We start from the raw sequence: 144,179 nt of genomic DNA, 5'->3' as shown, positions 1-144,179 counted from the left end.
TGGACAGAATGTAAAGTATGAGTGGGGGAGTCATTTTTCGGGCAAGGAATTAGGATCGCTCCATCAAATTCATTGCGTAGTCAATTTCAATGAAATGACCTTGTTTACATGTAGATATGCTTGCAAATAGAATTTTACTTCATTCTATGATATGATTATGTTCAAGGTAAAAGTCATAAATCAAATGCTGCATCTCTTTATTACATTTTATTATTTTCATTAATAATCAAAAATTAATATAGTCACCAAGTCTTTCAGCATCCTGTCTCTTCAATCCAAACTATTGAGAGTGAATTTCTTCTTGCCCTTAAAAGGAGCACACAAGTAGTTAGTAATATACCATTACCCTTTTTACACAAGCTAAAATTTCCTTAACCCCGTACTATAGGTGGGGCTAAATTGCCATTTAGCCCCACCTATAGTACGGGGTTAAGCTTAGCCCACTTTCTTTTTACACAGCATTTTTGCAAAGTGGGCTAACCCCACCTTTAGTACGGGATTATTTGGCCCTGCAAAAAAGCAGGGTTATCCCAGCAATTGCGGTGCTAAGAGCGATAGTACGGGGTTAAGATTGCTAGTGTAAAACGAAAGTGGGCTAAGCTTAACCCCGTACTATAGGTGGGGCTAAATGGCAATTTGGCCCCACCTATAGTACGGGGTTAAGGAAATTGTAGCGTGTGTAAAAAGGTACGAGTGAAGTACTTGTACTACGAATGATAGACAAAAACCACTAGTCCGGGGTTAGCGAGTTTCGTGTGTGAAAAGCAAGCTTTCCTTATCCGGGGTTAGCAATAACAATTTGGCATGTGTAAAAAGGAAAAAAAATAGTACGGGGTTAAGGATAGTACGGGGTTAGCGATAGTCCGGGGTTAAGAAAATCCTGTGTAAAAAGGGTATACATGTATATAGGCCTACTTGGAATGATAACGATCCCTTCAAAAGCGTGATTCCATGCTGTGTCTTATGAGACATTTTGATAACACTTTACATCTGTTTGACATGAAAATAAAAGAATATTGTCTTGAATGATATTGATCCTTATGTAGTACCAAACCGGAACAAAAAAATAAGGCTTATTTGAATCAATAACAGATCCCATACAATTGGAAATGAAAAAATGGTACCTTTTCATACAGGACACGAACATAACAGAAAAACAAAGAAAGAAAACAACATAAGCATGAAACTGCCCCAAAATATTTATATTTACTATCTTTTACTATCCCTTAAAAATACATCATCCAGTCTTGATGGATAACCAGTATTAATAAGTGATTGATAACTCATATAGCAATAGCACTTTAGTTTTCATTCCCTATTTCATGAAGAGCCAATGCGTCCAAGAGGGAATAAAATGATCTCTCTGAATAAGACTGATTGCATGCTCAATGGAGGATCACTAAATTAATGAAGTATATTAACTGAAAGTATACCCCACCGACACCTCTCCCCACTCCCGATGATACGAGAGTACGATGAGACCTGCTATTTACGGACAGTGTGTTGATATAATCCGAACCGACGATTGCGACACGCATCCCCGACTCAGAAAAACAACGGGCAATCAAGGGTGAAAAGCGCGCAGTTGGCGCCTGCAACTTTTCTCCCGTGCAACCACGTCAGTCCCCCCACGGTGACGGAGACAAATCAACAAACTGGGGCGATATTGCGTGCCGTGGAGCAAGTCAGAAGGGGTAATTCGACCTTTTACCTGGGAAATGTGGGTGTGAGGGAGTAGCTTTGCATAAATGCAGGTGTACATGTACTTGGAAATAGGAGTTTTATGCAGCTACATGTATACTGATCATTTCAAAATGTTGATTTTTTTTCCTAGTTTTCCATAATACTTGTGGTATGTCTTGTTACACAATACATGATAGGTATGGGGTTTTAGATTGGGTTGATGATGTAACTTACTGAGCATTTCAAAATGTTGATTTTTTCCTAGTTTTCCACAATACTTGTGGTATGGCTTGTTACACAATACATGATAGGTATGGGGTTTTAGATTGGGTTGATAAATCAACTTACTGAGCATTTCAAAATGTTGATTTTTTCCTATTTTACCACAATACTTGTGGTATGTCTTTAATGACTGGTATGTAGGTGTCAAAAAGCTAATTCCAAGACTAAACTTATCTCTTCAATAAAAGAAAATGCTTCATCATTAAATGAATGTCACTGTTATGAATCTTGTTATCTCAGAGCTTCCGTGAATATGCATCCTCATATTATGAAATATTTTATAAAATGCATAATAAACGCTTTTAATTATTATTGCCTTCAATACTATAAACTGAGCTCTCCATAAAAATTTTCTTCATAATCATGTCACTGTATACATGTATATTATTTTACATCTTAGAGATGCTCTCTTATGAACATGTATCCTCAACATCATGATATCTTTATAAAATATGTTTAGATAATTATTACTACTGCTACTAATATGAACATAATACATGTACATGTATACAGTGCGATATTACACGACCTGCCCGGTGCTAATTTTGGTGTACGTATATGCATTGAATTCTGCAATAGATTTAACTAACACCAAACCATAAAACAAACAACCACAATCTGCATCAATTCACACACCAAAACACAAGTGCATTGAAATATAACAAATAAGGAATTTATACAATATATAAATGGCAATAAAAATGGTACATTTCAGTTGGAGAGTGACTATACATCAACCATGTACAGCAAAATGCGCTGATCGATTCAAAAATATTTTTCCAGCATCTTTAATCAGCTGTGGTAAATTGCATCAGTAGCATAATCTGTCAATATTTGAAGAGCTCTTCAACTCCTCCATAAGGTCAATTTGATTTTGAGATAGTGGTAATAATGACAGATTTTTGCAGTGTTTATACTGAGACCCAATAATGCTTGATAATCTTCTAAAATTGATATCGATAGTCCATATCTTGAATATGCGAGTGGTATATTTTGGATGCTTTATTTTTTTGTTTTTTGTTCCAGTGCATCATAAATTCTTTTATATAATTTTTTTTTCTCTTTACAAACTGCTACAATACAATCACATGCAATGCTATAAAGACAGGTGTACTAGCCCCCCCCCCCCCCCTCCAAAAGGAGCAAAGCTTTAATGTTTTATGTGGGTTTTATTTATGTAGAAACAAAATGAAGACCTGTACATGCATAGAAATGGGGGGGGGTATTTACCTGTCATTCTAATACAATGATAATAATAACAATAATAATAATGGGCAACATTTTATAAAGGGCTTATTAGTTATTACAATGTTTCTAAAGCGCTGTATATATATCTACAAATATTTTCACAGATCTTTGAGAGAACTGTGATAGGCAATGTTTCAACAACAAAAAGGTCTTTCTAGTCTTGAACAGACTACTACATGTATATTTGAGTGGCACACATTCCCAATGCTATCTACATAAGATATGGACCTACTCCAAATCGGTCAAAACACTGCACGAAAATTGATTATCATTGAATATGATTGATATTTTGGGCTTAATTTGGGCTTCAAATGTGAAAACTGTGGCAATATCATACTATGTGCGCCAATGAGCGCTGTAGCGATAGCAGACTAATATTACATTAGCCAAGTTTAATTGGGTTTCATCTATATGTATCTGGTGCTCATCATCTACTGCATTTCGTTTGCACGAAAGACAAAAAGGAATATATATATTTAATGCTCCACTTTTACGTTGGACTGGTGCTAAAGAGTTATCTGCACAAACACCTATTCACCGAGGGCTACAAATGAATTAGTGTGCTTTATTGTACTTGCAGTTCGCTGTGAAAATGTTCATGCATAAAGGCCACCGCACACCTTACAACTGGTCTGCGACCCAATTTTGGAATGAAACGTAGAATTTGATGCTAATATTGAAACATGGGATATCGTACTGCGTAATGTTCTAAGTCATCGCACGAATACCTACGTTCAAATCTGTAACTATGCTATCTTCCTTATCAGAATAAAAGCAAATTTAATATCTAGTTGTAATGACGTCATAGCGATCGTACGATTGGTTACGATTTGAAACATAATTTGGCCTTTACTCCAAAATAAAGATTTGTAATCATTCAAAATTGTTATACAGTTATTAATATTCTATCAGTTAATATGAACATCAAATAAAAAGAAACTTTTCATTCACATTTTCAGAAAATTACCAAATGTAAGATGTGCGGCGGCCTTAAAAACCTAGCATGAAATGTATATATGTGACGAATGCTACATGTAGGTAAAAAGCAAAACACAATGTGCGAAGTTTATGTAACATCTTAATCCTATTGACCTCATATACATGTATGTATTGTGTGGGACACATATTCCCAATGCTATCTACATAAGATATGGACCTACTCCGATTTCATGTGACCTCCAGAACCCATTAAAGCTGTCAATGTATTGTTACCTACTGGTGCGAGGGCCTGATTTAATGTAATTAGCAACTTGTTAAGCTTCCGAGAGATATGGTTTTGTGTAGTTTGGTTGACAGAGGCTGGTAAGCTACATGTACTTCATGTACATATACGTATATGCAGTGACACAGACATACAGGTACGCTCCTGCGACATTTGCTCCAGTCTTGATATCTCAGAGGGCAAAGGGTTACAGTTAAAATTGGAAAATCGTTTTGTCCAGAATAATGCAAACATAAGGATTAGGGTTAAATAAGTCTTTAGAGGTTAGGTTTTAGGTTTGTCTTTAACGTGCAGATTTTCCATCGGAGCAATTGTCGCCGGAGAAAATGTTACAGAGCCAAAGATTATAGCAAGATTATGATCTGATGACTTTGTATCCATACCTTCTTGTGTGCTTCTTAATCCCATCATTGATTAAAACATGGCTTAACCCTATAATTTGACGATTCACAAATTGTTTATAATTAATTTAAATTTCAACTCTAATCAACATAAAGGTAGTCCAAAATTTGTTATCATTTTCATACACAAGAAAATGACCTTTGAATATTATACATGTATATAAAGGCAAGAAGTCTGCTTGGGCCACAAGCCTCTTTTTTAAGGAAAGGGGTTATCTTGAAATGACATTGCTGTCCACACAAATGACAAGCACCAATAATAAAGGTCATTTATTATCCAATGAGCTGGGACACAGTGTTTTCTCTTATCCCAAGTGTTGCCACCACCCCCCCCCCCCAACCTGGGCATGCTACTGTGGGCAGAAATAAAATATAAACATAAGCAACATAAAAAGGGCGATTTAACAATTTTCTAAAAGATGGGACATGCTGGAAAAAAGTGTATTTTCTCTGAGACTAGGTGAAGAGCAATTTCTTCTAGCTGTGTTCACTGCAATCATTTCCCTAGGGGCACTCAGCTGTGAACAGGTAATCTTGCCAGCAAGTTGAGGAGCGAAATAGGGCATCCGCCTGGTTCATATCCAATGCAAGAATTGTGCATAATATCCACAGTTCAATCATCACCATCAATATAAAATTAAACATTATACAAATAATGAATATTTATGAGTGCAATGGACAGAATACTTCATTATTTTTTGTGGTTTTCTGCTCATGTAGGCCAGCACGTATTTAAAAAATAAATTGTACAATTATGAAGATAACAATTGTCAGTTTGCAATGTTCAAAAAGAGCTCTGTTATGTACATGTAACAAACTGTCAACTTTGACCTCCATGAATACCATTATTTCCATCAATATTAGGCACAGGGCCCCATACACAGGGCAAAGTGATGTGTAGAACCACAAATACCCTTGAAAAATACTATCCATTACAGGGTCTGAGCATGAAGACTACAGCATGCAGGGGGCTTGATAGAATGAGATGCCGGGGACTGGGCGAAATCAATCCAGCTTTTTGGTTAACATAATTATGTTGCCACTGTCCTCCGGATCTAGGTGAATTGAACAACCTGAATCTATTCCGCGGTCATCATTTCAACAGCATTTACCAAGGCTTTTTGGCAGTACTTTCAGTGATCAGCTTTGATTTGTTTCTGGAAAGAATCATCAGAATAAACAACTCAAGACTAAAACTGATCGTTCATATTTTAGCAGTTCTCATTGCAATTTATCTCAATAACATACCCATCCATTTCACATACTGTGGTTTCCTTCATTTTTTTGAGCCAGGGAACTGTTTCAAACCGACATGTTACATGTATAATAACAAATTCACAATTTCTATGACAAGTTCACTAATAAATAGCCAATCAAATTGAATGATTTTAGTAGCTTAAAACTATTATTGCACATTTATGATAAAATGTTTTATGAAATGGGGCCCAAGCAGATGGGAAGTTCCTGGGGATTTTACATGATATCTGTGATGCTTTCTCCACACCAGTAGACGTACAATTTGTCGCCTCGGTGGCACAAGGGCGTTAGGATCTGTACGCTTGTGTCAATTCCCCTTCCTGTTGGCCGGGCAGAAGGACATTAACTCTAACACACAATGTACATATAATTCGTATCGCGCGCGAGAGCTACGAACACCCTTATGCCAGCTGCACAGGAATCGACAGGCACTGGCATGCATATCCTACCACCCTTTTGCAAACCATGCGAGTGTATGGCAAATTATAAGTTAATCTTTTTTTTTCAAGCACTGACTTGCTAATTTTACAAAAATAACCATTTATATAATAAAGTATACATGTAAAATGTAAAACCTTTCCTGTACTCAAGTACAGACTGTAAAAAAAAATTATTATTGCACTTAATGTAGGCTAAACTTCAGGGTCCCGTTGCATAAAAGTTACTATTAATTATGGTAACTTTGCAATCCAATGCTCACTACCATGGAAACGCTGATCAACAGCCAATGATTCTATTAGATGAAAAAGTTACCATAATGGTAATTCTATGAAACAGGGCACTAGTAAAATTATTTTTTTGTCAAAATCTCTCCTTTTTTTTGTCTCATCTTGTTGCATTAAATCATAAATATGTAGCACCCTTCCCAGCTTTTATTAAAAGCATATTTCCAAAAGTCAAAAGCACAACTTTCTTGCGGGAATCGTGTCATTTTTATGACTGACCAAAATTGCTTGTATACTAATAATGATGATAATAATAATAATAATATAATAATAATAATCATTATAATACTTATAATAAAATACTTAATAAAGAGGTTTCAAAATGCTCAATTTTCATACAATAAATCAATCACCGGGATTGTAAAAAAAGTGTATAATCAATAAATGAAGAAATTACCAAATCTGAAAATAGAAACAGAAACAAAAACAAAATGAAACAAATGTGATATAGACCAACCAACAACTGGATACAAATTTGGTTTGAATTACTAATAAATGTCTTTGAAAAACATATTTCTACAGAAAAAAATATGTTAAGATTGAACCCAGCATGCTGTCAAGCCAACACGGTGGAATGTCATCGCCATCATACTGTATACCAATATTTATTTTCTTAGAAATCTCTATCAACCTTCAAGCAAATAAGCTAAACAAATTGCATGCACTACCCAGTCTACACTGCGATATACAATATGTAGAGAGTAGTTATTTATGATTCATGTCAGGACTGATTGAAGATGAAAACAGTTACATGTACATCTAATAAAAAAAGAAGCCATGCCATACAGACCGACTGTGATAATACATTGTACAATACTGACTCTAAGTTAAACCAAATACTTTTCACACTGTAAAGCAGAAAAAATATGTTACATGGCTAGAGAATCATCATGGGGTGCACAAGGGCCAGGGGGAAAAATATACAGAAAAAAAGACTTTCGGAGACTAATTTTTGAGCTAGCCAAACTCATATTACAATTCATACATTGGCCCAAGCCCCATGCATTTTCCCCCCTGACAAGGGCAAAAAGGCAATTCGCCCCTAAAATGTTCAAAATAGCCCTTGACAATTTCAAAAAGCCATTGTAGACTGCTAATGAGTTAAAGGCAATGTGCCACTTAACTTGGCAAAGTGATTAATAGAAACATGTATTATATTTTTTCTTATTATACCAAGCAATTAATCCAACACAAATTTGTGTGAATGCATCAACCAATACGTGGGGATTTAAGCAGCTAAGCAAGTTCTTCAAGCAATCGGGCACCTCCTAAAAAGCAAACCATTTTAAATAAAATAAAAGAAAGGTTTTCTCTTTCTTAACAAAGTTCAATTCTACATGTACATCTAGTAAAATTTGTTAAATCTTTTCTAGTTTTCAGAGATACAATATTTGAATACATACAGTTTATGTATTAAAATATTGTTGTATAAATTGTTTACTTAAAAATGCCATTTCCCCTAAACCTGCACTGCAGCATCATTATAATTGAGGTTGCATTGTTTCATCTTCAAGGGGCTTTTCTTTTTTTAATAAGGACACACCCTTATTCTAATATACTACTCAGAATCGACTTTACACAACCTTTCAACAAATATAGGTTACATTGTACATGTAACTTCTCTTGCTGATCTATCGTATTCAAGATTTGTTTCAATGTTTTCCGTTTCCCTCCTGCGAAATCAATATAAGCTCAAAATACAGTAAGTTATACTTGTAAGGCGTTTACTGTCTAGGTTTCATGAATCATTCATTAAGGATTATTAGCCTAACTTGGCACACACACAAGTACTAAACTCTTTCACATGTAGGCTGGAAGTCATAACAGAGTGTCGAAAACCCAGCATGCCAGCATTATACAAAAATTTACAAAATACTGTACGGTTATTCCAAACATGTCCTCCTTTTACATCACCTTTTCTATTTCTAGGTCATTCAGCCATTTAACTTTAAGCTATTATTCCTAAAATATGATTCAACAAGTTCCAGTTTTTAACCAAGGGGTACAATTTTTTACAGACTACATATAAAGAATAGTTTTGTTACGGAATTCAGGGACCAAGTCAGACCTGCCAACCTCTGGGAATGAAAAATTGTATTCTGTGATAAATAAAAAGTACATTTTTCCCCCAAAAAATGTATTTCATAATAAAATGTGTGGCGCGCACGCTCATCGTGGCGCTCAACCTGCATGCAAGTTAAAATGCGCACTGCTCTTGAAAAAAAAACATTGAAACATGTGTATATCTCACCCTGATTTCAACAAAATAATCGAGAAAAAAATACCTGAAATTACTTTGATCCAATAACCATAATTGTGTTATTTTTTTTAACAAAATCATAATTTTAAAAGAAAAAACGTTCTGTCGTATTTTGGTTGCAACAACGTACTAAATACGCCAAAAACGTACTGGTTGGCATCTCTGCCTAATCCAAAATAATACCATTATACATGTATGATATTAAAGACAAAATCTTTAGATCATTTACATCAATATTATTTGCATGCTCCTCGAGATTCTCAAACATTATAATTGACATGCAGAGTACAGTTCGTGCCGTATAAACACTAACAAACCGGGCAGGTCTTCGTGTAATCGACCCCCATTGGATCATGGGTAATTAAACTTGATGGATCTACTATTACAAGAGAAATGTATAAATACAGAGCTCTCTGTAATACTGCCAACTCCCCTGACCGCCAATCCTCTCTATTACATGCATGCGACATGAAATGTAGGACTACATGCAGGGGGGAGGGGCTTCAGGACCCCTCCCCCACTTTTTACAATAAACATCATCACATGACCATCGGATTGTGTGTTTTTTTACACGGTCACCCCCCCCCCCTTTCAAGACCTTTCTGCCGCCCCTGAACTGTTAAAATTTCAGAATATTCAAAACAATGAAAAATGAATCGAGATTTCTTCCACAGACTGAAATTAATATTAATGACAATTGATTACTTATTACTTATGCATTGACTTACAAGTAAATTTCTTATTCCTTTATATCATTAAAAATCATTAAAATGAGACAGCTTTTTCTCCATGGAAACTAATACAAGACAATTCTTGCTATATGTACATGTAGACATAAAGGTAGAACAAATGGTACCTTTTGAGTGTAATACTGTCATTTTGTTTTTAGCTGCAATAGTATACATATGTACATGTACATGTATAGTGGACAGAGGCTAAAATATTCTTTAATTACTCAAGAGAGAATCTCCTATGTAGATATCATTAGATTTTGCTTTGACTATTTAATAGAAATACTTCCCATTGCTGTTACATGAGAATTTCAGGTTGAATTTCAAAACTGCAATGGATATGTTAATTTTCAAGTAACTATGGTGTTTTTTTACAGAAAAAAGGACAACAAAAAAATTATTGACCAACAACTTTAAGTTACATAGTTTTGTATGTATGCGGCCTGGCAGCAGCAATATACACACATTCAGTGGCTTTTACTTGCATCCAAGTACATGTACATGTAGCGTTGGTTACAGAAAAAAACATATTCACTCTCATGCATGTCGGGGAAGGTGAGGAATAAATTTGTAGCATGAATTTCCACTTGACCCCTAACCTTTCTCAATCACAAGAATGTCAAGAACGTGACAGTTCACAATGGAATGCTCAAAATAATTTTCCATTATTCCACCTACAAATAAAGAAGGCATTCATGGTATGGAAAGCGACAAAGTAACAATAACTTTGTTCATATTTTTCACAAAATAATCAGACGTGGAAATAACATCCTGGGAGTGGGACAAATAGAAATGTTTTGCACAAAAAAATATTTTTGAATTTTGATGCATAATGGCCTAAAAAAAACAAAGTTAAGTTACAAATGCCTATATGTGCATTCCTTACACAGCAGCAATAGCAAACGTGTTTTGTATCACAAGTTGTTCTTGATGGAGACATTCAACTTCTTAGTTAATTGATTGTACAGTGTGTGGTATCTTCGACTATCACCACTAGAAAGGATAATTTAAACAGTACAGAAAGAGAAATGAAGAGATTTGAGGGAAAGAATATAAATGAATATCCAGCAATGAAATAACTGAATTGATTTTTTTGTAATAATAACAAAATAACTACTAAAATGGCCATTAAAAATTCAATATTCCCAGCAGGATGGATGCTTTTAGGAGGCAATCTTTTACATCGGTAATTGCTTTTGAAATCCAACAGCACTTTCAAAAGAGCAAGAAAACCGGATGGAAATCGCAAGTGACGCAATGGGAGCACAAGGATAGACACTATGAAATCCAAAGCTTTCATCTTTATTACATGGCTAATGCAATTTGGGAATTCAATTATGGGTTTTCCTTTCCTTACTGAAGACGTGATGTCAACATCCCCACGGGAGTCTGTGCACAGGTATCATTGCATGAACTATTAAACAACATAGCAATACGTGTGCTCCCTCAGTCCCACATGTGCATGTTCATGTAAGGATCTTTCAAATTATTTCACTTTGCTGTTCACGGAAGATATTCTCAGCACTGTAATTCGGTGTAATGGAATGCAAAGCTTTATAGAGAAAGGCACTTTTGCATCAACTTTTGTCCAGAATTAACATACATGTTCCTTGGGAAATTTCCTCTTTCACATTTCAATGTCACCCTTTCCTCTTTAAACCGTAAGTTTCAGTTCTAACAATAATTCATACTTTGAAAAAAAAAAAAAAAAAAAAAAAAGATCTGAAACTATAAAGTAACACTGTTACATGTGCAACAAAGACCCATGTAACAATTTAAAAACTATTTCCGACCCTTGATAGTAACACCAGCAACCTTGTTTAAAAGTTTCCCTCAGCCATATTTATGATGTTCATGTACTGTTGTATGTAGGACTGCTAAAAGTCTGCTTGTTAAAGAGCATAATCTTGTTATTTACTTGATGTAACATTCACTTGAACAGGAAGCACCTCCCACACAATGTTCTCTGAATCAACTTTCTGAAGACAAATCAAAAGTATTCTAAACTACTTTTGAAGGTACATTAGCTGCCAAGTCATGTGTCACACAACATTCAGTGTCATTATAGGCACATCAAAATACTCCCCCTCCACCCACCCCACACACAAAAATGGACAGAATTCATATTTTATAAGCTTTTAAAATGTGGGCAATCCCACACATTTGGATAATTAATAGTGACATTAAGTATTTTGAGTTGACATCTTGAATCAGTTTGATCTATTAGAGCATAAATTACAAATGAATTTTTATGCAAATTCCAAAAAAGTTCTCTGCAAAAATGTATGGTAGTTGATTCATAATGTACCGATATATCAAACACAAGGACATTATTGTATTTTTTTTTGACTGGTGACTGCTCAGGTTTTCCGCGAAGACCATTTAACCGCTAAAATAAAGAATAAGAAATTCAGTGTCACCAAAAAGAACCACTTAAAATCGTATTTTCCTTTAATATCTTGATCTATAAAATTTTATAAGATACCTGAACTTTTAATCAACCAAATAGAACTATGAAAAGACAATAATAGTACCAGGCAGGATTCCTCCAATTTTGCGCTTGAATTTTTCAGCCCATAACGTCATAATCCTGGTGCTTGGGGAGGCTGCAATATTGATTTCTTTGTTTGTGACTCTTCATTACTCCACTGCAGAATAGTAGATTATGATGATAGTTAAAAACCTAAATCAAAACAATCTCTGGAAATAGATGGTCATGGATGTTCAATGTAAAGATGTGAAATATGATATTCCACCAACATTGGGGGAAGGTTTTTTTACCCCCCCCCCCCGTTAATCTTAATCGCCCATTTCTAACTATTATCAATTTTTTTTGTGAATAACTCAGGCATAGTGACATGTGATGTACATAATATCAGAATGAAAACAATCCACTCTATGAGATAGAGCCTACATGACATATCCAGGCTGGTAAAAGAATCAGAACTCTTCATCAATCCTATGAAAGATGGAAGAGGAATGGACGGAAAGGGGATCAAAACAATTAAAGATTGATGCACTGGGTGTACTTAATCAGAACGAGTGCAGCCAGTGCATATGGGAAAAAAAAGCAGGGCGAGGGTAGGAAATAGTCTTCAGGCAAAACTTTGTCAGTTTTACCAAGTAGGATCCACGGTTTTATGTGTACTTTATCCAGATGCAGAGCCCTGTGTTATAAAGTGTTTATTAAAATGTACATGTATGATTACAACAACTGTTTGTAAACAATTGGATATGTACTTTCAGATGTTACAACCAAGGGCCACTAGCTGGCCAAGTACATAAATAGCAATCTATTCAAACAGCAGTTCTGTGGCAAATCAGGTACAAAAGGCTATATTTTGTTCACAACAGTAGAAAAAAAGCAATACCATTATCATATTACTAATTGCGTCTCTTTATTAAAGGTCAAGTCCACCCCAGAACAAAGTTTATTTGAATAAATATAGACAAATCAAACAAGAATAACGCTGAAAACGTCATCAAAATCGGATGTAAAATAAGAAAGTTATGACATTTTAAAGTTTCGCTTATTTTTAACAAAACAGTTATATGCACAATTCAGTGATATGCAAATGAGAGAGTCGATGATGTCACTCACTCACTATTTCTTTTGTTTTTTATTGTTTGAATGATACAATATTTCAATTTTTACGAATTTGACAAATAGGACCCTCTTGTTTGAACCACAAAATGTTAAAGCAATGGAATCCCACATGTTCAGGGAGGATTTATTTTTTTCACATGGCTATGAGAATATTAAAATATTCCATATTTCACATAATAAAATACAAAAGAAATAGTGAGTGAGTGATGTCATCGGTCCCCTCATTTGCATACCGACCAGGATGTGCATATAACTGTTTTGTGAAATTAAGCAAAACTTTAAAATGTCATTTCTTTCTTATCTTAGATTGGATTTTGATGAAATTTTCAGCGTTATGCTTGTCTGATTTTGCTCTTTCTATTCAAAGCAGCTTTTTGTCTGGGTGGACTTGTCCTTTAAACAGGAGCATACAGTCATATCCATTGATTTTAAAGGGATGATGATAACTCATGCCTTTCCTTCCATCTATCTATAGGTCATACAATACCGAATTATCAATTCGCTGGGTTTCAACCCAGATTAGTCACTGAACTATTGTACAGCGTACAATGGGTTTGGTTCAGGAAGGTTTCGCAGTAATCCCAGGAGAGAGACGGAAATAGCACAGAGTATGTACATTAAATCATGGTCGCGCTGCTTTCAGGTCAATCTCTTTATCATAATGGGAAAGAGCTATAGGCCCTATTGATAACTTGTAAGTTTCTTAAGTCAAATAGTTTCAATTCAAACCTACATACAGAGAAAGCTATAATGCGACTATTGCTAATATTAAATTGTCTGAAGGGGCGGGGGGGGGGTGAATTCAGTCTAAATTGCCTATTACAGACGAATCCCGGATAAAGTCAGCCCATTTTAAAGAGGCTACTTTCTAGCTTTCTACCCCAAAACAGCTACATGTACCATGTACATTGAACTAGTGAGAAATGGAATTCCAGAATGGAGATAAATTAACTTCTCAATCTGAATCAAATTCACTTATATTTTTTTTCAATTCTCATATCTGCATTTCGTTTGTAACTTCTCTCCTCTCTGAAAAAATAGAGGGAACACTATTCTACAGAATTATAGGCCTACATGTACATGTCATTTACAAGAAATATCAAGATCCACATACATCAAGTAACTGGCCCCGGTTTTGTTTTAAAGTCCCCTTCAGCCGCACCCCCGTGCTGCCAGGATCCGGAAATTCAATGTTTACGTGCAACGAATGTGGCTTTTTAGGGAGGAAACTGATAGCCTTGTTTACACTCGCAGTTCTAGCGGTGAGGAGGCGAGAACCCTGTTTACACACACATGCCAAGATCGATTCTGGTGATAACTGGTAAACCTCATCCTGTCCCCACGCTTCCTCTTTCCTCGGAGTGGTGCATCCCAGAATGCCCAAACGTCAACCCGAGGTTCGGTGGGCTGTCACTGCAATGCACTGGCAAATCTCTATTAAAGGGACAACTGACAAGTGACCATGGAAGATAATAAAGTTTTATTCATGATTATGCCATGAAGGAGCTTCCTTGGAGAGGACACAGAGGTGCATCCCAAAATGCCCAAATGTCACTTTAAAGTTTCAGTGTGCTATCATCATCTGTATAATTAAACTGTACAGCCAAATCTCTATTTAAAGGGGACTTCAGACAAGTGACCATAGCTAATAAAGATAATAACAGTTTTATTTTATGATCATGCCAAGATGGGGGTTCCAAGGAAAGGTGCATCCCGGAATGTCCAAACCTGTCAGTCGAAAGTTTCAGTGGGCTCTCACTGTAACAGAATGGTAAATCTCTATTAAAGGGATGCTTGCTTTACAAGCGACAAAACAATAGTAAAACAGTCTTGTGAATCATGAATATCATATGAATGAAGAATGGTAAATCTCTATTAAAGGGATGCTTGCTTTACAAGCGACAAAACAATAGTAAAACAGTCTTGTGAATCATGAATATCATATGAATGAAAAATGGGCCACTCCCCCCCCCAAAAAAAAAAAAAAAAAATTAAAGATCTTTGGTTATAGGTCATATACAAACAATTAGAATTATTACAATTTTCTGCTCCAAGTGAAATGTGAAATACATGTTGGATTGACACTACAATGTAATTAGGGAACAAGATCATTATTACTGTATCTTATTTCATTCATTTTCGTTTTATCTATGTAAGGCAAAAATTTCTAATGATATTTGAAAAGATTGTTTTTAGAGTGTGATTTTGCTGTTATTAAATACCAAGGGAGAATGATGGACTTTCTATTTCTTTTACACTTTTCTTTTAATTCAGGTTTTCCATATCAGGCATACATGTAACTGACACAAGCATACATGAGGCTTGTAAAAAAAAATCAAGAATTAATCTCTACATAAATCCTAACATCTCATTGACATTAATTATTTTTAAAAATCTCAAATTCATTCATTAATTTATGATTAAAATTTTCATGATACACTATGAGGACAACTTGTTTGATGATTTTGAAATCTTAACTTTGTTTGTTCCTACATGTAATTCCTAGATGTCTTCATTCCATGGTTACTCTCTATACAGGATGACTAAGGATGACATATTAAATTATTATGGAAATAAACTCCCATGCTAAAAAAACAAAATTACAGGAAGCCATTGCCGTGATCATTTTAATTTCCTGAAAAATATCTAACTTTTCCTTTTCTATATTCGTCACACACAGAACCATGCTTTTGAGATATTTCAAGTAGAAGGAATACTTCTTTGTGAAAAACACACATAACAAAAAATGAAACTGTCAAAGTCATCTCATAAATCATTTTTTTATTGAATACCAATAATCCAATATTGTTTTCATAAGTTGCTGGTGGGTTAATATCACATAATTTTTTTTTCCAAAATTATTATCACAACAATTCTTTGATAAGAATTATGCAGAGGATGAATAAACTTTAGAGAAGAGGGTGAAAAGACATGAAAATGCCATTGTATGTGGTGGTTTGTTTTATGGACTCACAACTTGAGGGTTCAAGGTTCAAATCCTCATTTGACACTGATGAGCTTTGGGATTTTTCAGAAGATGGTGGGGGGGTCTATGGAACATGTTTTCATTTGACATCTGGGAAATAAACAAATCAATAGAATCGCTTTGTAAATCAATTAATTGTGAAAAGACAGGGCTAAGAATTTCTGACATGTTGTAGAAAGGAGACAGATTAGAACAACAAGTTCATAGCACGTTAACTCTTAAAGTAGAAATATATTGAAAATCATAAAAATGAAGAATTATATATCAAATTAAAGGGGAAAATAAGAAGAACACGATGGTGTACATCATTTATCATGGAGACCGATGAAACTCACTTAATTGATATTTTAAAGTTCTCTCTCTAAATGCTTCGCACACGCTCAATTACGTCCGCGAAATTGTAAACAAACCATCCAAAATGCCGATTGAGAGCTGTGCAACACGTGCACCTACTCTCTCAGCCAAGGCGAGCAAGCAATGTGTGTTTGTGAAGGTTTGTTTACAATCACATACGAGCTACGCATGTTGGGGATGATCTTTTACATCTAATTCTAATTTACCTCAACTTTTTGCTTCAAAAAAGGTTTTATCGTAGTTTAAAAATAATACGAGGTGTTCCTATATTTTTATAGAGATAAATAATTCCCAGAGTTTCGTAATTTTGTCAAAATAATGAGGTAGAAATTATATCTAACAGAACGAGTGACTGGAATTTCATGGATTTATTTTGGCCCGCGGTAGGCCTACGTGCGTGCAGCTAGCACTAGTAGCTGCATGAGTTGGTAGCGAATCGGCATGCAAGTTGAATTGTCCGACTCATCATCATAGAGGCAATTCCCCTAATTTACCCCCATCCACGTCACTAGAGCTAGAAACTTCATCATCATTCTCTTCATCTTCAAAATCATCAATTTGAAAATCCAAAATCTAGCTAAACTTCTGGGTTTTCTTTTTTCGTGATCGAAGTATTCAGTGACAGTGTGGAGAAAAACGTACCCTCGCAACAGGTTTTGCATGCAAGTGGAGCTTACCGTGGGAAAGCCAATCACGTCTCTCGTACACTCATACACGTCATCAAATTCGAGTCAATTCAGAGACCGATGAGAGGCGTATTTCGGAGAGGCATTTTAGCGCTTTTTAATTGGCGATTTCCACCTTATGTATTACTTTCGTTATTTTTGAATGGCCAAATGATAATCCCCACATCATGACCTTTCCACTGATATATAATAAGGCCATATTCATAATCAATATATTTCTCCTTTAAAGTGACAGATGAGTTGCTGCTATAAAATGCGATTAATATTTATTACTTCGAGCCAATTGGTGGTAGCTGCCGAGTTTATTCAAGAACTTCCCCCATTTGAGCTTTCAGACAGGGTCATCAGACACCTGACTGACTCAGTCAACAATCAATATTGACACAGTAATATTATAACCATGTCTAAAAATAAAGTAAATATGTTTTTGTCATATCCTTCATTCACTCTGCACTTTGTACATCCTGTCCTTGATGTACAGCAATTCATAATGCTGATGAAAGAATTTTAATTACTTTAGAAGTTTGAAGTTCCCATAATACTTTTCCTGGAATCGTGCATCACTACGTCTGCAATCCACCTCTTCGCACGTTAAAATAGATCCCCATGATTTATCATTATTAATCATCATCCATGATTTATTCTATGTGAAAATAATAAACCTTGCCTTCCCCCTCCATATCCACCCATGTTGTCATGGGTTTTCCCGAAACTTACCATTGCGGCTCACATCTAGCTCCAAGAGATTCATGAAATTGCCTATCTCCGCTGGCAGTCTCTCCAATTCATTATCACTGAGTCCAAGGTGACGAAGATTGGTCAAGCGAAAGAAATGCTGCAAGATACAAATAAACACAAACAAATAATTATTTCTAGATTTAAGTTGAATAAAATTGAATTCACTATTTGACTGGGACATTATGCATGAATTCAGCATTTTGTCAGCTTCCACAAAGATATTCTGCCTAGTATTGAGGACTTCTAGCAGTATATCAAACATATTATGCTCTCTTAATAATGAGTATGAAATTCAAAGTTCTAAAAGTGACATCTGTGGGGGTTTTTTCCTATGAAATTTACAAGTGGAGCACCTCTTGCAGTCTCACCTGCAGTATGCCATTCAATATAGCAGCAGTAATGACTTTGAAAAACAACTATTGAATAGTTATTTTTTCAAAAACACACAATTCATATGATAATAAAATACTATGTTCACTGACCCTAAATGACTTTTGACCTTGGTCATGTGACCTGAATCTCACACAAGATGTTCAATGACACTTGATTGCTCTTATATCAAAGTTTCAATCAATAAACTTTTAGTTATGATGGCAATTCAACAATACCCCAACATGGCCGAAGTTCGTTGACCCAAGATGACCTTTGACCTTGGTCATGTGACTTGTAACTCAGACAGGATTTTCAGTGTTACACCATTACCCTTATATCCAAGTTTCATGAACTACATGTAGATCCATAAACTTTCAAAGTTACGACATTTCAAAACTTAACCTTGGTTAAGATTTCGATGATGATTCCCCCAACATGGTCTAAGTTCATTAACCCTGACCTTTGACTTTGGGTCATGGTTCAGATTTCAATGTTGACAGAAAAAAGGCGCCTATACATGCTGTCTCGCTCTGCTATACAGTCGAGACAAAAATGAACAGTTTAAAATTTTTAAATGACTAAACATAATAAAACATTGCTTTTAAGATGATGATAGATGAATAATGATGAGGATGATGACGATGTTGATGATGATGGTAGTGATGGTGATGATGACGATGACAAGGATAATGACGATGATGATGAAGAAACATTCAATGGCACTAGCTCCCACGATATAAATGACACATTAATGTATCATCACAAAGTTTCTGGAAAAGATACATGCAGGTCCTAAGTTCAGATATATATTTGAAGGTCTCAAACACTGCCATTCATTCCTCTTTGTAATCTATAAATTTGTTTGTGATCTACAAGATTGAGGAATACAATACCAATAACATTGTTTCATAGTTGAAGGCATATAAGTCTTCTTTATTATGTCTTGGGTCGTTCACATCAAGATGAATGATCATCAGTAATAGGAGCTCCACGCCACCTGGCGCCCTCACGGTAAATCTCATCATTGCCGAGCCACTTCACCTATCAACCATATCAATTCTCACGCCTCAATGAGCCATAATACCCTGCCATCTTTTTCTCATAATCGCCCAAATTTAATATCAACCGTATTCCGAGCCACCATACTGTACCCACGAGACGCAGAGGCACAAAACAGGCACCACATGAAATGTTTCTTCCCATCTGTATTACAGATGCTATTAATATTCTAATTACATGTACATGAAATAATCTGTAGACTTCAAAATTACAAGTTTTCATGATACATGTAGGTAATCAAATTGTGTTTTATAGCTGTTTGTTTCTTTACAACTGAATCCTTTTTAATAATTGGAACCTAAATGAACCCCCCCCCCCATAACCAAAAAGACTTTATAAAATTTTGGGACAATTGTAGGCCTACATGTACATGTAAATCTATTTTGCAATACACAGGATAAAAATTCCTCGGGAACTTCTTGCACTATTAAAACATGAACATGAACAATCAGCTGTATATCGAAGCTTGCAATACATGTATTTGAAATACAAAGTTTAGAACCCTTGGCTATTGTAAAATTGAACTAGAAGCCATGTGGATCATTCAGAAAATAAAAACTGCATTTATACCAGTCCATCTTAGGGTGTGTTCAATGTTGGTTTCCAAATTTAAACGGCAACATGGATCATGATTGAAAACGTAATTACAAAACGTGGATATATTATAATGAGAAACAAAGGGTGTGTTCAATGTCCACTATTCTTGGTCGAAAAATTAAACGTCTTTCAAATCACGATTCGAAGGAAAATTCAAACATAAAAAAGATGCGTTTGTAAACGCGATCAACTCAAATTTACGACCTTGAGCATTGCGAATGCGACATTGAACACAACTGCATTTTGAAACGTCTTTAAATTTGCTCTCGCAGTGGAAGCCTACACAAACAGGTGCCAGAACTGACCTTTCTTGTGATGGGTATAAAAAACGAAAGCGGGAAATTTAAAGACGATCAACATATAAACGGCTTTATATTTTTCGACAATGAACAGTGCACCGCTGATCGTGTTTGTGTTCGGTGTTTTGGAATTGAGTCTTCAATCATGATTCATGTTGCTGTTTGAATTTGAAAATCGACATTGAACACACCCTTGGTGTTACAGACACTGACAGAATAGTGAGTTATGCACTGCAATGATGTTCCCCCATGAGTTGGCAGTGAATTTAATTGAAATACCAGTATTTCTTTTCCTTTGAGTTGTTCAATCCAATGTTCAACTGCACTTTAAATTGACCTTCATGATTGATTCCAGACTGTACATGTAATGTAAAGTAGTTAAGATAGTTTTAAAAGCAATGAAATTCATGAATTATATTAATCATGTGCACTACGCATACATGTACATGTATATCTTTCAAAATGTCTGTCCTTTACTGCTGCAGAGCAATTGTTTTGATAATAATACTACATGTAGGTAACTAAAACACAACATTTTGCATCAATTCAATGCAGGCCCAGAGGACACAAACCTATCAATGTACATTTGCTTTACTTAAGGACGTTCCACAGTTATGTTTGTGCGCATTATGATCTGCGCATAGTTTACACTATGCGCGCTGACGTCACAATGGATGAACAGGTGATTAATTAGCTACGGGTATGAGCTGATTTTTCTCATCTTCTGCACTTTAACTGCAGATCCGATGCGTTATTTCATGAAGCTAAAAAATGGAATTATTCCATGGACCATTCAAAAAAATATTCTCTACATTTTCAAAATACTTTACTCTGCAGTGCTGCCAAGAATCACGAATATTACCCCGAGTTTGAATAAATGGTAGAGTGGTTTTGATTTTTTCTTCACATAGATATTAAGCATTCGGCGCATTTTTGGTGCTTAAAAAAGCACATTTGTTCTAATAAAAATGATGATAGTTTAAAAACAAGTACATGAACCCCTATTTTTTAATGTTTGTACCTCTTAGGTATACCTTCCTCTACAACTCTGCAAATTTTGGTGAAAATGACATGGATTTTGAATAAAGTGCAGCATTTATTGTACGTTTGTAGTTTGCTACTGAAATTTTACATTTTTTAGATTGGGATTTTGTTATCTTTAACGCCATTTTTAAGAACTGACAGTGCTGTTAAACTTAAAATTGCAAACAAATAGCACTATAAATAGATTCTCCATTCTAACGATACAATTATTAACTCTCTTGCGAAATTTGATGACTTTTTCATGTATTTTGACTGAGTAATAGAGGTTTAAACTCATTGTAGTAATCTTGGGCGGTCTAAAAATGCCAAATTCTTTTGAATGCGCAATTCTTAAGAACATCAATTTGGGTGAACTTTGAAGCTCTATAGCAAAAAATCAAGCACATGGACCTATGTTAATTTTTGCATATTTCGAATATTAAGGTTCTAAAGTATCTATGTGCAAAGTTTGGTGAAAATGACATGGATTTCACTTTAACAGTGGAACGTCCTTAAAGGTCAAGTCCACCCCAGAAAAATGTTGATTTGAATAAATAGAGAAAAATCAAACTAGCATAACGCTCAAAATTTCATCAAATTCGGATGTAAAATATTAAAGAAAGTTATGGCATTTTAAAGTTTCGCTATTTTTCACAAAACAGTGATATGCAGAATTCAGTGTCGTGCAAATGAGTCAGTCGATGATGTCCACCACTCACTATTTCTATTGTTTTTTTTTATTGTTTTAATTATACAATATTTCATTTTTACAGATTTGACAATAAGGGCCAAGTTGACTGAAACATATAGCATTAAACAATGCTAATTCCACATGTTCAGGGAGGAATTTATCATCGTTTTTACTTGACAAAGAGGAGAAAATTAGAATATTTCATATAATAAAATACAAAAGAAATAGTGAGTGGATGACATCATCAGTCTCCTCATTTGCATACTGACCAGGATGTGCATCTATAACTGTTTTGTGAAATTAAGCAAAACTTTAAAATATCATAACTTTCTTATTTTACATCCGATTTTGATGAAATTTTCAGTGTTATGCTTGTTGGATGTTTCTCTTTTTATTCAAATCAACTTTTTGTTGGGGTGGACTTGTCCTTTAAATTTCGTTAAATAGCCTTTAATAAAAACGGACATACATGTACTGTCTGTACATTTTTAAGGCTTTTTTCTTTATTTTGCGGTATCAAACACTTATTTTTTTATTTGTTGTAAATTGTTGTTGTGTTTTGGGGGTTGGGAGGAGTTTTAGTTTTCGTTTTGTTATTTTGATTTTGTTGTAGTTTTGTGGATTTTTTTTTTTTGGGGGGGAGGTGATTATTTATTTGCTTTTTTAGGGGGTGGGGTCAATTTGCAATGGCATGCTTGTTGCAGTACGGTATACAGATTAGGATGTAAGCCTATATGTGTGGACCCTACATGTACAGGTTTATTTCCAATCCGTCTAATGCCAATTCGTCCAATTGCCAACTTGCTACTGTCATTTGGTCTACCATAAGTTCGTTCACTCACCACATGGTCTACTTTCATTTAGTCTAATGCCATTCCATCTAATAACCAGTTGGTCCAATAGCCATTTAGTCCATATACCATTTGGTCTGATTACACTAAAGTGTTAATTGTGCAAAATGAATGAAAAGAAAATGGGTATAAGACCAACTGGTTAATAGACGAAATGGTAATAGACGAAGTGGTGATTAGACGAAGTGATGATTGGACTAAATAGTCATTGGACCAAATAGTTGTTAGACGAAATGTTGGACGGAATGGCATTGGACTAAATGAAGGTAGACCATGTGGTGAGTGGACGAGTTGGCAATTTACCCATGCACATGTAGGTCTTAACGTATACAGGTGGTTCAATTACCGCAGTGCTTGAGTCTGTATGCACTGACACGACCGCAGGCGTCTAATATGTACACTGGTCACAATTTGCTTCCAATGTGTACACAGAAATAGCATAGTAAACAATCAGGTTGACTTGGAGAAATGACATTTTCGACGTCCTTCCCCATTCCTGAGTATTGTTTGGGGTCACCTCTGTGGAAGAATGCACACCCAAGGATTTGAAAGACGGGCAGCAGCGGAAACATCAACCAGTGTCAGGGGGTCAATGTTTATCACTGCACAACTGCATTGATCATTTGTATACCTGTAGGCCCATGAAGTTTACATTTACATGTACATGTAGGCCTGCATGTATATCAGCCAACCATCACAAAAACTTTTGCTTCATACGTGTACTAAAATCAAATTGCCAAAGCTAATTCTAAATCAAATTTTCATGAAATTACATTCACTTGCAATTTTTTCATTTTGTCTGGAACGAAAACGGAGATTCATTCTCATTGGATATTAAAAGAGATGAAGGAGATGGCATGTACATGTATACTGTAGTTCCACAGGTCTGTATAAATCTCCTATGAATCTCCAAACAATTTCTTTAATTGAATACACAACCAGGTCTGTTGTGATTCCCTAGAGAAAACAGGTTTTTGTTTTTTTGTCCAAACCAGTGAGGTACCAAATCACACAGCAATTGCAACGACAGCCGAAAGGCAAAAAGTGTAGAGTACAAGCCGATGAGGACAACCTAGACATGAACATGCTATGATTTGATTTCCCTTGGATTGCAACCAATAGGGGTGATGGTAGTCTGAAAGCACAGACTCATACTTGACACTCTGACCAATTATACCATGTCTAGTGTGAAGACTAGATGCCAAAAGCTCTGTCTGTGTCCAATAAAAGCCAGCCACAGTACATAGTGAATTTAGTCTCACTACTCCAGACTCTGCGTTATGCACCATTCGAATTGCGAGAACCAAGGGTCTGTGCCTGCAGACTACAGGGATGGCGTGTCAGGCAAGCATGAAACTCCAATCAAATCAAATGGTTCCAGGGTACGTTGGTTGGCAGCTATGGGGATCATGCATGCATGTAGGCTACTTCAGCTCAGATGCCTACAGGCTGTTAAAATCATACAGGCCAGTTAGAATCTTAAGCTGAACGCCCAAGTTGCAGCATTATTAAAACCAGGTATGAAGGTGTCCAGTATTTTCAATACTGGCTTTTCATGTATACATGTATGTGCAAAGTATTAAATTCCTGGCTGGAAATTAGGGCTAATTTTTTTTTTCTATCCAGCTTTCATTGGCAAGATAATGCACTCAGTTTTACAGACAGTTCACAAACGGTTCGGTAAAAATAATGAACTCTATGGAATCTGAATTAGTAATAACCCTAAAAAATGTAATTTACAAGGGAGATGTCATCAAGTTAGATGTATTCAAGGTAAAAATATTCCTAGAATTTAACATGTACATGTGTGTAGGCCTACCTGAAAATCTGAAACTTAAAAAAACCTATTAAGAAGAGAAGCAATCTTAATGGAAAGAGTAAAATGAGAGAAACAATTAAAACAAGTTTCATCAAAATCGGTTATGAAATAAGCAAGTTATGAACGTTTAAAAAGTATTATTGTACTTTCCATGCCACTCAAATTGGCCACCATGCTTCAGATTTGCAGATTTTGTCATTGTGGACAACTCTTCGTTTGTTTTGAACACAAATTTTCAGATTTTCCCCATTATACATGTATGTCAAATTGCATCTTGCCTCCTTCTGAGCATAACATAAAGTATGTCATAGCAAAATGTAATTCACATCACATATGTCAAGGTCAGGAGGAGATAATACAAGGGGGTAATTATCTGAAAATTTGTGTACAAAACAAATGGAGAGTTGTCCACAAAATCAGCCATTTTGAAGCATATTTGCCAATTTGAGGATCCCCATAGATAGAAAATACAAGAAGACATGTCAAACTTCCATAACTCATTTATTCTATAACCGATTTTGATGAAACTAGTTTCAGATCACTCCTACATGTATCATTTTATTCTTTCTGATAAGATGGATTCCGTCCTTGTACTTTGGTTTCCCAAGTCAATCCCAACAAAAAGTTGATTTTATTAAGGAGAGAAAAATTTAACAAGCATAACAATGAAAATTTAATCAAAATTGGATGTACATGTAAGATATTAAGAAAGTTATGACATTTTAAAGTTTCACTTAATTTCACAAAACACTTTATATGCACATCCTGGTCGGTATGCAAATGAGGAGACTGATGACGTCATCCACTATTCTTTTGTATTTTATTACATGTATATGAAATATTTTAATTTTCTCCTCATAGTCAAGTGAAACAACCATTAAAGGGATGCTCCAGGCTGAAGATATTTGTATTTCAATAAATAGAGTGAAAATTAGATAACAAATATAAACAAAGTTGTTGAATTTTTAAAGATTTTCATTCTGCCGGTGAAAGAGTTCTAGGCATGTCTTTATGAATATTCATTAGGTGGGCTGAAGATGTCATTCATGTATCCCCACTTGTTCTTTTGTATTTTATTATATGAAATTAGGTTTATTCCAAAATTTTCTGCCAAGAACTAAAACAATTGGATTGACAACTGATTAAGTGCAACTTATTCATCATAATGGAGACACATCATTTATACACATACATGTACGTACACTGTATGAAAAATGAGACAATTCTGATATGATGTGCATGTAATAACATAAGAAAAAGGAATATGACATCATCAGCCCACCTAATGAATATTCATGACGACTTGCATATATACTGTTTTCACAAAATATTGCTAAACTTTAAAATTCAATAACTTCATTATTTGTTATCCGATTTTGATGAAATTTTCAGCATTTTGCTTTGTGAATTTTACTCTATTTATTTAGGTATAAATAATTGTCAGCCCGGGGCATCCCTTTAATTCCTCCCTGAACATGTACAATTAGCATTGTTTATTATGGTTCAGTCAAGTTGGTCCTTATTGACAAATCTGTAAAAAATTAAATATTGTATAATTCAAACAATAAAAAACAAAAGAAATAGTGAGTGAGGGACATCATCGACTGTCTCATTTGTATGTCATGGAGTTGTGCATACATGTACATGTATGTATCACTGTTTTGTGAAAAATAAGCGAAACTTTAAAATGTCATATCTTCCTTATTTTACATCCGATCTTGATGAAATTTTCAGCATTATGCTAGTTTGATTTTTCTCTATTTATTCAAATCAACATTTTTCTGGGGTGGACTTGATTGAGTGTGACAAAGTAGCATAAACTTGTATAGGACATCCAGGTAGGGCTACTGTACTGTATATACATGTAGAGACATTGGGTACATTGTTCCTACATTGTACCATGTTCTAATAGGATCCATGATTGTACATGTAGAAGTACACCTGTACTTTCAATTTATTACTGAGTGTAAAAGTATCCTTTCTCAACCCACTCAAGTATCCTTTTTCTACACAGAGTGAGTGGTGTGTGAGTCACATCAAATCACCATCTCAAGTAACAGTACTAAACATGTACGCCTACATGTACATGTACAGTATAGTACTGTACATGTACATCGGTGTATCCACCCACAGAAACGGCACCCTGATCCAAAATACACTCGCATATTAATTATTATTGTTGATTGTAATAGCAAATGCCCATCTGTTTAGGAGATTCTGCATTATGAATGCATCACAATTTTGCATGGCCGCATGGAAATGGAGCAAACAAAATACTATACACACATGTACATGTAATTAAAACAAAAATGTCCTATCTTAGATGACAGGAAAAATGAATCCGTATTGTTTACTTGCTAGTTGCTTGTCACATTATTTCCATTATGAAGAGAAGGTGAAATGTATTGCTGTAGAATCATTTGTAGTTACATCTATGTGTGCGCATGTTGTGTACATGTATACATGTACATGTACGTGTAGCAATACTTGGAAAAAGCATGCAAAATTAGTAAGGGCTAGAGCGCTAGGCGATGTCCCATCCCTCCTGAGTCATTTCCTGATGATGAAGCTGCGTGTGATTGATGAAATAATGTTTTTAATACGACTACAGTGCTTTTTCCTGTCTTGAACTACACGTGCACAAGTAAGTCCCTGCTCAAGACAGCTTTATGTACATGTAAAATGTAATAACTTGTATTGAGTGATCACTTCATATATACATGTAATTAACTGGGTTTTTTTAACATAGTATTTCTCAATTCAATAAAATGTAAACTTACACGTACTTATATTTTGCATTGATCATCACTGACTTCATGTAGATCCATCAGCAAGCCATTTATTGCAAAGAAGAATAATCTATAGATCTACATGACTGTACATGTACATACAGACGTATAAAATGCAGGCCTGCATGTATATTGTATCAAATTTAAGATTAACTCTGACTTTTACATCTTAAAACCTAACTTCAGGCTACAATAATGATGGATACATACATGTACATGTAATTAAGTACATGAATGAATGGAGACTTGAACAGAAATTGAAATTCTTATCTGGAATTGTTTGTAGCTGACTCCTTGGCACCACTTCTTATTGTTCAGATTAACATTCATCTTTCAACACACGCTCAGAACACAGAGGCATTTTCTTCCTCTCAAGTCCTGCCCTCTTCATCCTTTTTTTTTTTGCATCCCAACTAACTCTTCAGTTTTGGGGGTTTTTTCAGCTACATTTTCTGCATACACTGTAGGCTGTCACTGATCATTTTAGAGACAGCATGAAACTACATTAATTACATGTATAGTCTCTGTGCATGTGAAAGACCCAGGGGGGCAGTCAAATATATAGCTGTACACATGTACAGTATGTGTAAAAAAACCAAAAAACTTTTTTTACACTAGGGTGTTTTTTGTTTTCAGTTTTGGACGCTGGCCGCGCATGCACTCGTAAATAAGGGTATCAAAAACACTGATTTTCAAAAAAAAGGGTGGTTTTGAAAGACTGGTCAATGGTCGATCGCTGGGTCAAGCGTATCTAGGGTGTGTTTTTTTCCAAAGCTTTTCCAGGGCTTTTAAAATTATTACCTGATGAATTTTGGATGACACTTAGACACCATTCTCACTACCTTCCTAAAACTAGTTTACTGGAAGCTAGTTTAGTGGAAACTAGTTTAACGTGTAGTGAGAACGGTCAAAACAATCTTGGAAGCAATCTTCCAAACCGGTTCAAAAAACAACCTCGCGATGTAGTTTTCAAGATCGCTTTGCCTCGTTAAATTGGTTTTAGTGTAGGTGATGACACGATTGTTCTTCGGGAAGTGATCTTCGCACAGTTTGAGCGCGCTCCTCCACAAGACAGACTGTGTAGAATGCCTACTGAGAGCATTTCCATAGCAACAAGATCGCTTAACATGAAGTGATTTTGAAAACCACTTTTGTGTGATAAAGTGGGAACGCTAGCAAAGCGATCTTCCAAACTGGTTTCCTGAATCAGCTTCAAGTAAACTAGTTTAGAAAGCGTAATGAGAACGGCCTCATATTTACAATGTTAATAATTTGTGGTATTTTAACCCTAACTGCACTGGGGGGCATGCAATATCCATAAATATAGTTTTGTCTATTTAAAGCTTATTGTTGGCAAGTAAACAAAACTTTTTTAGGGGTCATATTCTGGCGACATTTTGTTTAGTGGCCAAAATGTGTAAATGAAGCCCGCAAAAAAACTTTTAATAGGGGGTTATTTTGCACACAGAGAAAAACTCATTTTGGGGGTGTTAAGATTTTTTTTGTATAGGGCTAATAAAAGTGCTTCTTATTTAAAGTTGTTTTTAACATACTGTATATTGGAATCTATGAATATGAATTACTGTACTTGTATGCAGAAAATGTACATGGTTGTGTACTTGTATGTACAATGCCTTTTTAAAAAATTAGAAGTCCCTTCAAATTCAAACTCAAGTAGAAGTTCAAATGGGCTCTACATACAAGGCAAAGGCTATTTGAACATGATAATTGGGTGGTTGTGTGCGAAAGACAAATTCGTCCCCAGTGTAAAAAAAAAAGGAACACAGTACGAATTGTACTCAAACACAAATCAGCACACACCATTATCTCATTATTCATGTACTTTTGACAGGTTCTGGATAGTCTGCTGTGCAAACCCTTCACTCGAGTTGAGGGTCTGAATTGCAGCCTACTCATGCCTTGTGTACTCAAGGCCCCCTCGCTCAGGATTGAATCAGGAAGTTTTGTATGTGCTAGTCTTTGCATGGAGACACACTTGTTTGTTTAAAGTTTCAATCAGGGTCTGTGCCTGCAGACTAGGTTCTGGATTGCCTTGTTGAAATTCTCACTTGAATGAATGCCTGACTTTAATACAACTAAATGGGTATTCAAGCCAGAAAATGAGAAATTAATGTGGTTTGATTTGAACAAAGAGTACAATTTAACAAGCAAAGCAATGAACATTTCAATGGAATAAAAAAAATATATAGTTATGCAGTGTGCACGAGGCCTCTTTGGTGAAAGTGAAACAGATGTACACTGTATAAGTACATGTACATAATACATAGACTGTACTGTCTTCAACCAAGTTATCATGTTTCCCAAACCATATCAGCTCATGGGCCTGTTAGTAAACTAGTAAACATCCCTCATTTTACATGTACCTCCATGATGCACATGTAGGAACTAAATACTTAAAAATTCAGGCTAAAGTGCTTAGAATGTAGATTTGGTCATATACATAAATCTACATATGTACTGAAACCTCAGGTTTTCAAGATACATAATAGAATGAGGATGAAATGTACATTTATGAATGTAGAGCAATTCAAAGGTACTGTAGTGTGTATTCAAAAGCAGATGGAACATCAACAGAACAGTAGTTTGGGCCTCTGTATTTACACATACATAAATGTAAATCAATCAATAAACCGGAGTCCCCCACAGGAAATGTGCACAAGGCCAATCCTTTACACACTGCAGTACAGTACACATTCATGAATGTGTAGGACAGTCATTGAAATTCATGTTACTTTGAGACAGACAAGATCCAACATACACGTATGTACATGTAGCTATGTCCTCTCCTAGTTCTTATGATACCCAACAGGAACTTGATGCTAATTCAATTACGCATCCATCAAAGGGCAAGTCGATTTGACTCTAGTCTGCTTGCTTTGCTTATTCAGACATGTACATGTATACACTTCATACCCTTTTTTAATCAATCATACTGCATCTTGCATGCACTATAAAACTTGGAATAATACTCTTGCTTATCTGACACTTCCAATACAGAATTACAAATGATTTGTTCATGAGTATAATGACAGACGTTACTGTACAATTTACATGATACCAATCTCTTTCAAAAGCTTGCCTTTTTGCCCTATTTGACTATATAAATAATAAGGTGAACTTATTATATTGATGATAGAAGAGCATGTCAGAAGTTTAAGAAGTGATAATACTGTACTTGAGGCTTAACAATGGTTTTTAATCATGTTTACACCTACTTTCATATGATTTCTTTTACATCAGTCTGTAAGGCATTTATCAACACTGCAGAGAACAAAAACTATATGTACAGTACATGTGTTTTTCAAATTACAGGGGGGGGGGGTTACAATAAAAGAAAATACCCAGCCCTGATTGAAACATATCCTGTAAAAAAAAACATTAAATAACTTACCTTTTTAGTTTTATATTATAGCCTACATATACATGTAGGTCTATGTTAATTTCTAAAATATTTTTTTCCTTAAATATGATTGCAATCACAAGGCGCATAGTGATTGTAAACAACAACAGGTGACCTGTCAACATCACTCACTCACTACATGTATTTCTTTTGTATTTTATTACATGAAATTAGGAATATTCTCATTTTCTCCTCATAGCCCTGTGAAACAAATTTTTATTTCTCCCTGAACATGTGGAATTACCATTGTTCAACATTTTATGGTTCAGACAAGTTGGTTGTTATTGTCAAAACTGTGAAAATTGAAACAATGTATAATTCAAACTATAAAAAACAAAAGAAATACTGAGTGAGGGACATCAGCGCTTCTCTCATTTGTATGTGACTAAACTATTTTGTGAAAAATAATGGAAACTTTAAAATGTCATAACTTTCTAATCTTACAGATCTGATTTTTTGATGATTTTGCTGGTCTGATTTTTCTCTGTTTATTCAAATCAACATTTTTCTGAGGTCAACTTAACCTTAAAGGAGCACTTTAATACATATACATTTACTTCTGCAGCATTGTCAGAGTTACTGGATTAACCATAACACATGATTCAATTACCTACATGTACCGTACATTGTATTACCACATGTACAGTGTACTGGAAAATGCAGAGATCTGCAGTCAAATTTCCAGGTCTAGCTTTCACCCAAGTTCTATCTTCCTCCACAAAGTTTAATAAGTAAATTTTAGAAAACAAGCTCAATTCAACTGGAAATTCTGTGTTGAACGAAGAAAAAAAATCAAACTTATCTATAGCGTCCATTTGCCTCATAATTCTGCTCTCTTTTGAGTGATTTTGTAATATTTTAGTGCATTCTGCTGTCAATCTTATCTTGTCTTGATGTTGATGTCCCCAATGATCAAAGTGTTATATATTTATGGCAAAGTTGAATAAATTTGACTTGACCTTGTCTGCGATGTACTGTTGAAACATTGATTATCAACTATGTTGTCTGTGAAACTAATGTAGCCTGAAGACACTGGCGGATCAAGGGGGGGCACAGTCAGCCCGTACCCCCCCCCCCCCCCCTTTGAAATGCACAATTAAAATTGGTAATGTAAAAGTGCCATTAAAACAGAAGTGTGCCCCCCTTTTGAAAGTGAAGACTTTTTTTTTTTGCTTGTCAAATTTTTTGTGGACAAGATCCCCTTTATAATTTTTGGTTAAAACCCTTTTTTTCCTTTTTTTTCCTTGTCAAATTTTTCCTCAGGAAAATGTGCCCCCTTTCGAAAATTCCTGGATCCGCCCCTGCCTTAAGTCTCAACTACAATGTACAATGCTGCAATTGCATACAAAGTCTTCTGTCTTTGATTCTTTGAAGGACTAAGTCTAAGAATTGTACTAGAGTGAGAGGGTTCAAAATTTCAAAACAGAATTAAGAACAGAAAAAAAAATTGAATGGATTATGGCAGTGAGATGCCTGGAGCCTGGGCTGGCCCTGGCAATGCCATTGCCCAAGTGGCAAGTGAGCCTTTTGACGTTTTGACTTTTGTCTGAGCTCAGACCCTCGCGCATGCGATGTTTTGAAATCGGCAGCGAATTATTTAGACGTGTGAGGAACTCCATGTTGGCTCTAAATCACCAATTTTGAAACTGATAGAAGCATGGAACAAGAAGTGAAAGTTTGTGTTCAGTAAGAATATTAGTTTTAATTGTTTTTAAAGATCATGATGTTGCATGAATTTTATATTTTCCCACCATAATATTCCACCTTTGTCACTCTGAGTATCAGAGCGAGTTTTGGGGCTCGATGTTCGGGTAGGTGGAGCATAGTGTAGCGGTAGTGAAGTGGAGCCTGCACGAACATCGCTTGAGGTAGCCTAGAACACTAACAATAACATTTTTTTTTTATGTTACTGTTACTTGTTAGAACAGTTAGTGTTAGAAATAAAATCAACTGGAATGACTTAGAAGAAAAGCTTTGGTCTCTGTTATGTTGGTTGTTCCGCTAAACTCCGTTGGCTCCACTCACTAAATACGGAGTCAGAGACCGAAATTCTAGCTCGATCTGTACAGGGGACTCCAGAGTCCATGGCCATATGTTTATGTATTAAGTTCGGATAAAACAGGGAAGTGAAGTTGCGCGACAGCCGAAGTTAGTCACTGTTTTTTCCCCTTTTAAGTTTATTTTCCCCGTTTTGGTGCATTTCAGGCCAAAACGGAATAATATTCTTTAATTTCAGATTTTGGTGGTTCTTTTTATATATTTTTATGAAATAAAGACAAAAATCGATGAGCCCCGTCAGGGGGATTTTGCATTGTTAACCCCCTAATGCCAATGGTGGCTGCACGATAGGGAGTCATCTGTCATTCTGTGTACGACTACCGTACGAGGAGAAATTAAAAAAAATTAAAAATGTTAAAAAACTCCTCGAAACAGACAGCTGTCAGCTGTCTAGAAATGACTGAACTGAAACATAACATTTGATTATCAAACATTCATAATCTTTCAACACAATAGTTTTCAATGTCAATATGCTTAATTAATGTGAGGAAACAGGGACATATTCTTACTCTTGGTAAATCTCTGATTTGATTAGCGTCCAACCGCAGCTCTTCCAGTGTGCGTGCATAGCGATACACATCGTCCGGTACTCCCGGCAGGTTGCAATGTCTCTTGTCGATGTATTCGACGTGCCTGTTGCAGGCCCGAAATAGCGGAATACACTTGAACATAGTGGTCTAAAATCCTCCTTCGTCCAGACGTATAATCCGAGGACGAAGTCAGCATGTGGATAATGTCCAAAAGTGAGAAAAATCCACCACTGCAAAGAGAAATGAAACTTTGGCTTTTGCTTAAATTCCGTAGTTTTCCCGAATATGCGACAGCCCAAAATCGCCTTTGCAAAGCAAAGATGTCCGCCCAAGTGACGTCACTATGAGTTAATGACCGACTTTGTATACACAGACTGGAGATTGTTTCTCCGAGATAGAGAGAGTACGTCGCCGCCATCTTGCTTCACCCAAGGCCATAAGTCACGAAATTCAGTAAAAAATCAAGTGAAAAAATGTTTATAATTGGTTTTTATTTCATTTTATAACCATGTAGTATTATCTTACTTATGCATGTAGAGTTAGGTAGGCTAATATACACCCTAAATCCAGATCGGATGTGAATAGTGACCAGCCGAATATTAGATTTAGTTTTAAACCTTGTATAGATTAATATAAACCTAATAGATTTGAATTTAAATCTTTTGAGATTTGAAAGTTAATCTTAAAGATTTGAAAATATCCAACACTCGAATGGTCACTATCCACAGCCGATTTTGGATTTATTTTAAATCCTTGGAATTTTGAGTGTAGGCCAATAATATTTGAACTGCCATGAGGCCAGCTATATTATGGATTGAATTTGCAAGTAATATCCCGCCGTATGTGGATTAAATATTTTGCCAATTCTTTGATCTTATTTGCTTCTGACATGCATATTAAAAATGAGAGTAATGATAATCCATCGTAAGATTACAGTGCTGCATTCATTGTCAATTTCCAAGTCCCTTGGTGATTTTCGGGTCACTCCAGGCTAATACTGAATGATAAAAAACACGGCCTATATAAAAAAAAATTATACCAACCAGCAACAGACACAATATTGATCAAGGCACACCAAACCGTTGGGCCCATAAATAAAGCGTGATATAAGGAAGAAAGGGTATATAGGCAATTTTGTTCCCATATTGTTAGTCTTCGAGATTGAGGAGGTTCAACTATATATATATATATATATATATATATTGTAAAGAAATGGATGAAGAGAACAATGGTATAGGCGTATAGCTTAAATCAAGGTTCCCCAGAGCTATCTACCCTTTGGAAAAATTGGTGATGCCGAAAAAATGTCTCTGCCGGGAATCGAACCCAGGCCCCCAGCTTTGAACGCCGGTGCCTTAACCACTAGACCACAGAGACGGGTAAGTGGCTAGGGCGACCCCGATCCGATTGACCGTCAGATAGACAGATTTTCGATACTACACCAATTATAATTTCCTTTGTCGGGTGAAGGTGGGTTTTGAACAATGACAAGCCGCCATTGTTCTCTTCATCCATTTCTTTACAATATTTAAATAAAAAGAGTTGCCAATGCTGTTGTACATGTATAACTTTACACACATATATATATATATATATATATATATATATTCTGGTTTAGACTCAGGACCGTATTCTGAGGTCAGGTTTAACTTAGAGCAGACCATGGTCTAACTCTGTGCTATAAGTTATAGGGAGCCAACAATTAAAAAAATATGTTTATATTGTATGATTCTTATGTTTACTATTTTGTTTCCTTTGGCTTTTATATTGAAGAAAAATACTTCAGTTATCATTCCCAGACAATTATGACAATTTGGCTGTCAGATGAGTTAATTTAGGGAGGCGCGATATAGCTCAGTCGGTAGAGCGGGGGTTTCGGATTCCGGTGACCCGGGTTCGATTCCCAAGTGGTGCGCTAGTGCCCTTTGGTAAGGCATTTAATCCTCATTACCAGGTCCCTCGGAGAGGACTTTAAGCCGTCGGTCCCCTGGTTGCTGCTCACAGGCATTCGTGCTTTCTTAGCAGTCAGGTAAAAACCTCGGTATAACAATAAATTGAATGTGTAACTTCTTACTGTTATAGGGATTTGTGCCCCAATTGGCTCTCCATAGTTAAAACACAACTTTAAGCCAAGGTTTAATTTAAACCCGAGTTCAGAATACGGGCCAATGAGTCTATACAGACTCAACTCAACGGGATCGTTTATTCAATTAATGTCAAAGGACAAGTCCACCCCCATCAACTAAGGTTGATTTGATTTTTTTTTAAGAAAAAGAAAAAAAAATAAGTATAACACTGAAAATTATCAAAATCCGGTTAAGTTTCGCTTATATTCATGAAACAATAATCCTGTTCGGTATTCAAATGAGGGGACTGATGACGTCACCCACTCACTATTTCTTGTGTATTCTATTTTTTTTATGAAAAATATTCATTTCAATCTTATTCTTAGTGTCATGTGAAACAGATTTATATTTCCTGAACATTGTGGCATTATACCTTTTGAAAATTTGATGGGTCAGTCTGAAGTCGGTCCTTATTTTCAAATCTGTGAAAATTGAAATAAAAACAAATAAATACAAACAATATAAAACATAGAAGTACATCATCGACTCTCTCATTTGCATGTCACTGAGTTTATTTGTGACAAATAACGCAAAACATTGCAATTTTGATCAAGTTTTTCATCGTATATGCTATTTGATTTTTCTCTTTTTTTTTTGGGGGGGGGTGTACTTGACCTTAAACAATATAGAAAGCTAACATTTGCCTCAAGTCAATGGCCCGGAAATCCAGCTTAACTCAAACCATGCATGGACGGTCTAAGTCTGTGAAGAAATATGATGAGAAGAGCCCCAAATTTTGTTGATATTGTATATGCTTTTTATGTTTAGCGTTTTTCTTCCTCCTGCTTTAATGATGAAGAAATCTATGATAGTTATAGACAGTTTGTGAATGACTCGAGTGACAAACAACTTTTATTTCAAATAAAAGTTGTTTGGCACTCGAACTGGAACAGTGAACATGGATGCAGAATACGGGCCATATATTGTGTTCGCCCCTTGGCCCTCGGCTCCCTTTTTTTCTCCAAAAAAGGCCGGATGCACATGCAGGCTGATGGAGCAAACATTCAGTGTCATCAATTGTAAAGCATGACCTCTAAATACGAACATACTGACTTTCCATAGCTGGGACTGATTGATCAATCGCATTTCAATGAAAGTTTCAATAAAGAGGGATCCGGACCACTTAACTCGCTATTTCTGGTGCAGTGCATGGTCCAGACCTGACAAACCAATATGGCCGATCGCCGTGTTTTGCGACTCACAATCTATCATCCAGAGAGCTGATGCTCTACTCGATGAAACCACTGATCAGTGGATGAAACCAATGTAAAACATCTTCTGATTATCAGCACTAGAGGGAGACATAACAGAATTACGAAAAACGATGACAGTGAGAGATCAAGTTGTATAGATCAATGTTGTAGATAGATATTGCAAAAAAATGAAACCAAAGTAAATACGGAGCCGGAGGTATAATATGTCTCTATTCAAGCAGAATTTCAATAAAAATATTTCCTATATTTCATGACATCCGTCTCTCTCAAGTTCTGCATGATTTCGTTTTTTCGTTCAGATGAGATCATAGGCCTAACTTGTTATTACTGAACGTATTTTTTTTAATATAACCACTAAATTTATATGATTTGATTTGATTTGATTTATTTATTTCCGTTTCACAATTGTACATATTATGATAAACATAACATAACAAGGTCGAAAATACTACAAGACAAAATATAATATATATAACATAATCATAGATTTAAGGAAAACAATTCAGTAAATAAAGATATCTCAAATGACATTTGTACTTTAAAAGTAAAACGGAGGGACTTGCCGAAAAAAAGCAAAGCTTGTACAAGAGACAAGCCCCTATCTTAGTTACATTACAAAATTACAACAAATAAATATTGGGTCTTAATAATAATTTTGTTTAAAAATAAATACAAACAATTTTTGTGCACTTGACAAAAACGTAACTGATGGATCGTGTGAGAAAAAATTACGTTTTACAATATTATAAGAGAGGGGGGGTGAGGGGGAGACAGGAGGGACAGAGGAGTGCAGTACACTAAGTAGAAAGAAAGAAGAAGGCGGGCAGCAGGAGCAGGTACTTTGGCTAATTGCAATTTTAAGAAGAAAATAATTAAACGAATAATATACATGACTATGTATATAATATGAGCGCATATAATACGCATATACACAAAAGTCGAGTATAATTAAATTAGTTATTCAGCTTGACCTGTTTGCGACGAGTATTGCAGAATTAACATTTTTTTCAGTTTGCGTTTAAAAATATTTACATTGGGGGATTCTTTGAAATCTTGAGGCAGAGAGTTCCAGTAGGCAGGCCCAGAGAAGACAAATTAATTCTTTGCAAATAAAGTTCTTGTTAAAGGGAGATGATAATATTGTCGTTGCCTTGTTGGGTAGCAGTGTACGGTTGTATTTTTACGGAACATATTAGAGAAAATGGCGGGAAGGTCGTCCTTGCTTAATTTGAACATAAATTGACTAAGTTCGAAAAGATATATGTCACTTACTTTAAGAATGTTATTTTCAAAAAATAAGATATCAGTATGTGATCTAAAGTGTGTTTGAAAAATTATTCTTAGAGCTTTTTTCTGGAGAAGTAATATTCTATTTAGTTGTGTTTGTATTGCACATCCCCGGGCAATAATTCCATAATTAATATATGGTAGAATAAGGGTGTAATATAATGTTAACAAAGTGCGGGAAGGGAGAAAATGTGTGAGTTTATTAATAATTCCAATGTTTCTAGAAATTGTTTTACATATACTATCGATATGAGGCTTCCAGGATAATTTGTCGTCAATAAGGACACCCAAGAATCTGGTAGTGGAAACATTATTAAGAACGAAATTATCAAAGAAAATACTGTCAGGTAGAGTATTGATTTTATTACTGAAAAGCATGTAGTTTGTCTTCTGGTGATTAAGCGAAAGTTTGTTGGCCTTGATCCAATCTGTAACATTTGTTAGTTCAAAATTTACGATTCTAACGAGTTGGTTAATATCATCATGGGAAAAGAAAATATTGGAGTCGTCAGCAAAAAGTATAAATGAAAGTAAATTTGATGTATTTTTAATATCATTGATGTAAGTAATAAAAAGAAGTGGGCCTAGTAGGCTACCCTGTGGGACACCGCAAGTAATTGGAAGAGTAGTCGAATTGCTATTATTTACTGATACAAATTGGGTCCTATCAGTGAGGTAACTCCTGAACCACTCCAAGGCCTTCCCTCTAACTCCATAATGACACAGTTTATGAAGGAGAATTTCATGATTTATAGTGTCGAAGGCCTTGGAGAAGTCCAGGAAAATACCGACAGTATATGACAACTATTATCGATGGAAGTGGTGACTTTATTAATAAATGACAGAATTGCATGGGAAGTACTATGGTTTTTACGGAATCCAAATTGGAAGTTTGAAAATATGTTGTGTAATTTGAAAAAATCACTTGTTCTAATATGGACAAGTTTTTCTAGAATTTTAGATAGTGAAGTTAGTAAGGATATTGGACGATAGTTGGAAACGAGTTGGCTATCACCTTTTTTTAACAGTGGGATGACTTTGGAGATTTTCATTTTATTAGGGACCCGTCCAGAGCTAAGAGAGATATTAAAGATATGTACCAATGGATCAACGATGGCTGTAATGATTTTTTTTAGAAGAAAGTTGGGTATACCGTCATACCCCGGGCTTTTCTTATTTTGTAAATTGCTAACAATATTAATGATTTCCATCGAATTAGTAGGATTAAAAAACATGGAATTGGGGTTAGGGTCATCAAGGAAATCGGAAAAGGATTTGTTAGTTCGAGGTATATTTTTAGCCAAGTTGTTGCCAACATTTGAAAAATATGAATTGAACTCTCCTGTGATTATATTAGTGTCGTCTCTGATAGTATTGTTTGATTTATAGATCTTGAATAGTCTATTGCCCCCCATAACTAACTCCTTAATCATATCTCGAAATCGATTTGATCAATGTTCCATTTTTTCTCTATGATTCATATAAATACAGTAGTAGACATAATTTACGTTTGTAATGTTATGTGAAAATGTGTCATACAAATGAATGCAGAAGAGAACATTTAATAAATCAAATCAAATCCAGACATTTTCACATTAATTTGTTTGTTTTTAAGGGCAAGTCTATCAAACAAGAAAACGTAAAAAATAAACAAACATAACAATGAAAATGTCAACAAATTCGGATTTTGAATAAGACTTAAGTTATGGCTTGTATATCAGTTAAATTCACAAAACTTATCGGCAATCCTTGGCAGTAAGCAAATATGGGAACTGATGGCATCATACATTCACTATTTCTTTTGCAGGGCCTATTTCATTATGTAAATGAAAAATATTCGCCATGACGTTTGATGCCTCTTAAATCATGATGATCGCCATTGTTGCAATTAACTATAGTGTTATTATTTCTTTTCCTATCAGCCAAAAGACAATTAAGTATTTATTTCACTCATTTCATTTCGATAATTTCCATTCCCAACTATTACAATTAATGTAATGTTTTGTTTTGTACATCTTAATAGAAGCAATAAAACAGCATCTTTTTTATGTATAATAGTCGGGATTGTCATTTTCCCCTATATTTGTATACAAACAAGTTGGGAATAAAAGAGGCTGCAGATTCTATAGGCTAGCCCCCCCCCCAAAAAAAAAAAAGGCTGAAATTGTCAAAACCACTTAAAATGTAACGCCCTATACTACTGAAAATAATAAAATAAATACAGTATTTTGAAATATGATAAGATAATTTTGACTGGCCCATACGTATTATATATATATATATATATATATATGTATATACAGTTGAGGCCAAAAGTATACATACACCCATGAAATTCAGTGAAATTTGTTCACTTGCCAAACATCGTAAAATTTACTATATCTTCAGAAATATAAATACTTCCATGACGAATTTGGTATCAAATAAAAGAGTGTATTAAGTTCTTCCACATGATTTGGATGTTTTGGGGATTTAAGTATATTTCAGGTGAGATTTTCTTTGAAGAAAAAAAGTAAAATTTGTGCCAAATGTATTCCATTGTTTGTTATATTTTCAAACATCGTTTCACAGAAATATATAAATGTAAAATCTATGACTTATATTACATTTTCTATCATGATATGTCACCACTGAACAAAAAAGTGTAATCTGAAATGTTTGTATTAAGAAGTAACTAGCACAATCATTAAATGTTTTTGTCAAATTTTATTTTTAATTTGTCTAATATATGAAGATTTTTTTTGGGGAAAATGACACCTAAATATTTGTCAGCTCCTGATGATAAAGCAATGTGATGAAGGGGCATGACATACTCATTGGTCTGATATCAAATTCGTCATGATAGCACAAATATTTTATAAGATACAGTAAATTTCAAATTTCATGATGTTTTGCAAGTGTCAACTTTTCTTTGAATTTCCTGGGTGCTCTTCATTCACAAAATATTTAAATAAAAGATAAGCGCGAATAGTTAATACAAATTTCTTCTAAGTAAAAATCGATTTTCATGAAACTCCAGCACTCTTGTTTGATTTCTCTTTATATTTTGACACTTTCACCATAATGGACACGGGGGATTAGTTTGGTTGGGTTTATTTGTATTTTGACTTGTCATCTTGCATAAGTATATAGCGCTTCCAAATTAAGCTTGACAGGTTAAACCCCAAAGCTCAACTAGAGCTCTTAAAATGGGGTCCTATAGTATACAGAAAATTGCACTTTATATAATCAAAAGCAAAAAAAAAAAAAAAAGGAGAAATGAATATGCAAAACATTTACTATACCGGTTATTCAATAGCAAAAATAATGAAATGAAGAAGGGTATTTATATAGAAGAGAAAGAAAAAATCAAAGAAAAAGTCAAGATTTGTTTTTAACATTTGTATTTTCATTCTTATCATTTCTCCCAAACTTCTTCACACGTTTAAACCCTTTATAAAAAAAAAAGGAAAACGTGCATGCATGATTTGGCCTATGCCTTTCCCAAAAATGAAATAAAAAAAATCAATATGAAAAGGCAATACACAGTAATTAGACAACCCCGTGGCGACCATTGCCCCCTCCCCCTTGATCCGCCCTGGTGGAAGGGGGGGAGGGGGGTGTGTCCAAAAAGATTACGTTCTGTCAGGTCAGATCACATGATATTTACATCCGTTGTAAACAAGGCTGAAGTTATTGACCATTTCTTTTTAACATGCATTGTACGGTTGTCGTTAGGATAGTGTAAATGCAACTTTGGCATTTTGCGAAATGAAAAAGACTACTAAAAGTTTTATAATATTTATTAGAATTACAATTTCTATTTGTTTTTTTGTTTTTCGAATAGACTTCACCAAATCATTTTTGATCTCATTCGCACCCGGATCTCATACACAGAGGCTAAATTTATGTCCCGGGTCCGGGATTTATGTTTTGGAACTTCAGTCCGAGTCGATCGATCAGCTGACTTGTGTCTACTCTTGACTAGTTTCTGGAGGAAAAAAGTTTAACCTTATTCTTTAGCTCTTCAAAATGTCTGGGAATATTTGTGAAAATGATGCTGGCTTGCACGACTCTCACGAACAATGTCCTCTTATAAATGGTATCGAAGGATCAGAAGAAAGGAAAAAGAAAGAAGATTTTCTTGTCGCTCCGAAAGGTAACAAACATTTTTATAAGTGATCATTCATTATATTAGCGGCGCGGCGCCGCGCTGGTGCATGCAGAGCAGAAAGCTCCGGACCGTATAGACAGGAATAACCGTCGTTTCTGGGGATTTATTCAACAATTTCTGACATTTTACTGTAATCCCCATTAACCGACGGTAGGGTGTACGTGTGGGCTCACATGTTTTCTCATTCCCACCCTTTTGTCAATTCACAGTCCAAAGTTTGATGTAATTTTACACATCGAATTTACAATCTAAGGATGTATAGCCATCAAACTTTTAAACCATGATATTTAGTGAAGACAATATTTTAAACGATATAGATTAAAAGGCATGAAAAATTATACTTTACCGATGTTTAATTGGGTTGAACACGATCAAAATAGTCAATATGGCAGCCAAACTGTGAAATATTTACAAACGAACGGAGAGGGCGTCAACAATCACGAATGTGATATCGATATTGCTTTCGATATTATACGATCTGCTCCTTATGCGAGCGAAACCGCTACGATCACAAGTAGCAGACGACAATCAAACGATCACTTTAGTTCAAGCAGCATAAACGAAAGGCCTGCATGATGGATGCTGTAGCCAAGGGGATATTCGGGGAACACTTCACTCTCAAGCCTGACCAGCGGGAAGCGCTACAGTGTTTGGAGGACGGGAGAGACCTGTGGGTCCAGCTCCCCACTGGACATGGAAAGTCGGCGATTTTCACCGTCTTTCCGATATGGAAATCAAAGGTTATTAATTTTTTAATAGGCCTACTTTATTATAAAATATTGGGAAAATGATAACTACCGTAGTATTAACTTTGACATTCAAAATGCAGCTTTCATCGTTTAGACCCAGATCTAGGTTTGTGGATCACTTAAATTCAAGCAGTATAAACATATGGCCTATTTATACTACATAATCGTTTCAATTGAATATCAAATGGCACTAAAACACTTATATGATGCTATATCTGCATACTAGTCTAACACTGAACATAAAATGAGTGAAAAAATGATTTTAACAGAAAATATTTTTATAGGTTAGAAGTTCCCATAGACCACTACTCCAACTGACCAGACATACAGTCCCAGTTAAATCAAATACACAATTTATTACGTTTATTTACACCTTATTCTTTCTATTCTTCTTTCATTTTACACTATTTATTTTGTGTTGGGCTATTCTGATGACTGGCCACATTGAATGCATTTGTTTATTTCAATGTTTTTAAATCTTTTCTATGTGAACACTGACTGAAATTAAGTATAACGTCGATTATTGCAATCCACACAGTCAAGTCCTGGATCTTCTCGTATAGGCCTATACGTTCAAATCGCTGTACAGAGTTGCTATGATTGTCGTCTCAGGGGGATATGAGTCAATTTTGAAAAGACATTTCCAACATCTTTATACCTATCATATTTAAATGTCTGATTAAGAAACCTTCAAACACCCCCCCCCCCCCAAAAAAAAAAGGGGGAACAAACTCTAAGAAATGATGTTAAAATTCTGCAATAGCTATCTATTCAAAGTGTTATTTGAGGGCTCCAATTATAGGCTTTATCATCGAACCATTCAAATTTGAAGGAAAGGGGAGTGTCTCCTTTGCGTCGCTATTATCACCACAATAGAGGCTATACTGCTTGTTTAAGACGACTCGTAATATTAGATCCATATTGACCTTTATACTCTCATGTAGGACCTTTAGGTCTAACTATTCTAAAAACGCAAAACTTTAAAGACAATCAGACCAATTAATGCTACACAGAGTGAACGCCAATTCAGATCCACCCAATCGGCTGGCAAGAAAAAAAAGGAGAGAAAGAGAAAGGAAGAAAGAAAGTGGGGTTAAAGAAGAATTATTGTCGACCTATGTTATAATGATAATAATAATGGATGTGTAATGCGCCAAATCCACTCGGCAGGGTGCCCGAGGCGCAGTGAAAGAAAGAAAAACACAGAGAGAAAAATACAAAGTATGTTATAATATATGAAATTATATTACGTGTATTTTTATTTCAGAACTATTTATGAAACATAATTTGCTTAAATGTTAGTCCCTACTGGTGCTTGCGTTGTCTGTTTGATGAGATAAATAATCCTGTTTAAGGAGATTAAATGGTTCTAAATCATCCCGTTTCCAAGTCCATAAATATACACCAAATATATTTCCTTGTATTCGGATTTTTCAAAATTATTGTATGTAGTGACATTGATTTTTTTTAATGACTACTACATTTGCCGCATTTAAGGTCTAAATATAAAACATTTCCAGTCCGTGCTTACGTTGACATTAGTGCATTGGCCATACAGTGGCGTACCGTGTGTCACGGCATGGGGGGACCAGCAAAAAAAAATGAGTATACTAATAGAGGCATTTTAAGGGCAGTGCCATTAAACGGATATGTATATTACTGATAAAAAATAATGCGAGCGCCAAGCGCGAGCTGAAAATCTTTGATATTCAGACCTAAAAAGGGACACAAGCACACCTAACGTTATACATGGCAATATACGAATAAAATAATACGATACGATACACTACACGAAGATAAACGATACTAGTTATAATCGCGATAAATCGAGACATGAAAAAGTTAATAACGATAATGACGTCATTCAAGATGGCAACTTGCAAGAAAAAACCGTCAGGTCAGGTGAAAATGTCTTAGATGACAGATTTCTCAATCATCCAGAGGATTTTTTTCAATAACTCCGGCCCAAGGTATGCAATTAGCTTAAGTTATCTATATTACACTGATAATGGAAACCATGAAAATGTCAATTTTGCCTAAAAAAAGTTTTAAATCGCGATCTATAAAACGCTAGTTCACTATACGTTGGCTGTAGGTAGGGGCCCCCTCCGCTTCAGTCTATGTATGGTGAGTGAGCCAACGCAGTTCAGCGGAACAACCAAAATACAGAGACTGAAGCTTTTGGTCTACGGACCGTACTACTAGTATGGCAGTGTATCCTATTGTCTTGTCTTCTTGTCTTGTCTTGTCTTAAAAAATGACAACTACAGGAAATAAAATCAAGAAAAAATTCACACTTGCTATTCCAAATATTATGAAAATTATGAATATGATAAAATTATTTTATATTTACCAACCATTTTCTTTGCATCGCATTTGCCGCATACCCCTCCACGAAAAACAATTATTTTCGTGCGCGACAAATTACATCATGATTCCGGACGCGCCGGACGGGTAAAGATATCCTTGATTATAATGATGTAAGAACAAATTTGTGTGATTTTGTTCTTCTTATAATCATATCATGAGTAAATTCTAAGTTTTTATTTGCTTTTTATATCGAATCTGAGCAGATGTTGGTAATAAATTCGTGTTTGATAACTTATTTTATTTTTTCTTGTTAGCTGCATGTTCCATGGCACTTTCCAATAATATATGCTCGCGTTCGTATCGTGACGCTCGCTCATCAAGTTCTATCGATGCGCGCTGCCGATCGACGGCTCTACTCACGGTAAACCTCGCGCACGGGTACCTTGAGAACTAGCCGTCGACGATCACCCACACCTCATCATTCGATCGAAAGAGTGGACGAGATTGAAATTCGGCAAATCAGGCCCATATTTCCGTTAGAAAATATATCAATTGTTAATGCAAAACTATGTAATATGATATTTTAAGCATTTTCTGTCATTTTAGAGATAAATAATGTAAAAGTTGGATTTTTTCGCCTTGTTTTTGCAATTTTGTTTTATGTATTGCTATGTGAAATTGAATTGCGGAAGTCTTACGGTACAAAATTGTTTTAGAACGCAGTAATATGCGCGTCCGGACTCCGGAATCATAGTGTCCGGTAATACAATACGTGACTATACTACTACTACTGTACTAACCTCGCAATACGTGTCAGTGCGGCCCGCTTAGCTTCGCGGGCCGGAGCCCGGCCCAGTCCATAGTAGTAGCCAGGAAGCTCCTGGGGCCCGTTTCTCAACACCTGGACAAGTTAGTCATATCTTTATCCACCAACCACGGACAAACGGAGTTACAGTTAGTTCCAATCTTACTAAACCTGTTTCACAAAAGGCTTCCTGCCGGCTTCCTAACCTAACTAGAATACCTTTATCGATACTAGTATATAGTGATATACGAGACATATTATATTTATAGCCTTAATCACAAAATAGCATAATTTTTTATAAAGCAAAAATATGATAAAACTGCAATTATTGTAATGAATTTCGAAATACATCTAATCAAAATAATACTAGCAGAGGCAAAATATGTACCATGCATAAACTATGAAGACTGGAGCATACAATTGCTGAGAAAATGAAATTATGAATAATTCATTTTCATGACTTAAAAATCACATGTGCCATGTGGACGTTGAGATGGGTACCCCCGGGACAGTAAATTTTGATAGTTTACAGAAGTAAACCAAAATGGTTTTCTTTGTAAAATAATGATAATTATACGTTTATTTATGGTTCCAAACGTCATCAAAAAATAGTTGAACATAAATTTTTAAAATTTTACCGAAACACACTATTTGACAAATTCTTTGCATAAATTAGAGATAAAATTTATCAAAATGTTGATAAGGGTCCGAAAACAACAAATACGAGTCAAGTTATGGATGACCTGACGTGGTAGAATCTTTATTAATTCAATTATTTTACTATTTCAAAATGAATGGTTTTGTTGCGTTTTACCAACAGTTTTATAGTTTTCGTGCCTTACAATTATTATCGAATTATCTATCACACCTGCTTTGCAATGTAATTTCAACTTCTATGATTGATTACGTAAGATTATAATTTTCAAATTTTGAGGCACATTTGCATGTCATAGTCTACCCACGTGATGCCACTACGTCATTAAAAAAGAAGTTATGACAGGTTCAGAGGTGTCATAAATATTTAGTCAGGTTGTTGTCCCCGATCTTGGCAAAGAGGGCTTCGTGAAACGGTTAGCGGACAAGTAGCTCACTATCTCCAATTTAGTCAAGAAGTTAGTCTTATGACGGTGTTGAGAAACGGACCCCTGGAGAGTAAAAGTCATTCTACTAATGTAGGCTTACTCTTCACGGAGCCAGGGACGGGATGCCATTGCTGTATGCACACCAAAATACTCGTTTTCTTTTAAGAGCAGGATCGTTTACTTAAATAATTAAGAGCAGTATCGTTTCACTTACAGCCTGTTATTGTCGCCATCTTGCCGTCTTTGTTATCGTAGCCCAGATACAAGATGCGTATAGAGGGGGACAATATCATGAGCAGTGCCAACTTAGATTTTAAAAATACTTTCATCGGCCAAGAAATATCATGAATCGTAAAATACTTGCATCGATAATGAAATCAATAATATAGAAATGTCGGAAATGAAGTTTTATCCTATTTACACCGTGTAAATAGGATAACACGATTTAGGCTTTAGGGCTAGATCTTTTAGAAGGAAACTGGAAAGTAGAAATCTTGGGAGCGAAAATTTCATTTTTTTTCGCAGTACACGCACATGAATGGGACGCAATTCCTGGCTCCGTGGAGAAGTAAGCATATGTTAGTGAATGATTTTTGTCTCGCCTGCATAGCAGAGCGAGACTATAGGCGCCGCTTTTCCGACGGCGGCGGCGGCGTCAACATAAAATCTTAACCTATGGTTAAGTTTTTGAAATGACATCATAACTTAGAAAGTATATGGACCTAGTTCATGAAACTTGGACATACGGTTAATCAAGTATTACTGAACATCCTGCCTGAGTTTCAGGTCACATGACCAAGGTCAAAGGTCATTTAGGGTCAATGAACTTAGACCATGTTGGGAGAATTATTTTCAAAATCTTAACCGAAGGTTAAGTTTTTGAAATGACATCATAACTTAGAAAGTATATGGACCTAGTTCATGAAACTTGGGCATAAGGTTGATCAAGTATTAGTGAACATCCTGCTCGAGTTTCAGGTCACATGACTAAGGTCAAAGGTCATTTAGGGTCAATGAACTTTGGTCAAGTTGGGGGTATTTGTTGAATTACTATCATAACTTTGAAAATTTATGGATCTAGTTCATGAAACTTGGACATTAGGTTAATCAAGTACCAATGAATATCCTGTGCGAGTTTCAGGTCACATGACCATGGTCAATGGTCATTTAAGGTCAATAAACTTTGGCCATGTTGGGGGTATTTGTTAAATTACCATCCTAACTCTGAAAGTTTATGGATCTAGTTCATAAAACTTGGACATAAGAGTAATCAAGTATCACTGAACATCCTGTACGAGTTTCAGGTCACATGACCATGGTGAAAGGTCATTAAAGGTCAATAAACTTTGGCCATGTTGGGGGTATTTGTTGAATTACCATCCTAACTATGAAAGTTTATGGTTCATCTAGTTCATAAAACTTGGACATAAGAGTAATCAAGTATCACTAAACATCCTGTAGGAGTTTCAGGTCACATGACCATGGTCAAAGGTCATTAAAGGTCAATAAACTTAGGCCATGTTGGGGTAATTGTTTAATTGCCATCATAACTTTGAAAGTTTATGGATAGAGTGAATGAAATGTGGACATCGGTGTAGTTGACAAGTCTTAAGGACGTTCCACAGTTATGTTTGTGCACATTATGATCTGCGCATAATTTACACTCTGCGCGCTGACGTCACAATGGATGAACAGGTGATTAATTAGCTGCGGGTATGAGCTGATTTTTCTCATCTTCTGCACTTTAACTGCAGATCCGATGCGTTATTTCATGAATATAAAAAATGGAATTATCCCATGGACCATTCAAAAAAATATTCTCTACAATTTCAAAATACTTTACTCTGCAGTGCTGCCAAGAATCACGAATATTAGCCCGAGTTTGAATAAATGGTAGAGTGGTTTTGATTTTTTCTTCACATAGATACTAAGCATTCGGCGCATTTTTGGTGTTTTAAAAAGCACATTTGCTCTAATAAAAATGGTGATAGTTTAAAAACAAGCACATGAACCCCTATTTTTTAATGTTTGTACCTCTTAGGTATACCTTCCTCTTCAACTCTGCAAATTTTGGTGAAAATGACATGGATTTTGAATAAAGTGCAGCATTTATTGTACGTTTGTAGTTTGTTACTGAAATTTTACATTTTTTAGATTGGGATTTTGTTATCTTTTACGCCATTTTTGAGAACTGACAGTGCTGTTAAACTTAAAATTGCAAACAAATAGAACTATAAATATATTCTCCATTCTAACGATACAATTATTAACTCTCTTGCGAAATTTGATGACTTTTTCATGTATTTTGACTGAGTAATAGAGGTTTTAACTCATTGTAGTAATCTTGGGCGGTCTAAAAATGCCAAATTCTTTTGAATGCGCAATTCTTAAAAACATCAATTTGGGTGAACTTTGAAGCTCTATAGCAAAAAATCAAGCACATGGACCTATGTTAATTTTTGCATATTTCGAATATTAAGGTTCTAAAGTATCTATGTGCAAAGTTTGGTGAAAATGACATGGATTTCACTTTAACTGTGGAACGTCCTTAAGTCACTGTTCAAATGTCATTTATGGTCAATGAATGTGGTATTATGTCATTATATGAATGGTGTTTTTGTGAATGATTATTTTATAGTAGTTTTCAAAGTTAGCACTGCTGCTATATTAAATCGCGTAATGCAGGCGAGACTGCCAGAGGCGTTCCACTTGTTACTCTTTAGGAGCCTCATGGCTAAGATGTTCTTTAACTTTGAGCTTTTAAAATCCAGTGACTGATGAGACTCCTAGGGCATGAAATAAGCCCCAAAAGAGACAAAAACAATGCCAATAAAGAAAGTAATGTGACAAGATTGTTGTTGAAAGAACATGCATGTGTGAGACAAAGCTATTCGTTTGTAACATATGAATGTGCATTTAAAAATCTGGGGTCCCCCTCTCAATGTTGTGCATAGGCATGCTGACTTTGTGTTGTCGGATGCTTTGATCCACCTAATCATAAATTAAAATATTTTTGGTCGACATGTATATGCAATGCAAATATATTTTTTGAAAAGCCTTGGAAAGCTCTAAAAAACCAATAAATTTAGTGTAAACATTCTATTAAACATCCAAAATAATACATTTTTTTCAGCTCACTCTGTATGCGAAATTATGTATTGGGTAATTCCATGAGATATATACGTCCGACCCCCTTTGTGTGGGACCTTCATGAAATTTTCTGTCTCTGATTTCTGGTTCCTATGACAGTCTGTAAATGCTGTCAAATGACCATGAGAAAAAATGGGGTCAGACGTACAAAAAAGGTTGATTATTTTATGGAATTGCCCTATAATAATTTGGTGCACTCTGCATGCCAAATTATTTTAGAGAAATTGTTGACATTTTTTCACTTCAACTTACCCCCAATCCAAATTAGGATCAGCGCCCCTGCTGGTTGAAATAAAACAAGACTTGCAGAGAGTTGACAAAATCTATGCAAGATCTGAAAAGCAAATGCACACATAAAACTGTTGATTACCTGGATCGAGCCACCATAACTTAATAATTGTCAATATGTTTCCTGAGATGAATTTCTGCTTCCCTGGGCCACCGCTAAAAACCAGCTTTGCCCAAATTTGTGAGTAAACAAGATCTAAAATAAGTTCACAGTAGAATTTGGGAAAATCAAATTGTACATTTATAGAGGACATGATATCATCTGTCTTCATGCTTTCCGTAACAAAAAAATGAAAAATAACCATCATCGATATCTCCCAATTTTTAATCCTAGTTCCTGGCCTTATATCTGCCCGTCATATGCTTGCATTCCTGGGGTTCTTGGGATTCATCAATGTCTATGCCATGAGAGTGAACCTCAGTGTTGCCTTAGCAGACATGGTGAACAGTACGACCGAAGTCAACAGCACCCAGATCAGCTGCCCAGTCAATGACTCGCTATCAGCAAACTCAACAAAGAAGGTAGGATCTAGAACCCGGGGGGGGGCACTTCCATTGACGAGTGGATACCATGCGTGTCCAAAAAACACGTAAAAAGATCTCTTTTTCAAGATAGGGCACGTTACGAATGTAATGAATAAGGGTGTCAAAAACACTGAATATGAAAAAAATTGTATATATTTCGCTAGGAAAACTTTCTGTTTTGCGAGGGTTTAAAGGATGTACTTTTTGCCCCAACGCTACGTGTTTCTGGTCCGATTTGAGCGAGGTGTGAGGGGCGGTACTAAACCCAATGAAACTATGAAAGTAAAGGTAAAGCTAACGTCCGTGACATAAGAATTAAAATATCGTTGTACTTGTTTAGGGGGTCAATTAAGGGAATAGGCCTACTCGTCAAGGGTACCGTTTTGTTTCCAATACTTGTTAAGGATAGCGTTTCACATGCCAATACTTGTTAAAGGGTGCATTTTCAGAACATGGAAAATGCTTGTTTAGGGTGCTTTTTGAAACCTCATGGCCACGCATGGTATCCACTCGTCAGTGGAAGTGCCCCCCCCCCCCCGATCTAGAATTCTTTCAAGCAACCCTCTGTCTAGAACATTTTTGTTCTGTTGGAATGTCTACATTTTATATAGATTTTAAACCAGAAGAAAAATAATTTAACAAGAACATTAAAAATTCTTGATTCTGTTTGCTTTTATTTTTACCTCTTTCACTGTTCTCTATCTTCCTTTGCCTCTATCCCACTTGCTTATTTCTCTTTTGTTCTTCTTCGGCATCCTCTCTAATCGTTTCCCTCTTTCTCTTCCTCTCCCCCATCATCTCCTGAACTGCTTTCTTGTCCCTTTACCACTCTTTATCTTTGAACTTATCTTCTTTTATTTTCTGTTAACATATCATTTTACCACTACTTATCTTTGAGCTCATCTTCTGCCTCTCATTGCTTGTTACTTTACTACTACTTATCTCTGTGCTTATATTCTTTTGTATTCTCTTTTCTTCTCCCTTTACAATTACTTTTCTTATCTCCTAATGTTTACTCTTTACTCCTCCCTTTACTACACTGTACTTACATTATCTTTAAGTTCATCTCTTTTTTGTCTTCTGTTTGCTCTTCCCTTGACCACTACTTATCTTCGAGCTCATCCCCACTTTTTTTATGTTTGCTTCTCCCTTAAACATTACTTATCTTTGAGCTCATCCCCAATTGTCTTTTGTTTGCTCCTCCCTTTACCACTTCTTATCTTTGAGCTCACCCCTATCTCCATGTTTCTTTGTGACAGGAAGGAGAGTTTAATTGGGATTCAAACACCAAAGAGCAGATCCTTGCTTCTTTCTTCTATGGCTACATCCTGACCCAGATCCCCGGGGGTTTCTTGGCCGATCTGATGGGGGCCAAGTGGCTCTTCGGGTCGGGGGTGCTCTGTACGGCAGTGTTTACCCTCCTGACCCCTGTCGCTGCCAGGGCTGGTCTGGCTTGGCTCATCGTCGTCAGGGTCATTGCAGGCATAGGAGAGGTGAGGCCAAAGATTTCAGTTCAGGGGAGCTTTTCATGAAAGGACTTGTCGAAAGGTCCGACAAGTCCCATTTTATAGTAATAAGCCAATCAAGGATAGTTGTCAGATTCGAAGACTTCAACAAAAATGATGATGAAACGCTCCCCAGTATTGATGATGATTATAATAGAAGAAGAAAAAAAAGGAAAAGGATTTAAAAGAAGAATGAAAGGAAGAGGAAGTGGAAGTGGAGGAAGAGGGAGAAGAATAGACAAAGAAACGCCCATTATCAAACTAGAAAGGTTAGTGATTATTGAAATTCAATAAGCTATCCCATTGAGTTTTGAAGTAGTAAAGAGGCTTATTTGTAGCAAATCTCATATTCTTTTTTCTTTTCATTTAGCTGAGCTTATGGTTCAGAATTTGTGTATTATTGCTTGCCCCATTTTACAAGTGTAAATTTCAATCATCAATGACCTTTGAACTTATGACACATCAACACTCTAAACCTTGGACAACATACAGTACTAGAAATTATGTTGTATCTTGTGCTTTCCATCACATGCAAGTCATTGATTTCATTTTGTACTCCCCAAGAAATTGAGCCAAATAGTTTCTCAATTCCCTTTTTAATAGGGTGTCACATTTCCAGCCATGAATGCTATGTGGGCTCACTGGGCTCCCCCCGTTGAGAGGAGTCGTCTTCTAACATTCACATATGCAGGTAAGACTTGATTTGAAAAAGTTTGAAAAAAAAGAAAAAAAGTTCATGTTACTAAGCCAGTTTCAGTCAAATCCTTTTTAGAATCGTAGATTGTTATTAACAATTTTTATGATTTCTTCATAAATCTAATTGATAATTACTTTTCCAGGGGCCTGTTGCAGAAAGAGTTGCGTTTAAACGCAAGTTAAAATATCAAGCGCAAGTCGCGAATACGGGTGCCTCATTGGCTGAAAATCAAGTTGTGCAAGATTGTTTGAGTTGCGTTTGATCGCAACTCTTCCTGCGACGGGCCCCTGAGGGACTACGGTATATTGGTTTGGTGTAACTGAAAAGATAAGTCAGTTGTTGATTTATGCATAAAAAGAGTTAATACCACTGACTCTAGGAGAAAAAGAAGTGCTAAAGTTTTATAAACAAGACAAGGAATATATTATTAAAAAAAAAAAAAAAAAAAAATCACACTACTTATTAAATAAAATGAAATAATATGATGGGAATGAACATGTAAAACACTGCAACTTTTCTGCCAAACCGTTTTCTGTCAAATGTTTAAGTGAAATTTGACCCCGTAGATGATAACGCCTGTAGAGCCAGATAAGCAAATTACAGGTCAGTACCTTTTCAGCAATGAAAATAGACTCAGAATGGTTTCAATAGACAACCTCTATTGTTGCATATTCGAGTGACAAAATTCTCTTTCTTTTCATGATTCTTCTAGAACAGTTTAATCTGTTCATAAAATTTGCATGTACCGTATGTAGCTCTAATCAAATTTTGTCATTGTGTTTTGCTCTGAAAATACATCAAAAGACATCTTGAATCCTCATTCATTAACCTATTTTACTGACAGCTATAAAATGATGTTGTTTTGTATTGTGTTGGTTTACAGGTGCGCATTTTGGTACAGTATTAGCATTGCCGATCTCTGGCGTTCTTTGTAATTCCGAATTCCTTGGTGGCTGGCCATCAGTCTTCTATGTCTTTGGTAAGAATATTTTGGAGGAAGGTAGAAGGGATGGGTAAAGGGGACAGACCCCCCCCCCCCCAAAAAAAGACATGATATTTTGCATGTTGGAAAAGTCTGAAAATAGTCTTGCGAAGTCCCACTTTGAATCATAATCAGGAACACTGGCGGATCCAGGGGGGGGGGGGGGGGGAGGGGGCACGGGCCAGCTGTGCCCCCCCCCCTTTTGAGAAGCAAAATTAAAATTTGTAATGTAAAAATGCCGTCAAAACAGAAGTGTGCCCCCCCCCCTTTTGAAAGTGAAGACCTTTTTTTTTTTGCTTGTCCAAATTTTTTCGGGGATGAAATATCCTTAATTTTTGGTTAAAAACTTCTTTTTTTTTTAGCTTGTCAAATTTTTCCTCTGAAAAATGTGCCCCCCCCCCCTTTTGGAAATTCCTGGATCCGCCCCTGATCAGAAAATACAATTTATGATAAATGTATAACATACGTAGTATACCATAAAATGACAGCAGTTGGTAGTCAGCTTTTCAAATTATATTTGTCCATGTATCTAGCACTTAGAAACAATGCATATTGAAATTTTATTAATATTGTATATTATTATAATTTCTATTGTGTTTCAGTATGATCTTCATGCTATTATATGTTTACATCAGTAATATTTCTTCTTGTATTCCAGGTGTCTTTGGAGTTGTGTGGTTTATTTTCTGGATTGCACTGGTGCATGATACACCAGATAAACACCCTCGAATCTCACCCGAAGAACGCTTCTTCCTTCAAAAAGCAATCAAGCCCAGAGATAAGGTATGCTTGTAGCCAGCGATGATGAAAGAGTAATTCTGATGATCAGGGGCGGATCCAGGATTTTTTTTAAAGGGGGGCACGTTTCCCCCGAGGAAAAATTCGACAAGCAAAAAAAAAACAAAAAAAAAAGGGTTCCAACCCAAAATTAAGGGGATTTCGTCCACGAACAAATTTGACAAGCAAAAAAAAAAAGGTCTTTACTTTGAAAGGGGGAGGTACAATTCTGTTTTGACGGCATTTTTACATTACAAATTTTATTTGTGCCTCTCAAAGGGGGGGGGGGGGTGGGCACAGGCCGGCTGTGCCCCCCCCCCTTGGATCCGCCAGTGCTGATGATAGTAGTAATAGTAGTACTGTGACATTGAAGATAGTGACTACTATTACCGGTACTACAATATTCAAGTTCAAGTTTATTTTCCATTTCCATTTCCATTATCAACATTATAAGCAAATACAAATCAAACATACATCATAAATATAAACAAATACAAATGAAATATGATAACAATGATTACAAATCAATTACGAGCTCCAAAACATTTGTAAAATAGTTTTAACAAAATCTTACATGGAAATGAGGGGATCCACTAAAAAGCATTGCTTGTAGAGCGTGGATCCCCTAAGATAATATATCAAACATTTGAAAATTTGGTACTCATTCGCATGTGTAGGCGTAAGAAAATGCAATAAGTTAAAATAGAATATTGGGAATAATAATAAGATGGTGAGTAATAGCGAGAAATAATAAAAAGATTACAGAGATACGGCACGATACTAAAAACGCAAAAGAAAACAAAGACATGACGAAGAATAGAGGGGAGAGAGAAAGAATAAAGTACTGAAAGGGGAGCGAGAGAGGAAGAGACTGAGAGGTCAAAGATAAGTGGGGAGAGACAGACAGAGAGGGAGACACACACACACACACACACACACAGATATATAAGAAGAGAGAAAGGGTCAGAAAGAGAGGGGGGCCAGAAGGAGAGTGCAAACGTGTGTAGCATAGTATATAGTATGATAGTTAAAGCAGTTCTCTTTTGATGTCATCCTTGCAACTACCACGTACGATAATGATGTTCTGATATTGTCATGGAAATGTTTCTAATGGCTGAATTTTTCATTAATAAACAGAAATTAAAGGTGCCATGGCTCCAGATGTTGACATCAGTGAGACTATTAGCGATCAGCTTATCCCATTTTTCAAACAATTTTGGTTTCTACACATTGCTGACCAATCTACCTTCCTACTTGAAATTTGGACTTGGCTTCGATATATCACAAGTAAGTTTCAAACATTTTTTACTTGATGAAAGCAAATCAGTTTTTATCACCTCGTGATTTGTTGCCACACTGTAGGAGCATTAAATTGTCAGTGACGTCAGTTAAAAACCGTTTCAAGCTACTGAAATCCTTGCACGTGATTGGCTGAGATACATCATGAATGCTCCCCCTCTTTTCTTTATCAATTAACAGTAAAAAAACCCCAACATATAATGAGATTTGATTCTGGTAATGGTTTATTTGAAAATTCATTCGCAGCCAAAGGCTGAATTTTAGAATCTTTTACAAAACAAGTACAAGAATATATGATAATCATTTGCATAATGACACAATGCCTAAGAAATTGAAATATTATACTAGTTTTAAAAACAAACTTGCCTAAATAGATGGATACGGGTTTTTTTTATCATGCATTATTCAAATGAATACAGACAGTTGGTTTTATCATATACCGGTATAATATGAAAATATTCATTTGAAATGCACATGTCCCAATTCTATTTGATGTAATATCCATGCACATGTATAGAGACTCCTACATTCATTGTTCTCTCACAACTATGAATATTGATTCGATATGTAGAGTATTAGACATTGAAATTTATGCTATGGGAAAATGCCATCAATTTTCTTCTATCAACTTTAGAAATAATTAATCCTAATCTTATGATCTTATGCAAGATATGTCATTTATTCATTTAATTTACTTTCACTCTTTTCAGAGTGGATTTTTAGCTGCTGTGCCTTATTTAGTTATGTGGATCATGATCAATGCTGGTGGTCAGGTAGCAGACTTCCTTCGTGGACGCTATATACTATCAACAACTAATACAAGGAAACTAATGAATACTCTAGGTAAGAGGTGTGTTTAAAATTAAAGGAGCTGTACTGAATAGAGCAGATTAAGGTACATGTACCTCGTCAAAAGTCTTGTCTTTTTGGGGGGGAATCCCGCTAATGGTCTTTCATTACCAATTCTCACATTTCTTCATAGATTAAAAAAAATGAGGAAAGCAGGAAAACCACTATGAAAAGATGCATAGTGCCTTTAAGCAGGATTCCTGCCCCAAAATGCAGAGTTTTGCAAGATACGTAAGTTTAGGTGTTTGTTATTGTTTTGTTTTCCTTCAGCAAGAAATGTATCCACACTGTGCCACACTCGACCCAGGTGAGGTGAATGTGTACCCGGCAGGAATAATTCCTTGCATGCACTGAGCGCCGGTGATGGTAGCTCGAGCTAAAGCCGGGGTAATAATAGCAGCGCTTTGTATCCTCGGGCAAAAAGCGCTTTATAAATCCAGCTATTATTATTATTATTATTTGAATTCGATTGGGATGAAAAAAGTTTCCTGTATGGAGTCTTATGGGAATGACATTGTGTATTTCACTAAAGTATAGTATATTCTCTGTTGATAATGATAATAGTTTTGGACATTTTGTTGCAGTGAAACTATAAATACTTTATCACGGCTTTTGCAAATCTGGCTATGTCCTTAATAGAGACAGTGATTTTCCATTAAAAAAAATTGTCTTTTCCATTTCTGAAAATCGGTAATTCCGTTTCAACTTGATCTAAGAATGGAAATTCCGTTTTGTCACTGAAAATGTACACAGCAAAAACCTGAATTCCATTTGCAAAGGTGAATTCCATGAATTTTTACATGAAAAGTACAAGAACCAAATGGAATTTCCCTTTTATTTACCGGTAAAACGGAAAATCACTGTCCCTACCTTAAGTCATAATTAATTTGACCATTCTTAAGACCATTTTATTTCTTTGTTGCAGGTCTTGTATTACCAGCCGTGTTCCTAGTAATTACCGGGTACATAGGCTGCAACCATGTTTTGGCTGTGGCGTTCCTAACCCTGGCCGTGGGAACAGGAGGGCTGGCTATGTCCGGCTTCAATGTCAATCATCTGGACATCGCACCGGCCTATGGGGGTGTTCTCATGGGCATTACCAACACCATCGGGACCATCCCAGGAATCCTAGGCCCTTCTCTGGTCGGGCTCTACGTCACCAATGAGGTAATTCTTTTGTTTTTTAAAAACTTGTGCACACGTTGGTGTCCAATAATGCATAAAAGCATTTTCATTTGTTTGATGCAAGATAAAGAGAAATGTAGATATAAATGCCCGTGTCGGGAATCGAAACCTAGACTTTCATGGTGTAGTTGGGCACCCTTGACCACTTGGCCTCAGCACCTTGCGCAACGAGGTAATTAATGTTTGCGTGGAGGGTATCAGGGATGGCCAGCCTTGAGGCCACAGTTTGCCGGCCTCGGCCTTGGCCCTTGTCATGTGTACAAAGTCTATGAGAATTTGTTTTTATCTCCAGCGGTCTCATCACTCAGAACTACCAGCTTCGGCTACATCACGGAAAGTTGCAACTTGAATTTTGGAGACTGGCTCAAAGGTGGCCTAGATGGAGTGGAATCCAACCTCGGTTATAAAATTGATTTGTGTGATATTGTAAAAAAAAAAAGGAGGGGGGGTTGGGGGATGGGCTTCCCAGTGATGAAGCTTGCGTTTCCTTATTCTGGTTAATTGTCTATGTACTTGTAATTTCTAGGAAAGAGATAGATAAACTCTAGATCACCAAGTGTTAAGGTAATTGTTGTATTTTATCTATCTTATGACATGACTCTAAATACCTTAAATTTGACATCACTTGAAAGTCGAAGAGTAAAACTTACCACAGATTTCGCTTTAAAGTTAGAAATGAATCAATTGTACAAAAACTGGTTACCTCCACTGAAAACAAACACTTTCAATTTACGACATATGAATAAATATAAGGAGATTCCATGTAAAAAAGATTTCAGAACAGTGCTCTTCCAAGTCTGACAAGATTATTAAATAAGTACCATGATAAACAAGTTTGAAATTTGTGTAATGAATGTGCAATATTGTATTATCTATCATTTTATTTTTTTTATCCATTTTAACTCAATTTTTTAGCTGCACATATGTAATTTTAATTTGTATATTCATTGTTTATCTTAGTAATTTTGATTATTGTTATATATTGGCATTGTGTAAACATGTACAATTCAGTCTGTGACTGCCAATCATGTTTTTTGCAATAAACCTGAATTGAATTGAATTGAATGAATTGAATTTAGGTAAAAAAAGAAAAAATTTCTTATCCTGTATAATATGAATAATTTGGTTTGATCTGTTTGATCACCCTTCTTCTGTTCTGACGTATGGTTCCATGTCAATTGCTCTGGCGACAATCGCTCTGATGGAATATCTGCACGTTAAGCCAAACACAAAACCTTACTGTAGCTCCAAAACTAAATAAACCATAATCCTTAAATTTACATTATTCTGAACCGAAAATCTATTACAATGTTAACTCGATCTAACCCCATGCCCTCTGAGATATTAAGACTGGAGCAATATCACAGGAGCATATATGTTTTATTACCCTGAAGTACATCTAGATTTCCCTTGGAAATGAGTCAATATTTGCACTCATATTGCCTTCTCATTTCCCTTTGCAGTACGACATCTCTCAATGGCAGATTGCATTCTGGGTCTGTTTTGGTGTTTACATGTTCGGCGCCGTCACCTACCTCTTCATGGGCACCGGCGAGCTTCAACCCTGGGCCGACCCGGAGCTCCAGACCAAACCCTACCGACCTCCCGGTGGTGATAAAGACACGGATGGCCTTCCATACTGCCAGTACGACAAATGTAATAGTATTAACGGTGGATTATCACACACTGGGAATAGCGGTGTTGTGATGTCTTAATCAGGCAGTAGTGATAAACATGCAAGGGGGGTGTTTCACAAAGACTTAAGTATGACTTAGAGTCGCACTTAAATACCGAGTTGCGTACGGTATGAAAGGCTTGACCGCATTGGTCAGATCGTGACATGAGGACGCGCACTACTGCGTATCTATCAATAAGATCGCGCGTTGCATATCATGTACGCGTCGGCATTTAAGTGTGACTTAAGTCATGTTTAAATCTTTGTGAAACACCCCCCAGGTTTTTTTATGATGGTGCAATATTAAATGTGATTGTAAGACAAAAATCCCTCCAAATAATAAGACATCAATAGCAGTGGATAGAATACATGAATATGCTCAATGATAAGTACATGTATTATATGATAGATTTAGAATGGAAGCAACCTGCTGTAAAACGGGTAATTTTCGCACGATTAAATTTTCGCACCACACAACATTAGCAACATATTTCGCGGGATGTTGTTTTCGCGCATGAGAAATATCTGTCAAGTAAAGCGCACGTGTTGAATTGCAGCGGTGTTGAATGACCGTGCATGAAGGTTTTTAAATGCCTGTGAGAAATTTTGTCACAACACACAACAGCGCACGTGTTCAGTGCTGGGGTGGAGTGAGTGTATGGGATGATTACGTGAATAAATTTATGTACGGTACTCACCGATGCAGCCGGTCTTTCTCCAGCTTCCAAATACTTGTAGATTTGACATCCCATGCAGCTCCAGCAAAGCAACTATACAGTATATTCCAAGATAAATCCACGAAATTTCCAAAATGTATCTAATAAATGGTCCAAATGGTAAACAAGTTCACAAAAAGTTTAGTTTGTGAAGTTCAACCTATTTACAAAGTCACATGTGTCCGATGATGATGATGATGATAATGATAAGAATAATAATGATAATAATAATAACAACAACAACAACAATAACAATAATAAATGGTGCAAGAAGTAAACAAGTTTACAGAAAGTTAGATCATGAATTCAACATTTTTACAAAGCTTGTTCATGAGTTTAGTTTACTCCCAATCACCATCCTCAGCATCACTGTCGTCAAATGCTGGAACTGGCTCTTTCCTTGCATTCTCGACAGCTTTCGCTATTCCAGTTTTATTAAATCCCTGTTTGATGAGCTCGGTTTCATGATTGATAGCATCTTGAACTCGAATCAGCCGCTGCGCATGTACCGGCTTGATCTTGCTGGTGCATAGATCCACATATTTTTCGATCTCCTCGATTTATTTGCCTTCTTCAAGACCACTGGTAATTTTCTGGTAGTACCACTCTTGACATTGACCATGCATTAGGTCCTTGTACTTGCCGTTTGACTGTCGCGTAGATCCACAGATTTTGCCATCTCTTTGATTTCTTTGCCTTCTTCAAGACCACTGGTAATTTTCTGGTAGTACCACTCTTGAAATTGACCATGCATCAGGTCCTTGTACTTGCCGTTGACTGTCGCGTCAAGTGGCTGCAACTGATCTGTGCATTTAGCGGGGACGTACACGGACAATGCACCTGATTCTTCAATCTTCTTGCGCATGTCATCAGTTCTGTGAGCAGGGAAGACGTCAAATATCAGCAGTGGTTTTGCTGTGATGTTAAGCTGCTCCTGGGTATGCTTCTCTTATGAAATTATTATCTTGTCTAAATATTATCCCATAGTCTCAGAATTGCTCCAATGTGAAGCCGTATGTGTAACATCCCAGTCCTCTGGAAAGGCGATATTTGGGTGACATCTGTCAGTTGTACCTTGGCAGATGATCTGAGGTGGTAGCATTTTTCCCGATGTGGTCCAGGCGAGCAGCGCAGTATACTGACGTTTGTCGTCGATGCCTTTCACATCGATTTGTTTCTCACCCCGTTGGTTGAGTGACCAGTTTCTACTAGGTACAACTTCGACTGCAGTTTGGTCCCAGTTTATTATCAACTCGTTCAGGATTTCGTATTTTCGGACACAGCGTCCAATACGGCGATGAAATTTGCCTTCGATGATATCGAAATCTTCTGGCGGATTTTGTTCCTTTTCTTTTGACATAGTTCATACGCTGAAGAATGCTGCGAGACCACGATTTCTCAAGTTTAAATATTCTGCTAATATAGGAGGATTGGATTTCTTAAACAAGCCTTTCGCTGTAGCAATCACAACCCTGGTCGAAACAACACCTCCAGTTTCACGAATACTCCGGATAAATCGCTTCACCTGTTGATTAGCCTCTTGCGTAAGCAATAGCGGTCGGCCCCGCTGTTGTTTCAGAAGATGTGTCACAGTTTTCACCGGTGCAGATCCTTTCACTTTTTCATACCTCTCACAGTACTTCCATTTATTGGTCTCTCCAACTCCTTTGTGATTTTTTCAGAAGCTGCGATAACACCATTATCTGCTGCATACTTTCCAACTTGAGCCCTAATCCCAGCATTGTAGTTGGAATATTCACCCCGCTTTTGCTTTTGATTGCGCTTTTAATCCCTGATTCAGTCAGCTTTTTGTTGTCAGGCTTTGGTAGACACTGCTGCAAACTGTCAGATTTACCAGCAGGTTTGAAATAGCAATACATCTTGGTTTCCTTCATTCCTACGAAAACACGAAATTGAAGTTGTGCTGCACTAAAACTGTGAAGCTTGGAATTCAGGGGAGCGTTTCATCAACATTTTTGTCCGACAAGTTGTCAGATCTGACATCTTTCCTTAAATCTGATTGGCTGAGAGGTACTGTTAGTATGGTAATTGTCGGATAAAACAGAACTTGTCGGACAAAGTCCCTTCATGAAACGCTCCCCAGAAATGCAGTGACAGTGACGGGTTTCGCTATCACCCCTTTGTTTCAAGCGGGTCGGAGGTCACTGCCTAATAAGGCAAAGGGAATCCCCATTGACGCGTTCGCGAGTCGGACTGCCTAAAAATAGCACGTTGTTGACAAGGTGTAAAATCAGGGCGTAGGATTTTAAATTGGCGGTGATGTTAAATTCGCGCTTGCTGTGAGCTGCGCGAAAATAAATGTTGTGCGAGAATTACCGGTTTTACAGTAATCGGACAGCTGACATGGTGCATGCTTTCAATATCATCCACTGTAGAAAAATTAACCAAGGCCTTAAGCTTAAATTTTTAAGTAGCAGAGGTCATTGCTTAATTGCCCTCCCGTTGAATTTTGGAATCGTTTATACCATCATTTTTAGACAATAAGTCTTTCGTATTAAACTTATGCAACGTCTTATCTTATTTTTTTATTACAAAGTTAACCGACGTGTAACTGTTTTCCCCCCCTTTTATTACTTCCAGAGGATTGATGCAAAAGTCACAGAGTGACCATAGGTACATAGTTGACTTAACAAAGTAGACTTTGTTTCAAAGCACTGCATTAAAAAAACAAAATGGCCCGGGGCCGTTTCATAAAGCTGTCCATACGTTAAGAGCGACTTTAAGAACGACTGGAGAGCCTTTCTTACGCGCTGAATAATCACAAATGGTGTATACCATTTACCAAATGAAAGGATCATGATTAAAGTCGCTCTTATCTTACGAACAGCTTTATGAAACACCCACCAGGATCCATTTATTTAAGTTACTATCACAGTAACTTTGCTATCCAAATAGTATCCTCCTTAAAATCTTAAATTGTGCTTGGCTGCTGACCCCTTGTACCATAGCGGTTATTGTACAACCCCTACTTAGCTACAAACATATGTACCGTTGCACACGTACCATCCAAAATGTTCCAGTGCACGCACGGTCTTGATGTCAATAAGTACGATTCACTTCATTGTGCTTAGTATAAATGCGGGTGCAATACGCGTAGGGCTTGACTGGCTAAATACGCACCGCTTCTGCAGATCAGATGCACATCTTAGGGATTTTGCGTTTTCTTTTCAATATTTCTTTCTCATTTTTATGGATGAACATAGGAAAAAAAATTGATTATTATTCTTATTTTTGCCAATTCCTGAGGCATTTTACAACACAATATGGTGAATATTCTTATTTGTGCAATGGTGCGACATTTTGCATTCGGTGAAAGAAAGAGGCATTCTGTTCAACTCGGCTCATCCTTCTCTCACCTCATGGGAAATCTCGTACCATCACAACCATGCCTATTCGCTATTTGTATACCATTGGATGGAAAGGTTATTATAGTGTAATGGTATTGTTATATTGTAATGGTATACAACTAGCAAATAGGCGTGAGTGGGATGGTGTGAGATTTCGCAAGAGGTGAAAGAAACATGCTTTATTCAACGAGTTGAATAGAGTGTCACCTTCTTTCACTGAATATTCGCTTCTCTTGTTGTACAACGTCTTGGAAGTTAGCGAAAATCCAAACAATGATCAATTGTTTCCTACGCTAATCTATGAAAATGAGGAAAGAATACAAAAGGAAAAAAGGAAAATCACTCAATTGGGCATATCTGCAGCAGCAGTGCGTATTTAACCAGTAGGCCCGGTGTGTGTTGCACCTGCATCTACTTACTATTAAAGCGCAATTAATTAAATTGCAGGGAATAATATTGCTTTACAAATTTGAATAGCATTTTTGGTCATAAGAGAAATAGCCTATTGGCTATTTGTATACCATTGGATGGAAAGGTTATTATAATGTAATGGTATTGTTATAATGTAATGGCATACAAATAGCAAATAGGCGTGAGTGGGATGGTGTGAGATTTCGCATGAGGTGAAAGAAACATGCTTTATTCAACGAGTTGAATAGAGTGTCACCTTCTTTCACTGAATATTCGCTTCTCTTGTTGTACAACGTCTTGGAAGTTAGCGAAAATCCAAACAATGATCAATTGTTTCCTACGCTAATCTATGAAAATGAGGAAAGAATACAAAAGGAAAAAAGGAAAATCACTCAATTGGGCATATCTGCAGCAGCAGTGCGTATTTAACCAGTAGGCCCGGTGTGTGTTGCACCTGCATCTACTTACTATTAAAGCGCAATTAATTAAATTGCAGGGAATAATATTGCTTTACAAATTTGAATAGCATTTTTGGTCATAAGAGAAATAGCCTATTGGCTATTTGTATACCATTGGATGGAAAGGTTATTATAATGTAATGGTATTGTTATAATGTAATGGCATACAAATAGCAAATAGGCGTGAGTGGGATGGTGTGAGATTTCGCATGAGGTGAAAGAAACATGCTTTATTCAACGAGTTGAATAGAGTGTCACCTTCTTTCACTGAATATTCGCTTCTCTTGTTGTACAACGTCTTGGAAGTTAGCGAAAATCCAAACAATGATCAATTGTTTCCTACGCTAATCTATGAAAATGAGGAAAGAATACAAAAGGAAAAAAGTAAAATCACTCAATTGGGCATATCTGCAGCAGCAGTGCGTATTTAACCAGTAGGCCCGGTGTGTATTGCACCTGCATCTACTTACTATTAAAGCGCAATTAATTAAATTGCAGGGAATAATATTGCTTTACAAATTTGAATAGCATTTTTGGTCATAAGAGAAAAGCTCTCAACTAAGTAATGTACAGTCCTATGTAAAAATATGCTATACAAAATAATTAATTCCTAGCAATCTTTCAAAAATGTGGAGCAAATTGCGAAAAGTATTCCCTGAATTGTATTGTGTCGTCACCTAAGCCGTGCAGTTGGAAATTTTGGATGGTAGGTATGCAGCGGTACGAACGTTCGCACATTCATCCTCCCATTTGCTTGTGTACAACAAGCTAACTCCGCGTTGTACGATATTTTTAAAGCAACATTCCCTGATAACCTGCTTGCCGACAAGCCTCGTGCATGATTTTACTTTATATTCAAATCCCTGCATGGATTTGCCGCCTTCATTTGCAATTTGAAATCAATGTTTCCACTACTTCATTGTGAGATACGTGATGTAAGATGACCTCCCCAAAGGGCTGATACACCTGAACGATTTAGACAGTGCATGTTGATGCATGTATGGAATGCCATTTTACCATTTACCGGTAGTCCTATTTCTTGGTACGAAGAAATAAATTTTTGATATTAAGAACTGCCATTTGTTAAAAGCACAAAATGAATTCTTGGAATCAAAAAGTAGGACTAAATGATTGAATGACATATATATATATATTCTATTCTATTCAATTTTATGTAATGATTTTTTTATTGTATTTTGAAGTGCCGAATGAATAATAAGTAAATAAAAATAAACATGATAAATAAATAAAATGGCTTGCCATTTGTACATGCCAATACACATGCTAAATCATCCAGGGTAGGCAAAAAATTTAAATTTTCATATTCGGGGCTGCTTTTCACCAACTACTGCCTAAATCTGCTACATTGGATAAGCATCATGGTCTTGTGGTTATGACTCTTGTCTTTCAACCAGAGGGACGTGGGTTCGATTCTGAGCCATAGCATGTTTTACTTCAGCAAGAAATTTACCCACATTGTGCTGCACTCAACCCTGGTGGGGGTGAATGGGTACCTGGTAGGAATTCAATCCTTGAAATGCAGAGCGCAGAACAGCTGCTCTGCTAAAGCCAGGGTTATTATGCTGCATTACCGTAGAGTGCTTAGAGACTTCTGATAAAGTAAGAGTTAAGCGCTTGTTGCATGATTGTTAGTAAATTTCAGTATCTTATTTCACTAGCATCCTTTTTTTCCTTGTAATCCTTCCCGATTCCCAGAGGTCAGTATATATGTGAAGAAGATATATTTATGATACTTTTTAAATATCAATTTATTGTTTTAGCGTAGACTTTTGATATTCTGTCTGCACCTTTTTAGACAGAAACTTCTTTTAATTGGTCAATAGGTATTGTCCCGGGGGGGGGGGGGGGGAACTCATATATATTGATGGTACGGGGACGTGCCGCTTTGATGACCCCCTTTTTCAGACCTAATTTTCAGTTCCCCAGATACTCTGAATGACAAAAGTTTCGTTCAGAAGCCGCCCCGCCCCTCTCGCCAGACCCCGTTACGTGCGGGGTCCCCAGCCCTGCCAGAATTGTCCAGCGCGAGCACCGCATGCAAGAGCTGCACGCACGGCTTCACAACTCCCCCTTATTAAGTAGCCGCTAGCAGCTCCATGCACTGATAGTGCCCACATATACATGCAGAGCACTTGTACCTACGGTACTGCGATCCCGTTCCGTAGACCCTGTTTTTCACACCGCCTGGTATATATTTAGTTCCAGAGACCCCATGTTTTATGCTTGTAGTCAGTTTCTTAGACCCCCATTTCAGGGTTTCGTGAGGCACACCCCCATCAAAATATAATTTGAGTGCCCCCCCGGGGGTATTGCAGACCTGCCAGCCAGTACGTTTTAGCCGTATTTAGTACGTTTTTTCAACCAAAATACGGCAGGACGTTTTTTTTGTTTAAAAAAAATGTTTTTTGTAAAAAAAAATAATAATAATAATTTTTTTTTTACAAAATCGTAATTTATTGAGAAAAATCATCTCTATATGTCTCTATTTCATAAAACGTACACAAATATGGTTATTAGATCAATGTAATTTCAGGTAACTTGTTTTTTTTTCAATCATTTTGTAAAAACCAGGGTGAGATATGCACGTGCGCCAAGCATTTTATTATGAAATACACTTTTTTGGGGGAAAATACAAAATATTTATCTCACACGGTAAAAATACTGATTCTTTTGTCAAAATACTGATTTTGGGGGATAAGAATACTGAAAATGCAAAATACAACTTGGCAGCTCTGGTATTGTATACTCCCCTGCGTAAAATACATTCATAATGTCCTGTGTAGATCACGTAATTGTAAGGTGATATTGCCTTTTTATTTTCTGTGCACATATGATAGACAAATCTAATGATATATCAAGAATCTACACTATGTGTATTTCATTCCAAGCTTGCATATTCTGTAGTAAATTAATGTTTTTTAAATGTTGCAATAGCAAACTATTTTATACCAAATACCGAAAATTCTATGTGAACAATTTACAACATTTCCAAGTTTTAATCCTCTGAATTTATTTTAAGAATGAATAATAATGTATTTTACTGATCATGAATATCAAGTGGCGTTATAAATCCTTTAAAAAAAAAAAATCCACATTATTCTTATTATGTTTATGGAATGCTCTTTTGCATGCTACAGTGAAGGAACTGCATGGGATAAGGAATAATGAACTGCATTATAATGTATATACTGCATATGAATGGTGTTTTATTAATCACACGCATTTGAATACATCAGTTGATAAGAGATATTGATAAATGTTGCAATAGCAAATTATTTTATACGAAATACCGAAAATTCTATGTGAACAATTTACAACATTTCCAAGTTTTAATCCTCTGAATATATTTAAAGAATGAATAATAATGTATTTTACTGATCATGAATCTCAAAGTGGCGTTACAAATCCTTTAAAAAAAAATCCCCATTATTCTTATTATGTTTATGGAATGCTCTTTTGCATGCTACAGTAAAGGAACTGCATGGGATAAGGAATAATGAACTGCATTATAATGTATATACTGCATATGAATGGTGTTTTATTAATCACACGCATTTGAATACATCAGTTGATAAGAGATATTGATAAATGTTGCAATAGCAAATTATTTTATACGAAATACCGAAAATTCTATGTGAACAATTTACAACATTTCCAAGTTTTAATCCTCTGAATATATTTAAAGAATGAATAATAATGTATTTTACTGATCATGAATCTCAAAGTGGCGTTACAAATCCTTTAAAAAAAAATCCCCATTATTCTTATTATGTTTATGGAATGCTCTTTTGCATGCTACAGTAAAGGAACTGCATGGGATAAGGAATAATGAACTGCATTATAATGTATATACTGCATATGAATGGTGTTTTATTAATCACACGCATTTGAATACATCAGTTGATAAGAGATATTGATAAATGTTGCAATAGCAAATTATTTTATACGAAATACCGAAAATTCTATGTGAACAATTTACAACATTTCCAAGTTTTAATCCTCTGAATATATTTAAAGAATGAATAATAATGTATTTTACTGATCATGAATCTCAAAGTGGCGTTACAAATCCTTTAAAAAAAAATCCCCATTATTCTTATTATGTTTATGAAATGCTCTTTTGCATGCTACAGTAAAGGAACTGCATGGGATAAGGAATAATGATCTGCATTATAATGTATATACTGCATATGAATGGTGTTTTATTAATCACACGCATTTGAATACATCAATTGATAAGAGATATTGATGAAAGGGTATTGTTTGAGATTGCAAATGGTTGATAAAGTTAAAATGAACTGCACACAGATAAGCATGAATGGGATGATATTCAAATTGTCAGCCTAATAGTTTTAGCTGTGCAATGGACAGATAATTTTGTCTCCATATTTTTCTTAAATATCATGGAAAGAAACTTATATGGCACAAAAAAAATATGTTCATTTTTCTTGCAGCTTTCATTTATATTTGATTAGACCTGATATTTCTTTAATAGCTGGAAAACCCTGAAAAAACATGTGATTTAGATATTACTCAGGACTAATTGGAAAAAAAGCAGCATGACATTTTGCACCATTTTCCCTATATTTGCAGTTTGTCTTCAAACATCTCTATGTATGAAAGTTCACAAAGATCAACTATTTTTCTACACAATGTAAAATACATCTTTAAAATACCCTTGTTATTTAAACAAATCATGTTGTGATAATTATACATACACTGTATTAGCTATATATTCGTTAAATTAAATTGTACTATATGAATCAAATTACTATTCATAATTGTTTAAAATCATGGATGTTTTATTTTTTATTTTTTTTTATATGGCTTGAACTTTGACATTACTTTTTTTGAGAAACTGCATGTATATATATATATAACGAGAGAGTTGTGAATATATGTACCAATCGCTTTGATCATTGTTAATTGTAAATATATCGAAATATGAATAAAGAGTAATATATATTTTTACCTTATATCCTACATGTCCCACGTTAAGACACTCCTTTCCACCTTGTATTGTTCATTAGTTCTGCTCAAATGCACACATTTTTCTGAGTACGCCCTCTTCGCTTTTAATACGTTTTACTTTATAAGTAACACACGCACAGTACACAACACAACCCTAATTCAGAAGAATTTGCTATGACCCATGTCAGGTACTATTTCACTTAATTTTTTATTTCTGTTGAGTATGATCCTTTGTTATTCTGTGTAATTACCATAAGATTTCTCTTATTGTTTTGTTTTGGTTTTGCTTTAATTTGCTATTATTTATCATTATGTTTGTTCTGTTGTTTATTCTATGATTTGCTTTATTTGTTTTGTTTAGCAAATAAAAAAACTGAAGAAGACCAGGGCCGAAAGCTTTACAACATACATGTAGTGTATACTTTGCTTCATCCTTGATTCTACTCTACTCTTCACACATATATATATATATATATATATACATATTTCTCTACATCTGTGTTTGAGGCGAATTTTTTTGTCTTCTTTCAATGTTCGTAATGCGCCTTAACGCCCTCTACCTTCGTCTTTACGTCTATATGTGTATTTTGACGGAATAAACCCATTCATATACTTCGCCCTTACGTAGGATGTATGCATATATATATATATATGTACAGCCATATCAAGATGGTTTATTCTTGTTAAATGTTTATTACATTATGAAGCAACTCATCAGCTTTAATTTGACACCTTGCTTGCATCATCACTGTCAAGGTCACAGAGTTAAGGATCCATTCGAAGGTAAAGGGTAAAAAACCTACTTTTCCATAGTTTTAGTTTTGTAAAGTATGAAAGTAACTTTTTTGGTAAGTTTATGTCTTCATTATTTGTTTGTTTTTCACACCAAGTTTCAATGAAATTCTCTCGCCTCTCAACTTGTTTTAGACTGAATTATTTCACTATAGCATGTCTTCTGTAGACTCCCGCCTGTATATATATATATATACAATGTATATATGTATATTGTGAAAGAAATTGATGAAGAGAACAATGGTAGGCGTAGCTTAAATCAAGGTTCCCCATCCATTTCTTTCACAAAATATTTAAATAAAAGAGTTGCCAAAGCTGTTGTACATGTATAATGTTACACATTTATATATATAGTGTGATGAAAACACGTTTATTTAATGAAATTATGGAAATACAAGCATTGTTTCGAGGGAACAGAACTTTTTTACTTCTTGACCATTTTCTGTGATTAAGGTATCAAATAAAAGAGCAGATATTGAACTTTTTAGCCATGTGGTTTTCTTTTTGAAATTCAGATACCCCCCGCTAAATGAGTTTTTGATATCCTTTCTTCAAATTGTTTTTGCTCACTCATGCGTGAATGAGGAATAATCTAAATAATTTCAGATGAAAGAGTAGATTCTAAGCTTTGCATTGGTAGGTAATTTGTCTATTTTATTTATGATTAAGTTATGATAAATTATCGCTAAATCTCGGTTTCGTTTTTTGTGGGACGCACTGTATATATATATATATATATAAATATATATACATACATGCAGACTCAATCTCCAACTAGTTGACTTTTTGCGAGTAACTGTAATTCACGTATGACAGCCGTTGCCTTTCATGCACCAACACCTTCGACGTGTCCATCTCCCCTGCAGACACTAAGCTATGAACTATACTGTACACTGTATGTCTTGCACTTCTCTTCATTGCGGGATCATGACAGAACATCGATCTCAAGCCGGCGAAAAGGGGCCTTGAAGTCATCCAGATTTCTTGGTGGGGATGTGTACGTCTTGCTCTTTCAATATCCCCAGAGGAAAAAAGTTACAGGGTGTCAAGCCCAGAGATCTAGCAGGCCATTCCACCTCAGGTTTGCGGTCAGGTCATGCATAGTCAAAGGTTGAGGTCAAAGCATTGGCCAATTAGCTCTACCAGCTTCTCACGGACAGCTTGAAGATAGTGAGCTGGAGCACTATCCTTTACCCACCAAAGGTGCCGGAACATTCCTCGATCCTGTCTTTTCTTTTTTTTTCTTTTTTTTAACAGTTTTCTGCCATCTGTGACACAATGATGTCATAGTACATGCCACCATTCATACTTCTGTTAAAGAAGAATGGCCCAATTATTTGTCTACTTCCGCACTGGCCAGTCTATAGTTAAAGTTTTGTCTGCCATGTTTACATCTTAATTGAACTCCGTGGATGTCCTGCAGGTGGGTACTCCACAAAATTGTACATGTAGGTGATCCTTCTCCTCTCCATGCTACATTGTGTAAATACATGGCTTGGTCGCCAACAAGTTTTCACAGAAGTTGGTGTTACCCTCGATCCTGCCCAAGTGCAGTCTCGAAAAGCTGAGCCTCCTCCTATAAGCAATTTCCAGCAGTTGATGACACTCGTGCACTTTGTAAGGATACATGTTGAGATGCAATCGTGTAGTACGATGGAAAGTTTTTGGCCTTGTCCCTAATGAAACATTACGGTGTGCAGTTGTGGTCCTTGGACGGGCCGGGCCTCTAGTTGGTTCCTGCGCCTCATTTCTTTTAGGGCATCACCCTCATTTCTGTGGAAGGCTTGTCCTGTATCATTGGCATTTCCGTACATTTGCCCAGGTAGTCTTTCTGGATGGGAACTGCAAACGGAATGCTTCCTCTGTATTCATTATGCTACCATTACACAGTAAAGTGTTAAGTTGTCACCACGGTCCACAAATATCTTTTCCTCATTGTAAAAATGCACCATGACCGGTTATCATTTGCTGTTGCATGTAAGTCAGCATTTGTCCAATTTAAATAATTACTATGTGATCCTGGGCACATTGCAGTAAGAGTTGCGATCAAACATTACTCAAAATATCTTGTGCCACTTGATTTTCAGCCAATGAAGCACCCGTATTCGGACTTGGGCTTGATATTTTGACTTGCGTTTAAACACAACTCTTTCTGCAACAGGCCTCTGTACATGTACTCTGTACTCAACCTTGCTTCCAGAGCAATAGGCCGTTTCCTGAAATGGAGCAAAACAATGTGATTCTTCAAGAAGAATGTTGCTGGTCTGTGCTCTCCTGACATTGCAGCTGGACATACATGACAATGAAACAGTTTTAATCATTCAAAAGAGCATGGGGTTATGCATGCCTGACATTGCAGCAGGGCAATACCCTGCTGGATGATGATGTAACAATCGATGCACCTCATATTCAATGACATGAATGTAGGCAAGGATGTGCTCAAAAGAGATAGATTGCAGCTAGACACTGCATGGGGCCCATATTCTGAAGTTGGAGTTAACTTAGACCATGGTCTAATTAACTCTGTGCTGAAATCATGGGAAGCCAAACATTTCATTACAACATTACATTCAATCGCAAAAAAAAAATAGCTGAGGGGATAACATTTTATTGAAATGGAGGGACCCACCCCCCCCCCAAAAAAAAAAAACTACCTACAAATTAGTTTCATACTTTTCAAACCAAAACTTGGAAAAAGTAGGTGTGTACCCTTCACCTTGGAAGGAACATTACTCTTTGATCCTTGACAATTGTGATGCAAGCAAGGTGTTCAATTACAGCTGACAAGTTCATATTAAAGTAAAGAAATCACAAGAATAAACCATGTATCCTTGATAAAGCCAACCTTTGAATGTTGCCTAATATTTTTATAAGAAATACTCTGCATATTCACAAGTAATATATATTCAGCATTTATGTATTTATAACTAATTTTTATCATAAGTTTACAGGGAACATAACAAAGAATGGGGAATTTTCAAGTTAGTGTTAATTTTGGTATACATAATTAGATTTGCATTTATCAGAATCATGTTTTCAATTGATAAAGCATAAGTGTACTGGTACTTTTTAAATATGAATTCATTCATTGTTATTTTATCTTATATTTAGAACAAAAGAAGTTGTGTAATTGTGGAGAGGCACTGTGCCCAATGTACTGGTTATATAGGAATCTGCCTATGTTTTTAATTTTGTGAATCAATTCTCAAGATTCAACCATTCACAAATCACAATGAATCACTTGTGAATCTACTACTATGTTAAAGATATATAAATACATTTTGCCTTGTACCAGCTAGTGTATTTACTAGTAGCTACGGTGTGCAATTTGGGAATTGGTATTGCGTTTTTGAATAGCTACTTAATTAGTAAATTCTCTATAGTATACTAGGATAACACCTTATGCATTGAATTAATGGCAATTACTTCAACTTGGACGATCCATATTATACAACTCCCAAGAATGTTCTGTAATCTGATTGGTCCAAATCGGATCACATGGTATTCAGCGAATTGCACTATAGCATCCAAAATGCACTATCCTGCACTCTGTCGTCATACCACTGAAATGTACTATCCTGCAGCTCAGTCATACCAAATGCACTATCCTGCACTCTGACTTCAGAGTGCAGGATAGTGCGAGGTCTGCACTTAATTCTAGATCTAGAATTTAGATCAAATATAGCATTCGGGGCAACTCAGTTTACTGATACCTTTTACTGATAATGCTTCATTGGATTTCTGTGAACGATTGAAATGGTATTTTTAACAATGACTCTGTTAAGTGCAGTATCAGTGTAGGACTTGATTAAAAGGCCATGATAGAATTATTTTCATAAAATTGCAGTTTCCATGTATTTTTCATTATCAGTGTAAAGGTTGTGTTCGAGTACGTTTAGGGGGGGGGGGGGGTGGCAGGGCATGCTCCTGCGACATTTGCTCTGGTCTCAACATATCAGAGCACATAGGGTTAGAGTTGAGGATTGTAATAAGAAGAGTTTTTCTTCAGAATAATGTAAAGATAAAGATTAGGTTTTTGAGTCGTTTTTCTTTATAGTTTTTGAGGTAAGGATTTATGTTTGGCTTAACATGCAGATTTTCCATCGGAGCAATTGTCGCCAGAGCAAATGTCATGGAACCGATGGGGGATAGGGTTGGTTGGGGTGAAGAAAGAGGTTGCCTTTTCATACCATTTAAAGAAAAAAATAGCGCTTTCTTTAATAGCTATCGTTCAAAAATTTAGAACCAGGCCAATAATACATTGAATTGGGGCCAATTATGAGATCATATCTTGGGGGCCCCATGGACCGATTCCCACCAAATTTTGGTTGTGTTGGTTTTTCATCATGCTCAACCAAAATATGGTATAAAAAATGCTGGAAAAAAAATTGGGACGTTATCACTTTGGTACTCCTATTGATGTCACAGCATAGCAAATTTTCATCATGTGCATACTGATTTCACTAACATTTATACCATAGCTAGGATACATGTATGTTTGGTCACATGATGCTATTTGAACCGATCAATCACTGTACAAGATTTGGGATATAATAAAGAATAACCTGTCCTTATATTTGATTTTTTTCTTCTTTCAAAATGATGATCTGTAGATTATATTAGTCAACAGCCAATACTTAAAGGACAAGTCCACCCCAACAATAAGTTGATTTGAGTAAATAGAGAAAAATCCAACAAGCACAACACTGAAAATTTCATCAAAATCGGATGTAAAATAAGAGTTATATTTTCAAATTTCGCTTAATTTCACAAAACAGTTATACGTACATCCTGGTCAGTATGCAAATGAGAAGACTGATGACATCACTATTTATTTTGTTATATGAAATATTCTAATTTTCCTCTGTTTTTCCTGTGAAACAAAGTTTTATTCCTCCCTGAATATGTGGCATTACCATTGTTATAACATTTCATAGTTCAGTTAAGTTGGTCCTTAATGTCAAATTGGTAAAAATTGAAATATTGTATAATTCAAACAATAAAAGACAAAAGAAATAGTGAATGAGGGACATGGACTCTCTCATTTGCATGTCACAGAATTGTGCATATACATGTTTTGTAAAAATAAGCGAATCTTTAAAACATAACTTTCTTATTTTACATCCGATTTTGATCTAATTTTCTGCATTATGCTTGTTTGATTTTTCTCTTTTTATTCAATCAACATTTTATGGGGTGGACTTGACCTTTGAATGGATATACGAGTGGAATTTGCACCCTTCCACTGCAGCATAGAGAAATAGCCCAGCCTGTTAAGGGTTAAAATAACACTTCTCTGTAATATCAGACACATACTAATAATAATAGTCAGTTCTTGTATAGCGCATAATACATTGTGAATAACGTCTCTATGCGCTTCCAAAGGACTTGGATAGTATTGCCTCCATGCATACATCCATGCATACATGCCTCCAACTACAAAACACAACACAATGAACCTCAAAGAAAACAAAGGACAATTTTTTTTGTTTAGTTTCACATATTTTTTTAAATCACGAAGGTCACTAGAACTTCTTTTGCAATACATTGACAATGAAGCCGTAATGCACATAATATGAAAGGCAAATTCAATGATTTTTATCACATGGTACATGTACATGTATAGCTTTCAAAAACTAAATATCATGCAATGCAGTAAAATGTTTTTCAGAAAAAAACTGAGAAAAATGATAGCACATACAATATGCTACTCCTATGATTTAATGGAACATAATTTCCTGATTAAACGATGGTAAAATAAACCAACATGAAATTGTCTCAAAAGTTAAGAGGAGTATTATTTCATTTTATTTCAAATAGACATGACGGCTATTAGAGCAGTGGTCTTGAAGTTCAGGTGATGTAGTTTTGATACCAAGTCTGTGTGCTAGTGCCCTACCAGGTCCCTCGGAGAGGACCTTACGCCTTCAGTTCTCTGGTTTACAACTATGCATTCATGCTTTCTTATAGGCACTGAGTTAACCATTCTACCAATATGACAGAAGCCAATTGGGAGCCATCTTTCAAGAGGCCAATCAGGAGCCGTCTTTCACGAAGGCTTTACACACGCGTATTAATAACGGACAATGCAGAGCGGGAGAGACCATCGTTTTGATTGGTCAATTGTCATAATTTTGTGCCCCAGCACAATGAGATTTTACAAAAATTATAAAAGATTATCGTTGCAAGACATTAACTGATCACACGACATTACTCATGTATATAAACTCTTTAGTAGCATTTCTATTAACTTAACACATTAAAAAAAAAATAAGTATGAGTATAATGAATGAGTGTACTGGTGAATATCACATATTTCTTGTGTATACCAATAACCGACATCTATATTCTTCAATCTTGTGTAAAAGCAAACAAAATAATGTTTCAAGTATTAAAATATGACCAAACTCAAATTAAGAGATTTGAGACATGTTTGTCATACATATCTAAATTACACATGTGCATGTAAGTGTATGGTGTGGTTATCATAAACTGACACAATAGTATATAAGCTTAAAATGATGCCCTGTTTTCTTAATATTTGCTTATTTCACAAGTCAAACATACAAAATGTTAACTTCTATACAGTTCATTGCTGCACTTGAAAACAAAAATGAAATCCAAATACAACACCTCATGAGAAAGCAGGCCAAGAAAGAAACTGTAACATCTCTTTATCTAAATTCAACAAATGTATTTGCACTCCACAAGCCGAGTGTAGAGAATCTCCCAATGAGCACTGTATTAAAGACAGTTTGGTTTTCTCTGATAGCTGGATACAAGCCAGGGAAAATAGATATATATATATATATTTTTTTTTTTTTTTGGGGGGGGGGGGGCTATTTTTCTGACTCCCATTCATTACAAATAACCTTTAGCAATGTCATATCAATTTACAAAAAGCCTGCAGAAACCAGTAAGCAAAAGCTAGCAAGGTAACAACAAAATTGATTGTGAAAAGATGAAAGTCTGTTTATTTATTTATTCATAGATGTTTCTTTCTACATACAAATATTTAGTGGCAAATCGACATTAGCATCTGAGTATTTTCTTCCTGAATATAAGTCATACACGTGTAGCCATATTAGATTAAAAGAATGAAACTTGTCAAAGGGTGTCCAATTTATGTAAATCTAGAAAAACCAAATGATATTTGTGCGTGTCAAATGAAGATGTTTTTCATTCATTTTGGGCACTTCTGGGAGAAATTCCTGGTCAGAAATTTCACACTAGATATGCTCATGTGTATAAGCAACATTATCCCACGTTTAACTCAATTTGATGATGCAATTTATATATTCTTATAATCAACTTCTTTCCATGCTCAAACTTGGTCAGATACCATAGAATCAAAATTGTGCATGTACGTACAAAGGTACATGGATATAGTGTGAATATAGAGTGTTAATGCTGTTTTGCATCACTTTATTGAACAGAATACAATAACGGAACAAACAGTAAGGTTTATATAAAAATAACAATTCAGAATTTCAGGTACATTTTATACATTGAATTAAACAGAAGAGAGCCCAGGACAAGGTCCCATAACTGACACAGGCAGGGCATATTAAACATAATGGCCCGTAATCTGAACTCAGGGTTTAAATTAAACACCTGGTTTAAAGTTGTGGTTTATAACTATGGAGCACCAATTGAGGCACAAATCCCTAACAGTACACATACACTTAATTTATTCATATGACACCCAAATTGTTCATAGTTGTCTGGGAATGATAACTGAAGTATTTTGAAGTATTTTTCTTCATTTCGAGAGCAAACGAAAACAAGATAGTAAACATAAGAAATATACAATATAAGTAGAATTTTTGAATTTTTGGCTCCCCATAATTTTAGCACAGAGTTATACCTGACTTCAGAATATGGACCAAAGTATTAAACAGGAACATAAAGCACCAGAGGAGTTACTGAAAAGAAAATATTTCATAATCAACTGAAGTAACTCAAGATGGAAAAATTCAATTTTAATACAGGTGAATTGTTTCCTTGTCAAACGAAAATGTATTATAATCAACTGTAGTAACTCAAGATGGAAAATTGGATGCAAGTTTAATTTTGATACAGGTGAAGTTTCCTTGTCAAATCTCTGAGGAACACAAGAATGTGTTCAACTTGGGTAAAATTCAACTTATAGAAGGTCAGTCTATGCAGACTTTGTGATATGTGTGTCAGTAGAATGAGATTTATGACTAGCAGACGTTTCATGTCACTGGAAATTGCCTTATGGCAAAGTCGTTCTCTCACTGGCCTGACAGTTGCCGGAGGGCAAAGCCGAGCTTAGCCAAAGAATTTATCGCTTGTACATCAAGTTTGCTTTCTCCCAAAGAAATCTCTGTTACAGGTATTTCCATTGCTTTTCACCAAGTCTGGGGTCGGTGAATAATAATCCACTCCCAAATAAAGCCGACACCTTTATTTCTTGAACTGTATATACACTGTAAATACTGCATGGTTTTTGCCAATCATATTGCTTTTGTTAACAAACATCAAATGGGGTCCATATATTATGATTTAATCATCATTAATGCTACCTATCGCATAGGGAAGGCACATAGAGCACATTCAACAGCTTCAACGTCTTGCCACATTTCAATATACATGTACTGAATATTTACATAGTCTTTGTACATGTCTATTTACATCCATATGTACAATAATATATATGTATATACAAAATGGGTCAGATTACTGCCAAATCTAACATAAAATTACCAATAAAATCATGCAAACATTTTTAAAAGGAAAAATAAGGGTTTTTAAGAAATGGAAATACATGTACACAATTCAAAATTTCAGTACTTTTTTATTCTATAGGATAATCACAATTTATCTAATAAGAATTAAATGAATTTACTCTCTTCCATTTCACCTCCCTTTTTACTTGGAAATTCCTAGCCTGTAGAAAAAAGGAAAAAAAATAATCCCTTTGCAAAAGTTTAGACTGGTTGATTAATTATAATTAAATTTATCAACCTAATGATTTTTTGAAGAAGAATATTATTTAATTTTGAATTCAGTAATGTGAGCCAGAGTGATTTTATAAATGATTATGAAGTGCTATATGAATCAAAATATGACTATTATCATCATTGTACTTATTCAAAATGTTGAATTGTCATAATTTTTGCATGTTAATCAATGCCTTCCTCCTGAATTGACATCATGAATGGTTAACATTTATAATAAGATGCTGATCTTCCCTGAATATAAATATAATTTGCTGAATACATATTTGAACTCATATCTTAGTACTCATCTAAATGACAAACTTTTGGGAGTGTCATCTGTGTTGGGTTCAGATTTGTCGTCGGAGACTGGAAAAGAAGAATTTTTACTTTCAAATCTCCCTCGACACTGACTATGATAAATATAATTAATAATCAGTCAAAATACCCCCCCCCCCAAATAAGCTGGGGTCTGTTTCACAAAACTTATGACAAAATGTTGCACCTACATTCCTAGTTGCATGGGGTGTACAACGCATCAACTCACTGCTCAGATCATGCTCCGGGGAATGCACGCTATTGCGAAGTCATCAATGAGATTATGCCTTGCATACCATATGCATATTTGACGTTTAAGCGTGACTTTAAGTCGCACTTAAATGTTCAGTTGCGTGCTGTATAAAAATCATCACCGCATTAGTCAAATAATGCTAAAAGGACGCACACTACTTCGTATTAATTAATAAGATTGTGCATTACATATCATGTTCAAGTCAGCACTAAGCATGACTTTTTTAAGTCACACTGAATTCTTTGTGAAACTCTCCCCCTGGTTTCCATGTCGATGGAATATAACAAAAACAGATCAAATGAATACTGGCAAAGATACTTTCTCATGAAGCCAGAGCTATCAGTGAACTAAGTTTCTACCACAGGTCATCAAAATGAGAAATGAGCACAATCTATTCAAGCTATTGAATCTTATCCCCCAATGACGTCGATATCAATACTTGGATAGAGCTACAATGTGCTCGTTTGACGCCAAAAGGTCAAAAATTCACACTGTTTTCTATTACTTGTCTGGGTGTGCGTTTCTTATGTGTTGGTATGGCCCTACATACTATTAATTGTGTCCTTAGAGTATTTTCCCTTTGCCTCAAGGTCGTGCTTGAAGCAGTGCACAACAAACTCCATCAAGCTAATGGATAGCAATGTTCTAGGAGGACCAAGGAAAAGGTGGCAAATCAGAAAACGGAGACTGGTAACCTCTCTTTTCACATTGCTACAATGTTATTGATACGTTCCAAGTCGCCAAGAAGGGTTTGCATCTTGGTCTTGAGGAAAGTGTCGTTCATGGTAGCTAGACCTCGGATGTCAGGGCTGAGACCCGGTAGCTCTGCAAACTGCTGCTCAAGAGCTACAAGATAGAAAAAAATCATTAATAATAATAATTGTATAGCATAGTCTTCAACAATGATTCCCACATCAACATCCCCATTACGCTACCTTATGTTACTTAATTTCACCATTTTCCCCAAAATTAAAATGCTATTTTCCTCAAATACTTCACCCATTCTGCTCCTATTATTTTGGTCATCATCATAATCATCATCATCATCACCACCACCACAACCACCACCATCACCATCCTCACCACCACCATCACCACCATCACCATCATCACCATCATCACCATCATCACCATCATCACCATCATCACCATCACCACTATCACCATCACCATCAACATCACCATCATCATCATCATCATCATCATCATCATCATCATCATCATCATCATCATCATCATCATCATCATCATCATCATCATCATCATCATCATCATCATCATCATCATCATCATCACCATCATCATCATCACCCCCCCCCCCCCCCACCACCACCACCTCACTACCAACCACTTACCATTTGCCTCTTCTTCTATGATATCCATCCTCTTCTCCAGCTCGGCTTCTAAGTATTCAATGTGTTCCCTCAGGTTCTTCTTGCATACACTCAGCGGTACCTTGATGATTTTCAGTGACCCCTTGATCTCGATCTCCTCTTTAACAGGACTTTCCTCTTTGGTGACTGGTACTGGGACATCTGACACATTCTATCAAAATAATGCAAGAAAGTTGAAATACACGGGTCAGATTAACTTTTCATTAAATTCTGATGAAACTGATAAGCTTTGACATTTCCTGTTTCCACATGCACACTTGCAACAAATCATCTGTACCTTACTGGATGAAGTTCTTAGAATGCTTACATGGCAGTATGCTCAGGTTAGATATTAATGATAAGCCAAGATATTAAAAGTCTTCACCTAGTATCCTCAGGAACAAGACGTCAAATCCAGTTATATCCCAATTACTGGCTTAATTTTAAGGATTTTCCATTCACATTCCACTGAAAGTGTATGTGAAATTTTTTTCTGGGGTAAAGAACAATACTAAATCTTACCTGGACAGATTTCCATACACCACTCCCACCCGAAATCGCTTCATGGTTGATTGATTGGTTGGAGTAGCCCGACGTTGATGGTTGGTCTTCGACCTCCATGGGAACAGGAGGGGCCACTCTGCTCATCCCCAACGGACCAAGGGCTCGGACATCGGGTGTGACGAATGCTTGGCTATCACCTCCAGGCCCAACTACGGGTGGCAGGAGCAATCCTCCAGGATCAACACCTGATGCCGTGGCCATCTCCTTGTTAGCAGGATCCAATGACTTGGTTGGGGCATCTACTGTCCCAGGGGCACTTGTGTCAGTAGTGGGATGCAGCTGATCTGAAGGTACTAAAGAACCAACAAGAGCCGCACTATCACCCGCTGCTAGATTTCCTGTATTTGCTTGAACTCCCTCCATATTGGAAGATGCAACACATGGGTTCGTGTTTGGTGGAACACCTGTTTCCACGCAAGAGTCAGCAGGAATAGCGTCAGTGTCATCTTGTGCTTTTGACAATGAATCTTTACTCTTCTGTATATCTGCATGTGATTTTTTCTGGATTTCATTGTCAGGTTTGGCAACTTTTTTCATCTGTACTTCTGGGTTCATCACCTCAGGATTAGGGATGTCCTGATAGGAAGGATCTTCTCCTGCCTTGGTATCTGCTACTGCTGGTTGGACATCACTCACATTATCAAGAGTCACTCCTTCAGGTGCTTTAACATCTCTTACTAGTTCACTGTCAGGTCGTGTGATGCAATCCTTCTTTTCACTTTCCTTGTCACTTTCTGAACTAGCAATATTCAAGTTCAATGGACTGGTCCCTTCCTTCTGATTTTGTTCATTTGTAACATTTACATCTGGAGAAACTTCCGTTACTGTTGATATACCATCAACAGTTCCTTCAGGCTTCGATGTGGCAGCAACAGCACCGTCGTCTACATTAGCATCAGCTGATACTGATTCTGGAGTTGCCTCAGTTTCAGTTGACTGACCTTCCACAATTACTGCTGATGTTGGTGTTGCAGTAATGGAGTCATCATCACCTACTTGATCTCGAGCTACTACCGATTCTGCAGAAGCCTCACTTACTGCCGACTCTGCTACTGGGGTTCCTTCAGGTTCTACCATTGGAGCTACTGAGTCATCATTAACTTTTTCTTCAGTCACAACTAAATTTGAAGAAGGCTCACTTGCTGTTGATCGAATCTCCGTGGTTCCTTCAGGTTTTGTTGTTGGAGCAACTGAGCCATCATCTACTTGAGCATCAGCCACTGCTGATTCTGCTGTAGCCTCATCCTTTGTTGATTGATGAGCAACAGTTTCTTTGGATTTTGATTCTGGAGCAACTGATTCCGTTAATCCAACTTCTCTAGCATCAACTATTTCTGGGATGGCATTCACTTCAGTAGTCATCGAAGGAGGCTCCTTGACAGGAACAGTGTCCAATTGAGATTCAGACTTAGAAGATGATGGACCACTTTCAGGTACTTCTGAAATGTCCATACTCTCATCCTCCTCCTTCGTTTCTGTTTCCGAGGTCCGACGTAACGATTCCTTGCTTTTCTCGGGCTTTGCATCTTCTTCATCCAAGTCCATTGAACTCTCTGTATCAAGACTGCTTTCATCTTGGGGTAAGGGGCTGTGTCTGTGTGTTTCCTCTCTCCTGTCATTGTGAGTAAGTGGCTGAAACCGCATCATACCGGCTGCCTCTAACTGCTCCTGGCTGGGGCCAGCGGATGTTGACGGGATGTCACTGATGTCCACAATCGCTGGCTCTTTTGCTGATGACCTCTCCGTGCCTGATGACATCACAAATTTGACTGTGGGAGGCTCAAAATCTTCACTCTTGCTCTGCTGAATCACTGGTGTCTTTGGAATGTTAGCTGAGGATACCTCACCAACATCACCAGCATTGAATGATGAAGATGATGAAGATGCTCCATCCACTCCCGGTGTCATAACGGCAGAAGCATCCATTCCTGGTGCCATAACAGCTGAAGCATCCATTCCTGGTGCCATAACAGCTGAAGCATCCATTCCGAGAGTATGTCCTGGTGCATTCTTGACCTCCATTCCACCCACAACGCTTTCAAGCACTCCCATCCCAACATCTACCACTTCCCCCTGCGCGACGCTAGTCAGTCCACCCATCTCCACATCCCCTAGATTCTGGTCTTCCTTCAAGAGGCTTCCATCAATCATGGATGACGCAGACGAGTCCAGTCCAACCTCACAAGGCAGAGCCAAGTTTGCCAACGTGGCCATCTCCAGGTCGCCGCTCATGGCCATGATTCTTGCTATTTGCTCCGTCTCTTGTGGCGTCAAGCTAGCCTCTGGGTCCAAGCTACCATCAATACTCAGGGAGTCTTTGAACTCGGACAAGGCAGGATCCAGGGTGGGACTCAAGCTGGATTCTAGACCTGGATTGGCAAGAGGGTCTGGCTTTGGTGTCTCTGGAACCTTGGGTTTTAACCAGGATCTGGCCCACAGTTTCATGGCGGGATGGTCATCAGTTCTGTGGGAGAAAGAAAACAATTACAAATGGTCAAACAAAATCAAACTAATTGAGGTTATTCTTTCCTGTCAGATTTTGAAATAAAAAAAAGAAAAAAGAAAAGCAGGAGAAACTACATGGCTCTTTATCTTCTAGCCTGCCCAACTATTGTTTCTTCAGTCTCTAGGGTGAATTTTAATGTATATTCATTTAAAAAAATGCCGACTATCCAGAAATGTCCCACCCAGTATGCTAATCAAACTAATGTGTCGCGACTCCAGGAATTTATGCGTCTACGTGCAGTTAGATACTAATCTCCGTATGACTTTGGGGCAAATCTGCAATCACTTTAGATGGAGGGGGGGGGGAAGATTAGGGTTATATGATATGAAAACTTAGTGATTTACTCACTGAAGAATATGGAGCTTCTCCCGGAGTCCTCTCAGGACCTCGTTGATGACGTGCATCTCACCGATGAGACGGTTCGTGGCTGCAAGGTTGTGAGACGCCTCCTTCATATGTTCCTTGGGAGCGAAGGAAAAAGATGCCAAGTCCCCATCATCTAGCCATTTCTGGCCATAGCGGTACTTGGCACTCACTCTCTGGTCTGAGGAACAGATCAAGAAGATTCAAGATTCATTAACACATATGAACGCAGCTTTAACAGTGGAATTGACAAATGTATTACAACACAGAGTAAAAAATACCCATGAAATCAACAAGTAAACAAAATAACTCCCCCCCCCCAAGAAAAAAACAAGAAGAAAAACAATTACAAATATAGATTCAAAATATGGTATTATCATCATCATAGTGCAAAAGTAATATTTTTGTAAAGCTACGAGAAGATGACATGTATATGTTTTGGAAAAATCATTCACTCCTTAATTTAATAGACAGAGTAAGTTTGAATGGTACTTCAATATGAAATTATAGTGATAATGATAAAGAGGGAACTGATGTAATAATCCATACACGTTCAAGACAAGAAAGATAAGAAAGTTGTGACATTTTATGCAGTTTCGCTAAATGTCACAAACAAAACAGTTATTACACAAGATATAAAACCGATTTCTCACCTCTTGGGTTGAAGCAGATGAGGCAGACATACTGATCAGGTACAGTGGATTTGGTTAGTCCCACACAGCTACTATGCTGCCAGCAAAGACATCGCTCGCACTAAGAAAAAAAAGAGAAGCATATTGTTATTAGTCTTCAGAGCCGGCCCTGTACCACAAAGCTTGGTGCTTGATCTTGGGGCTGATTTTCATGCTTAATGACATTGATCATCATGTGCATCAATGTACAAATCAACCGTGCGAGCAATCACTAAGCTTTGTGTAAAACGCTCCCGATGTGCTTAGGTAAAGTCGATTCAAATTAATATAATATAAATATCATACACATATTTGAAATGGAATTTCATGTAATTGATTGTTGACAAATTAAAGGCTGCATTTTCTGCAAATTACACCTATGTCTGTCTTAAAATACAAAAGTAATTTTTTGGAGTTGCATGAAAGTGAGAAATTCTTGAGGGGGAAGACAGGAATAAAAATAAAACAACTACCATCATCAACATCATCATGAGCATCATCACTACCACCACCACCATGATCATCAACGTCGTCATCATCATCATGAAAATCATAATGATGATGATATGACTTATCTAAGTGCCAAACCCACTTCGTAGAATGCTTAAGGCACATAAAGACCCAAGAATCAAATAGAAAGATGTCGAGACTTTAAGACAAAGAGAATGAGAAAGATTAAACACATAATAATTCTAAACCAACCTGTATCATGAAGCCCTCTTCTGTCTTTCGGTAGCAGATGCATCTGACAATCTCCCCCTCACCGCTCCCTCTGCCATGACCTGGATCCGATCTCTCAACACTCCTCAGGAGCTGGGACTTCAAGATCGGGGCAGGGTGCCGAGAATAGTTCTCCTTGAACTGGGAAACAGGAAGAGGCACTGAAACAAAAGAATACAAATAAATAATTTTGAATGACTTTGGTCTCTTTTGGTCAATCCCATCACCCACATCCGTTTTCTCAACACTCAGGAGTTAGGACTTTGAGATCAAGGCAGGGTGCCAAGAATAGTTCTCCTTGAACTGGGAAACAGGAAGAGGCACTGAAATAAAATAGAAAGAATTGAATGGCTATGACCTCTCCTAATAGAAGGGTTGATGAAATTTAAATTTTGGGATCAGAAAAGAACTTTACACTTCTTTAATTACACTTTGTTTAAAGAGGGAAATTAATTTTGTGATTATTTTTGCGGGTTTAGATAGAGTATATGTACTTCCTGTTTCTTTTGATACCAAATTTACTGGGATCCTATTAGCAGTAATGGTTGACTGAACAGGAGTGAGTTAAGCTGAATGGTTGAAAACACATTTGTCCCAACTCCAAACAAGTTTCCTGACTTCATATTCGCATTGTGGAGCGTTGTGGCCCAGTGGATTAGTCTTCTGACTTTGAAAGAGGGTCGTGTGTTCGAATCCCAGCCATGGCGTAATTTCCTTCAGCAAGAAATCTACCCACATTGTGCTGCACTAACATAAATGCCTATTATTATTATCATTGCACCTGCAAGCTAACTTATTCAATTTGATTTTTGAAATATTTTGTTAAAGATTCTTTTATGAATACCATCATGGTCCAGTCTCACTTACTTTCAAATTGGAATTCCTTCTTCTTTTTCTCCAGGATGTATTCATCAATGTCCTTGTACTTTTGGCTCTTCAGGATACCCATCTTCCCTCCATCCTTCTGCCGCTTCTTCTTTTTCTTTTTCTTCTCCTTTTCCTTCTTCTTCTTTTTCTTCTTCTTCTTGTCCTTGTGCTTTTTGTGCTTGTCCTTGTGTTTCTTGTGTTTGAGTTTGTCCAACTTTGACATGCCTTCTCGCTTCGTGAAGCCTCCCGCCTCGGCCTTGGACGAGTCCGTCCGTATCAATGGTATGATTGACGGAATGATGGTGCTGCCTGATTTGGAAGAAGAAGTCTTCTCAGTCTTTCTACTAACGTTACTTGTTGCCAACAGGCCTGCCTTTTTAGATGAATCCTTCTTAACTGTTTCTCCACCACCTTCGCTTGAAGACCCTTTCTTTTCCTTTGAGCTTTTGTCAGACTTGCTTTTTTCGGACTTGCTCTCGTGTCTCACCCTACCAGTTGCCGACAGAGACTCATTGACGTCCTCTTTCTTAATCCTTTTCTCTGTCTTTGTAGATAGATGGGACTTTGATGGCTTAGTGGATACATTCTCTTTTGGTGATTTAGTCGACAAGTTTTCCTTTGATGGTTTTGTTGTAGTCACTTCCTTTGGCGACTTCATTGATTCTTCAGCTGATTTAGGGGCTAAAGTCACTTCTTTTGTTAATTTAGCTGAAGTTGTTTCCTTTGGGGATTTGGTTAATGTGGCTTCCTTTGGTGATTTGGGTTCCTTCGGTGGTTTTGTCTCCTGAGGCGGCTTGGTGTCTTTGACAGAACCGGAGGGTGGTGTCCCAGATGGAGACTTGGGCACCTTGGACACCTGCGGCGGTGGACTCTTGGGTGACTTCATCGGCTGCGGCGGCGGAGGAGACTTGGGCGACTTCACCAGCTGCTGTGTAGGAGGAGACTTAGGCGACTTCATCAGCTGTGCAGGAGGACTCTTTGGCGACTTCGACGGCTGGGCTGGAGGAGACCTTGGGCTCCTGATTGGAGGTGGGGATCTAGGAGACTTCATGACAGGAGCCTCTGGTTTCTTTGTCCCTTGGGTGGGAGAGGAGATGGTGTCCGGTGCTGATGATCGCTTGGCAATCAGTCTAGCCGGAGGGGAGGATGGGGACGTTGAACCAGCAGCTGGACAAGAAGTTTCTGAATCTCTTCGAATCCTTGATGATGATGTCTGAGTAGCTGTGGAAAGGATGAAAAACAAAATACATAAACAAATAACTTTAAAAAATTGATTGTTCTTTTATCATCATCATGCAAATACATATTCGCACTGACCAAGAAAACAAATTTGCAGATAATGATACATAGTAGAAACAAATATAAATATTTCCTCCTGAGTCTAATGAACCAAGAAATGCTTCTTAAAAGTTAAATGGGACATGTGTAGAACCAAATGCACCTTGGTAATTAAGAGGCAATGCATAAAATAGTCAACAGATTGTCTCCTTTTTAACTCAACTACATCATCTACTCAAGCCTGGCAAGCAATGATAATTTGGAGCTTTACCAATTTTCATACAAATAATGTTGCATGCGATTCAATTTCCCTATGATTCGGGACTTCAAAAAACAAAAACCAACCTGAATAATTCCTTTTCCTTGGCCTCGAGGACGGCTTGTCCTTATCCTTGTCTTGGGGTGGACCAGATTCGGCTCCTGGCTCCGCGTGGTAGTACTTCATATGGGACTCTAGTAGACTGGCCTTCCTGAATGACTTGGTACATCCAGGGACCTCGCACTTGAACTTGTTGTGGTCCAGGTCCACAATCAACTCCTTAGGTGCAATGACTGTAATTCGAAGCCAAGAGAAAAAAGGAGCAGTCAGGCTTTGGGTTTAGTCATACCCAAACAATGTTTAATGACTTTACAAATGAGAATGATAATATATTTCACTAAGGCCCAGCGCACACTATGCAATTTGATAGGCCACATTTTCAAAAAATAAATCACATTTTGCATTAAATGTGAAAGTTCCAAGAAGTGAAAGTATTTTATTTCAAGTTTGGCATTACATTAGGAATAATAATATCATAATTATTTACTATGCTGCAAGCCCAAAACGACTCCAAGTCACAGTTGATGATGACATCGTTATCATTTGAAAATGAATTTGTTTTTATTCCAACAGGGAGGCTCAAACTGGTCTGAATTTTAATTTCAGTAGTCCTACCACTATTCTGAAATACTAAGGGCCCGAATTCACAAAGGTGGTTTTTAAAACCATTGGTTGAACCCATGGTTTATGCAGATTTCCTGTATAAATAACGCTTAATTATTTACCGCGTATATTAAAAAAACTGTCCAATGCTGATGCGTGCTTTTGTCACAGTGCGCCGAATTGACGCCTGTTGCAGTGGTTATCCACGCTATTTCATTCACGAGTACACTGTATTGAATTAATGAGTCCACTCATCAAACATTGGATTCCTGAATAAAATAGCACACTTAACCATGGCAACAGGCATCAATTTGGCGCACTGTGACAAAAGCGCATATCAGCATTGGGCATATTTTAATAAACACGGTGAATAAGCGTAATTTATACAGGAATCTGCATAAACCATGGGTTCAACCGATGGTTTGAAAATCCACCTTTGTGAATTCGGGCCCAAGATTTTATTGGTTGGACTGTCCATACCAAATGTTATTACAGTTTCTTTGAAATTTGGATTGCAACAAATTATTTAGTGTGCACTGGACTTAAGATTCATTTCATATTTGCCTAGTATTCCTACCTATTATGGACAATAAATCAAAGCCAGAAGAAAAAGGGCAGCGGTCAAGATTTGGGTCTCGTACTCTAACAGTAAAGTAACTATTATGCCTATCATACCCAAAAAGTATTAAATAACTTTACAACCACCAATGACAATAAATCTGTTATCGTCACCAAGATTAATTTCACATCTGCAAAGTATTCCAACATATTTCATTATTGGACCATAAATCGGGACTATGGTTTGGCATATCACAGTTAAAAGCTTTACAAGCATGTCTGTAATTAGGACAAACAAATTGAAAACATGCACAGCGTGATATATTGCCTTCCAGGTAATGTGAGAAAGATATGAAGGAAACATTTCGTTGCAAAGGGGGGGGGGGGAGGCATAATAAAGTAACCAAAATAATAAGTATGAAAAAATAATTTACAAATGTAAAAAAACAGATGCCTTTTACTTACATTTTGTTGGATCCTTTAAGTGTCCAATATGAGTATTGGCAAACACTGCAAAAAGAACAAAATAAAATAAGATTATTTATAAATAGACTCATCGTCATCGTCATCATCATCATCACCATCACCATCATCATCATCACCACCATCATCACCATCATCATCGCCATTGCCATCACCATCATCATCATCATCAAAATCACCATCACAATCATCATCATCATCATCATCATCATCACCATCACCACCATCATCACCATCATCATCATCATCACCATCATCATCATCATCATCTTCATCGTCATCATCATCATCACCATCATCATCATCACCATCATCATCATCATCACCGTCATCATCATCATCATCAACATCATCATCATCACCATCACCATCATCACCATCACCATCATCATCATCACCATCATCATCACCATCATCACCATCATCAACATCACCATTATCATCATCATCATCATCATCACCATCATCATCATCATCATCATCATCACCATCACCATCATCATCATCATCATCATCACCCTCATCATCATCACCATCATCATCACCATCACCATCACCATCATCACCATCACCATCAACACCCTCATCATCACCATCGCCATCACCATCATCATTACTTACAAGGTTCTTTTGTAGCGATAGCTCGTAGTTTTTCCAAGTTCTTAGCGACCTCCAGACGTTCGTCCATTGAGATGTGCTCCACCACAGGGATAATCACATGACCTGGAAAATAAGAAAATGAATTTAGAAGGAGAACATGACAAAAACATCTCTCTTTGCCTGCAAAAACCACAAAAAATCTAGGAACACAGCTTGTGCACTTACAGTAGAGCCCCTACTGCCCAAAAACTTTTTTAGTATGTTTGTCATCTTTATCTGCACGAAAACTTTTTTTTTTTCAGATTGTCACTATACATAATTGCTAATCATAAGTACATCTCACTGAAGAACACAAAGTTTGATCAGTAGAATACCTAAGATTTCTAATTTAGAAGGTTTCAAAATTCTATCTTTTTAAGACTTAAGAGCTAATGAACATAAACGTTTATAAATCAGCGGTCACATGAGATATGAATATTGAGATTGCTGATTTACAGAATAATAAAACAGATTAAAATGCTACAGGGCAGCTACGCACTGTGAACTAGTTTGAGGAAATTCCTTCACCATTGTTGAGTAATTTGACTACCGTATTGTGAAAGAAATTGACAAATACCTGACTAACATTTTTTTCGCTTGCTTATTGAATTTTGTTGATGAATATATCATCTAAAATTGAGGGATATTGTGGTTTGGATATTTGACTATTTTAGTTAAAAAGGGCATGACTACATGTGTTATATCATACTATGATTTTGCAAGACTGCTTCAGAAACAGCTAAAGCCTAGCGCACAATATGTGATGTAATTGAATTTTGAGCAGGGCTAAAATATATGTAAAAACATGAAATTTGGTCTGCGTCATGCTTTGGTACTGCACAAGAAATAATTGTGTGTAGAACCAATGAGTTATATCTTTCGTGGGCGCGTTGTGGTCTAGTGGTTCTGACTCTCGCCTTTCAAACAGAGGGTCGTGGGTTCGAATCCTTCAGCAAGAAATTTATCCACACTGTGCTGCAATCGAACCAGGTGAGGGTACCGGCAGGAAGTAATTCCTCAAAAGCGTTGCGCACCAGAATCGGTAGACTAGCTTAGCCAGGGTAATATAGGAGCACCTTGAGCACCTAGCAAGGTGGATACGTGCGCTATACAAGTCCTATTTTATTATTATTATTTTATTTCTGCGAGTGTGTATATGCGATGGATGAGAGTGAAATGCTCCAGTATGCTGTATTTTGGAAATAAATGATTGTTAAACAGTAAACAATGAAGGATTGTATAATTCTTTACCTGGCCTTGCTCTCGGCGTCGAGGTAGGAGTGACTCCCGGGGCAGATGAAGTAACAGGCGCCGGAGATTTACCTGTTGTGGCTAAACATAAAATCGGTACGAATAAGGTAAATTATCAATTCAAATAAATATATATCCACGAGACTAGTCTCAATAAATATTAAAACAATCAACACAACAAATCTTTGATACTAATACCATCATACAAACTTTGAAATCAAGCCCTTTCCTGTATAATACAGAAAACTTGTGGGTTTTACACACAAGGCTCATCTTCATAATTTATGAAATAGTTCATTTTTTAATGTGTTCCGAAAAAAAAAAGAGAATAGATAATTGGAACTAAGTGACAATGAAACAAATAGCACTGGCAAAGTCAAGGGGACTTGGCCCATCAGAAAACATTATCAGGATAGAGTTTATCAAATGGAGTGTTCCAAGAAAAAATATTAACATGCAATTTGGCGACAAATAATACAAGCTACATGTATAGTGACCAAGTGTGTGTGTTTTTATTTTAAAAATACATGAATACCAAACTAGCTTTCCTTTTCTGACATGCAAAATAAATCATTTGCAAAAATTGATGCAAAATTTAGAAATAAAGCACTATTTTTTTGCATAAGTATCACAAAATGCACAGGGAAATGCACACTCAATGAAGTAGAAAATAAGAGAGAAACATATAATACAAAAAAAAGGTGCAAAACGTGGACAATTCGCAACAAAACACAATAGTTTGCAGAATGCTTCTCACATAATTTATGTAAGTTGAAGAAAGTGTATCACTCTTGTCATGCAATGCCAACTGGATACTTGGAAAGTAATTTTTCACTTTTCTAGGCAGACGCAGAGGAATGTATTTCATCTCACTACATGACTTGCACGTTACACGTATGCAGAAAGTGAATTTCTAAAGTAGCCATATTGAAAAGAAACGGATGCTGCATTACACATTTACACTTAACTCTCTACCAAAATGTGTAAAAAATATTACAACCAACTGTGAGTGTCAACTTATCCAAGATAGCTCTTTATTTTACTTCCCCAGAAAAAGTGAAACCATATACAACATTATCAGACCTCTCTTCTGACTGCCAGACAAGCATTATTATCTTTTCTTTGGAAACACGGCTTTAAGATATTAGATTGTTCTAACACTATTTAAAATATTACCCATCTCTCTGTGACTGCAATGAGTTACCCATTTAAAACGACGTAGAATATTTACTTAGTGTTGCTCAAAACAAAAGTTAGTAAACCCCGCCAGAAAATGAATGTATCTAGAGTGTTGTAATTCTGCCATGTGTTAGATATTAAATTGTGAAATCAGGTGATAAAATATTAAATTTAGTAAAATTTGTCTCTCTGCAACAAATTCTGGTTGTCCTTACACCAGGGCGTGACAACCCCGCTTGCAAGTGAAAATGACGTGCGGCAAGCATTTCTCAAAGTCAATTGTCCGATCGGGCAAGTGGTTGTTTTAGAAATAAAATATCAGTAGACCCTCTAAATTTCAATATCTTTTGGATAATCACAACTATCTCTCATATTATGTCAAACCAGTAAAAAAAACAGTGGAAACTGATGTAAAATCAGTGCCAATTACCAATAATTTATCGCCAGGTACCTCGTTCAAAAAACCGTGCCATCGCATCTTACGTTCTATGCCCGGGGGGGCCTCTTACATTGACGAGTGGATACCATGCGCGACCAAAAAAACACGTAAAAAGGATGTCTTTTTCAAGATAGGGCAAGTTAAGTACGTAACGTAATAAGGGTGTCAAAAACACTAAAATAATGAAAAAAGGGTATCTATTTCGCTAGGAAAGCTACGTGTTTAGGGTCAAATTTGCGAGGGTATAAAAACTAACAAGTGGAATGCCTCTGGCCGTCTCACCTGCATCACGCGATTCAATATAGCAGCAGTGCTGATTTTGAAAACTACTATAACTCGCACAAGATGTTCAGTGATACTTGGTTACTCGTATTTCCACGTTTTATGAATTAGACCAATACACTTATAGAGATATGATGGCTATTCAACAAATACCCCCAACGTGGCCAAAGTTCTTTGACCTTACATGACCTTTGACCTTGATCATGTGACCTGAAACTCGCACAGGATGTTCAGTGATACTTGATTACTCTTATGTCCAAGTTTTATGAACTAGACCAACACACTTTCAAATTTATGGCTGTAATTCAACAAATACCCCAATTTGGCCAAAGTTCATTGACCCTAAATGACCTTTGACCTTGATCATGTGACCTGAAACTTGCACAGGATGTTCAGTAATACTTGATTAATATTATGTCCAAGTTTCATGAATCAGATCCATAAACTTTCAAAGTTATGATGGTAATTCAACAGATACCCCCAATTCGGCCAAAGTTCATTGACCCTAAATGACCTTTGACCTTGGTCATGTGTCATGAAACTCATGCAGGATGTTCAGTGATACTTGATTAACCTTATGTATAAGTTTCATGAACTAGGTCCATATATTTTCTAATTTATGATGACATTTCAAAAACTTAACCTTAGGTTAAGATTTTGATGTTGATTCCCCCAACATGGTCTAAGTTCATTGACCCTAAATGACCTTTGACCTTGGTCATGTGACATGAAACTCAGGCAGGATGTTCAGTAATACTTGATTAACCTTATGGCCAAGTTTCATGAACTAGGTCCATATACTTTCTAAGTTATACTGTCATTTCAAAAACTTAACCTCAGGTTAAGATTTGGTGTTGACGCCGCCGCCGCCGCCGCCGTCGCCGCCGCCGTCGCCGTCGGAAAAGCGGCGCCTATAGTCTCACTCTGCTATGCAGGTGAGACAAAAACCAAAATGTTTTGTAAAGGATGTACTTTTTGCCCCAGGAGTCAACACGTACTATGTGTTTAGAGTACGATTTGCGCGAGTTGGGCTGTACTAAACCCAATGATGTATAGGTAAAGGTAAAACCGACGTCCGTGTTTGAAGGCGCTGTTCTTGTTTAGGGGTTCAATTCAGGGAATACTTGCCAATAGTATCGTTTTGTTTCCAATACTTGTTAAGGATTTTCAGAATATGGAAAATACGTGTTTAGGGTGCTTTTTGAAGTCTCATGGTCGCGCATGGTATCCACTCGTGAATGGAAGTGGCCCCCCCGGGGTTCTATGTGTGCAATGACTGCGCATGCGCTACTATATGCCGATGCAAACCAAAAAAAAAACACCAAAAGTAGCTAAAATTTCACATTTTGCAAAATCCATGAAATGGCCATCTATTTTCCATATTACCTTGAATTGTTTTGATTTAGTTGGAAACTACCGAAAAAATTAAGAATATTCAGCTCTTTCATGACTCTCTTTCTTGACTCTGATTTATGATGATGTTACACTCGGTAAATGTGTTTTATTATTGTGGTCCCACATGTAGACTTTTATGGTGTTGACCAAAACCCCCATGAAAGTCTACATGCGGGACTACAATAAAAAAAATATTGACCGAGTGTAACATCATGAAATGATGAAGAAAAGACAAGAGAGAGGTGAATATTCTTACTTTTCTTGAGTTTCCAACTAATAAAAAAAAAATTCAAGGAAATATGGAAAATAAATGACCATTTCATGGATTTAAAGATGCAAAATGGGAAATTTTAGCCACTCCACTGTTGATGATTTATTTTTTATTTTTTACATCATCATAAAATGATCTTTTTCAGAGGCAATAAAGAGCTGAATATTTTTCACTGGCTTTCTTCATAGTTTCCAACTAAATCAACTAAATATTGCACACAGATAACCATTTCGTGGATTTAAAGATGCAAAATAAGAAATTTTAGCAACTTTTGGTGAAGGTTTTTTTTTAAACCTTAAACGCCCATTTATCAATAGCGAAAAGTTTTTCAAAATAAACGTAATGACTCAGGCCTACGTTGCTGAAAATAAACTTTTAAATGTGTGTTCTTTTATACTGTACATGATTCTCAATTGCTGTTAGTTTGTATGACCTTTAAAAATAAGAGTAGTGCCATCATAATGAAAAAATATATAAAACAAATTGGGGAAGCAGTTATTTCTACCGGGCAAGCAAATTTTTTCATCACTTGCCCGACAGGGCAAGTGACAAAAAAAATTCTGTAGAGGCCGCCTTACACATTCAATATACAACATTTTTCTGTTATGATTTTAAAAAAAATACAAATAATAACAGGGAAATAAAATACATGCAAACTTGATATCAGAAACAATATGCCAAATAAAATAAGAACGAGCAGGTTAGGAGTTAGGGCTAACACAAGGACAAATAAATTGCACTGAACACCGATGCAAGAGTCAACTACCACGACCCCTGCTTATTTCGTCCACATACTTGTGTCTGGAATTGGACTGTCGCCCTCTACAGGTACTTGAGAGACAGTTCTCGTTCTTTCTTGCACACTAGGAGCTAAAGAGTTTGGGTAAAGAGATTGCATCATGCCTTTGTTTCTTTTTCCACAAATTGAAGGACTTATTTTATTTCAAACACACTTTGAATTGATATTTGAACCCAGCTTTACATACTTGTACGAGACAAAAAATTTGGCTGCTTTATCAGTGACGGATCAGGTTTTCAAAATAGAAGGGACGCAAAGAGCAAATTTGAAAATAGAAGGGGCATAGGTGACAATTCTCTTACATTTATGTTTATTCATGGGATGGATATCATAGGAGCGCTCACCCCCTGCGCCCCAACCTGGAGCCACCACTGGCTTTATTCTCAAACAGGCTATATCATTTGATATTGCTGAGCTCTACAAAGTATTGTTTCGCATTTTTTAAAGTCTAAAATACACCAAGTTACACTGATTAAATCACATTAATTTTGTTCAGTGTAATTAACATTAATCACCTTTAAAATAAGCAAATTTTGGAAGTTTCAGCCATTTTTCCCCCTCACAAATCCTTCACACTAGGTTGATTAGTTGACAGGTGGGTGTTTCATAAAGCTTTTTGTAAGCTATGAGCCACTTCAAGGACAACTGGTGATCCTTTCTTAGAAACCTGGGTCCCGTAACACAAAGGTTAGCGATTGATCGTACGCTTCATTTTCACGATTGATTGTACATTGTAACTCATGGAATCAATCGTAGAATAATGTTCTACGATCATTGCTAAGCTTTGTGTTACGGGCCCCAGATCGTCCACACGAAAGGATCACAAATCGTCTATAGAGTGGCTAATAACTTACGAACAGCTTTACAAAACACTAACCAGGATTCTGTAACACAAAGCTTAGCAATCATCGTAAAAGAATACCTTTACAATTGATTGAATCGACTATAATGTACAATCAATCACAAAAATCAGGCACACAATTGATCACTAACCTTCGTGTTACACGACTTAGATCTTTCTTTAATAGAAGGGATAAATAGAGCAACAAGCTATGGACAGAATTCACATTTCAATATCAAGCTTTTAGATTATTGTTTAGAGACATGTGATAGAGATCATTATGAATTTATTCAATCTTTTCTACGTATAAGTGTATGAATTTTATCAAACTGTTGATCACATCTAATAAAAACAGTTGGGGTACAGTGGGGTTTTTTAAAACTCTAAATCCAAAGGTTGATGATTCGAACTTCTAGCCTACCATGAGAGTCCTATGGCAAGGTAGTACCATGAGCTACAAATCCGATTAACTAATTTTTCTGGATTAGTTTTCATATAGGCTTGTAGAATATGACGTAAGGAAGAAATATGCTGATTTTCTTTTTTACATGATGGCAGACAGCGGCTGAAATCAGAAAGGGAACAATTATCCCCCATACCTTAGAAATCGCCCAATCCTTTGGTTACACTTCGTAATTCCGAAGGTTCGTAATTCCGAAACACGTAAATTGCCTATACCTCGATGTTCGTTAATCCGAAAAGGTAAAAGGGTTCGTTAATCCGAACATTTGTGGCGTTATTCCGAAGGTTCGTTATTCCGAAGGTTCGATAATCCGAAAACGAAATAAGGTTCGTTAATCCGAAAACGATATAAGATTCGTTAATCCGAAAACGAAATAAGATTCGTTAATCCAAAAACGAAATAAGGTTCGTTGTTCCGAAGGTTCATTAGTCCGAAAACGAAATAAGGTTCGTTAATCATTTCATTTTTCGGACTAACGAACCTTCGGAATTACGAACCTCACTTCGTTTTCGGACTAACAAACCTTCGGAATTACGAACCTTCGGAAATACGAACCATCGGAATAACGAACCTTCGGAATATCCGAACCTTCGGAATGACGAAGCTTCGGAATTACGAATGTATGCAAATCCTTTTAAGGTGAGGAAGGATATGAGAGTTAAACTGACTTTCCTGCTACACAATCATTGTCATCGTGAAGCAGAAGAAAAAAGAAAATAATTTTACCACAAATCTTGGATTAATTTACTTTAAAGTTATAAGGCTTAATTGTTATTACATCGGTATCAGCCAAATAGCAACATCAAAGTTGGTTGGCCAAGGATCCGTTTCATAAAACTTGTTTACAATAACCGTTAAAAGCTAGTGAAATCCTTCAATCTGATTGGCTGATAGTAGATTCGTTAAAGAATTTTGCATTTGTTATTCTAACTCGTCTATACGAAACAGGACCATGCCATAAAGAAATTTGTTTTACCCTGAGTGGTGGAAGCGGTGGCTGATCGCAGTTCTTTCCCCTGAACGTTGCCTACAGAACGCAGCTCCTTCCCTGGAAGATTGCTGGCCGATCGTGCTTCTTTCCTTGGAAGGCTACTGCCCGGGGGCCTTCCGACGGGCCTCCCGGTGGGCCTTCCGACGGGCCTCCTGGTGGGCCTACCCACAAACCTAGGCCTGGAAACTGTGGTGTGCTTGGTCAAGGCAAGCTGTCATCATCAAATCATTAAATTGAAAGTATAGATTAAAATAAATCATTACAGAAATAAGAAATGCATTGCTTTTAGAAAAAAAAGTGATTTCCCAATCTTTTCATTTTTTTTCTCGAAAATTAAAGTAAAACGATAATATGCAGAGTGAGCGAGATGGAACAATTTTTTTCTGTTTTGTAGCCATTTCTTGTACTAAAGACTATGGAGCAAACTAAATGGACAAAATTTGCCTTTTTTAATCAATTTTTCAAGAGTTCTACAAATTGGGTACAAAACAGCCATACAAAGAGAAAAAGGCTACAAAATGGGGATTTGCTCATTGTAATGTAAAAAAAGGCTAAAACATGTATATAAGTACTGTATAAATCCAGCCTAATTAGTCTGTTGATTCCGCTTCTTCATGGAAAAATCAAAATAGGGGGTAATACAGGATTCAATGTTAAAAATTATCATTAGACAACTGGATCCTACAAAGTTGAATAACAATATCCATTGGGTTATATTCACTGGGTATACAAACAGGTGGTATACTCCTCAGGTAATCTTATACCTCATGGGCTAAACTCATTGGCCCGAATTCACAAAGGTGGTTTTGAAAACCCACGGTGGAGTCCATGGTTTATGCAGATTTCCTGTATAAAATACACATATTTTACCGCGTATATTAAAAAAATGTCCAATGCTGATGCGCGCTTTTGTCACAGTGCGCCAAATTGACGCCTGTTGCCGTGGTTATCCATGCTATTTTATTCACGAGTCCACTGTTTTGAATTAATGAGTCCACTCTTCAAACAGTGGACTCATGAATAAAATAGCGTATCTAACCATGGCAACAGGCGTCAAATTGGCGCACTGTGACAAAAGCGCGCACCAGCATTGGACATTTTTTTATACATGCACCCGATACGCACTAAATTAAGCGTAATTTCTACAGGAAATCTGCAGTTAACCATGGACTTAACCGTGGGTTTTCAAAACCACCTTTGTGTGAATTCGGGCCATTTGGTCTACACAACACTTGTCTAATACCCACTCAGTCTGATACCCAGACTGTTTAATTTCTTTTTTGTCTACTACTTTTGGGGTACTTTTTCAAGTTTAAAAATTGATTCATAAAGAGTGCATCTAACCATATAGACCGAATGGTTTTAAGGCCACCGCACACCTTACGACCCGACCAGTCGCCGACTGGCTTGCGACCAGGTGAGGGGAGATGTGACGTCACAGCTCTTGTCAGCTTCGAGTCGCAGACCGGTCAGAGACAAGTCGCAAGGAAAATCGGAAGGATTTGACATGTCAAATCCTTATGACTTGATCGCAAGCTTAATCCAACTTCCAACCAATCAGACAGCAGAGTTGCACGACGCGTATATGATAAACAACGCGCATACGCAGTAGTAAGCGCACTTTCTCAGATGCTATGCCAAAAAGCAAAAAGCGCATGCGTGAGTCGCAGATCAGATCACAAGGTGTGCGGTGTCGAGGCTTATGACTGCCTTGCGACTCATCTCCCCTCACTCAGTCGCAAGCCAGTCGGCGACCAGTCGGGTCGTAAGGTGTGCGGTGGCCTTAAGACAAGGTGGATAATAGATGAATTTGGACATTAGACAAGACGATGAATGGGTGAAATGGCAATTAGACCACATAGTGAGTAGACAAAACTGGTTGTAGACAAGTTAGGATTAGACCATGTGGGATTAGACCAAATGGAATGTAGACAAAGAAAGTGTAGACCAAGTGGCAATTTACAGGTTCACTGACCTTAACACCTGTTCCTTCCTTCTTAACCTCCTTCTTCTTAACACTTCCTCCTCCTCCCATCAGAAAGTGCCCTCCTTTTCTAGTCGGCTCGGGCGGATGCACCCCTCCTGGAAATCTGCCAAACTTTGATCTTTTTCGCTCAACTTCCTCAGCCGTCGGCGATTCAACCTCCTCTGTGCTGCTTCTCAACTTCAGGCCATCTCCACTCGCCAATCTCGACCTGCGACCCTCCTCGCTGGAGGATCTCGACCTGCGACTTAGGTCGACTTCAGCAACCTTCGGCGATCTGACCTCTTCTGTACTACTCCTGGACCTCCCACTTTCTCCACTCAGATTTCTCAACCTTCGACCCTCCTCACCGAGAGTTGACCTTCGACCCACTTCGCCGAGAATTGACCTTCGACCCTCTTCGCTGAGAATTGACCTTCGACCCTCTTCGCTAAGATTCCTTGATCTCCTACCCTCCTCACTAGCGTATCTTGACCTGCGACCTGGATCAGTTTCTGCAGCCTTGGGCGATTTGACCTCCTCGGTACTTCTTCTAGATTTCCTGCTTTCTTGGCTCAGATTTCTCGACCCTTTGACCTCTTCACTTGACCCTTCAACCTGCTCTGTGCTGGACCTTGACCTCTTGACCTTTGCACCTATGGGAGTAGGAGGGGCGGGTGAGGAAGTTGACAGTTTCCTTTTGCGCTCTTCCGGAGGACTAGATCCCGTGCTGGATGAAGCTGTAAGATAGATCATAAATATCAAAGGGATGAATCAACTTTGTGGAACTTAGAAAAATTTGCTTCTGACATAATGAGAGTATACTGTATCTCTTCCTAGCGTATGATGAGCAATGCCAGACAAAATTGAAAATCATTTAATTTCTGAATAGGCAAAAAATAATTCTCCCAATAGCATTCAGCCGATATCAAGCAATATATCTACTTATCGATTTTGGGATGTACACTTCCGGTTTTATGGCGCTGTGCAAAATCACTGATGCAAAAAACATAGATCTCGTCACTTCCAACCTTGCAACATTCATATAAGTACCGCTTCTTATACAAGCTAAAATGTATCAACAGGATGATCAGTTTTGGAGAATGTCTGTTTTGTGATTAAGCGACTTTCTCAGTGAAAGAAATGTTCCTTCAACCGGTAAACAAAGAAATGAATTAAAAAAATGTTTACTTCGTCAGACCTCCGGTAAGTATTCGAATCTGACCTTTAACCTCTTACCTGGAGATAAAGGTTGTAATTTCTTGGCTTCATACTTCTGTCTGTTGGCTTTCCTCTGTGCAGCATTGCGCTCTGCTCTCTCTATCTGAGCCTGAAGATTACTGAAGAAATCCTGATGAAAGGGAATGAGAGAGGGAATCTTGTATTCATACCAGTCACTTTATAATCAATACATTTGGTGCAGCCATTTTAATAATAATAATGTTTTATTTACCCAGGGTAGCCACTTCAGTTAGGAAACTGCTCTACCAGCGGGCCCTGCATAACATAATGTTATTATTACCCTTCTCCAATCTAAATGCTGAGCGCCTAGCAAGAAGGCACAAGGTCCCATTTTTATAAGTCTTATCATTTCAAACCTTAGGATCTACTTTTCACACAATGTAAGAATATCTCAAAATGTTTAAAAAAATAATGCCATGAATGGAAATTTATGCTACAAGATAAATTAATAATAACAAAAATTTAAATGCACAATAGAAGTTAAAATGAGAGTCTTCCAGTTTAAAATTTTGCATAATATTCTCTACACCAATGAGAGACTATTTAAAATGAAGCAAGTTCAGACAGAACTTTGCACATTGTGCAAGACCTCTGTTGAAACTCCTTTACATCTTTTTTATGAATGTAAGGTTGCTGAAGATTTAAGACGTGCTTTTGTTGATAAAATTGGTCTGAAGCTATCTGTCAGATATGAGGATCTATCTAGGAAAAGAATGATGTTTGGATTCATAAAGGATTGGAAGGGACCACATAAAATGTTACTGAATCACTTAATTATCTTATTGAAGAGATACATTTATATTCAGAAATGCAGGAATTTAGTAGTAAGTTTCATAGGTTTTGAAGCATTCATTTGCAAAATCAGACATATAGAATTGGTAATTGCTAAACAAAAGCACAAAGAAAACACGCACTATAGAAAATGGTCCCCTATTGAGAATTTATTTTAATTATCCATAATTATATTTTGATGAGACAATCCAAACCACCAGGGACTCATTTTTTAGCTTTTACGTCAGGTCTTTTTTTTTTTTTTTTTGGGGGGGGGGGGGGTAATTGTTACAGTGATTCCTATTTAATTATTGTTCTTTTAATTTTATACAATTATGTAATTCATGTATGATTGTTGTTTTTGTAATGTTACAAAAAAAATCATGAAAATCAATAAAATTTGGAAAAAAAAAAAAAAAAATGTGGAGAGTGGGATTGCCATCCATAAGTATCAATCTAGGAATATCATTAGAACCAGATGCAGCACTTGGTGCTCAAAGGTTAGGGAACCCCCCACCAAAAGATGGAACAGATTTAATGTGTTCAAGTTCTGCCATGTTTTAGATTTTTCATTGTGGAATCAGGTGATAAAATATTACATTCAATAAAGTTTGTTTTTCTGGGCTTGCCGAACATTGTAGGGTTGTCGTCTACATTCAAAACTCAGCATGAAAGAGTGCATTTTGTGGTGGGTTCACTAACTTTTGAGCATGCCTGTACCTATAATTTGAGATACAACTAAAGTTGGGTAAACTCTCTCAACTTCAAATACCATGGGTGTCATGAAAGCACAAGATGCTCATAGACAGGGAATCTTACTTGTTTCTTGAGTTCTTCCGGCATATCTCTGACGTTCATACCCAGGACGTTTTTCTCAATTCCATCGTAAAATATAATCCGATAACTTCCGGATGTATTGGCGCCGACAATCTTGCCCGGGTAGTAGCGACAGTCGGACCAACGTGCCAGAACTTCCTCACCAATCCTGTGATTCTAAAAACATAAAATATACAAGAATTTTATTTTCAGAGTTCCTAACAATTCCCAAACAGAAACGCTTTTGGTAATATTTCATTTTGTTCAATACATGCCTTCTACATGTACCGCTTTGTAACTGCCAGGTACAGAAGAGCAAAATCAGTGAATACATAAATTTCAGTACAAATTTAAATGAAAGAATTAATAAAACCATGAATGAAATCAACAATCAATCAAAGGCAAGTTAACGATATACATCAAATAATTGATTATTATGCATAAATAAATGAATAAATGAATAATCACAACAAGTAAAGGATTTGAATTCATGTAAATTTGTGAGGATACTGGGTACATAATATCTAGGGCTATTTCATGAAGATTTAAATTTGACTGTAAGCCAAGCGAAGTGCCAGCACATTACAGTATTCATCACATAATCTAATTGAACGATACGTGTTCATGCGCATCTCCAACGCATTATCTGACCAATGCGTTGATGCTTTATATACCGCATGCGACTGGTTATTCAAGTGGGATTCTTAGTCAGACTAAAATCTTTGTGCAACTAGCCCCCCCCCCCCCCCACCCAACTTCATGAGTCTGTCAAATTCACCGTTCTCAGCCACTCCAAGAACGTGTGTTATTTCAAAACATGTGGAGATGTGATCGCCCATGAACTTGAAGTCCTACTGGTTTAGTTCAAACTGCCCCCCTGTTGCATCATCTTACCCCTTCGGGAACCTCTTTGAATCCCTCCTTGCGATTGGACATCCTGACCAGCGAGCGGAGCTTAGGTGAGTTGTAATGGATCCACTGGTCGTAGCGGGAGTTCCAGCCTTCAAAGTGAATCTGTATCTGATGGCGTGACTCGTCAATCTGCAGTATCTTTGCGGGATACCTACGTTAGTCACAGAAAATTAACAAAATTACTGCATTTTCTTCTCTTTTTTTTGGGGTGTTCTTTACAGACGACGAAAAGACAATGATGAGAAATATGCATGTACAGTATGTAAGCATGTAAAATCTACTAAAAACTAAAAATGAATATTATCTAAATATTATAGCTTCAACTAACAACCCTTGCTGCTAATTAAAGCTATAAATTCATGTAGTTACAAGAAACACTGATTTCATGAGGAAGTCTTTAAAATCAAGGTCAAGATGAAATCGAGATGACAAGGTAATATATCACGAGTCAGTTACGATAGCTTGAAAAAACAAATTATTTTGGAACTTTAAAAGGGCTTACGAACTAGCAGCCCATTAGCCCCACCTTAACTACTCATATCTGTCCAGGTTCATTACCCATAATGCAACATTCCAAGCAATGTAGTCTTGTAATATAGCCCCATTTGAATGATAACACACAAATCCATATCGCACCATGTAGAAAAACAGGTACCGTACCTTTCCACTAAAACATTTCAGGTTTTTTTACAAAAATAAAACTTTTGGCTACTTTATCTTCTATATTATATTTTTTTTTTCATTTTTTTTATAAAACAGACTAGCTGTTTATATTACACAGTCAATAGAAAACAACACAAAATATTGGCCAGTTCATTCCCCCTTTAAGATGACTTTCAAATACAATTATTCTGTTTTTAAATGGAAATTGATTCAGCCTTTAGCTCGACTCTTAATGAGCTACACATTGTAGCCTTCATGATACAAGCTAAGAAATGAGATGAGTGACCTACCAATTATTCAGATAGTCCATCGCCTCAAGCTTGGAACCGGGTAGAAAGTCAAAGCCGACCCTCGTCATCCTACCTCTTGTTTTGGGCGGCAAGGGCTCAGGCTCCAGGGAAACACCTTTTGGATGACTAAGCCTCCTCTTGTCAACATTAGACTGTAAAATAAATAAACAAAACAGCCTCTAGCATGAGTATTCTATACTGGCCATTTGTAAGAAAATGAGAAAGGTTACATATCGCTGCATATTGGATTACGACAGACAATGCATAAATGGACCTCCGTAAGTCAAATTTCACCTTAGTTGAACACATTTCTGTGGTCCAAAAGACTTGACTTTATAGGCAGAGTTGCCTGTATTCTGGGGGGGGGGTTTCCCCTCTCAGTTTAAAACAGATTTACAGTAAAAAAAAAATCCCTATTATACTTAGTACAGAAATCTTTATTATTTTCATGTTCTTAAAGAGGAATAAAAGTTTTTGGAAAGATGGACATAGTCATTGTGATCTATCAATTTCTTTTCATAATTTAGCATATAATGAAAAAAAGAATTCCTCGAAGGATAACTTTTTAAATATTGTCAAACAAATATGATGAATAGCAGTACACCATGCCAAGCCAACAAGAGTGTAGTTCCATATAGGCCTAACTGTGAGCAATACTAGTGACCTTCCAATGAAAGGAATAAATTCATTTTTATTCCGACATTTCCACTACTTTACAGCAAACATCTGGGGACCGTTTCATAAAAGTTGTTATAATAACAGTTACAAGCTACTGAATTATCTGATTGGCTGATGGTAAATTTGTTACAGAAATCGTGCCTTTGTTACTATAACAATTAAGCCTCTACAACTGGGACCCAGTTCTTAGGTGCATTATAAACAGCTTTTTAAGATCACATTATGAGACTGTTTCCTCCATTAATTGAATTTAAAACTAAATTTCTCCATAAAAACTCACCTTACTCCTACTCAGCTCTCTACCCTTCTCACCCTTGGACAGTTTCTCCTGCCTCTCGCGCTCCTCCCGGTTCTCTCTGCGCTCTCTGGTCGAGTTGCGCATGGCACGCAGCTTACTGCTATTGGCAGAATCCCCTACGCTCTTTCCACTCCCGTCATAGCTCCCCGTGGTGCTGCTACGACTGGAAAGTGTCCCTGGTGTTGATGGTTTGTAATCACTGGAGAAAGGGGATGACGGGGGTCTGATGCTGGACTTGTTTTCGCTTGATCGGGTGGAAGTCGGCGACGGTAGCTGTCTCATGGCACCCGCCTCCAAGTCTGTAGTCATCATCTTCTGACTGTCGCTTAATCGCTGCTCTTTGTCAAATGACGGAGTACTTACACAATCTATCTCCGGTTTCTGGGCAGATTCTTCCCTCTCAGTTACTCCTTCAATTTCTTTGATCGAAGTACCGCTACAAGGTGAAGCTTCTTCCTTAGCTTCAATGCCCTCTTTGCTTGATTCTCCTTCAGCAGGTTTGGTATTTCCTCTATCGCTCGCCTGATCATCCTTCCTAGTGTAACTCTTACTAACCGGTTCATGTGTGATCTCAAAACCCTCAAAGTCACCCCCACCTACTCTGGTAATCTTCACCTTATATTGCAAATCACTCTCATCAGGAGCCTCCAAGTTACTTTCACCATCTTTTGAATTATCCTCAAGCTTCTCTGGGACTTCAACTATTGAGCAACCATCTTTCTCTAAACTCTCTTCAACCGAAGAACCCTCTCTGTCCATGCTTTCACCCAGCAGACCATCTGTGTCATCGTCACTCGAATCAGAATCATCTGCAATGAGCAACATATCCATGTCTTCACTTGATTGCGACCCATCCGATTCCTCGCCATCATCATCCATCTTTTCTGCAACGTCCACTGGAGGTTCAATGTCGACAGAAGAGTCTACGCTATCCTCCACCTTCTTACTATCCTCAACCACAGAAGGCCCTTCTTCCTCCTCATCTTCAAGAACAACTACTTCCATGTGACCAGAGTTGCCATCTGGAGGTTCATCAAGTTCAGAACTCAATACCACGACAGGACTAGAGGATCTCTCTGGATCTGGACTTCCTTTATCAGGAGGAACGGCCATCTCTTCCTTGGGGACAGTATCACTTTCCTCAGTTTCGTCTTCTTCAGTTAGATCAATTTGGAGGACTTGTTCCTCATCTGCCATTTTAGCACTGCTGAAAGAAAAAACAAGAAAAAAATAGAGCTGTGAATTGAAGGGGGGGGGGAACAAAAAACACTAGTTCTACAGTTCTGGGTTTTTGTTTAAATATGCCAGGCATGTTGAGAAACTATTTCCTTTGTGATTTAGTGCAAATGGAAACCAGGTTTCATGGACAGTAGAATCACAACTTTTATTCATTAGAAGTTACCAGGATACTAATTCAGTGTTGTAGATGTAAGGGGAAGGAAACAGTGTGTAGAAACTACACGTATGCACTGATCTTTATAATAATAATATTATTGGACTCAAATATATCTAATACCTCGGTCACATTTGCTCTACAGGCGGCCGTACGGCAAGTCAAAAACAGCTGTTTTATTCATTTTTATTCAAACCACCTATACGTAGCTGGTACAAAAAAATGTTGGAACAGCTGTTTTCGACCCACCGTACGGCTGCCGTAAAGCAAATGTGACTGAGGTATTAGTGTTTCTGTTAATTAATTTCAAAATATTAAGTTATAAATTACCATCCACTCCCATGGGAGAAGGTAATTCATGTTTCAGTGCCATTCAAACAACCACTAAAACGTAAACTTTTCCTTATTTTGACAATATTTATGGAAAAAAAAACACCTTTCCAAACGTTGCTGAAAATTTGCAATTCACATCTTTACATCCATGAAATAACTATCTATTGCCCAAATCACATTGAAAGCTTTATACCGGTAATGTAGTTGGAAACTACTAAGAATTTACAAATATTCCCTCTTTTCATGACCTTACAGATTGAAGTCAGTGGATGTCACATTAGATCATATTATCATAACTTAGATAATGTCTACCTGTTGGACTTGAATGCTATACTCTGGTGAAGAAAATTCAATTCAATTCAGCATTTATTTCCAATTCATTAAAAATACAAGTTGATATCATGATCATGTACAAACAAAGAGACAATAAAAATTAAAACATATCATTGAAACATAAATAAATACAGACGAAAGTGATAAAGTATTATTGCCAAATCATTGAAACAATATAAAAAGACGAAAGATAAATGAATGGGGAAACAGGATTGTACTAAAAACGCCAGGAGAAAATCAACGTCATTCATAAAAACTTACAAAATAATACAAAGTCAATGCCAATAGATGATCTAATAAGCTTTTGAGTCATTGATATTGAACTTATTTATGTTTTGGGGTTCCTTTTCTTTAGTAATTATAATTGTATCAGCTTCAATCGAGATGGAGTCGGATAAAAGGTCAATCAATAAATAGTTACTTTAATACCCATAATGCTCTAGGCTACAAACCTGTTTTGGAGGTGAAACATTTTTTTTCAAATTGAAAAAGAAATCCAAATGCACAAAAGAGCACATTCATAAATGTGACATTGCAGCAATTTTGAGGAAGATTCTGGGTTTTTTGGTAGATCTGTACATTAACATGGCGAGATACGTGCACATGTATCGTTATCTCGTTGGAAAAGAATCCAGGCCACGTTGTGGCTGGCCTGGCCATTTAACAACATGAGTGCATATCTTGTCATTAAGACGAGATAAAATATCTCGCCATCTTGCCATCGATCTAACTGTTACAACTTTCCACAACTCACAAGTAAACTTACACTTGGCGAGATAAAAGCCACAATAGATTTATCTATCGTATTAACTTAACTTTTGTTCACAATGATAATGCCAATATTGGTGAAATATACGTGATTATAAATAATTATTATAATAATAATAATTATTTATAACCACGTATATTTTAGTATTTGTTAAATAATAATTTGTATCTATAAATTGTTCTTCAAAACGGCATTTTGTAACATCGCTAATCGAATGTACGTCATAACAAAGCAGTTCAAGGGTCAGACCTATTGTATTTGCTTTGTTGACAAGCGGATCGAGGGATCTACACGAGATCGGTCTGGTAAGAAACCTTAAAATTTTCACTTTTTTATTAACCAATTTTTTAAACCTACCAGTCACAAATCTTTGACTCACTATTACCGGTTTCAACCAGAGAACAATAGATTCGGTCCACTGAATCTATTGTTCTCTGGCTGAAACAGGTAATAGTGAGTCAAAAAATTGTGACTGGTAGTGTAGGCGTTTGATGGTTCAAATATCAATAAAATTCACCCGTACAAACCGATTTCACCCTCTAACTATGGATTTCCTAGGGAAATCCAGCTGGGTGTCTAGGTCTCGCTTCTGCGTCTATGGAGTATGGGAAGAGTGTCAAGGCTCCATGATGAAGAAGTATAGACCTATGTCAAAATATTAAAAAAACATTACCTCAAGTGATGTTCGTGCAGGATCCACTCCACTTCACTACCGCTACACTACGCTCGTGAAATATTTTTCCAAAACTCTTAGAATATTTCTGGAAGTCCATTCTGAGCCATCCTTAATAATATAAATACGCTGTTTGACCTGCGACCCTCGCTTGCGATGTTTTGAAATCGGCCGTGAATAATACATGTGAGGAATTACTTAGTCTTACTCTTAGATACTCACTGCCCCAAAATCACCAATTTTGAGGATAACCGGAGGATGGATATGCAGTGAAATATGCTTTTATTTATTGTTCATGTCTTTTTTGGGGGATAATTTTTACAATAAATATGCATTTTTTCCCACCTTTGCCACTCAGAGTATCCAAACGAGTTCACCGTCTTGAGGTTCGGGTAGGTGGAGCGTAGTGTAGCGGTAGTGAAGTAGCTAGAGTGGAGCCTGCACGAACATCACTTGAGGTAAAAAAACATCATCCTGGGGCCGATTGCACGAAAGGGTCTTTGGCACTTTGCAAGAACCGTCTTTCGTGTCACCATGTGAAACACATTTAAAATAAATTACCTGCAAACATATTTTATTCATCCGTTAAAGTAAACAAAATCTTAGACAGGAATAACCGTCGTTTCGGGGATTTATTTAACAATTTCTGACATTTTACTATCATAAATATGTATTGGTGAGTGAGCCAACGCAGTTCAGCGGAACAATTAATACAGAGACTGAAGCTTTTGGTATAACAAAATCTTTGCTTACAAAATTATGTGATATATCATGAAATTGTATAAAAATTGATTGGCATTATCGTGAAATTGGGAACCAGTTTCTAATTTCCAAAGGACACTTTTTCACGACAAGACATGACCTACCTACCTTTTCGAGCTTGTTCACTGCTTCACCGCAGCTGGCGCGCTGATTCTAGATAAAGTAATCCCTCAAAGAGCTTAGATCAGAAAGATTGATTTCGTCGCCGTCTTTTCTCTACTCGCTAAAATGGGAACCAGCGTGGAAAACTCCCCATAGTTTACTCTACTCGCTGAAATGGGAACCAGCGCGTACAACTCTATGGAAAATTCTCAATAGAGTTGTACACGCTGGTTCCCATTTCAGCGAGTAGATAAAGACAGATTACTAGTGATATTTATTTCGTTAGTGATGATTCTCTGACGAAATAAAGCTGATTAATAAACTGTCTTTATCTACTCGTGAAAATGGGAACCATTTATATTATAATTCAGGAGAATTTTCTTAGATGGTTCCCATTTTGAAGAGTAGATATAGAGAGAGAGAATGCCAATGAGATTTATTTCGTCCCCGGATTTCGTCAGTGATGATTCTGACGAAATAAATCTAACAAATTGTCTTTATCTACTCGTGAAAATGGGAACCAACATGTATAATTCATGAGAATTTTCTTAGATGGTTCCCATTTTGGCGATTAGATTTAATAAACTACTTTACTCTACTCGCCAAAATGGGAACCAGTGCGTACAACTCTATGGAAAACTCCCCATAGAGTTGTACACACTGGTTCCCATTTTAGCGAGTAGAGTAAACTAGTTTACTCTACTCGCTGAAATGGGAACCAGCGCGTACAACTCTATGGAAAACTCCACATAGAGTTGTACACGCGGGTTCCCATTTTAGCGAGGAGAGTAAACTAGTTTACTCTACTCGCTGAAATGGGAACCAGCGCGTACAACTCTATGGAAAACTCCACATAGAGTTGTACACGCGGGTTCCCATTTCAGCGAGTAGAGTAAACTAGTTTAATCTACTCGCCAAAATGGGAACCAGCGTGGAAAATTCTCAATAGAGTTGTACACGCTGGTTCCCATTTCAGCGAGTAGATCAAGACAGATTACTAGTAATATTTATTTCGTTAGTGATGATTCTCTGACGAAATAAATCTGATTAATAAACTGTCTTTATCTACTCGTGAAAATGGGAACCAGCATTTATAATTCAGGAGAATTTTCTTAGATGGTTCCCATTTTGAAGAGTAGATATAGAGAGAGATTGCCAATGAGATTTATTTCGTCAGTGATGACTCTGACGAAATTAATTTCACTAGTAAACTGTCTTTATCTACTCGTGAAAATGGGAACCAGCATGCTGGTTCCCATTTTCACGAGTAGATAATACAGTTTACTAAAGTGATTCATCCCCAGATATATCTTGTTTGTGATTTATTTAGTGAATCGATTTTGTAATATAAGTTTTTGTCAACATTGTGAAAGTGGCAGAGTGGTCTTGAAGAGCAGGGAAATGCGGGGTAGATGGATAATTACAAAAATTATAATTCCGCGGAATCGTCGATGTCATCTGAAAACTTGTCCACCCATGGCAAACTGAGCCCGTTAAACATCGCATGAGGAAAGAGGTAACCAGTTGTGTGAGGAGCTTCGCATCGTAAACAAAGCCTCTCGCATCAATCCTTTTCAAAATCGCCGAAGCGAAGATTCTTTACATATCGTGGTGAATCGAGGTACAAGTTCAATTTGGCTACCAGTTCCCAAAAGCACGGAATAGCCAATTGATTTAAATGCTAGCTAATAAAATCCCACATACAGCGCATCATAATTTAAAAGATGGGCGACACGAAAGACGCTCCTTGGAAAGACCCTTTCGTGCATTGGCCTATGGCTATGGAGTCCTGGCTCAGCCTCAGTCAACTCAACTCTCAAGGCTAACAGAGACCGAAGCTTTTGGTTTATAATATTGTCTTTTTTTTTCAGAAATCAAATTTGAAGATTCCAGGAAATGTCTAGAGGTCTATGATCTCTAGTATGAATTTTGGGAAATTTGGGATTCAGTTTGGGAGTTTCGCATTTCGGAAATTTGTTTTGTGTGAAAACACTGACATGACTGAGTGAATGAATGGCATGCGTCACAACACAAACGCAAACTCTCGTTCTCGCAATCGCTTTTTAGAATCTTAGTTTAATCAACAAATGTAACAAAAATTAGGATAAGAAGGCTCATTTTCAACACTTTCATCATCATGAAATAACTACACTCCAATAAGATCTCACCTAGTATGACTTGGTAGCTACAAACCAATAATTAAATGTTCAAAATGCAGCTTTTCATTCACACTGTCGTAGTCCATGATCGGCATGACTCGAATGGAGAAACTTCCAAATAACCACCATGTTGTTTTGTACACATGTACTGTGCTGTAATGGACTATTCCATTATCAAATATGAATTACTTTACTCTGTGCTCAAAACATTATGAAATTAATGAAAAAATATAACCTTAGTTGATTAATAATTATTTAATAGTTTTATTCAATTATTCAAAATATAATTCTCATTCAAGATTACAAAACTTCTACTGGCATTCATATACTCTTTGAAATTGTACACACCCCTTTGAAATAATAAGATTGTCAATAGCGCGCCAAAGCGACGGGTGCACTGTGTATAAGCTCTAGCTCTGTTTATGTTTTCATCAGGCTGCTTCATAATATAATGCATATGGAACTACATTATACATAGGACGCAGCTAATATAGCAGCATACCTGTACCTGTACTTTGTAGAGGGCTTTTCTTTGCCTTGGTCACGTACTGCACTGGTGATGAGTGGTGGGAATGCAGAGCCACTCTCAAAAAGAAAAACTCATCCTTTCAAAAATTCAACAGAGAAACGAAAGTCTGGATCTGCTATAACTTATAAAAAAGGTAAGCTAAGCAGTAAGCTCAAGTCTAGACTGAGTCAGAGTAACTAGTAACAAACACTGAAAAAGTTAAAGAAACAGGTAAGACTAGTCTAACGACGTCAAATAAACTGGTTTTTGGGTTTGTTAATGTTATTTTTCTTTTGAAATTTGATTTGGTGATGAAGTATTTACTTGTTAAATGTTAGTGGTTATCATATCAAGTTTTAACATTTAGATTTTGTTATGAATAATAAAGATACAATGATAATGTTTTGATATTACCCCCTTAACTTAATGAAGATTGATGTCAATGAATAAGACAAAAAGAAGAAATGTTACCTAGACTGTAGACAGCTGGCAGCCGTCTGCTTCGAGGAGTTTTTTAACATTTTTTATTTTTTTAATTTCTCCTCGTACACAGACAGCTCGCTATCGTGCAGCCACCATTAGGCAGTAGAGGCGCACGGCCAATAATGGGAGACTCTCTCCAAAAGAGTCCAATAGGGGAGACAATCTCCCACATGGGAGACTTGCTTTGCAAAAGGACAAAAGAAACAACACCAACAAAAGCATGATTTTTTCCACCCAAAATTTTGTCTCACTGAGGTCAGAAGCCCATTTGTTTTGTGTGTGATTGACAACAAAAATCCTTATCAAAACAAAAGTAGACGGTGAATTTTTGTAATTTTTCATGAGGAATCTGCTTATCACATTTTTATTTGCCGCCAAGTTAATCCTTTTGCAGCAAATGTAAACAAAGGAAATTGGACTCCAAAACTGGAGACTGTCTCTGAAATTGGATACCCAAATTCTTTACAAAAGTCTCTGATATTGGAGATAATCTCCCACATTGGAGACAGTCTCCAATATTGGCCGTGCGCCTCAGTGTTAGGGGACTTACAATGCAAAATCCCCCCGTCGGGGCTCTTCATTTTTTGTCTTTAATGAATCAAACTTTTGAAAATTAACGCGACCGAAATGCAAATTAATATTCCCTCTTGGCATTAATTGCCAAAAAACGGGGAAAATCAAGTTAAAAGGAGCAAAAACAGTGACTTACCTCGGCTGTCGCGCAACTTCACTGCCCTGTTTTATCCGAACTTAATACACATAAACATATGGCCATTGCCCGGGGGGGCCACTTCCATTGATGAGTGGATACCATGCGCGACCATGGGGTCTCGAAAAGCACCCCAAACACGTATTTTCCATATTCTGAAAATGCACCCCTTAACAAGTATTGGCGTGTGAAACCCTACCCTTAACAAGTATAGGAACAAAACGATACTCTTGGGAAGTATTCCCTGAAATGAACCCCTAAACAAGTACAGCAATTTTTTATTGTTATGTCACGGGTCCGTCGGTCGTCGGTTTTACCTTTACACATCATTTGGTTAAGTACGGCCCCACCTTCCACATCTCGCGCAAATCGGACTCTAAACGCGTAGTGTTGGGGCAAAAAGGACATCCTTTATAAAACATTTTAATTTTGTTTTATCATCCCCGCAAATTTGACCCTAAACACGTAGCTTTCCTAGCGAAATAGATACCCTTTTTTCATTATTTTTGTGTTTTTGACACCCTTATCACGTTACGTACGTAACGTGCCCTATCTTGAAAAGGACATCCTTTTTACGTGTTTTTTGGTCGCGCATGGTATCCACTCGTCAATGTAAGTGGCCCCCCCGGGGGCCATTGAGTCCCCTGTACAGATCGCGCTAGAACTTCGGTCTCTGTATTTGGTGAGTGAAGCCAACGGAGTTCAGCTGAACAACCAACATATTACAGAGACCGAAGCTTTTGGTCTAAAATGTTACCATGCTCATTGTACGGTTAATGTTAATAGTACCTCGGGCTCAAGTGATGTTCGTTCAGGCTCCACTTCACTACCGCTACACTACGCTCCACCTACCTGAACCTCAAGGTCCAAAACTCGCTCTGCTCCAAGTTGGAAAAAATGCATAGGTCCTATTTATTGTAAAAATTATATGTCGAAACGGCATAAAAAAAGAATGAAAGCTTAATTTCTTTGAACACCCTAATTTCACTACATATCCATCTACCGGTTAGCCTAAAGATTGGTGTTTAGAGCCAACATGGAGTTCTTCACACGTATAAATAATTCGCTGCCGATTTAAAAACATCGCATGCGCGAGGGTCATAGACGGGACGTATTATGGTATCACGCTCAGTGTTCATCCGTCTGTCCGTTAACTTTTCCTTGTAAACGCGATAACTTCAGTTTGACTTGACCTAGGCTCATATAATTTGGTGTGTATGATACTAGCATGGATCCCAGGAAGCCTTTTGATTTTGTGGTCAAAAGGTCAAGGTCACATGACATATTTTCATCTTACCCTTCTGCAGTCCTTGTAAACCCGATAACTTCAGTTTAACTTAACCTAGGCTCATATAATTTGGTATGTATGATACTAGCATGGATCCCAGGAAGCCTATAGATTTTAAGGTCCAAACGTCAAAGTCACAGTGACATAAAATCCTCAAAAAAAGTTTGGAAATCTGAATTTGATGGATAATCCCTCCTCGGTTTTAATAAATATCAATATGTAATTAATATCAATGAATAGATCATATAATTTTCTTTAAAATGATACCCTACATGATATGATTATGGTTAACATGAAGGTGCAGTGCCTTGAAATGTGGGGCAAGGTCAAAATTCAAAAGTTGCGAAATGACACAATATTGAAGGTCACTGTTCTTTTTTCTGTGGTGATGAGTGAGTTTCTCAGCGGTTTCCTTTGACTTTGAGCAATAATCCCTCCTCGGTTGTAGTAATATCAATGTGTTATTGATAACAATGAATAGATTATTTAATTCTCTTTAAAATGATACCCTACATGATATGATTATCGTTCACATGGAGGTGCAGTGCCTTGAAATGTGGGGCAACGTCAATTTTTTAAAGTTGCAAAATGTTCTTTTTCCGTGGTGATGAGTGAGTTTCTCAGCGGTTTCTTTTAATTGTTTTCATGCACCTTAACATCAACATTAACATGGAATCAAACACACAAGACATAAAATTGAAGAAGCAGGGGCTTGTTTTGAATGGATTTCATCTCTATTGACATGATTGACACAGACAAAAGAATCATGTTCTGTATCGACCCTTCATGACTATTTCTGCTCGCTTTGCAGCTTTTCAATTCAGACCTCATCCAACACTTTTGGATCCTGCTTTTCGTGATGGTATAATCATAACAAGCATGATATCATTTTAAAGAGAATTAAATGATCTTTTGAATGATGTCAAATATGCATTGTGTAAAATTGGGAGTTGGGAGATATTAATGGCCAAACTCAGATTTCCAAATTTTTTTGCTCGTTTTGCAGCTTTTTCATACGGACCTCATCCAACACTTTTCAATCCTGCTCGTTTCGTGATGGCATGATCATAACAAGCATGGTATCATTTTAAAGGAAAATAAATGATCTTTTGAATGATGTCAAATATGCATTGTGTAAAATTGGGAGTTGGGAGATATTAATGGCCAAACTCAGATTTCCAAACTTTTTTTGAGGGGTTTATTTTCATCTTTACCCCTTCTGCAGTCCTTGTAAACGCGATAACTTCAGTTTGACTTAACGTAGGCTCATAATTTGGTATGTATGATACTAGCATGGATCCCAGGAAGCCTATTGATTTTTAGGTCAAAAGTCAAGGTCACAGTGACATATTTTCATCTTACCCTTATGCAGTCCCTGTAAATGTGATAACTTCAGTTTAGCTTAACCTAGGCTCATATAATTTGGTATGTATGATACAAGCATAGGTCCCAGGGCGGTCAAAGGTCAAGATCACAGTGACATGTTTTCATCTTACCCTTCTGAAGTCATTGTTAACGCAATAATTTTAGTTGAACTTAACCTAGGCTCAGATAATTTGGTGTGTATGATACTAGCATAGATCCTAGCAATTCCATTAATTTTGAGGTCAGAAGGTCAAAGGTGAAGTCGCCACCTTCCACTTTTCTTGCTTGACCAATAACTCCATTTTCCGTGTTTTCCGTGACGGGCGTATTATGTGCTTGCCTTAGCGACACTCTTGTTTTTGAAGCGGTCACTCATCATTCCTATTTAAAGTCACCTTAATAGTGAAAATCAGCGTTTTGATTAATCCATGACTTTTTTACTAGACTGTATAGCAGGAGAGAGACATTTTTAGGGCAGCAGTGATGTTGGCATCATCAGCAAAGGTTCCTATCACTTAAAATACAGGATAATCAAGATTATAAAACCGGGGGCCTTGGAGCGGACTTATTGTAAAAAGGAGGGTCCTCGGAATGGGCTTCAGAATTACAAATGTTTGTGAAAACGGGGGTCCTTGGAACGGGTCGCCTGCGTGTGCATCCCGATGGAACGGGCATACGTGTATGCAGCTAGCCCAGTGGCCCGGGTGCGCTCGCGCAGAGGCGATGGTTGGACAGCGCTCTGCGGCCGCTTTTCACCAAAATTGCAGCTCATCGTGGCGGATCAATGCGACCGGAACGGCGTAACGAAAAATATGCGAAGCTTGGAGCAGATTTTTTCTTCTTTTCTCTCGATAAGAAGAAAATGCTATGCTTCGGAGCGGCTTTCTTAGTTCTTTTTCTCAATAAGATGAAAATGCTATGCCCTGGAACAGAAATTTGAGTGTAAAAATGGGGGTCCCCTCCGCGGCACATTCCCACTATGCATTATATACTGAGTGCCCCCCCCCCCCCCCGGGATTTTGGGTCAATAAGCTTTGGTCATGTTATGGTATTGTAGTATCGGCCAGGGGGGGCCATTTACATTGACGAGTGGATACCATGCGCGACCCAAAAAACACGTAAAAAGGATGTCTTTTTCGAGATAGGGCACGTTACATACCTAACGTATTAAGGGTGTCAAAAACACTAAAATAATGAAAAAAGGGTATCTATTTTGCTATGGAAGCTACGTGTTTAGGGTCAAATTTGCGAGGGTAAAAAAAGACTATAATGTTTCTTATAAAGGATGTCCCTTTTGCCCCAACACTACGTGTTTAGAGTACGATTTGCGCGAGGTGTGGGAGGTGGGGCCATATGATGTAGGAAAACCGACGGCCGACGTCTGTGACATAACAAATTAAAATATCGCTATACTTGTTTAGGGGTTCAATTCAGGGAATACTTGCCAAGCGTATCGTTTTGTTTCCAATACTTGTTAAGGAGTGCATAAATTTCAGAATATGGAAAATACGTGTTTAGGGTGCTTTCCGAGACCCCATGGTCGCGCATGGTATCCACTCATCAATGGAAGTGGCCCCCCCGGGAGTATCGCGGTTCTGACAATTAACCCGATTCTAGTACTCTAAACACTGAGGCAGCCCAGCAGACATGTTATCATGTTGAGAACTTACTGGCCAACACCCAGTTTTTCATCACTCCAAGCCTTTTGCATTCTAGGCAACATTCCATGCAAATTAATAGTTAAAGGCACATCAATATTCATAGAAATGCAAATTTATATTACAAAGTATAACTGAATATTCAAATATACAAGCAAAAGATATTCAATCTATATGCAAATGATCATCTAAGCTTCACTGCATCTACTAAACATTGGAACCAATCAGAAAGGGAGAGGTGAAAGGAGAGAAAGAGAGAGAGAGGAGTGAAGATAGCTGTATGATGGATGGTGTAGTTTTGATACAAAAGAACCTTGTGTGAGGAGTGTACTGATGTGCTAGAGAGCTGGGGCGGTATTCTGAGGTCATTTTATCTTTAAAATATTTTATTTTATCTCTTAAAATGAAATTGGTATTCTGAGATGACATTTTATCTCTCAGATTAAATCTACAATTTTATCTTGCGTATAAATTTTATCTTGCGTATCTATGATGATACGCAACAGAGCAGTGGCTGCGTAGACATACCATGCAACGCGGGTGATGTGCTTGCGCCCAAGTTACTTTGAAGAAAAAATAAAATAAACTTAAAAGAGGGTAGGGGCTATTTTATCTCCGCGACATTGATTTCGTCAATATTTTTAAGTGAATTAACTCCAAATGTTGGCATGAAAATTAAGAAAAATGATATATTCATTGAGAACAACACCTTAAAGTTATTCCTGTACAATCAGGAAGCATTTCATAAGACTTTTCTTCACTAATATTGTCTTTGAAATGATGCTTGAAAAGATGCGATATAGACTTCGAAAAAAAGATGAGAGTATTGCCATTTTTGTTAAAAAGAAATCTCTGTAAAGACGTGCAAGCGTATAGTGCAAGCGTATTGAAGTCAATAAATTGACGCAATCTCACCTCTTCGCCACACCTCTTAGCGGAATGGATTTCCATTGGTTGAGTGATATGAGAGAGCTATAAAAGCGTGTTTCTTATTGGATATTGATTACAAAATAGGTGTGTCTTACAGAGATAAAATGAAGATAAAATTGTTCTCAGAATACCAATTCGGAGAGATTTTAAGGGTATTTTATCTTACTGATTTTAACGGAGATAAAATATTTTATTTTATCTGAGATAAAATGGATCTCAGAATACCACCCCTGTACATGAAGGATTGGGAAGTTAAGTATGAAAAGTGTGAATATTAATGAGGGGTGTTCTATTGGAAAAAGGGATGATTCCTAAACATGAATAGATAAATAAATAAATAATAAATCAATCCCTACAGTATCAATAACAAATACTTAACCAAGGTTAAGATTTTGAATTTTTTAAATGACTTTGAAAGTATAAGTCCTTACATGTCCATAAAACCTACAATAATGGCTATCAAGTATGGGCAAAAAGATGACTGTAATTTCAGGTCACTAGGACAAGGTCAAAGGTCATTTGGGGTCACTCAATGAACTGGTGTCAACGTATAAAATACTGAACCAAAAATTCAAGATTATTCAGGATGAATTTGAAATTGATAAACTCGGTTAAATTTTGATATAAATGTAATTGTTTTCACTGTCCATCATTTGATACATAATATTGACTGGCCTTGAGGGAACATCAAATATGTCACCCGCAACAGAATCTTATTGGCCCAAATCTTTAGATAAGGGCAATATAATATGGTTCTTTTAAGGGCAACATATTTGATGTTTCCCGAAAGAGCAGCCAGTCAATATTATTATCATTACCTAAGGCTGTACAATGTGTAATTCAAGCTATTGTTTGGAACAATTTATATGCCTGTTTGCTTATCACTATTACAGTCTTCTGATTTCAGGTTATTCACAAACTTATCGAAGGAACCCTTAATAATTTAAGCAATTGTGACGTAAAATGTTACCTGCAATCGCACGCATACACTTAACACGTAAAAATCTTGCGCTTGGGTTTGTGTACGCACTAGTCGTGCCGTGCATTATCTACAATGCGTTGGTTCATAAACTGGTTCCAGCCAGATAGCAGAAATATGGCCAATATTGCCCTCTGTGTTGTACAGGATGGGCAAAACCCAGGAGGGGGGGGGGGGGGGCAACATGGCAAATGTTTACCATGTTGGTCTCGGATCGAAAGTAGTGAGCGAAATATGACGTTTATCTGCTAAAATTATAATTATTGTCACTGGGTCAAGGTCGAAGGTCATATTTAGATAAATTACTTTATTAGAAATTAAATTCTGTTCATTGTCTTTTATAATAAACTGAAATGGAACTTTTGCGAGATTGGTATTTGACAGATTGTTTTTCGGGCCATAACTGCTACATGTATCTATTCAGAAAACAAAGTTCTTAAAGGACAAGTCCACCCCAACAAAAATTTGATATGAATAAAAAGAGAAAATCCAACAAGCATAACACTGAAAATTTCATCAAAATCGGATGTAAAATAAGAAAGTTATGACACTTTAAAGCTTAATTTCACAAAACAGTTATATGCACATCCCGGTCGGTATGCAAATGAGGGAACTGATGACATCATTCACTCACTATTTCTTTTGTATTTTATTATATGAAATATTCTAATTTTCTCCTCATTGTCCTGTGAAACAAAGTTTTATTTCTCCCTGAACGTGTTGAATTACCATTGCTTAACATTTTATGGTTCAGTCAAGTTGGTCCTTTTTGTCAAATCTGCAAAAAGTGAAATAATGTTTAATTCGAACAATAAAAAACAAAGGAAATAGTGAGTGAGGGACATCATTGATTCTCTCATTCGCATGTGACTAAATTGTGCATACTGTATAACTATTTTGTGAAAAGTAAGCAAAACTTTAAAGTGTCATAACTTTCTTATTTTACATCCGATTTGATGAAATTTTCAGCATTATGCTTGTCTGATTTTTTCTCTATTGATTCAAATCAACACTTTTATGAGGTGGACTTAACCTTCAATTTAAATATCCATCTTTTCTTCTTTCATATGAGACATCATGTGTAAAATAGGATTTGATGCATGGGCGAGAAAAGTGGCATGAAAACATGCTTCGATTTCTACCTTTTCCATGGATCGTCGGAAAACAAGCATTTTTATTTTCCAACTATGCAGTGCAGCAGACAATGGTCCTGTGAATAGGCCGGGGGGGGGGGGGCACTCAAATTATTTTTTGAATTTTTTTCTGAAATGGGGGTCTGAGGAACTGACCGCAAGGGTAAAATACAGGGTCTTGGGAACTGAATATATACTGGGCGGTGTGAAAAACGGTCTACGGAACGGGATCGCGGTACAGTAGGTACGGTGCACGCTAGTGCTGTGCATGTATATATGGGCGCTAGCGGTGCATAGAGCTGCTAGAAGAGGGACTTGTGAAGCCATGCGGGCAGCTCTCGCATGTGAAGCTCACGCTGGACAATTTTGGCAGGGCAAGGGAACCGAGATGTTTCGTAACGGGGGTCTTGCGAGTGGGGTGGGGCGGCTTCTGAACGGAACTTGTCATTCAGAGTATCTAGAGAACTGAAAATTAGGTCTGGTAAAGGGGGCTTTCAAAGCGGCACATCCCCGTACCACCAATATATGTGAGTGCCCCTCCCCCCCCCCCCCCCCCCCGGGTGAATGGGTTGAAGTATTTTTTAAATTTTCTGATGATCCGGGAGTCTCAACTGTTCAAAGTATTTGATTGTTTTTACCCTGGCGAACAATTGGATGGCAAAAGGAGTATTTGTCCCAAGCCTAAATATAAGTCATGCTTTTAGATCTAGAACATCCTTTGCAAATATGTAAGTGATCTTCTTGCTTAACATAAAACTTGAAACTCACAATTGATATTATTTTCACATTTTTCAAAGCACGATTTTCCCTTTGAATGAAAATATGATTTGTTTTGTCGTTTTCAGGATGTAATGAGTCCGTTCCAAACTGTTCGTATGAAAAAGAATTTTTCAAATATTTCAGAATCTCCCTCTCTCTATGCTTCCTTTTTACAGGCGATCAGAAAACTGCTGAGCTCTGGAGTCGAGTTTGAGGAATATGGATTTAGATGCTGCACTCAATGAACTGGGCATGCTCAGTATAGTAACAGAGAGCAGGAAAGAGTATTTGAAAGAGCGGGTGTCGCAAAACGAAAACAATATGAACAATGCTGCATCGTCGTCACAGGCCCCAAGCTTCCACATCGTCAAAATGAACACCCAGTTTGTCACGTGTGTTGGTTCCGTCTTGGCCAAACACGGGCGTCCAGTGGTGACACCTAGTAGCAGCAGTGCAGAGAACGGTGTAGTCGAAGCAGAAAAGAGCACCAGTGCATCCAGACCGTACTCTTCTTTCCTTGTCAACGAACATCGTGTCGTAAGGACTCACAGACCCCCGAGGCGGTGTCAGAAGAAGCCGTATGCTCTTCCTCGCTCGCACAGATCAAAGGCGTCGAGTTCACGGAAGGGTAGACCATACCTGTCAACTGGTTTCGAGGACGATGTGTTTTTAGAAGACCCACAGGTAGATTGCAATGGGAATGGTCAGAAACATCGGCGTCCCAGTAGTGAGGTGGCGAGTAAAGGATCACTGACCGTTCCAGAGATCCACCTTCACCGGTCAAAGTCTCTGGACGATATTCACTTAGAACGTCTTCGTATCGATGATGGACTCAGTCGACATCGAAGCGATGTTGAGCTAGCCTCAAAGCTCATTAGCAACCTCAAAGTTTCTTGAGTCTAGTTTCACAAGTTGAGATTTTAGTTTCTTAAATGATATTTCATGTAACACAGCCATGCAGGCTGGCTTTGCTTAGCAACATGTCCAGTCTTCAATTTCAATGAATTTTTGTTTTGAAGTTTGAACCCCAGGTTATTTTGCATTCCATTGTTTGAGTCAAAACCAAACCAAAAATTTTTAATGTGTCTTAATTTCATAAGTGTTATTATTATTATTTTTTTTTTGGGGGGGGGGCTAAATAGTTGTGCAATGGCTCTTGTGATGTTTTTTTTAAACAAACTTTATTAGAAAGAAAGATGATTTGCTGAAATATTTTTTTACAACCTTTGTACCGAAAGCTGTGCAGATATACCTTGACACTCACACTGCAATAACTCCGGTGTTGATTTGACACCAGCCCGGAATCTATATATGTCCACACCAGAGAAGTGTTCAACAACACCAGTTCCGTTTTGGTGTAACACCAGAAAGGTGTTTATACAACACCAATTAGTATTAAAACAGCATCGGTTTGATTCCAAACTGGTGTTGTTTCAACTATATATTTCAATTATATAGATTCTGGACTGGTGTCAAATCAACACCGGGGTTTTTGCAGTGCAATGGTTTACTTTTTAGTTTTTGTTTTTTAAAGAAAATTGCTGCAAAAGTGTATAATTAGATTTCTTTCGAAACGTCGAGATTGGGTGGTCCTTTCAGGACCTACACTTGCCCAAGAAAGGTACATGGTGTACTGTGAAACCTACTACACTATCTTTGTACTTTGTTAGAACTTACAAGTTTGGGTGCGATTGAAAAGTAATACATGTAGCAGCCTTTAATGCTTCAAAGTGTAGTTTGAGAATTATATTATACATGTATGTACCTTGAATGCTGCTTTCTAATAGATAAGCATTTAATTTTCAGAATACATTTTAATTTAGATTTTCAAAATTGAATAAGGACAAAGAGAAAGACCTTCACTTGTTTCAAGTACACAGTGACATTTATTACAGGTAAGCTCTTTTAATTATGTGGTTAATTCACCCCAAATATCTTGGTTGCTAGACTCGCTACTCCTATTTCTGCATTTTCTTTATATATGAATGTGTACCAGTATGTCCAAAAATTATTATGTTTTTGACAATAATGTGTATCAATTGTGAAATAAAATATTGGGTTTTATGTAATTTTACAACTTGCAAGAATAATTTGGACAAGAATCCTGATGAAATGCAAAGGACACATTAGACACTCTAAATTTGCAATGCAATGACAACAACAAAGTCATTCGCGTGATTAGGCCTATTTAGAATGCCAATTGGCAATTATTTGTCACAATTTTGTTTGATTGTTGCCAATTTGATGAGCATTAACAAATTGATTTGATTATATGGTTTTAAGTAATTTGAGTGGAATAGGGAATTTATAATGCAAGGCTCAACACTAACTTTTTTTCTTGGTCACAAATCATCAATTTCATATTTTTGATGGCCTGCAAAGCAAATTTGGTGGCCCTAAAATTAAAGAAAACATTACAATTTATCAAAACTTTGTAGCCCGACTGGGACACCAAGTCTGGACTTTTACAGAATTTTGGTGGCCCAACTCTCAATTTATGTTGCCCCGGGCCACTGCTAATGTCAAGCCCTTCATGATGATATAAAGTCATATTTTACAGGCCACCTACATGTACATGAAACTGTATTTTTGTAGTTGAATACCGTTAATTTGTTTATTCAGTTCTTGATGTGACACATGGAATCATGCTTGGAAAGAGAATACAAACAATATCTACACCGCCCTTAAGTTTCATAACATCAGATAAAAGGTGTGAAATATTAATGGCACTCCAGGGATCGCTAATCCTCAGAAGTTTTGGCTTACTCTTTAGTTTATTGGGGGGTTTTGGCGGGAATTTCATTGTTTTTTCCCCCTCCCATATCACTGATGTCCCCAAACTGTTTTGGATGGTTAATGAGCTTTTATATTTGTAGTAAAATGGTGATTTAGATTTATAAATTCAAGTGAGTACTATGATAATGTGTGACAAAAAAGAATGTCCGTCAAAAGTTTGTAAACATTTTTGTGCCTTATTTTCAATTGAATTTCTAGATAGATTTTTTTTTAACTTGGCACTCTAATATGGTTTCCAACACTTGTCAGATATATTGATGAATCAAAACACAAGAATTTACATGTATTTCTCACTCTAAAGTATGCATCTTATATATCTTTGGTCAACAAGTGATCACTAATTATAGTTCCGGGTGGGAGGGGGACTTTTTTTTATGCAGTCTCTATCATGTCTGTCTAAAGTTCACAAGTATTTCATACACTACTGAATGTAGGATATTTGTCCACAGTTGCAGCTTTTTTTTTCATTTCTTTTTGGCTATTACTTTATATCATTCCACTGCTTTTTTATTTTGTCCAGTCAGGGCTACAATCAGAATGTCATGCACCTCTGCATCATGTTTCACCTTATATCCCATAAAAGCAAACTTTTGTTGTTTTCTTTGAATCTGAACGAGCTCCTGGCACCGTGTCCCTTCCTATTGATATAGATATGCTTAGTACTGGGAAGGTTTCACTAGTTGTATACAAATGTCTGGTTATTAGGCTCAAGCAGCATAAAAGTACAAAGCATCTTATCTTTAATACTAAGTGATATGCTTTAACTATTCCAACTGTAGAATCTCAAGTTTTATTTATTTATTTTTTATTTTATTTTTATTTTTTTTGGGTGGGTTTGTTTTGGATTCATGTAGTACATGTGGTACATGTAATCCACATGATTCAAAGTATTTTATTGGAGCCTGGAGGTTTGAGAAAAGTTGATTGAGGTGAATTTGGGGGGTTACATGTATGACCAGGCCAGCAATGGCACATGTAAAAGCGTCAAACCCAAACAATATTGAACGTACATGTATTTCATAGAATATTGGAGGTGGGTTCATTTTAGGAGGGGGGATGGGTGGGTTTGTTGGAAAACGTTAAATTGGGTTACGGCCAGGCCAGTAAGAACATGCCTCACCGAGTGGTGGTAATTAGCGCTTCCTGTGTTCCGTCTTGTATGCTTGTCAATGATTGCTGGTACAGTCAGCCCACACAGTTGTTAAGCAATTGTCCTTAAAGGGGCTGTAGGTGGTGATTGGTGGTCGAAGAAATAAGAAAGGAGGGCAAGTTGAAGCCAACATCGAGCAGGTGCAGTGAGCCAAAAGTTCAAGAGAAAGTCAAGTTCAAAACAGTTATCATACCATTATAATTTTTACATTGGCTAAGTATAACCAAACCTTGTGAGATGATGAAATCTGGGAGTCCCTTTTCACAAAGACTTGCAATCATAGAAACTTTACAATGATGGTAACTACTATGGAAACCTTGATTGTGATTGGCTGCTGAGCCCTTTGGTAGTTTCTGTAATTAGAGGTCTTTTGTGAAACAGGCTCCAAGACTAAAACCTGAGAAATTTTGTGTGGGGGGGGGGTTCTAGAATTGTAAAGTGTTAATGATGCAATTTACTACAAATCAACAAAAATGCAAGCTTTCCTCTATTGCTTTATCATTAATGGATACATAATTTTCATTAAAACACAGCTGGTTCAGAAAATACTCAATATAGCCAGAAGAGCATCCCCCTCCCCTGCTGTCTCAAAAGGGTGTGTTTATTACTCCTGGCCCTCAACCCCCCCTTTCGAAGAAAGCCCCCCCCGGTTGTCTTGAAGGGTGTGGCCACCCCAACTCCACCTCTGCTCTGTGAATGCAGATGCTCGCCACAAGCACATTTAAAAAAAAAGATCACAAGGTGGGTTCTTGTGGAAGTGGAGTTAAATGATCTGAAAATAAAATCAACTGATAATTCAAAACCAAGAAAATTAATACATTTTTTAGGAGACTTGGATGCCTGTCTTCCCATTATTTTAGGGCATGTGCAATATTTTTTTTCATTGTGTTGTCCTCATTGTTGGCAGATTAACTTCTTTTTTATTTTATACAAAGCAAAAATATTGGATAAACTATCTACCAAGCAGTTGGTTATTTTTATTGGAAATTACTACTTAATGAAATTCAAAGATTGTATTTGTATGACAGGAATAAAGACCTTACAATAATATTTATATTGAGAAAATACAGAGGCAATGTTATTTTTGTTTGGAAATGTATTGTGTGTGTTTCTTTGATGAGAATGTTATGTGACTTCCACTCTTTTTTTTCAGATCAATATTGCATCGCCTCTTTATCTACTGTCTCTCTATTATGACACAGATGTTGTATTCTTATAATTTTTGTAATAAATTAGGAAATGTGAAATTCAAAACACTCAAGATTGAAATCGTAACTGAGTTTGGTGTATGGTGTTTTTTTTTAAGAAAACACTTTGGATTAGAATGAAGAGATAATGAGAGATACTCCAGGGTCCCCTTCTTATAAAGAGTTACGATTGATCCGATCAACCTCAGCTATATGGAAATCCATCAATGCAGGGTGCTACATAACTTTTTAGAAGTACTTAAGTAAATTTTTAAATAGTTGGAATATACTTGCCCAAAATTCTCTTTCACTTGCCTGAAAAAAATCATTGAAAAAAAAAGTGTTACCTCTTCAAAAGAAAGTTTTGTGGTTTTATAAACCATTCACCTTTTTCTCTCTTTTGACAGATCTACTTTGTTATTGCATTTCTTTTGATTGAGTGTATTTATCTTGCCTGCCATGACCAAAACTGGGGTCAATATATCATATAGACCCTAATTTTGGTCAATCTACTGTGAGAATTTTGCTTTCCCAATTTGGGCAAGTAGTTTTGGTCTTTACTTCAAAACACTTGCCCAACTCTAACTTTTACTTGCCCCGGGCAATCGGGCAAGTGCTTATGTAGCACCCTGCATCAATGTCATAATTACTACTACAGGAAATTTGCACAATCTCCTTTGTAAATAAAGAGAAGCACACTGAATTTTCAAGAGAACAATGAATCTATATATAAATATACATCATATCTGGAAAATATTTTGAACAAACATGCAGTTTAGATGTTGACGTTGCTGGCTTTCCATAGTTGTGGTTGATCGGATCGATCGTAACTCTTTGTAAGACGGGGCCCAGGCCTCAAATATTATTTTGATAAATGGATTAGAAGAGAGAGAGAGAAGAGCAAAACACTGGACATTTTTATAAAAGATTGTGTTTGATGAAATAAGCAAAATGAAAGTGGGGACATGACATAACCACCCTTTTCAATGTCAAATAGATATTCATGACTGCATGCAATCACCGTTCACCAAATATTGCAACAACTGTTTTCCTCTAACTGATTAAATTTAAGTGATCTTTTTTTTTCATTTTACTCTGTTCTTAATTTGAATCATATTGCTTACGGCCTGAAGTACCCTTAAGTGGAAAAAGGGAAGACTTTATTATTCATTTGAAGAAGAAATGAGTAAGATGGTATTTGAGGGTGAAAAGTGTGTGTATATCTGTAAGAGAGAGAGGGGGTGGGTGGAGATAGAAGGGATAGGGAGAGAAAGATATGCAGAGGAAGTTGAATAAGATCTAACTGTAGGCAAAAAAAATGGAAAAGGATGAATAAATACGTTTTAGGAAATGATCAAGGAAAATACCCAATAAATGTTTTGAGACATGAAAAGGATGAGGAGGAAGTTTGTCAGAATATAACATTTAAACATATTTGTGTATTTTTATATATTAAATATTTGGTAGAGTTGCTTATGAGAAATGATTTTAAAAAAAGAAAAATGAAAGAATGGAAGAGAGAGATGGGAAGAAACTGAAGAGAAATGGAGAAGAAGAAAATAATAAAAGGCATAAACAAGTTGGTATTTTAAAATTGAGAAGAGTAAGATGTAAAATGATATTTGGGTGAAGATGAACTTCCATTGCTGAACTTTTCAAAAACAGTCCACCCCATCCCATAAAAAAAATTCTGATTTGAATAGTATGAAGAGAAATCAAATACCAAACCTTCACAACTGGAAATTTTCTTCAAAATCTTAAGAAAAAAAAAAAAGTTTTGAAGTGGAAAAGATATGTTTATTTTTCACAAAACACTAGTGTACAATAATTATTGTGATCTGCAGATGATAAATTTGGTAATGTCATCCACTGTTTATCTCGTGTTAAATAATTATTGTTTGAATTATTTTTGCAGATTTTACAATAATTAAACTTGGCCAAATCCCAATAATTTACAATAATGGCAATTATATCGTATATGATGATCAGGGAGCTCAATACCAATCAAAATTTGTTTTACATACATGTACTAGTATAATGAGAAATAAAATATAAAAACATATATGTAATTATGTAATATCTAATGAAAGAAATAGTGAATGGTTGATGTCATGTAAGTTCCCTTTGAACTAAAAACACATTGTGTGAAATCAAATGAATGTATGAAAAGTCATAACTTTCTTATTTTATACCTAATTTACTGTTTATTTTTATTCAAATCATTTTTTTTTTGTTCAGATGGACTTCCCCTTTAAAAATACAAATTTAGGGGGGGGGGGTGGGTATAAAAAAAATTAAAGGGGGGGGGTTGAACCCCTATATACCCCCCTGCATATGCTGCTTGCTCTAATAATCTTTAAAAGTCGAAAAAGAATGAGAATTAAAATAATGAGGAATCTTTTCCTGTGGACGCATTATATCTCCGCATTAACTCATACCAAATAGGATATGTCGGTTTTGTTTTGCAAAATAATTATATGGGAACTTTTGGATAATTCTAAATTTATGGAGACAACTAAAATAAGGGATTTAGTGAATGACATGGAGCATTTGCTATTAATAAATCAAGAAATAGATAAGATTGTAAGTTAAAATGGCCAAGGAGGTGATGCTAATTGCTAATACAATTATTATTTTTATAGAAGTAGTACATGATGACATTTAGGGAGATACTATTGAGTCAAAGTGCTCCGAGAAGCAGGGAGCTTTCACCGTCTTTTTTGCAAATTATAATAACATTAGTTTTATCAACCAAACAATTAGGCTGGAGGGGGGGGGGGGTGCCCCTTCAATTTTCACAGAGATAGGCTCATGGAAATAGAATTCAACTTGCTAAAAATCAAGGGCCCATTTAAAAGAATTTGCATTTGTTTCTGATTTGGCATCATTGGCTCATGAAATAAGCACAGAAACTTTTAGCATAATTTTACCGCAGTGCTTCGCGCGCGCACGTGGTGGACGTGCTTGTATTTTTCTTCTTCCGAAATTACTCTAGCACTTCAGGTAAAAACATGGCAGGGAAGTGAACATGAAGAGGACATTAAAATTCTTGTTAATTCAGAATTGGAGCTTAAATAGCTTTTGACGACGTTGAAACTTATTTGCACAGAAGTTCTGCTGATTTGAGGTAAGAAAATAAAACACGATTTTCTTAATTTCGTCATGTTTGCGTTAAAACAAGGTGTGTAAACGTTGTTGGTTCGTCGGCCCGGGAATCGTGTCTGGTGGTGGTTGTGTGTGGAATGTGAATTGATGAGATGAATGATCGTGTGCATGTGTCGTGCTCAGCTCAGGCTCTGCGACTAACCCAGGGCCGAGGATCGAGGCGAGGCGCAGCGGTGGAAGTAGCCAGGCGGCTTCTAGAGAGTAAAAATCATTTACTAACGTAAGGTCACTCTCATGAAGCCAGGGCTTCCGTCATATACTTTTGCGTGTACCACCAAAAAACCTGAAACTTTCGCCCCCGAAATTTCTACTTTCTTTCTAAAAGATCTAGCCCTGAATCATGTACTATGTAGGTTATGGGATAAAACTTCATTTCCGACATTTCTACGCTCTCGTTGTTATTTTTGAACAAGAATTCATCCAAAAAATGAGAGAAATATTGTGTAAAGACGGAAGAGACTCGCCCGATGTTTACGCCGCCATCTTGTTTTCTATTGTTCTTCCCCAACGTTACAGACGCGTGCAAAAATAACAACGAGAGGGTAGAAATGTCGGAAATTAAGTTTTATCCCATGTACATGATTTAGGGCTAGATCTTTTAGAAAGAAAGTAGAAATCTCGGGGGTGAAAGTTTCAGGTTTTGGCTTCCATTGTGTGGGTCTATGGGATAGAAGGCCTGGCTTCATGAGAGTGACCTTACGTTAGTAAATGATTTTTACTCTCTAGAAGCCGCCTGGCTAGGTGGAAGTGCAGGTGGCCGGTGGACTCTTAGCCTGGGGCCTGTTGCATGACGAGATGAGCGATACGTAGCACTGTGCGTAGGAACTCACGGTATAATCGTGATATAGTCCCCAAATCCAAAAGTGGGGATTATTAGAATCACACCGACCAGAACGCATGAAAATCACTTCCTTTCTCCAGAACACAGTCTCCAACTCTCGCACAACTCTGTGGCAAAATGATAACACACACAAATGAAACACATTGTATATAAACACTAGGGTTCTCTCCCTATTGCCTATTATATACTCGTGATACAGTCCCCACTCAACGGGAAATCAAGCTTGATTTTCACGGCGGTGGGGACAGTTTCAACAGTATAATATACTCGTGATCCAGTCCCCACGCTATCGGATACACAGTTCGTTTGGCACGCAGTGGGGATAGCTCCAACAGTATATTATACTCGTGATACCGTCCCCTCACAACATAAAATCGTGCTCGTTCAACAAGGGGATGGGGACAGTTTCCCGATGCATTGTGACAAGGATAAAACATTTTAGGGTATGGCTGCGGAAGTTGAGGGAGGGGGGGGGGGGGGGGGGACTTCAGCCCCGCTTCAGCCCCTACCTTTTTCCAAAACATTGTGAATCATTCTGAACTAAAATCCTATAGAAATGCCTTCATATAGCATAAAAGTGCAAAGTATAAATTGTAATATAAGTTCAAAGTCTTTTTTTCCAGACCCGGTTAATTAAAAATTATAATATAAGTCCAAAGTCTTTTTTTCCAGACCCGGTTGTTTCAAAAATTTTAATATAAGTTCAAAGTCTTTTTTTCCAGACCCGGTTGTTTAAAAAATTATAATATAAGTTCAAAGTCTTTTTTTCCAGACCCGGTTGTTTCAAAAATTATCATATAAGTCCAAACTAAGATACCATAATGATATTCCAGTGGAATAAAAATTAAAAATCGAATTTAGTCTTTTCTCCAAACCCTGTTATTCCAAAATTATAAATAATAATACAACAACAACAACAACGTTATTCTACATCAATAATATTAGGGGGCCTTGGTTAATTAATATTGTTTGTTTTTATTGTTACTCATGATTTCCTATTTTGAAATAACTGGAGAAAAGACTACACCATATTTCCGTGCTATTCAATGTTGATAAGATTTCAGGGTTTTTGTTTTGTTGTGTTTTTAACGATTTTTATAACTGGGTCTGGAGGAAAGACTACGCTATATTTCCATGTTATTTAACAATAATAAGAGATTGGGGATCTTTGTTACTTTTTTACTCTTTAAGAAATGATTTGTAAAAGTGGGTCTGGAAAAAAGACTTTGAACTTAATTATATCACAATTTTATTTTTAAAAATCGTTCTGCAACCAACGTTCTCGCTACCACGCGTCACGGTTGGCGGGCGCCGCCAAGCCTGAAAATTTTCAGGGCAAATCCGCCAACCCTGAACTTCCCCGACAACCGTGGCCGACAACTGTAAAGCAGGCCTAGATCTATACAAAAACTGAATAATATATAAAAATAAATAATCTGCTTTTCAGATCCTAAAATAAACTTGTCGATTATTTCGTCCACGATTTCTTCCCCGGATTTCTTTGACTCACTCACTACTAGTGCGCTATATACGATACGACCTCGACTCGAGGCCCAATCTCTTTTGTGGGAAGCGCGAAGATGTTTACCTCGCATTTGCGTATCGCATTGCTCACATTATTTACGTCTTTAAAATGGTAGTAAATACGCTCAAAAACAAGTGAGGGGAGAGGGGTATCGTGGGTTACTGGCTTTGGCAATGTAATTTAGATTAATACGAATTTCAGTTGATATTGTCACTTATTTTGTCAAAAATAAAGTGTGTCAAAATTACTATCAAAATTCGATCGAAATATAGTTTCATCTCGTCCCAGGCCCCAGCCTTTATAGCTACATCTACATGAATTCATTGAATGCATTTCTGATGACACTGCCGTAGAGCGAATTGAGAAAAACTATTCAAAGATCACGTTAATAATGACAAAGCCAATGGAATGGATTGATATAATGTCCAACTCATTTACTTACATCAAAATGATTTATTCACATTTAAATTCCGATTTTATTCCATTATTTCCAAAGTCTTGATCTCTACGTCGATCTTTTGAAACTGTTGATTAATTTCGCGACGGCGTGTCTACCAAGTTCTGTGCCACTGCACTTGCACTCGCAACGGTCACATTCATAATACAAATCGCACATGGCATCAAAATCCTTGATCCGGGTATCCGATAGTCTTCCAAGATTAGATGGGATCCAAAACTAATTTAATTTGATTTTTTTCATATATTCATTGAATCTGTTATAATTTTCATAATTAATAATCTTTATTAATATTATTCACATTTTTTATCATTACGACTCATTTTTTTTATGTGAGTTATACGTACAGTGTATTTTCATTTGTATTGTTCTTTATTACTCTTTGCCTGCCAATTAAATAATGAGCGCACCTGTCGCGGGCCTGAGAAATGTTTTTAGTCATCACAGTGAATGCTTTATGAATTTGTTGTACAATTGCTTAACTACGATTTAAAACAAAATATCATTTGAAATTAATTTGTGTAAAGGAAAAAAAGAGAATGGGGGGTGGCCGTGGGCAATGTAGATGAAAATGATGGGATGTTTGTGACTTTGTGGGGAGGGGATTAAGTTCGTAGCGAATGAAATTAATATTCATTTATGGATGTGTCTACTGTGATTGTGGGCGATTGGAAAATCCACCTTGGGTCGGGAGAGTACGTGATTCAATAGATTTCGATAGAAGTACACATTCAACAAAGTGGAATTGGCAATTCATTCACAGATATTCGTTTCAAGTACGAATTATTGAAGTTGATATGTGTGAACGTTTTAGAGGATATCGGATATGTATATCGTTTTTTCACGCCCACAATGAGTTGCTAGTATAATTTTAATATCGTTGGATGAATTTTTCAAGTTCACTTATGTCTTTATGTTTTATATCGGAATTGTGCTTTTAATATATGAGTTATATCTTGGCAACGTCGTTAGCCTAATTATACTGCGAGTGGATGATATTTATGAAATGAGTTGGAATGTGAACGAGACGCCCCAAAGCCGATGGCACGTGATCTAATTAGTATTCACTTTCTGGGTTGAGCCAATCATTGTGCTTGAAAACGGGTTTCCCCGAATTCCCGCCCTTGGAATGTGTCCCACGTGTGTGACCTGTTAACCTGTTGTTTGAGTGCGAATCAGCTGATTTCGTGACCTCAAAAACTCTTCATGGTGTTTACGCTGGATGGGGGCTATAAAATTAAGAAGCTAGATCTTTCTCTTTTATTCATTTTTAATAAACTGTTCGTGATTTTCAAACTAAACCTATGGTGATATTGTGATGCAATTTATTGAATCACGTACCTCGATCATCCCACTCATGGTGCAAGAAAATATTTTTTAAATTCACCAAAATATACATGTAAGAAAGATTATTCGGCCGTCATCATCGGTAGAAGTATAGACACGTCTATAAAAATGTATTCGCTTCGAATATTGACTTCTTCACCAATCCCACACACACGATCTCAACATCCCCTTGTCATTGTCCACACCACGACCCCTCCCCTATCGCTCTCTCCCTTCGACCATCCTACAACCCACCCCTCTTCCTCTCTTTCACACGCGCTGTATTTGTAGGCCTACATAATGTATTATGTAAAAATAGAAATCTTATTTCCTGTCAATTAACCTATACTTTCAAAACATTTTAAATCGCAGTTAAGAAAAACAAATTCGTAATATTAGAGTATAATGAATGACTAAAAATATTTCTCACGCTCGTGATGAGCACAGCACATTCATTATTTTATAGGTGAGTAACGAACAATACAAAGGAACACAGCAATAATTGACTGTGATAAAAGAATCTCGATTGGAAATTATTAGTATAAACATCATCAACAGAAGTCTTATGACAGTTATAGTTTCAGTGAGTATCGAATAAACCAAACAAAAAACCATGCAAATTATATAAGTTGGGGAACCCGTCTCATGAATACCGATGCCCATTATTTGGAAGCCTCGGATTTCCAAATAATATACCTCGGTCACATTTGCTCTACGGCGAGTCGAAAACAGCCGTTTTATTCATTTTTAGTCAAACCACGGTAACATGCACCTATATTCAGCTGGTACAAAAAATGTTAAAACGGCTGTTTTCGACTCGCCGTACGGCCGCCGTAGAACAAATGTGACCGAGGTATAAAGTCGGAACAATCTTTGGATTTAGTAAGGGCGTGACGCAGCGCAAGCTCAAAGGGCTACGCATGCGGTCCGTAGATGCAGTCGGTCATTGACATAAGAAACAAAACGCATTCACAAAATTAATCGCACTTTCTAAGGATGTAGCGATATCGATCTGAACATTGGAAAGTATGGAGTTAATTAATCGATGTAAATAGTCTATAAACTGTAAGTATAAAATGAGATTGACTTCAATTTTTAAGTTATCAGTAATTGCCTTTCTGCTTTAATCGCAATTCGCGCAGCCGTTACGGCTGTGTGGCCGGAGAAGCATTAAATAGACATAAAATGTGGTGCATTTAGCAGCAATCTAAGCTCGTCGATATTGATATTTTCGATAGCTACCGCGCTTTGCGCGGGAGGGGGGACACCCCCCTCCCGAACCCTCCCCCCGTGCGTGCTTTGCACGCACCGAGGCCGCTGCGCGGCTTGCGTCGCTTCGCGCCGCCAAGCGTCAGAGTGAACCTGGCGAGAACGTTGTCTGCAACCCCTGTATATTACCATCAACATCATTTTTATTATTGTCATCATCATTATATTATCGTTACTATTATTATTTCTATATCATAATCATAATTATTATCATTATTGTTATATTGTCAATATTGTCATCATATGATTATTGTTATTATTATTGTCAATATAATTATTACTATAATATCATCATATATCATTATAATTCTTGTCAGTATTATTATTACCATAACTATTATCATTGTTTAGGAAAGTGTACAGAAGAGACGTTGATTCAAATTTTAAAGCAGGGGTGGCTATCCTGGGGGCCGGGGGCACCCCCACTTTTTGAATATGATAAGCTTGGTTGCTTTGCTCCCTCGCGTTTTAGTTTTTTTCCCCAAAAGTTTACGCATGCTACCCCCAGCGAAATTTATACGGCCATGTTTAAGATGGTGCCCATTCCGAAAGAAAAGGTGCCCACTTTTTACTGTGCCCCCCCCCCCCCCCCTGTTCAACTTCGCTCCGCCGCTCGGCCTGCTTTAAATAAGAAAAGAAAGAAAATGAAAGTACAAAAAAGAATGAAGAAGGAAATAAATAGAGGAGAAAGAAAGAAGGAGAAAAAGGAAGAAATTACAACAATGCGGGGGGAAAGCACAAGGGCTCCAACAGCAAACTCGGAGTGGGGGTGGGTGCAAGAATGAATGAATTAAGAATGACACGAAAATAGTCAACCACAAAACAATAAAGGAATCAATACAAATATGTGACGGAAATGAAAAGGTGCAACAATAATGATGATGAGGTAATTTTATAATAAAGAATAACAATATTTATAATAGTGATAATTATGATTATGATAATAAGGTTAATAATAATAACAATGGTAATAATAATAAAAAATAAGAATAATCATTGTTATAGGAAATAATAAAAGAATAATAATAGTAAAGCGAAATTATCATAATAATAAGTAAAAATAAATGACAGTAAGAAAAAAAGAACAATAATAATGATGATCATAATTATGACAATAATACCAAACGTTATGAGTCTACAGCGATTTTATTTGAAGGAATTACGTGAAATACAAGAAACGGAATGGATGGAAGGGGCATATTTTCAATGATAAAGAATATCTATACTAATGATATCATTATTTTGATAATAATAATAACAACAATAATAATAATAATAATGATAATATAATATTACCAATAATGATGATGATGATGGCAATAATACAGGGGCCGCGGAACGGTTTTCAAAATGGGGGGGGGGGGGCTGACCATGCAAAAAAAAATCATAATCCTATGGTCACATTTTTACGTTTATGTTTTGGAAAAAGGTGGGGGCTAAAGTCCCCCCCCCCCTTCGCGGCCCCTGTAATATCCAAAGGTGCTTTTTCCTTGTCACATTGCATTGGGAAACTCCCCCCCCCCCCAGCTTCCGCAACCATACCCAAAGGTGTTTTTTTCCTTGTCACATTGCATCGGGAAACTGTCCCCATCCCCTTGTTGAACGAGTACGATTTTATGTTGTGAGGGGACGGTATCACAAGTATAATATACTGTTGGAGCTATCCCCACTGCGTGCCAAACGAACTGTGTATCCCATAGCATGGGGACTGGATCACGAGTATACTATACTGTTGAAACTGTCCCCACTGCGTGCAAAGTGAACCGTGTATCCCATAGCGTGGGGACTGGATCACGAGTATACTATACTGTTGAAACTGTCCCCACCGCCGTGAAAATCAAGCTTGATTTCCCGTTGAGTGGGGACTGTATCACGAGTATATAATAGGGAGAGAACCCTAGTGTTTATATACAATGTGTTTCATTTGTGTGTGTTATCATTTTGCCACAGAGTTGTGCGAGAGTTGGAGACTGTGTTCTGGAGAAAGGAAGTGATTTTCATGCGTTCTGGTAGGTGTGATTCTAATAATCCCCACTTCTGGATTTGGGGACTATATCACGATTATGCCGGAACTCACTAGCCCTAGGACCGTTCTTCCAAGATAGGATTCTTTAGGAAGATTGGCGAAAAATCAGCACTTCATTTCACGAAGGCAATTTTGTCTTCCAACTTCCAAGTCCGCGACATCGTTTGACATGTTTACTTTGATATTGATAGTATCTGAAAAATATTTAGTCTTCATCGTCACTAGACAGCTGGCAGCCGTCTGTTTCGAGGAGTTTTTTAACATTTGATTTATTTTTTATTTCTCCTCGTACACAGACAGCTCGCTATCGTGCAGCCACCATTAGGGGGTTAACAATGCAAAATCCCCCCCCCCCCAACGGGGCTCATCGATTTTTGTCTTTATTTCATAAAAATATATAAAAAGAACTGTACCAAAATATACATTATTACATTTTGACCTGAAATGCACCAAAACGGGAAAGAATAAACTTAAAAGGGGAAAAAACAGTGACTTACAGTATCGCTCGAAATAAAGTTGACAGATAACGCACGTGAAACGCGCTAATCGATGTGGGTCTGACTATCGCAATATTCACGCGCGTGAACGTCAGGCCAGTCTGTGGCAGATATCGCCGTGTTCTTGCCGGTGATTCGGCGCACGGCCACGGCCGCGAACTACTGTCTCTAGCTGCGATAATTATCGCGATAGGACTCCAATCAGCGAACCTTTTCTATATCATTCGCAAAGATTATGGGCATAGATTATTTCTTTCAATTACAGTTTCGATAACTGATTGGCTTGGAAAACAACTCACATGTAGCGATCAGTGGAATCGCTCTGCTTTAGAATAAGAATCTAGAATCTACTCGGCCACGCATCACATGCCTGACGCTGGCCAGGCCAGCAAACAATCTTGGTTCCTGGCTTCAGTTCTCCGCCGTACGCGCGTGCGAAATGAAATGGGTTGATAGACGCTGACTACGAGTTTGTATGCCAGCGCAGCTGTCCCAAGCAAAGTACTTAAATTGTTAACGTTGAAATAAATTACTCACAATCGTCCCTCAGACCATGGACCTATTACATGCTCAGACCCAACCAATAATTATCCATTTTGTTCTTTCTTCCTTCTCCAGCTCTAGCTAGGGTCCGAGTATCTGCCTGATGTTGACTCTTTGCTGGCTGAGCCAAATCTCAAGGCCCGTATTTAGAGTCACATAGCTTTTTGCATCATTATTATTACTACTACTACTATTATTTCTATTATCATTATTATCATAATCATCGATTTTATCATTAATTCTACCACTATACCGGTTTTTTTTTTTCAAATGAGACCCGAGCCCTATAATGGATTGATTTAACTTGCGTGCAATTACACGAATGTAAGCTAAGAATTACCAAAATATGGACCTCTTCTTAAAGGAGAATGAAACTCTTGGAGCAAGTTAGCTTTTGTGAAAGCAGAAAAATCAAAGAATAAGATCAACAAAACTTTGAGTAAAATAGGACTAGCAATAAAAGAGTTATGAGCATTTGAATGTCGAGATCACTAATGCTATGGAGATCCTCCCATTGGCAATGCGACCAAGATCTGTGATGTCACACACGTACAACTCTCCCATTCGGACACTGAAAATATACCCCAAAACATCTCTTTTTGCTCATTCTAATCATATGACAAACGATTCATCAATGATATAATGTTGTGAAACCTCTGTACTTGTCATCTCATAAAGAAAACACCTAACCTTGTGATAGACTCTATAAAAGTGAGAATATAAGTGAAATAAGTACTAAAGTAATGAGGGAGTTGTACGTGTGTGATATCACAGATCTTGGTCGCATTGCCGATGGGAGGATCTACATTGCACTAGTGATCTCAATATTCAAATGCTCATAACTTTCTTATTATTCATTCAATCTTCCTCAAACTTTCAACAATATGTTTCTTTGATTTTTCTCTTTGATATGGATTCAGCTAGTTTCAAGGGTTTCATTCTCCTTTAAGTGTTAAAAATAGATTTAGTGATTTTGTTTCAAGCATGATAATTGTTTTGAGGGAATATCACATAATTTACCTCCCTATAATTCTCTCTTTTCTTCCTATTTCTCCACCTACTATGATCCCCGTTATGATAATTTTGTGTTCATTCATTAATAGAGAGTATACTGAAAGAAAGAATAGAAAAACACAATTACAATTATTATTTGCAGCTCATCGGTACGATGCAGCATTGTACCTCTCTAAGAGGTATAACTTAAGCTTACGTTTGAAACAATAATTGAGTGAATAATTCGTCGAATTAGGCAGTCTTTAAATCAGTTTTCTGAGTAACTTACGTGATGACAGTGATGGTTATTATGATCGTGATGACAGTGATGGGTATTATGATCGTGATGATGATATCGAAAAGAAAGGTAATGACGGTGATCATGATGGTGATGATTGTGATTGTAATCCTAATGATGATGGCAATGACAAGAATGGTGATGATGATAATTATAATGTTGAGATTATGATGATGGTAATAATGTTTTTAATAATTGATCATTAGAATTATGAAATAATCCCGAGAATAGCAATAATAGTGATGATCATGGGCGGCGGATCAGAAGATAATATTTTGCGGTGGGGGACAAATATTGATGCACCCTAAGAACATAGGATATATCCCCTGCTTCGGCCCCCTCGGTGATGATTAATTAATGTTTTATGATGTTGACGGTGATAATGATAGTGATGAAGGTGCCGAGAATAATTATGATAATAATCCTAAAAGTTTGATGATTACAATAATTATATGTCAATGATGATTATGGCGATGGTGATGACATGGCAGTGGGGAGGGGGCATTTTTTTTTTTTTTTTAGATTCCATTTGAAAATTAAAGGTAAGTCCTATACTGAACAGTTTCACCGCGTGTTTCTCACCAAGGCGAACTTCTACTTCAAGCTATCGGTAATTACAGAGCTGCAACTCTCCAGTTGGTTCGGGATTCCACCCATGAACCTCAAACAGTGAACGAATGAACAATAACCAGGTAACATAATGGCATACGTTGTCAATGGACAAAATTTTCTCCTTATGTCTATTTATCGTAAGGTTTCCATTACAGTGAGGCAAACATTATTTTGATTACATGGTGACTTCTTAAAAGTTGCCTAAGTGTGGGATTTTAAGGGGAAGGAAACACGCTGCATGGATTTTCTCCAAGAAACGTGATTTTTGAAACTTGTAAGAATGATGGTTTTTGGTAGGAGTGATAGTAGGACTACATTTTTCAAAATGTTAAAGAAAAATTGAATTTTAGGCTTGAAAGAAGGTTAAAAAGAAGAGGATTTGTTTTCACAATTAGGTAATTGGCTGATCTACTTTTCCACACCTGTCCTTCCGAGCTAGCACGTACACCCTTACGTGATGTCCTGATCCTTACTCTTAACCTAACAATAGATATCGATTGACCTATAGGCCTACATCTTTATAAACCACATCCGGTATAACGTATGCATCCACACATTTGCTAAGAATTTGATGTCCGACTTTGTACTCGACCCCACCCCCCCCCCCTCCCATAAACAGAAAATTCCGCGATTTAGTTTAATCCTGGCCAGGCATTAGTATTAGTACCAGAAAGTATTAGTTCAAATGCCCGTAAAAGAATAACAATAAAATAAGCAGAGAACGAAATAAACGAAAATCCCTACTCCACAACCTGAGCCTAGAAATAGAAAGGCTCTGCCACAGATCAGGCCCTCAGGCAAAAGTAGAACCTGTTCTTGTACTTTGTAGTTATACAAGTGACTACACCCTTTCACTCCATCGAGACGACGGTGGATCTACCGGTACCGGTAGGCGGTACATTACAGTCAACGGGCTCAACGCGTGTGCAGCCGTCCGGACTTGGAAGTTGTGTTAAACAATTCCACGGCACGCACAAAATTTACAATTTGAAGCCAGCCCTAGAAGAAATATACCAAAATCACAAACAAATACATATTTCTAATACCGGTATAAATACAACTTCAATGCATGACCGATTGCGGCCCTTTATGTGATAGTCGCTTCTCTCCAAGTCCAAGACAGTAGTTGGATCTAATTTTAATAGCTATAGACACGAGTCTTAATATGGTATCTGCAAAATGCAAATAAAAAATCAATGCAGTCGAGCCATAATATAAAAATTACGAGGAAATTAATTACGAGCAATTAAGTCAAATATATTAGCGTTCAGAAAATTGTGAATACCTTCAGAGCCCGGGGGGGGGGGGGTGTTCTCACGAAATAAGGCATACGGGGATGTGCCGATGGAATGGGTCGCTTTTTTGTTGTTGAAGAAATCCCTAAACAAGGGGTTTGGTTTTATGCTGGAAATTCCCTAAACATGGCCCTAATTTTTAGATACTGGCCTTAAACATGGGTCCATATTCTCCATTTTTTTTTTTTTGGGGGGGGGGGTTCAAATTTTAATAAATCCCTAATAATGGGTACCTTTTAGCCGAAATGACCCTGAGTGGGTATTGGTTTTGAACTTTAATTAACAAATTTGTCTATACTATATATTTTTTATTTATTTATGTATTATTAATAAATTATCACATACCAATCCTTTACATCAAAGTGTTCACAATAAATTTAATGATAAATCATAATTACGAAAGATTGAAGTGATCAGGAAAATAAAGAGGGGAAAAAAGAGATAATAGGCAGAGTACAAACATATCATTTCATTTAAACAAAATTATACTTTTACTGTAGTCACTTGCATCGCATGTAGGCCTTTTTTTTTTTTAACTTGCTTTTGATACAGTGACCTAAATGTTTTTATAATTGGTTATTTGGCCAACCTCTCCTTCCGCCGCCCCCCCCCCCCCCGTTCTGTTGATGTTTCTTTCATTTTTTTTAAGATATTCTTTAACAGATCCTTACCTTCCTCTTGCTCTTTCTCCCCTCCATCTCCGACTTCTTCTCTGAGTAATCACTTTCTTCATTTCTGCTGACAATGGGGAAGGGGT

The 144,179-nt window shown here is 36.9% G+C and overlaps 3 protein-coding genes across 6 annotated transcripts; 2 read left to right on the top strand and 1 right to left on the bottom strand.

The window, feature by feature from the left end:
* The first annotated feature begins 41,963 nt into the window (after positions 1–41,963).
* On the top strand, positions 41,964–63,592 carry LOC129262797 (sialin-like). Its single transcript, XM_064102851.1, has 10 exons — positions 41,964–42,454; positions 51,188–51,375; positions 52,638–52,871; positions 53,487–53,574; positions 54,464–54,559; positions 55,221–55,345; positions 56,477–56,626; positions 57,349–57,481; positions 58,413–58,654; positions 60,136–63,592. Exons 1-10 carry the CDS (start codon positions 42,328–42,330, stop codon positions 60,385–60,387), a joined length of 1,635 nt encoding a protein of 544 aa, XP_063958921.1. The 5' UTR covers positions 41,964–42,327; the 3' UTR covers positions 60,388–63,592.
* A 14,322-nt stretch (positions 63,593–77,914) lies between these two features.
* On the bottom strand, positions 77,915–113,788 carry LOC129267122 (uncharacterized). Of its 4 annotated transcripts, none has more exons than XM_064102821.1 (20): positions 113,640–113,788; positions 107,089–108,313; positions 106,131–106,282; positions 105,160–105,328; positions 104,269–104,442; positions 102,676–102,787; positions 101,449–102,176; positions 99,459–99,684; positions 97,175–97,249; positions 92,814–92,894; positions 91,545–91,646; positions 90,906–90,950; positions 89,306–89,512; positions 87,683–88,903; positions 86,798–86,976; positions 86,078–86,177; positions 85,410–85,605; positions 82,514–85,019; positions 81,974–82,163; positions 77,915–81,464 (listed from the first exon to the last, which is right to left on the bottom strand). In XM_064102821.1, exons 2-20 carry the CDS (start codon positions 108,301–108,303, stop codon positions 81,322–81,324), a joined length of 7,821 nt encoding a protein of 2,606 aa, XP_063958891.1. In that variant the 5' UTR covers positions 108,304–108,313; positions 113,640–113,788; the 3' UTR covers positions 77,915–81,321. The 4 variants fall into 4 exon arrangements, with proteins under 4 accessions (XP_063958891.1, XP_063958899.1, XP_063958913.1 ...); XM_064102829.1 differs by having other exon boundaries at positions 107,089–108,310; XM_064102843.1 differs by lacking the exon at positions 97,175–97,249 and having other exon boundaries at positions 107,089–108,310.
* A 263-nt stretch (positions 113,789–114,051) lies between these two features.
* Positions 114,052–128,649, top strand: LOC129262759 (uncharacterized). Its single transcript, XM_054900779.2, has 2 exons — positions 114,052–114,292; positions 123,619–128,649. The coding sequence occupies exon 2, from the start codon at positions 123,662–123,664 to the stop codon at positions 124,337–124,339; it is 678 nt and encodes a 225-aa protein (XP_054756754.2). The 5' UTR covers positions 114,052–114,292; positions 123,619–123,661; the 3' UTR covers positions 124,340–128,649.
* The last annotated feature ends 15,530 nt before the right edge of the window (positions 128,650–144,179 follow it).

The sequence above is a fragment of the Lytechinus pictus genome, chromosome 1 (assembly GCF_037042905.1).
Source record: "Lytechinus pictus isolate F3 Inbred chromosome 1, Lp3.0, whole genome shotgun sequence".
Classification (NCBI taxonomy): Eukaryota; Metazoa; Echinodermata; class Echinoidea; order Temnopleuroida; family Toxopneustidae; genus Lytechinus; species Lytechinus pictus.
This window is presented reverse-complemented; position numbering and strand designations above follow the sequence as displayed.

Excerpts from the sequence above, each read along its gene's own strand:
- LOC129262797 (XM_064102851.1), top strand. The coding sequence starts at position 42,328 with ATGTCTGGGAATATTTGTGAAAATGATGCTGGCTTGCACGACTCTCAC. Across the intron at positions 42,455-51,187 it reads TTTTCTTGTCGCTCCGAAAG|TTCCTGGCCTTATATCTGCC; the intron begins GTAACAAACATT and ends TTTTAATCCTAG. Across the intron at positions 56,627-57,348 it reads TTGGCTTCGATATATCACAA|AGTGGATTTTTAGCTGCTGT; the intron begins GTAAGTTTCAAA and ends CACTCTTTTCAG.
- LOC129267122 (XM_064102821.1), bottom strand. The coding sequence starts at position 108,303 with ATGGCAGATGAGGAACAAGTCCTCCAAATTGATCTAACTGAAGAAGAC. Across the intron at positions 92,895-97,174 it reads CAGTCCAATTCCAGACACAA|CCACAACAGGTAAATCTCCG; the intron begins GTATGTGGACGA and ends TTTTATGTTTAG. Across the intron at positions 81,465-81,973 it reads CATAGAAGAAGAGGCAAATG|CTCTTGAGCAGCAGTTTGCA; the intron begins GTAAGTGGTTGG and ends TCTATCTTGTAG.
- LOC129262759 (XM_054900779.2), top strand. The coding sequence starts at position 123,662 with ATGGATTTAGATGCTGCACTCAATGAACTGGGCATGCTCAGTATAGTA.